General features: G+C 46.5%; 2 protein-coding genes and 2 non-coding genes across 5 annotated transcripts; 2 read left to right on the top strand and 2 right to left on the bottom strand.

Annotated features, from left to right (window-relative positions):
- Window positions 1-45,407: 45,407 nt before the first annotated feature.
- NR4A2 (nuclear receptor subfamily 4 group A member 2) lies at window positions 45,408-51,540 on the bottom strand. Its single transcript, XM_054210077.1, is given in 8 exon segments — window positions 45,408-46,972; window positions 47,048-47,226; window positions 47,958-48,160; window positions 48,434-48,597; window positions 48,687-48,816; window positions 49,593-50,138; window positions 50,140-50,459; window positions 50,662-51,540. Coding segments are annotated over 7 exon segments (1,797 nt in total). The 5' UTR covers window positions 50,458-50,459; window positions 50,662-51,540; the 3' UTR covers window positions 45,408-46,715.
- An 18,445-nt stretch (window positions 51,541-69,985) lies between these two features.
- On the top strand, window positions 69,986-70,057 carry TRNAA-CGC (transfer RNA alanine (anticodon CGC)). The gene has a single exon. It is a non-coding gene; the product is annotated as a tRNA-Ala (tRNA).
- Window positions 70,058-70,267: 210 nt separating this feature from the next.
- On the bottom strand, window positions 70,268-70,338 carry TRNAG-GCC (transfer RNA glycine (anticodon GCC)). Its single transcript has one exon. It is a non-coding gene; the product is annotated as a tRNA-Gly (tRNA).
- Window positions 70,339-78,937: 8,599 nt separating this feature from the next.
- Window positions 78,938-142,040, top strand: GPD2 (glycerol-3-phosphate dehydrogenase 2). 2 transcript variants are annotated; one of them, XM_054209244.1, is made up of 17 exons: window positions 78,938-79,123; window positions 93,316-93,423; window positions 102,013-102,184; window positions 105,349-105,473; window positions 106,417-106,514; window positions 107,558-107,721; window positions 122,174-122,338; window positions 123,102-123,246; window positions 128,312-128,505; window positions 130,894-131,028; window positions 131,274-131,449; window positions 131,963-132,094; window positions 132,554-132,712; window positions 135,181-135,293; window positions 135,389-135,467; window positions 135,586-135,684; window positions 138,926-142,040. In XM_054209244.1, the coding sequence occupies exons 2-17, from the start codon at window positions 93,322-93,324 to the stop codon at window positions 139,049-139,051; spliced, it is 2,184 nt and encodes a 727-aa protein (XP_054065219.1). In that variant the 5' UTR covers window positions 78,938-79,123; window positions 93,316-93,321; the 3' UTR covers window positions 139,052-142,040. The 2 variants fall into 2 exon arrangements, with proteins under 2 accessions (XP_054065219.1, XP_054065220.1); XM_054209245.1 differs by lacking the exon at window positions 78,938-79,123 and adding an exon at window positions 92,543-92,577.
- The last annotated feature ends 1,131 nt before the right edge of the window (window positions 142,041-143,171 follow it).

Below are 143,171 nucleotides of genomic sequence, written 5' to 3'. Positions count from 1 at the left end.
AAAATCACAGGGATAAAGACGTGCGATCTGCGGCAATCGTGAGGAAGGCGAAGGGAGGAGAATGGCCCCGTTCCCTCTGTGCTCGCCGGGGAGCCAAAGAAATAGCAGGGAACTATGGCAGGGGGTCACTCTCTGGAGGAAACTTCTGGGGAGGCGCCGCAACAAGTGGTTCACTTCAAGCACGCTCACCCTCGCCACCAGCCCAGGGCACAACAGCCCAAAAATTACCAGTGAATTTAATTTTCGGTTGCTCTATTTTAACCTCGTTGATGAAGCCACCCATAAGTATCAAGGTGTCTTTAATTGAGGATGACCGTCCTCAGCAGAGTGACAGCAGTCGGCTGACACCACCCCCCCGGAGCTGGAGATCCCGAACGATGAACCGCCAGAGCAGCCACGCGGGAGGAGACGGGCGCCGGGGACGGCCACGGGGAACCCTGCGCGTCCCCTGGGACACCGCAGGGACATCGCACCTCCCCTGGGTTGTGTGGGCAATGCTAGTACTTCCTAAAGGGTGCAAACGCTTTGGGGTTTGTCATCGTTGTTTGGGTGCTTGATTTTACTGCGATTGCAGCGTGTTCACAAAGAAAAGCCCACGCGCTCCCCGTGCACCTACCGAACGCCCTGCGCTTCCCAAAGTGCATCCCCTGGGTGGTGGCAGCGGGGAGCGTCCCCGATCCGCAGGAAGACAGTCGCTTTGATAAGGCAGGTCATGCAGGACATCATTGTCAGGGAGCATCAGATCGCCGGTTTCCAAACTCCTCCTCTTTGCTCAGCCCGTGTTGGTCACCAAGGCAAGCCCTGGAAGCACACCGAGCACCACGGCCCGCCGCAGAGAGCCAGCCCCGTTCGCCACCCACCCAGCGGCTCAGACACCTGCTACTGAAAAGACAACCGATGCTCCTGGGTGCCCGTCATGTCCTTAGAAAAGGACATTTCCATTACTATCCACCTGTGCACTATTTTTTTTATTCAAATTCATGCTTATTAATTTTTATTTTTGTTCATCGCCTTTTCGCAATCAGGAGTGATGGGGATTTGGATCTGCTCTGTACAAGTCCCAGTATTAACGAATAATGTCACAAAACCAGGCCAAGTCTCTGCCCTTCCTCCGGCACACCAGCCCAAGCGCGAACCTCTTCTGCACAAAGGGTATTTTACACTTCTATGGGCTCAAAGTGGGAATACAAAAAAGCTTTATAAAGGCGTGCTTATCATATAATTCACACTCATTTGGGGGGCCCATTGTGCTTCTAAACCAACAGAGGTGCGTTCGATTAGGGGAGCGGGAGTCAGTGGTTTTGCTCACGCAAAGACGGTTGACCCGGGTCCTCGAGCAGAGGTCCTCCGCGCGCCGCCCGAGGGGGAACGCGCCTTGCTGCTGATGAGGCAGAACAACGCGCAGGGCTTAAGCTTTTAAAAATATTGCACCTGCAGATCGGCAGAAACCTGGAAGAAAACATATCATTCCTTTATCCACAGCGCGTATTTAGAGTAATTCAGGGGAGGCAAATACGGCCTGATCAATAAAGGAGCTTCGTGTCTTCCACGCCTATGTCCTTCTCATGAATCTTAACCAAGAGAAATAATAATAAGTGACAGGGAAGGTTTATAGTACTTTAAATAAGCAAGTGAGCCTCCTAAAGCTACGAGCAACATTCTCTGGATATCAAAAATAATAACTGGTTTTGCAGCAGTGCAGCATGGAAACACAAGGGTATAAGATATACTGTACTTTAAGCTCTGTTTGATGAATCTGAGCGCAGTTCCTGGGGGATAGATTACTTTAAACCATGCTCTTTTACTTTCTAATCCTGACTTGATTTGATTTGTACTTTAATACAGCTGCCTGGCAATTCAACAGCAAATAGAGACTATTTATGTAATCATATTGTAAGTAGTGGGACAAGAAGAAACTCTCTAGAACCTTTTTGGAAAATAGTTTGTTGTACTTTTTTATTTATTGAACAGCAGGGCTTCGGGCTTTTCAGTGCTCATTATAATTGGTTTTCTGCTTGAACTTTCAAAAACTGTCATGTCAATACTCAAACAGAATTTTTTTGCTTACTATATGGCTGTGGGCTCTATTTTCTCATGTGCTACTTGACAAAGTTCTTGTAATATCTTAGAGGCAAGTTCTAGAGTTTTAGTTGCTATTTAAGAAACTGGAAGGCAGAGTTATTTTATCTTCTCCATTGTTCTCGTTCGCTTTCCCATAATTCTCTACTGCGATTTATTGGGATTTAGCAAACCGAAGAGGAAGCTGTCAGCCCGCTCCATGCTAAATATTAGCTCTGGAAGCCATGGCACACCGGTGGTCTGGCTCCTGCTATTAAAAATGACTCCGTGACTCACTGCTGAATATGTAACTTCGAAGAACAAATATTCCCCGTGCAAACAGGGATGGAATTCGGTGATTCACGAGAAAAATCTATAGGGCATCAATTAAAGACCCTCTGGCTAATTTCAGGTATTACCGTATGCCCCCTTCCCGCGAGTCCCAGCCCCGGGGACTTGTCCCAGGCTCCGCTCCTCAGCGCCCAGCCAGCTCCCGTACACGGGAATGCCTATATCCCGAATTATATCCTTATCGCCTTGCCTGTTCCTTCGTAAACAGCCTGGAAAATCATTGCGATATGAAGTTACAAAACATGGAGAACACAGAAATGAAAGGAAGAGGTTAGCGCCTTGTACACCAAAAGCATCGGGTTTGCAGGCAGGGGAAAAGGCTGTCGTCCGCTGCGCTGCGCCAGGCAGGGACCCCGACATCGGGTTACGCAGCGCCACGACAACGGTATAGAAAATACAATTTTGACTATTTTAGTACTTTGACAAAGAAAGAACAACTTCTCTATTTGCAGCTAGTTACTGCATTTTAATTAAAAAAACCAAACCAAACCAAAACTTGGTCGAGCTACTTTATACATAAGCAAATTAAAATAAAAATACAGCCTAAAAGCTCTTGTTCTTTTGATTCTGATATTGCAAACTAAACAGTAAGAGAAGGAGGTGAGATGTCTTTTCTTAAACCTAGATAATGGCAGCGCTTCATTTTAGAATAAGTGTTTTCAGTATTTAAAGGCAGCTGTAAAAATGGTTTTCGTTCACATCGTATTCCGATACCGTAACGGGGGCTGTCCTGAAGGTGTAGGAGTTTAAAGGATCCAAGCTGAGCTCGAATGAGGAACGCTGCCCAGAAATGGACAGATAAGTAGGACATATATATTTATCTGAAAATCTGCTTGCTTGAACAGCATTGTGACTAAAGAAATAAATACCATTATTAAAATACAGCAAGCAGACTTTTGCTACTAATTTATACCAATATGCAAAAGGAAAAAAGATATTTTTTTCTTTATAAATTCATATTAGATTACAAATGAACGACAAACTGTATGCTTAGAATGCCCTAATTTTTTTCAAGTACTTCTCATTGCTAATAGAAGAAAGCAGGCTATGAAATATTTTAAATACATATAGCTAAATCCATGGAAATTCAGTGAATGGGAGAAAAAAAGCCTCATATCAGAAAATGCTATTTGAAACAATAATACAATATGCAGCACATATTAAAATCTATTATTTCTGTCAAATATTTAGTCAGCATGGATGTGTAAACATATGCAACTGTGTGGTTTTATGTTAACCAAAATCTGACACATACTGTTGGACTCTGGAAATACAAGAGGGAGATTCTATAGCATAATTTCAGTGACCAAAAGCCATATAAAATTAATATTTAAACTTAAATCAAACATGCATAGAAATGCTGTTAATAATAGGCTGAATAATACCCTCAGAGCTTTTTTTTTTAAATTATTGTGCATTTTATATGAAAAAGACATTCAGTATAGAGTTCTCACTACAGAATTTATATTTGCTTTTTCATTTCCTTATTAACTCATGTTTTCTCTATGCTTGACTTACGAAATACTAATGCTGCAACCCATTTTAAAAAGAAATCAGTTGATCAAAAAAAGAACTGAAAACACAGTTTGTGATTTTTTTGCAGCATTTCCAGAGACAATAGAGGGTCAGCAGTTTGGCAGAATGAAGAGAGCTCGGGGTTTACCCAGCGCGTGCGACAACTGCTTGCTGGAAAGGGAAAGCAGATACGAGATTGCAGTTTTGGTTCCTAAAACTATATCAAGGCTACTCTTTTAGTCAACTTGGAAATTTATATACTATACACTAACCCTCCTTTAATATCCTCTCTCTCTTTCCTCTGGGCATTTATTGCTGTTCTTTCTAGTTCAGTAACCAGTGAGCAGAAGGTTCATTAAAACTAATTGAATTGGAAACTTGTCTGCCCTGGGAAATGTTAACTCTTTGTAGTTATCTCTAGGAAATTCCTTTTTGTTATTTTCCTTTGAATTATATTATTGGGCTTTAATGTAGCCCCCACCGCCTCGAAAATCTTTCCGTTTGGCACCTTTGGGAAGGCTCCTCTCCCCCCGCTCTCTCGGCACCACGTCGCTGCCGGGGCTGGCGAGAGACTCCGTGTCTCACCGGCACCCACCACAGACGCCTCCAAATTGGGAAAATAAACGCCAGGACCCCCGGTTTAGGAATCCCGGCCAATCCTCCCCGGTTTCCCATGGGGATTATCGCGGCACGACAGACCCCGAGCGGACGCGACATTAAATCCCAGGGGCTCGGAGCCGCGGGGAGGCGATGGGGTGATAAGCCTGCATGGCACAGTGAATCTTGCTTCAACTTCCTCCTTTTAATCATTTGTGAGCAATACTTACCAAATGGACAAGGGAAGAGTTCTCAGGGACAGTGTTTCGTCCAGCTCTTTGTAGCTTGAAAATATCGATGAAATAAAACACTTGATAATAGTCACAGTGGTAGATTTTTGACAGCTTTAAAAATCAATTGAAAATAACAGGCAACCCACTGTTGCTAATAAAAGTAAATATTTATGACTGATTTGACTGAGCTTCAATACCAGTCAATCACTTTCTAAAGGATCTTTGCAATTCATTAACCTCTTTTTACTGGTCTTGTCCCTGTTGGTATTAGCCATTAAAAGGGAATAAGGGAGGGGGGCTTGATTTTTCTATTCTCATCATTCATAGCTTATTTGTTCATTCCCTCCATTCCCATACGTTGCTGTTAAATTGATTGTCTGTTTAGTCATATGAATGATAAAGTAGCTCTGCCAGGAAGAATGAAAGCATCCATTAATTCCTGGGAAGGGTGGGTTTCTTTGATTCAGCCTCAACCTCAACCAAAACTACTTCCATACTTTCCTACAACATCAGTAACTAAATTTAGACTGTAACATATTGCTGATAATAAGCGCCATAATTCTCCTCACAAACTTTTCGAGGTCAAAACTTCAGGGAAAATCGTATTTATTAATATCTATTAAAGACTGTTGTTATCAGTCTGGTATCCTTAAGCTGTAACGTGACGCAGCAGGAAAAAAGACAGCTATCTTAATTTTATAATTTAAATATGATTTCTAAAGAACAATGTTTGCGTGCTACAAAGGAAGAAGACTGTACACAGTTGTTCCCTTGAATAATAAAGATGGCGATGGCAGTTTTGACTTACCAACCCCTATGAATTCCATGTTTGTTTGGGATTTTTCAAACTGAGGAACTACAGTGTTGTTCTCAGCATAGCATTAAAACAGAAAAAAGATACAGTACCTTGTCCCTTTAAAAGACCCCAAAGAGATATCGGAGGGTATGTATAAAGGCAGAATATTTTCCTTACACTGATGCCCTCAGCCTTGTAGCCTGAAGGACTTGCAGTTGCACACAAGCTGCTTCGTTGTTGAAGAACGAACTGTGGAGACAGATAGAGTCTGTAGGACCTAAATTGTAGTCGACCTGGGGTCAACTTTGTATTATACATCCCCTCTAAACGAAACACTTTCTTCTTCTTGGCTCCTGTCCCATGACCAGGGCACAACGATGAAGAAGCCCGTCCCACACCGCAGTAACTCTGGACGACAGCTCTCACTTGTATCGTTTGACGATGGGTACGATGGGATTGTCATCACCAAACCCACCAGCTTCCTCTGCTTTCTTTTTCAGAGCGCCACACAGAGCGCTTTTGAAACAGAGTACTGTAAAAGAGAAGAACTGGCCACCTGTGAGGCCACGGAAGCCATGGGCTTGCTTTGGTGCCCTGGCCCAGAACTCACCCTCGCGCAGTCCCCGCGCTGGGAACAGTTCAATACCCGTATTCTGACCCAACCTGGGCACGGTGGGACAAGCGCGTCCCTGCCACCACTCATCCAAACAGACCGTGTTCGTGCCGAGAGGGGCCCATGGACCATCCTCCCCTGAGCATCGCAGCAATGAGGCCGTTTTCATCCGGTCCTGCGGCACAGGTTACGTTAGTAACGCATCTTTAGCTCTGCACCGCTCTCAGGCAAACCTCTATTGTCAAGAGTTTGGGCTGCTGCGTAATAAACCCTGAAGAAGAGAAAGTGTGGGCAGAGGTTGGGGCATCCGGAGGGTTGGAAACTTGGGGGGTCCCTGACACAAAGCAGGAGAGCGAGCTTTGGAGAGCTGTCTGCTCCGCAAAGCAGCGTCTGGGGAAAGGGGTTGCTCTGCTGTTGCCTGTTTGCCGACCATGCTCTGCAGCGTCCACTGCGACAGCACCGGAGCAACCACCAGCACCGTCCTTCAGGACGGCCGGGGGAAAACTTCATTTCGGTTACAAATAACCTCACAGCTTAAACAGCTTTGGGAGTACCACGGGTAAGCCAGAGTTGGAAGCAAATCTTTCTCTTCCATCTCTACTTGATGCCTTTTGCTGCAGGTCCCCTCTCAAACCACATTCTGCTGCCTTTTCGGGGCAAGAAAGGGACTTGCCGAGGGACCAGCTGCCAGCAGGGTTAGAGCATCCCTAACACCTACTGCTCCACTGGAAACAACTGGCATCCGGGCAGAGAACGGCCAGAGGAAGGAGACGCGGGGCTTTGCATTGCTCTGGGCACCGCTGGTCCCAGCACAAAACTCTTGGATCAGGTCCGTGCAGCAGCCACTCATCCCGTTGTCACCTTCAGGCCGGGTACTGCGGTGGACTGCAGCACGGGGTTCTGCCAGAAGGTCACCAAAGCTCCATCTGGTGCAGAAGGTGGCAGTGGGATCATTTAATGCCATCAGCTGAAGACAATAAATCTTTATATCACTGCGGTAGAGGACGTACTAATTCCTCATTCACCACCAGGACCGAGGCAAGATGATGATCACAGTAACAGATGAATTATTTGAGGTGAAAATTTTTTTGACAAACATACCACCCTTTTCTGCTTATGAATTATCCCTATACAAACTTCTGCTGATATTAATTTATTGCATTCATTTATAAGTTACTCTGATTTATTCAACAACTCATTCACAATATCAAGGATAACAAAAGATCGCCCATGGACTATTCTCCAGCCTGTTGGCTTCAGCATTTATTTTTCTGACCGATTAGTCACTGAAGCCACAAGATGCAGTTTCTAGTCCTTGATAGCTACCCCGCAAATTCAAAAAGGCTTGCATCCCCAGCTGAGGGAACTCACTCCAGATACAAATGCCTTAAAGCTTTTGGCAGGGAATTTCCAATTCAAGAACCTTCAGTCTGGATTTTTTTCCCCTGACCATACAGCCCAGGTGGAGTTTCAGAGAGTGAGGCCCAACCTCACTTGTCCAAGCTTTCACGTGTGTGGAGCTGAGAATGTACTTGCATCTGCTCGTCCAGGTATTCGTTCACTGCAGATTTCATTATTTAAGGTCACTCCTTCCTTTGCTCCAAGATTCAGCCTGAGTTTTCCTAAGAAGGGTGAGGTTTATGAACAGCACAACAACTGCTACTGGATCTTAAAGGCTAGTTCTTAAACTTTCCTTCTGGGATTCGTCATCACCACTTGTTCAACGTGATGCAGCATTACCGTGTTATATAGCAAATACACCGACCGAAGCTCAGAAAGGTGTCGTGCCGCTGCCCTTGCGCCCTGCTCCCAGCACTTCATCACGACTGTCGCGACTTGGGCTGCTGAGAAATCAGCTCTGAACCCGTCCAGATCAGCTCCTCTGTAGCGTGCCGGGAAGAACGGGATCTACGTGAGTTCGACAATGTAAATTCTATTTAGATGGCAACTCGGACAATAAGATAAAGATCATAAAATCCGTTTTATCATCCTCCTCCTTTGAGGATGAATGAAATCCTCTTTCCTTGTTTGCGGAGGGTAAGAAAGCCCTGGGAAACCTACACACAGAGGTGCCCGCAAAATGGGGCAGAAGGACTTTAAAACTTATTCCTCTTGTCACAGCTCCTATCTTGTCAGCTTTCTCCTGGCTATTATTGTATTAAACACAAAAAAACGCCAGCGCCATGGTAAGCTTCCCGTGCTGGCTTTCCCCAGGCGGTGGCGGGGAGCACTAAACCCCAGCACCCAAACCTTCATTTTCCCCCAAAAGTTGCAATTGCAACTTTTCTCCATGACAGCAACTGTTCTAGAGCATTTTAAAAACAGTCCTTAGAACCTCAGTTTGGTTTCCAAATTAATGACCCATATGTTTAACCTGTTTCGGGGCATTTACATCTAAAGAAAACGCGTGGGAACCAGGCATTGGGCACTCTTCCCCGTCAGTGAAAGTTCTGCTGACTGCAAGGGGCTCTTAACTTGATTTCTTGTAGATAAATACAGAACATATTTACAGCTGCCAATGACAGATGTTCAGTGCAAATATTATTCCAGCAGATTTTTTAATCAGATGGTGTAATGCATGATAGTGTCATTTAAAAAAAAAAAAGTATGAATACAGTGAAAAAATTACCATTTGAAAGGCAAAACTATTTTTGCAGAATTCACAATGAACTAATTTCTGTCATCAGCAAAATGGTGCTACAAGACACGCAAAACTTGTTTCTTAGTTGTAAGAAACCAAATAATTAAAAATGATATACATGTTCACCTTCACGTTCAGGTGCAGAGGAGTCCCGCACACTGTGACCTGTGTTTGTTCAGCTCCATGGAAACCATTTCACTCCATTATCCAAACATTATTTACATAAAACCAAGGGGGAAAAGGTAAGAGAAAATAAAAGTGACAGAGGCAGAAATAATACCAGCGATCGGATTCACGGTGGAGCAGTGGGCAGGGAACCAAGAGGGCTTTAATGAAATTTACATTCACGGAGGGGAGCTGATGGCAGCAAAACGGGATGGAAAGGGAACGTCGAGCCTACACCAAGTAAGGTTTTCTCCTTCCTGCAACAGCACTTGTACGACTACTTTATCAGCAATAAATCTCACTTAAACAGAGCAGGGGGAGCCCGGCAGGGGAAACACAGCGGTGCAGCAGGTAAACGAGCAGAAGCTCGGGGATCACACCGGCAAATGACGGTCTGAGAGCGAGACACGCGCCTTTCTGGTGGAGAGCCACTTGCTGCAAACAGCTACGTGACAGTCATGGGCTGGTTGAAATATTTTAGGATCGCTGCCTCCAGCCTGCTCCTTGGCATCGCCTGCCGCGGCTGGCAGTGACCGCTTCCATCCTGAACACGCAACAGCAAAACGGTTCACTAAAATATGCTTCCTTTATAACCCGCTGAAGCTTTCCAATTGTTATTCCCTCTCTAAAGGGAAAAAATATCCAGGAAAATCAAAAAATCAAGAGAAACATTGAGAAAAGCTGAATTTAGCACAGGCATATCCCTGTTTGTCCAGCTCGTGAAGCTGCCAAAGCCAAGGATTCTGCAAACAGAGGCAGGGAAAAACACGCAAACGAAGAACCTCCTCACCCAGTTTGTCTGCCTGGGGCTGCCCGAGACACGTCTCTCCTGCCGCTGCCACCCCACCCGGGAGGGCAGCTCCAGCCCCCACTGCAGCCCTCGCCGCGGCCAGGACACCGGCACCGACCAGCCTCTCAGGCAACGGCTTCCAAAACAATTTCCAGCTGAGTCTGCAATACTGAATGTTTAATGTCACTTCATTAGAAGAATTTCATTTTAATACCTTTTGCACATTTAGAGCCAATTAATTCAAGGTACTAAGTACTCTTAAATCACATTTCGGCCAAGACGAGCTAAGGATGATCAACCGTTCACAAGGTGAACCTTTTCTGATTTGACAAAGGATGGGAATTCTCAGCTGAGATCTTGGAGGGTTCTTCCAAGGGTCCTTCTTCAAGATGGGAAGTCAGAGAGAAGCAGAAGGACTGAAGGCTTCCTCTATCAACAGCACCCGCAGAACATGGTGGTGTGGCCACTGCTACCCCGGAATACACAGAAAAAACCTCCAGCGCTCTGGTTGTGTCAGTTGTGGGCTGATCTCACCTCAGTTTCAACCACACATACAATCCTCCTCGTCCTCTGTCGTGTCTTACCGTGAGAGGTTTTGGAGCCCTGTGACGCTGAATGTGCTGCTAACCACACGTCCTGTTCCCCTCGTGCTCATGGCTACACGATGAGCAAGTAAAATGATTTTATGTGTACAATGTATATATCGGGGTGTGGTTTTCAGTGATTTGGAAGGAAAGGGACGACAAATACTTAAAACAATTTAGATATTCAACAGTTCTAAATTTTTAATTTTAAGATAACACCTCTCCATACCATGCCTCCTCTTTCCTGAGTAGTATGACCAAAGCATTTAATAGCAAGGAAAAAAAAAATTGGAATTCCACCACTGGAAGATGTTAAAAAGAAAGACAAAAAAAAAATAAATGTTGTACCATTAGCTTTCTGTGGAAAAACAAGTGGTATCTTTCATGCATTATAGCAAGAAACATACATAGCCACTAATATACTGTGTCCATATGTTAGACTGAATAACCATTCTGAAACACCAGTCCCAGTCGTGAGTGGCTGCTCTAAACAACACGGACCTAGCAGAAGCCTATGTTTTTGTTTATCAGCTCACTCCAAACGGAAGGACCTGGCTGTATGAGAAGATCCTCTTCCCCACTAACCCCCATTGAACCTGACTGCGTGACAGACTGATGCTCGCGGGCAAGAGCAAAGGAGGCTGCACGGAAAAAAGGACGCAGGGAGGAGAAGCAGCAGAAGCAATGAGACCAAGACGCATGCCGAAGAAATACCACCATGATGCAAGGCTGTGTCTGTTGGCTTATAGATCACTGGACACCAAGGAAGGCAGAGGAAAGGAAAGAAGTCATCAGATGACTGCAAAAACTGGAAGTTAAAGATACACCAGCAGCTACAGGAACACTGGAAAGGAGACAAATAAATCACAAATTGGACACCACCGAATATATGCAAGCATAAGGTTTTTTTTTAAAAGTCATAAAACTTGGTATTTCCTCATGAAGAATCCCTTCTAATCCCAAAAGGATGCAGAGAGCTAGAAGGATAGACTTACCCGTAGTTGAAATACTCTTAAGCCCCGTTTGTCTCCTTCACTTAGGACTACTCAAGCTCCCCGTCGATTCCTCTGGGTCAGTCTCCCGGGGTGCAATTTCACAGCTGATCTCTGATCTAGTTCAATATTTCCTTTGTGACTGATGCAGTATCATCTCCTTCCTTTTGAGCAATTCTAACTTTGATCTCTTTTCTCCACAGCTTTTCTTTTCATGTGCCAGTTTATATGAGGAGCATGTACCCAACAGGAAAACGCTTACCAGTCTTCACTGGTGTATGTCTGAACGTATCCCATAACTGCAGATCTCCTAAATTATGTCAGTAGTCTGAGCTGAAAAATACAGGCTTTCCAAACACACCACTGTATGTAATAATTAATAGCCATCAACTAAATCCCAGCATAACAGCTGGGTTTTGGTTGTACTGTGGTTTGTTTTTTAATTTTTATTTTAAAATAAATCCTTGATGTAATTAAAAAAAAATGACTTTTCTCACTCTTAAGTTGGTGTTTTCAGCAAGGCAGACTCTACCCATTTTGTTATTTACCTTCCAGGAAGAAAAAGGCAAACTAAGCGTGTGCAAAATTCTCTAACAAGGAGATTGCCCAGGGAAGATCCCGTAACGTGTACTCTCACTCTACTCCGAAAGTCACTGAGCAGAGACCAAGTGCAGGGTCTTCACCGTGAAGGGGTCGGTGCCTCTGGCCAGGCTCTTTCTTCGCAGCCATGGCTTTTTGTCTTACGAGAGCTCAGTGAATACTTCCACACCTTCTCTGAAAGTTCCAATCAATACAAAAAATGAACCACACTTTGTAAACACTGTGATCACATCAATTGCTATTGTATTTGTAATTACATTCATTTATCAAATGTGCTACTAGGATGATCATAATAATCTCAACATATCCATAAAAACTATCTAACTAACATTATCTCAAGGTGTGCACCCATCCCCAAGTCATGAATCATCCATCCTGCGTTATGAATTTACCACCAGAAGTTACAGACAAGTATTTATGGAAAAGAAACTCGCCTCTGAAATATTTAGAGACCGTATTTTCACAAAATATCATCTTCCCGTGCTCATTTAGCCTCCATAAAACAAAAATCTCAGGCAAAGCCTTTAATACTCACACACCTGTGACACCGATGGGTAAACAAGAAAAAAGAAATAGGAAAAAAAAAAGATTCAAAACTCTTAATTTCACCTTTATAAGAACGTATTGTGTTCCTGAAACATTGATGACAGAGGGTACAGCTACCCAAGCAGAAAGTAGAGAGCAACGGTAGTACAAAGAACATCGTTATTTATTAAATGCATCTCACAAATACTACACCGAGATCTGCTTCTTTTGAGAAAGCGGGAAGTGACAGACGTCAGATTCTTGGATACAACACAGAACAAGAAGAGTGGATAGAAATTCTTTTTCCATTTCCCAGCAAACCCCTAACCTGATGCAGTCTGGATTTCTCACTAACCCTTCAGACAGCTGCCGAATGCACATATTAAAAAAGAGGTTTAGACAAAATATACATTGTGTGGGCACTAGTTAAGCGAATGGAAAGAAGGACAAAAGTTAAGAGAAAAAAAACCCACAGTCCGTTAAGAATATAGTTTCTGTTTTCAACCAAAAACTTGTTTTCCATTTCTGTGCCAAATGACGTGCTCTGTTGCTCAGACTAAGACAAATCATGGAATCATAGAGTCGTTCCGGTTGGAAAAGACCTTTCAGATCACCAAGTACAAACGCTAACCCAGCACTGCCAAGTCCACCAAGTGGACTGGGTAGATTCAATAGAAGAACCACCCAACCCATCAGTAAAGGGTGTGTATTTGAAAGATTAAAGATTATTTAGCATTTTTAAAGAATTTTAACAATCCTGTTGCTTGTCAGTTCCTTCCAGAGCGTTAATATCACAAAGAGCAGTCACATGCAAAGGCTGGCCTCACCTCTGAACCTAATACGACGAAAGACATCTCTGGTTCCAAAGAATAGAAGACTTCAAATTTTGGGCTGGACAGAGAAGAGAATTGAAGACGAGACCTGTCTGGGTTCTGCAGTGCCGCCTACCCACCGACTGGAGGTGCATCACAGCTCCGCGTCAGTAAAACCCCACTGCAAGCCAGGCACGTTCACCCAAGGAGTCAGGAAGCCCCTGAACAAGGTAATATATTTTAAAGGTATGCTTACCAGTCTAGAGCAATTCTTTTATCCCTAACAGCATCAGATGGCTTTTTGACACCAAGAGGATGTACACTTTTTTGCTATTTTGCTTCCCAATGGTAGCCCCGTAGTTTTAATCCAATGTAATTCTGGTCTTATTTCCCACTCAGTCACTAATGCTGTGGGGCAGGGCGATCTACAAAGCCGCACGGAAGCCGCTGGAACAAAACCGTAACCCTTTAAGAATAGTATGAACTAGTCATGGGGCACCTGCTTACCCAGCGCAATGCAGATCACGGCCAGAGGTTCAGTAACGTGATGTGGAGTGCACTGACAGAGGTGTTCTTCAGCTAACACGTATGAAATAATTGCTTTCTTTAAAAAACAGTATAGATTAAGTCACATATAGGGAAGGAGCATTATAAACGTGCTCGAGGGCGAGTATGAGATTTAACTGTTACACAATGCGGCGCCATTGTATGAAAACAGGACTCCAAAGATGTGCCTGCGAATTGAAGTCGCTTTTTCCGCTCCTCGGCGCACTCAGGCTGCTGCTCGCCACCCCCCGGGCCACCACCTGCCCGTACGCATCTTCCTCCTGGTCCCCCCGTTGCGCTCAGGGAGCCGCAGGGACATCAGCAGCCAGGACTCTCATCGAAGATTTCCTAGGGGTGGATGTGCCCTGTTGCTCATCGTTACAAGGCTGCAGCCCAAGGGGAAAAACGAAAGGTTTCTCTGGCATGATACAGAGGCCATGAACACTAAGATTTTGATCATTTGTAGGGCATTTCTCAAGCAACCCCCTCAGCACCCGGTGACAGGTGACACTGCGTGCATCCAAGGGGATGCGCTCCGAGCCAGACTCTGGTCCCTTATATTCAGCATTGTGTTCCCCTCGCACCACAAGACGTTCCACTGATTTTATAGGAGATTCCTAAACAGGGAGGAAATTATGATGATGCCAAGAGCAAGTGGAAGTATGAGAACCTGGCCGTGTAAATCTTACCTTTATTTATTTCACCGAATTCTTATAGACAAGGCTTGCCTAACTCCTTTAGCACATATCTCTGGGAAAATAACGTAAGAACCATGGAGTTTCACTCTTGAAGACAAACATTTCCTAGACATTCAGAGAGAACCAGAAGTGCCCGAAAAGGTCTGATCCTGACTTCTGCCTTTTTCCTTGCGTGGCCAGTAACGCTGACTGTGGTGATCCCAAGCCTGGGGAAGCCAGGGGAGACTTTTTTCTCTCCTTTGAACGGAGTTTGGATTATGTCCTACAGGAGCACAAAGTGTTGAGTCAAGACCTAAACCACGAGCCCATTACAGACAATTTTTCTGTGGTTACAGAATAGGCTCGTAATCTTAATTTACATATTTTTTTTTTTGAAACAAAGGAATGTTGACAAATTAGTTTAATAAATAGTTTCTAGAACTACAGGATAACCCTAAAATATGGCATTTCCGCTATAAAAATATGGCATTTTTAAAACATGAGTCTCCTACCTGAATTTTATAAAGAGTCAACAAAGGTATAGAAGACATTAATAAGTGACATTTTAGGTACTAATTGATAAAAATCCACTAAAAGCGGATTGGCAGTATAATCTCAGCTATTATGATTGATCGGTTAGTTAAATCTGTGTTTATAATCAATTGCCCTCCAGATAAATAGGTGGTTTAGCCTGGGAGGTACGTTAGATCACTAATGAAAGATCTAGGGTAATCCCTGAACAATTATGTAGTCCTGTGCTTACAAAACAGGCTCATACACTGAATCCATTAACAAAATTTAGGTATTTAAGCACTGTCTTTTGGATGTCCTAGAATATTAATTATACCTGATACATAAAACGTATTTAATTACAGCAAAATGTGAATCTGGATGAATTAGCTACACACATAAAAAATTACACACATCCTTTTCTCTGTTATGAACAATTTAGCATCAGCTCTGAAGCACGAGCTTTGTAACGAAGATGATGTTTGCAGTGAGAAATCAGCTGTGAAGGGACTTCAGAAGAAACGTAGAGGACAGAGCACCGGAGACCTCTTTGGCAATTGCTCCACGAGCCTGGGACGTCGCCCAGAAGCAACCTCTACCCTCTCACCAGTGTGTGACCAAGGCCGTCAGCTCGTCCCAGGTAGACCCACGGCAGCGTCTGCACCGGTGTGAAACGGTCCCCAGCCAAAAGAGGTTCCAGAGGCACATGTAGCATCGCCACTATAACACGCGTGGAGATACACAGGCTTTCAACAGGCTCCTCTTGTGAGCAGGTTAGTCATGGAAGTTCTTGGAAAAGGATTAAAAATGGTAAATACCTTCAAAAGAAGGGAAGACTGAGAAGTGTTTATAAACATCTGCTTCGTTCAGGTACTTCTAACCGTTCCTGGCTATTGGGTTCAGAGTTACAAAAGTGAACAGTTATCCAGTCTTTTGACCAATGGCCCAAACTTCTCACCGTGCTGCCACCACTGGCAACCGACATTGAAAATCTATTTAGTGTATTTTTACTGCATCCACCTTAAGCAGCAAAAGGAGCTCAAACTATTGGGTTTAAACAATGTAGATTCCCCAAAATGGAAAATTAAATTCCAGAGACATCTCCCTTATTTCTTGTTCTGAAAGGAAATTAATTTCTATGCAGTTTAATAAGTTGGGAAACTTTTGGACAAAACCTTCAAAACAGAGGTCCCGTTTCTGTATGGTTAATAAGGGTCAGATTTTCTCACCTCCGCCCTGGAAGACCTTTACCAGGGAAAATCCCAGTTTACTACCTCTGCCTCAGTGGTGCACAGTGACCCGAACTGCAGCAGCGTTAACTGAGAGGATCATGAGCCTACGAACTAAAATATCTGAATTAAACAAGTCATTAATTGGAATGATTCTGAGCCCCGAACCCTTGAAATAATGGCTTCAGAAGAACTGGTAAAGGACTGTTAGTAAATAAAAGGTTCTGTAGCTGAGTCACAACGGTGCTCTGTCTTATGTGACCTGGGAAAACAAGTGACATACAACCAACGACCCAAGTTTTCAGGTTCACATGATGTATATACACCAGGGTTGAGCAACAAAGGATTTGGCCTGCATATGGAAATAACCAGTAGCAGGAAAGACCACAATCCACCCAGACGCAGGAAAACTGTTTGCTCAGTCTTTGGGCAAATCAGCTCTAGAAAACTGAAGGTAATTTTTACTTCATTTCTCAACCTAATACTAAATTCATTAGGTTGGTTTGTTTGTTGTTATTGTGGGGATTTTTTACATTACACTTTAAAAATATGCGTACCTTTAATAGGCCAAAGTATCATATATAACGCAATTATCTCTTCTGGTTACATGTATTTTTAAAGCATTCTAATAAATAACGGTGCCTGTACACATGGATATGTATCTCTGTTGAGTGTGGGCAACACAGAATTGTTCTGCAGCTCCACTGCTGTATTCCTGAAACTAGCGAGATCAAAACAAACAATCTAATAGGACTCGCTTGGCTGCATCACAGTTGTTTGTAAAAATGGCCTGTATATTACTGGTACATAAAAACCAGGCGGCTGGGCATCACGTGTGACCCCGGCTCAGAGTACAAAGCCAAGGGAGATGCAGCATATATATTGTGATAGAGCATAATCACCACGACGTATAATATTTCTGAATAAAAAAACACATCAACTTTTTTCTGTGGTTTTAGACATACCCTTAATTTCATATTTTGCAAATGAAATGAGCGTCACAGAAGCTTGTGCCCGTGTGCCCAGACCTCATCATTCCATAAGCCTCAGCCTGCCATGTTCCCCACTCCGGATCCATGAGCACGGTCACGCATGGACACGCGTGAAGAGCAAAGGCAGGACGGGCGCTGGAATGGCAGGGATGAGGTGGCAGGTTCCTCCCTGGTGCCCACCCTCGCTCTGCACCCCAGCTCCCTACGGGGAGCCCCGTCCTTCCCGACGGGACCTGATGGCCCATCCCAGGCAGTGGCTCACAGCCGGCACGGCACCTGTGGACCCAGCAGGCACCAGTGGGGGTAGACCCGAAAAGCTCACATGCCTACAAACTGCCCATCGGCAACTAGAAGCATGAAACCTGGAGCACGCTGGGGTGAAACCTGGAGCACGCTGGGGTTCTGTTCAAAAACTGTGGTTAATAACCATAATTATTATTTTTTTAAATTTTCGTTGCTATTACAATTTTAAAAAAAAAAATTTTCTCCCAAAGCAAACGCAGCAGTTGCCAGATCTGCTCCCCCATACCCATGCCATCAGAGGCTTTGAACGAGCCGGAGCCTCACCAACACTTCCCACACACCGGGTGCTGCTGTAGGGAATAAACTGGGCAGATCCTCTATGGGCTGGGACCTACAGACCACCTGGATGGGGGCAACAACCACAGCCAGCATCTTCCTTCCTCCAGGTACCCCTGCCCATCCCTGCTCATCCCTGCGTGTCCTTCATGTTTGGAAGACAACGTGGTTTTAGGTGTGGGCATAAATGTGAAAATATTTAACTTGAATAACCACAGGAGAACTAGGTGTGTCTTAAAGAAGAGTTCACCTGTAAACAGAAAACTAGTCTTTTGATAAAAAATGAAAGAACTTTTTCCTTGGAGGTCACGTAGTATGGGTGGGTCTCATTCCTATCCATCAGACAAGCGTTGTTTTTTCCCAAGAAAGCTCTCAGAATTCACTAAATCTACTATTGTCCAGCATTTCTTACCCAATACCCACATACCTTCACAGTCAATGAGTCATCCCAGACAGCGTGGAACGTGCCATTGGAAGCACACACGCACGGCCGCACGAGGCACGTTGCAGAGTCATGGAGAAAACATCTTCTGACAGGGAGCACCAAGGTGACCAACACAACTTAACATGGAGAGTGCCACGGAGGCACCTGCTCTTCTGCAAACACCCTCACTTTGCCTGGGACGTGGAGAGGGGATGGTGCTGCAGGAAGCCCTGGGAGGAAGCCGGCGATGCTCGAAGAATTGCAGCAACTGTCACGGGAATGAACAGATCTTGGTAGAACTGCCCACAAGAAAAGGAGAGTGGACGGTAGTTCTGACCCACCCTAAAAATGTGGCTCTCCCACCACAATTCTGAAGTTACAGGTACCAAAACAAGACAAGGCCTAACAAGACCTAAAAGTAAGGTGGGGAGGCTGTTCCCTGTAAGAAGGAACGGTGTTCAAGTGTTGATTGTCCTAAACTTGCATGAGAGAAAAAAAAACACTCTAGGTTTAAATTCATATTCTAGCTTCTCTTCCATATTCATTCTTCAAAATGTGAAATTAAGTCACCAAACCGAACTTTCCGCTTTTCCTCTATAATCAAAAGAATTTCAGAATTCTCCAAAAGGACGAAGACTCCACCAGGCAGAATCTGATTTAATGCAGCGGCCAAGGCAAAATCCTCATTAAATCTTCATCACAAAATATCAGATCTGCGTTACTTTTTTCCACCTTTCAGCACTTTCACCACTGCTTAATCTTAAAATGTGGAAGCCCTTGACACTGACTGCTGTCCTGCGTGTTCACCTGAAATAGCTCGCCTGCATAACTTCATTGCATTCCAACGCCACTCCTTTTCCATCCAGCATTCAATGCAAACCATTGTCTACTAAATTAGTAAATCAGGTTCAAGTTCATGTGAAACCATGAATTTCGGAACAGTTCGGGCTTAAGCTTTATGGCTGAAGCAGCTCCTGTAGGAACGTAGGGAGCGAGTCTCAAGGCAGTCTAACCGTCTCATAAGATGTAAGCACGTTGTATGCCCCTTCAAGAACACTCGATTAATAACATCACAGGGATTTGAAAGTAAAGTTTGAAATAGAGGCAGACTGTGAGAAAAAGAGATGAGCATAATTAAAAGATCTGCCACACGCATGCGGCCTAAATCCAACATAAATTCCCTTAACCCTTGAGCCACATCTGGCTCAGGTATGGCCAGGCCTCATGAACGCCACTGTAAAACTTCGGGGTTTATACCCTTTTCACAGTGAAACCCTTTATTGAGGAGCCACGGGAGATGAGTCAGAATTCAAAATTACATATTCTCCTTTCCCTGCTGCCCTGCCCCCAAAGGTGCCAGAATCTCAGCAAGACAGGCACAAATATCTTACCATTTTAAAAGTCCCATTAAAGTATTTAATCTTAGAAAAAGAAATACTCATAAAGTGAGAAGCTATAAAATCCCAAAAGTTTCTGTAGAGTGCAGGATTTTTAAAAATGTCAAAGAGAAGCCCAATAAATGTATGCTAAGATAAAATTGTAAGTGGCAAATGATTAAAGTGTGAGGCCAATGTTAGAAAATACTCCTTATAAGTGAGTAGAGAAAATGCAATCATCCTGCCAATGAAAAGCAGTCAATTATAATAAATAGCATATGAATGCATCTCATATGCTTTCGATGCAATACACATACCAAAGGAGAACTGTCGAATTGTTATAATTTGCATGGGAGAATTACAAATGAGACATAAAATATTCTTTTGAAAAGCAAGTTATTTTTATTTTGGAGTTACCATGATCAACAGTGATCCCCTGCATCCAAATCACCCGGCAAGCAATAAAAAAATCACAAGGACTTATGCTGTAGGGAGCACAGAGACCAGAGCATCGCTGACTGTTCTGCAGATATATTATCAGATACGTTTTCTATCCTAAGTACTCACAGGACATTTGTTTTTTCAAGTACTAAAGTTGATCCCAGCATCTGGGTGTAAAATAACTATTTAATAGATGCCAGAAATTAATTCCTTCGGTCCGTCCTATTTCCAGTTCCTACTTTGTCAGTGATAACTTTGGACTCTTAATTTACTACAGGCAGTTTTCTTGGTTGGAGTTGCATAAACTGAACCCGTGACCTCAGGTGCCTCAGTTAATGTAAGGAAAAAAAAAAAAAAAGCAAACCAATTTTTTGTAAACTGTTAGCGTGGTGGTTTTTGTGGCCCAGAAAAAGTCCCTGTTCATTTATCTCCATATAATCAGGGACCAGCCGTAAGGTCTGCTTAGCCAGGTCATAGCTTAAAACGGTACTTCAAGAGGCACAATTCCCAATCCAAAAGTTCGACTGAACAGACACCAAGAATTACATCAATTAACTCTTTTCCGTTATATGCTTAAATGCGAGGGCATTCCTCAGACCCTATCAAGAAACTGAAAAGATAGTAACAGACGTACTTTGCCTAATGTTTCTGAGCACTTGCATTCGCCAATATTTTTCCCACTTCAGACCTTGTAAAAAGTAGCAACGACACATTTCAAAGTCGCGTTGTGCTTTGGATTTGATTTTACCTGGAAGAAGCATAACAGGACATTTTCACAAGGACAAAACCTTTGGCCCTGATTCACAATTCATGCCCTAGTTCCGGAAGCTGCAGGTTATCTTTGGGTAAAGAACTGGCAACTTAAGCCAAGAACTGGGTTTTCTGTGGGTTAAATTCAGGTAGCCCCATTTACTTGATTAGAGAAAAGCAGACCTACCCCATACGAATGTCCGGCAGTAGCGCCTTCCCAAACCAACCTGTTAAATCCTTGTACTTGACAATTCTAATGATAACGACAATTTTAGTCATCAGGAAAACTTCTACACAGCAGTTAAAATGCCCCCAAAAATCCAAAGTGCGACATTATACAGTTTTCCCAACCTGCTGAAGAGATTGTGATAAGGAAGAACTCAGCTTCCTTAGCCCTCAAGCTTGATATCTGCATTGGGAATCTCAACACCTTCAGCCTTTACAAGCAATACGCTAAACAACCTTAAGGTGTCCATTGAATTTCTTTTGCTACCTTTCTTCTCAAGCAACTGGTTTAATTCACTCAGAAAGAACATCCTCTTATCACAAATCCTTTAAGCACTGTAGTCCTGTCAATTATGGCATAACGAGCAATAAAGCCCGTTGGGGTCAGCTGTGGTGTGTTTGGATTCCTTGGGCAGAGGGGGGAAGGCAAAGCAGACGGTGCCGTACACAGCTATCTCCTTGCTGAGAACGTGCAGAAACTTTGTGAGCATATTTTCCCCCAGAGCTTTCAATTTAAGTTTTCCCACGAAGATCAGCAACTCTGAAGGAAACGTCTTTCGCTTGGCTTTCTGGGCTTCTTTATAAAATAAAGGCAGGACCAACAAAAATCAGATTTCCCTTAATTGCCATTAACTCCTTTAATTGCAGCTGACAGTATGCCCGTATTAAGAGGGGGAAACAGAGATTAATTTTAACATTGCCATAATGCTAATCTGCTTTGAGATACCGTTGCCCAGCCCATGTTGACGACTGCCATCCCCATGAATCAAAAAAGTGGGGAGAACATGAGTGATTCAGTACAAGCCTCCAGCCACCAGAAATTTTATGTACACCCTTTGGGCTGGACGTTTCGCTTCCCAGGTGCAATTTTTTAAATTACTTTTTGACTCTGGTGTATTCTAAAACAAATAGGTACACTAAGAAGATTGCCATGCGGTTGATTTTTCATGGGGGCGTTGCTTAGTTGGTAGTTTTTTCCTCGATTCCTCGATTACTTAAAAAGGTAGAGGGATACCAGTACCCAGACAAACACTTCCTAATGCCTATGGCCAGTCGTCAGCCTGATCAGACAAAAACGCAACCCTGATTAATCGATACTGATGGCCATTACTTCATTTCCCTTCTGGTTTCTGGTAAACTGAGTATTTTGTTCTGCCAGAAATCCTGTATTTCTTTGTAGTTGCTGTTTATTGTGTATTATTAAAAGTAATGAATTGTTTTATTGGCCTCATTATCTCCGTAAGAGGCATGCAAATGCTGTACGCTGCTTTGGCCTCATCTTTGCCAATCAGCGTGTTTTGCAGAAAGTGCATGTGCAGTCTGGAACATGAGCTCCATGCGAGGAACGGAGTATCAACAATTTTATGTCCATTTCCAGAAATACGGAAATTCATGAACGGATTTAACATTTGAAAGTTGTGAAGATCCAAATTCCGTTGTCTGCTGATACTTTGAGCTACCAGACCTCTCGCACAGCTGATGCCGTCTCCAAAGAGAAAACCCTTTAACAAACCAATCTCACAATTCTGTTGTATACCAAAAAGAAAAGAAAGAACGTAAGCTAGTTAGATAAAAATGTTTCTATGTATTAATATGCCTATAAACTTCCAATCTCTGTCAGAAGTTCTCTCAAGAAAACACGATTTTTTTATACATTGCTCTTGACAAAACTCTACATGTGTGACTAGGACCAACTGGAGAAAAGCAGCTTATTCATACTCAATGGACAGCAACAGGAACGCGAGTGTTTAGGAGTTTTGGTGCGTTTGATTGCTGGAATCAAAGCAAATATGCTGTTCAGTTTGCCGTTGCTTGCACGGGTCAAGATAAGCTAAATTTTTACATTTACATATTTCCTATCACACGTACAGCTCCTGGCCAACGCATTCTACAAATGTGGGAAGTTCAAACCCAACCTCCAAGTTCGGGAGCTCAGAGCCCGTCTCTAAATTTACTCCCCGTTAATTTTAGCTCTACCTCTGAGTCCCACCAACAGTTGCCTTCTCTTCCGTTTCATTTTCACACAAGTTCATAAAAAGGAGAGCAGTGCTTCCCCAAGTGTTATTTTCTGTTGTCAGCAATACCAGAATCACAACCTTCTTGGCCCACTTTCCCTATTAGCTCCCTGCTGCCCGTTCACACGTGCAAGGCACTCCGCGGGGTTTGATGCGCTCTGTCATTATACCACCCCGAGACCTACCCACCTGGCTGCAAAGTTTTTTGGCATAATGTATTTACTGACTGGACAAAAAAAGGGGTGGGTTTGGTTTTTTTTCCTTATGTTTTTAACAGCGCTGTGGTGAAAACAATGGACTCATTTTTTAATTCCCACAGATACGTCTTAAATTTTTTCAGTCATCTCCCTTGAGCACCTGGCCTTCCTCTTCCATCTCCCCCGGGAAGAATGTCCCCAGCTCTGCCCGGTGGCTCTGAGCAAGGATGAACACGTGCAGAACCGGCGACTCCCCGCAGAGGGTGGGTTCTAGGGCTGAGGTGGGAGAATTTCCTCTTACGAGGATTTTTAAAACTTGAGTAAGTCGCTCGTATTCAGCAAACGCAAAAATTTTGCTCAAGTAAAGGAAATCAGACAAGGGAAGTTTTACTGCAGGGCGGGCATTCCCAAGAAAGTAAGGCCTGGATTCCTTAAAAATAAACTTTTAAGCAACTGGGGTCTTGATTTACTGAAATGAACGTGCCTTCTGTCTTTCGAATTGTTCTTCTAGTACCTCCCTATTTTCAGTAGCACATTTTTTTTGTTAATTGATTACAATCAAATCTCTTCAATTTATCCCACATTCCTCAAAGTCGCTAGTCTAAAGACTAATCCTTTTGAGCTACTACCCTTCATATAAACCCTCAGGTGGATTTCAAATATGGTATGATTACTAGACCCTGGATATTCACCAGTTTCCATCATATTTATCATACTTGCTTCATTTCCTAAGAGAAAGGGTCTGATTCATTAAAAATTATATGCCCCATTTAAGCAGGTTTTCTGCATACTTTACTCAGGAAAAAATGCTGAATGCATTTTTTCCACATAAAAGTATGTCTTTTTTGTGATTTATCAACCTTTTATACCCTGCTTGTAAGTGGATGCCTCTCAGTCATGTACCCTAGTGGTACATAACTCCTGAGAAGGGTGATAACAAGCATTTCCAACTTCCAGCTCAGCAACTGAAGCTATTTCAGATGGAAGAAACGTCACTTGCTTTTACTGTTTATTATATTTTTGTTTGGTTTTGTTCAAGCGCCATAATTCGTTACTTGAATTCCCTGGAATGGCTAAATTCGCACTAAGTTTCAGCTCAGTTCTGAAAGATGGATATCCAGGTGTCTGTGGGTCAGATGCAACCCAAATAATACTAGGGCGGGTTTTTTGCAGGAGCCCATATTTTCACATTACTGTAATTTACCTATCTTTATTACTTTGGAGATTTAAGTGATCATTTGCTGTTAGTCGTGCCACAGTTAAGCACAGGAGCTTTTAATAACATCTAGGATGAAATTCACTCGGGCACAGAGCACAAACAAGGTTCTCTGGTCCACCTGAAGCCTTCGGCACGGAGTTTACACAGCCTGGCACCTTTGCACGACCTCTTTGTATTATGACAAATTTCACAGCTGGGGAAAAAAGGCTTCCCAACACTTACACCATGAAACCGCTCCTTCCGTTTATTTCCTTTCTGGTTATGGGGGGAGGTTATGGGCCGGGGAGGGGGCAGTAGAAAGAGGTAAAACAAGTCGCACGGGGCAGCCATCTCTCAAGCTGACTACCAAGAAGAGTAAGCAAAGGCTGTTCTCTGCCAGCACACTGTTGGTTCGGGATTCCTGAAGCTAATACGGAAACTAATGCTTCCGTATCTTTTAAATCAGAGAAGATCTGAGGCAGAAAGTTGGGTTTATAGTGAACCCCTCTCATAAATGACTACCAGAAAGCTCGAGAAAGTCATCATTAACATTTGTAGAGCACAAGAGAGTTCCCAACCCTCAATACACGTGAGACTATGTCTCTTATTTAGCAACACTTTGCAGCAGTCACCATTAAGCAAAACATCCCGGTATTTACCAAGTCTTGCTGATATTCACCCCCCCGGAGGAAGAGGGTGGTGCCTGGTACGCGAGAGCACTGTCAGGATTGACAAGAACTGCCTTTTAACCAAGTACTAAGCACTTTCATGCCAGAAGCAAGCATTAACTCCAGAGAACAACCACTGATCTCACGTAGAAGAGTTACCACACCCCTTCATGGTTAGAATATTCAGGTGTAAAGAATCTTATAAAGAGAGATTCACCTGTAGTTCAAACCAAAAAGTGCAAAACGTCCCCAGGAACGCACTGTCACATGTTTAGCACATAAAAGAAAGTGCCTCTCATAAAATATCAGAAAGATAAAAACTGCAGAGACAAAGGGCGATTTCCAACACACCATTCACACAGATCTCAACAGATATTCCACAGCCACAGCAAGATGCTCCCATTGACCAAGTTTTGAGTTTCGTGTCAAAAATGCAGGAGTCTCAGTGACAAACATAGTTAATACATGCAAATGTATAATTCTAAGATTATATTAATCAATAAAAAGATTACCAAACTACGTAAAGCACTGCATCTCTTAATCTTGCCAATATTTAAAATGCTATATGTTGGGCAATTGCCGCAATGATGTCGACCCCAGCGTAAGAAAGCCGTGGAGATATTGTTAATACAGTAGAACACTGCTATTTTACAACACACTTCCACTACGAAAAACACCCCCAAAAATCAAGATATTTGCTTACAATGCAAGGGGCATTTATCCTGTAACACCCTTCTACAATACCTGAATCTGTTACCCCAGTTCACACTGCGATCGGAGCTCGACTTACCTTTCATTAGTCTCCTATTAAATCAGAACCAGAGCAAAGGTAATAAAGACTAATTTTTTCCTCCATTTTGAAAAAAAATTCATCGCAGCTTCATCTCCATATGCCTTTTGCTACTGGTTACGCAGTTTCTTCTAATTATGTAGAAGACGTCTGACTCGGCCGTTGGGAGGCTGCACATCCAAACCCGCGGAGTTGGGCAAACCACCTGTTTGTGCCTGCGACCTCAGCCGGAGATCTGTAAAAGAGTTAAGCCAATGACGGCACAGAAAACCCCAGGTAAGTACCATTAGGAGCTCTGATTTCTGCATGCAAATAGCATATAGGGCTTGGGGGATTTTATGAAATAGGATCCAGTTAAATTCTGTTAAAACTGCAAATGAAATAGTTTTGTAGAATTTCCCTCCTCTTGACTTAAAACGCTCTTTTTGTGCGTGTTTTCCACTTGTTTTACTATCCAGACTGCTGATGTCCCCACAGAAATATCTTGCAATTTTATAATCATTCCCAGCGTTCCCACAATTCCACTTGATCTGTTTTGCCAAGCGTCTCCTGCGAGGATACATCTTTACGCGGACACCACTCCAGCCAGCACCTCCCTCGCCAGGCACATTTGCTCTCGTTTTGTATTACTCCGTATGCAAAACTTTGCGCTTTTTTTTGTGCTTTGCATTACACACTCAAAACATTTGATCACGTTTAAGTGAAAGAAAGAAGCCGCTTAAATATTTGCCGTAAGTTTCCCTCTCTTACGCAGAACACGACGTTCATCCCGGCCAGATCACGGAAGCGAGACTGAATTGTCCAGAGCATTTCCTGGGAGAAGTGCCTCTGCCATGGGATAAGGCTTTGGAAGGCAAGGGTGGGAGGAACAAGAAGAGCTTTAAGGAGCAGAAGGCCTAGTGGAGTTTGGAGGGGACGCATTTTGAATCTATCAAAGCCTGACATTTGAGGTAGCTTTATGTTTTGCTTTAAGAGTGGTACAGACCCATGAATTGTATAATGGAATACGTCTCCCCGGTGTAATCAAAGTTGACCTAACGGATTTGTCTTTCTGGCGATACAATCTGCCAAAAATCTTTACTGTAAGGAAATCAGAACCAGATTCTAACGACCAAGAGAAAAACAAAAACGGTTTTTAAATATCTAACAGGCCTAGAGACGGCAATTCCTGCCAATTATAAACACCGCAATGAAAAATGCCATCAGGAAACCAGTAGGTCTGCTCTTCGCGACTTCTGAGGAGCGCGTGCTCCACGAGAATCTGCTGCAGCTGGAGCCAGCAGAGCCAAGGGAGGGGAGATGCCGACATCGCCTGCCGGAGGTTGCGCCCTCAGAGCTGCCCTCCGCGGACGTGAGACCCAAGACCACTAGAACTGCGCAAACCCAGAACCAAGTACAAATGCCAAGACAGCGCCTGTGCGATTCGCGTGACTCACCCTTCGGAACCTGCCTCCTGGTTCCCCAAACAGCAGCAGGAAAAGGGCAGCTCCAAACTCGGAGCATCCGAAGCAACGAGGGAAGGCGCCCGTTTCTTTTCACTCCTGTATCGCCCGGGAGCTTCTCGAGAGCGTTTGTGACGGGACACCCAAAGGCCGCCGGCAGCAAGGCTTCTGCCACCGCGCCTGGGGAGCCCTGCAGCGCTCACTGCGCATCGCAGGGCATGCTGAGCGAGGGCACCCAATTAACGAAAAACAACCCATGGATTTATTAGGCTTGGGAGAAGGACTCCTTTCTCATCTAGAGGAACAAAAGGAATGGACTTCCAGCTTGTATTATAAATACATTTCAAGAGACGCTTTTCCAGGTCTATGCAAAAAGCCATGGGTCTGAATTTGTATAAAAATAAACCAATTTTATTAAATCCCCCAATATCAAAACACATAAATGATTATTCCCGAAAAAATGTTTTAATCATAATCTAAGTCAAGTTTACTTCTTGCTAATAATCTGAATTTCAGAATTGCTATTAACTAAAGAACATAACGCTGCTATCAAAGAAGTCAAGAGCAAAAAGCAAAATTCCAGAAGCGGATGCAGAAATTCAAATTTATATCACCAGGCAACTTAGCAGGGGAAACCGAAATCAAAAGGCAGAGGCACTGCAAGTCTCACGAACATGCACAGTAACGCCAGTCAGATTCCATTTGTTAAAACATGTTGTTCAATTAATTTTCCCGTCTTTACTGAATAATTTACTTGATGAATCAATTCTTCTGGTAACTAACCACGTCTACATCCCATTGACTTCTCTGTGGGCAAAATCGGCTGCGTCTTCTGGCACTAATGGTACTTTTGAGAGCCAGCCCAACGGGCGGCGGGGGAGCAGGTAATCTGAGGGAGGCACCGAGGTGACGCACGCGTACGTTTTCCCCGTTTTCCCCCAGTGTGGTTGGCTACCACGATCCCCCCTGGATATTAAATACGATATGGGAACTCTTAAGGACAAATTTTTATTTAGATAGCTGTGACTAGCGGAAAGCGTTATAACATTTTTAAAGATGAGGCTTTCCTGTAAGCACCATCAATTTCCTTAAAATGTTTGCTGTGAAACCTTTATCTCAGAGAAAAGCTAAACATAAGGATACGGAGACAGGGAGGAGATATTGCTGCATCTATTTGAAGAACTCTCATCCATAAAGAAACAAATTGCCATGGTAATTATCGCTATCTTACTTGTAATTGTAAGAATAACCGTACATGGCTTATACATATGGACCGTTCTCATTCCGTTTGCTTTAATTCTCCCTCGAAAGAAATGATCTTTTATGGAGCAGAAGTATTAAATGTGTTCTGGCGACCAGGAATCGCTGGTTTATTGAGGTGCTCTGCCACAACGCGAGCCCTCTCTCCGCAGGTTTTGAAAGGCTCCCGGTTGTGCTTCAGAGCAGCATTACCGGAGACGAAACTGCCGGAGGTTCTGGGAACACTAATTCAATATTTGCCAGCAAACCGGAGAATCACCTGCGTGTTGGCTGGGACGCTGCTGGCGAAAGAGCCACAGACGCCGCCTGCATTGTGGCAGAGTTAGTTTACATTAGACTTCATCTCAACGCTAACTACTGTAAAGCAAGAAAGCCTCTGTATTATTATTATCGACATTATGAATTATTTAAATATCAAGGTGGGGAGCAGATCTACTCTAGGTTGGGCTGTTGGTTGGTTTGTTGGGTTTTTTTTTTTCTTTAAACTGTGTCAAAGCACCACATAAAACTAAAAATCAAATTTGCATTCGAAAGCTGTAGATGGGTTAATGTTTGGTTCTTCTGGTCACTGCAGATAATCTGAGCGGCCAAAGAGGGAGAGTAGTTATATTTCTAGTCTAACTAATCAGTGGAAAGAAATTGTCAAATTCTTCTAAAGCGTGGCCAGCGCCCCGTCAGGAGTAAGATCCTGCCCCTTCCCCGCCGCCAGGCAGGGCGGTGGCACCCACCCGCACAGCCATAACTTCACCCAAATTCAGTAACGCTTCTGCATTTATTGCCCAAGCGTCTGTTACGCGTTTGCAGGCAGGAGCGGGTTTGATTTCCAAGAAGGAGAATTTGGGAGCGGGAGCCCAGGGCGAACTCCCCGGAGCGGCAGGTGGGGGGCTCGCAACCTGCGGGCAAACAGCCCGCCCTTCCAGCGTGCCCGCAGCCGGGCACCGAGGCCGGCTGGGAAACTACAGCGCCACAAACACCTGCTCGAGAGCTTGTATCCAGGCGTGACAACCGGACGCAAAGCTACGGACAAGTCAATCTTTTTGCTTTCCTAATGTATGGCTATGTATTTTAGAGGCTACTCTTCCACGTTACGTAGCTCTTGCTTGGGGGATGCTATTTCTAAATACACGAAATTTCAGTGAGCACATTTCTATTTCCAAACAGGATTAACCAGGAGAGAGACTACCATAGGAATGGGTGGTTAAAAATAAATCCATCTGCTGCTGATGGAGGATAAAAAGGAGAATCCACGGTGAGGACCATCTCCCCACCCCGTGATCGGGGCTCGTCCCAAAGGGGGGCGCGTGTCCCTGCCGAGGGCCCAGGTGTGGGGCTGGAACACCAACCTCAGCGAGTCCTTAGAGGGGAGCTGAGCCGCGAGAACGGGCCTGGGACCGGTGAGATACACCCAGGCCGACGGCTAACTCCTCCGAAATTCTCAAATTTTAAGGTCTGCAACAGAGAACTGGCATTTGCAGCTTAATCGTAGTGTCTGTATGTTTAAACTGTATTTATAACGTGTTTGCTTAAACCCTATTTATTAATCTTGAGGGTTAATAAATTAACTAAAATTACTTAAAAAATTATTAATCCCTTTAAACAGAGAAAAATCAGACTCCAAAACTTCCATTTTAGTGTATTCACTACTGGTGCAAGTTCCTACTGAAACCAAAGACTGCCGGCGCCGGGGTGCAGCACACGCCTCCACGTGTCACCACTTCCCTCCAAATACAACCAAGCCCAGTGAAATAACCTCATCGAGAAAACAAACCACTCCTTTCATATTATAACCCGTTTCATTCATAAATAAACCATAACTTTCACATTACTACTTGCATCCCAGCTTTGCTTTCATTGATTTGGGAGAAATATATATATAAAAATATGCATATAGTAATATAACAATGATATATATCAAGCTGGCCCATAGCTTTGAAGCTAATACATTTCAGAAAAAAAAAAAAAAAAACAGAGTTCACCTTGCCTAAGAAAACTATTTGCAAGTAAGCTGGAGACACAACCACCCCAGCCCTTCGTGAAGCGACCGAGAGCTTTGTGCGTCTCCCTGGCTGAAACCGACGTTGCCAGTGAGTATTCCTGGAGCTGGCAGGGCCGTGCGCCCGGCCGCTGAGCCCAGCGCACACCTGCCCACCTCGGCATCCCGGCGGCACGCTGAGCAGGGGCCCCCGTGGGGTCAGAGAGCGGCTCCCCGCTCCCCCCGCAGAGCCGGCCCCCGCCGTCAGGGTAAAGCATCGGTTTTGCCGCAAGGCAAGCGCTGCCGCCGTATTAAAATCCGGCCTAACGAAATGCGCTCAGACTCGATACACTGAGAAATATTACAGCCCGCGCATAATGCCTACACCTTGACCTCCGCTGAAGTGCTTTGAACAGATCAGGCATGGGCCTTAAATTAAAAAACACGAAAATAACAGGTAGCCTCATTTTGTAATTTATATGTTTTCCTACTGAGATAAAGGGGGTGGGCAAGCCATAAATTTGCCAGTCTAAGAAGTGCAAGAGTACCTCAACTTACTGCTTCAACAGCTCTAACACTGAAAATACCGTACGAGATTCTCGTCTATAAAGTCCTATGCCAGAGAAATGGCTGTGCAGAGCGTTTCCTGGCTTCTCAGCCCCAAAATTAAAGCACTCGGAAGTACTTCTTGTAATTTGTCTTTAATTATTTTTGATCCGTAGATATTTGCAGCAACTGCCCTTCAGAAACCTGGAATTCGAAATCTCTCATTAGTCAGATTTTTCTCCTTCTGCATGGAACTGCAATTGTTACTGTAATATGATTTATGAGCAGTGAAAAAAAAGATGATGATTTCACTTATAGCATCAAAGAAGAAGGATGGTTAGAATGAGTACTGCAAATAGACGCTGGGCTGGGGAACGGTGCAGGGCTACAATGCGTCAGCGCCCCCGCAGCAGGAGGGTGGGTGTGATTCCCACAGGAGCATCCGTGGGGATGGAGCGGTGTGAGATGGGGTTTCATCAGCCAGATCCACGTCCCGGGGACCTTCGCTGCAGGTGCCCTGGGATGAAGGGTCTCGAAACGGCTGCAAACCTGAACCAGGGGATGGGTAATAGCAACACTACCTGTGCTTACCTCCAGTGACTCCCAGCGCTCCTCAGCTGCGGAGTCACGGAGTGGTTTGGGTGGGAAGGGACCTTAAAGATCTTCTGGTTCCAACGCCCTGCCCTGGGCAGGGACACCTCCCACCAGCCCAGGTTGCTCCAAGCCCCGTCCAACCTGGCCTTGAACCCCTCCAGGGATGGGGCAGCCACAGCTTCTCTGGGCAACCTGGGCCAGGGGCTCACCGCCCTCACAGCGAAAGGCTCCTGATCTCAACTCCCCCAGGAGCAGAGGCGGCAAAAGATGTGTTAAAGCAACTGCACAACTGTCGGGGCTTACCCTAAGAGCCGATCAGCCCTGCCTGCTCCCCAAGTGCAGGGAATACGAAGGTTTGAAAGAGCCTCCACGGTGCACCCACCCCACCTTTTACTCCTGGCACACGTACATGTACGAGGAAAAGAGAAGCAAACTTTCCTTAGAAGTTTTTGCTCAGGTTCTTTACCTCAAATTTACAAAAAAAAAAAAAGAGAAAAAAAAAAAAGGACCCCCTATTCCTCTATTCCTGTTAATAAATGCAATTAAACTTCATGCTAGAATGTTAATTCTAGCTCTTACTCCTTCATAATCTGTTATTTTTCTCCAAAGACAGCTACAGGACTAAGTTGCTCGTGAGAATCGCACACAACACTTCTCCAGCAGGCATCTGAGATCTAAGGAATTTTATCATCCATGTCCTTTGTATCTTCACACACCATAACCATTTTGAAAGCTTCAACACACGTCTCCTCGTGGTGTCAGTCTCTATAATGAGACAGGCAAATCAGATTGTTAGGAGAGAGGCTTAATTGCATTACATCATTTGAGTTGCAAATGTTTACCTCGTTACTGTCCAGGTAGGGCAATCAGTAAAAGAGGAGGAGAGCCCATTCCTTCTGCCTCCAAGAGGGAGCAGAGCCCACCGCACCACGCGCTTCTCAGACACGCGCTGCAACAGCGGGTAAACACAAAGGGCTCCGGGAGACGCATCACTTTTTCCCCTATTAATGCTTCAGGAACCCTGGCTTCCAATGTTTTGGGGTCCTCAAGGCACATTTCATATATTGTTGTTAAAGCTTATTTATAGCCCCTGAGGAGGAAAGCTTAGATCAAATACAGTGTGACAGGTAAAGGGCACGGCGAAGACTCCGTAAGCGTACCTGCTACAGGGGGAATGCGCTCACCGTGGAGAAAACCCTTTCCGTGCCATGCAGAAAGATGTCTCCCGCGCACATTTTTCCAAGCGCTCCTTACTACTGATCAGGAAAACCGTCATTTTACTTGGGTGAAGCATAAGCACTGCCTTGCCCTGGCTGTGCTTTCTTCCTCACCGCCACCTCGGCACTGTGGGGATCGGCTGCAGAAACCGCAAGTGGCGGACGAGGGAAAACCCAGCATCCATCACAGCCGTCCTCTTCATATTTGAAATAACGCACTTAAAACAAATCCTTTTGTGTAAAAATCAGCGTACTTCATAGCAACTACAGGAAAGCCTAGAAACACGTGGACATTTTAAAAAGTCCTTCTGCTTGTTCATCAATCCAGCCGAGAGGAAAAGTTTACATTTTCAGGAACAGTGAGCACTTCATGCGTGTAACTTCAGAATAGCTTAACGGTAGAGGACTTCTCACACACCTCCTCCTGGAATCCAGCCACATCTCTAACATGTCTGGATGCAGGTACACAAAGTCTAAAAATTATTCTAGGTCAACTTGTTTTAAAAGTTGCATTTTGTTATATATAATGGGTTTTGTAGTCAGCATAACTCTCAGGAAACAATACGATATTATTCTCTTCAAGACGATACCTGTTCGGCTCAGAAGGGTTCCTGCAGTGATAGTCACAGGAAGAAAAATGCTGTAAAATAGTATGTGATGGACGTCTCTCTTTAGATACATGAGATTATGAAGTCCATAAACCTATTGCTGTAATCGTAGAATGGTTTGGGTTGGAAGGGACACTAAAGCCCAGCCAGTGGCACCCCCTGCCCTGGGCAGGGACACCTCCCACCGGCCCAGGTTGCTCCAAGCCCCGGCCAACCTGGCCTTGAACCCCTCCAGGGATGGGGCAGCCACAGCTTCTCTGGGCAACCTGGGCCAGGGGCTCACCGCCCTCACAGCAAACAATTTCTACTTCTACAATTCCATCTAAAAATCTCAAAACTTTCTGCTCCGTCTTTGCAATGCATGCCGTTTATGTTCCCATTTTTCCCACATATTTGATGACAACTGTTTTTTTAACAGCGGAACGGCCAGACTCTCTTACTGAGATATTACACAAGAAATTTATTATAGGAAAAGCAGATGAAAACAGAACCGAAAATAACTTGGAGGTCAAATTTATGTCATATATTAACTTTATGTAACCAAACTCAGTTCAGTTGAAGTATGTCCCAAATAAAATCTAACAAGAGGCAGCCAGCCACAGCTATCCACGCGACTTCAGCCTCACGGGCAGGGGACACACGCGCCAGCGCTCAGCCGAGCCCCCGTCCCCTCCGCCGTGGCTCTGACGCCCGGCGAGGGCACCACCACCTTCCCACACAGTGTCACAGCTACCGCGCTCTCCTTGCGCGCCCTCCAGCTCCGCCGTCGGGAAAGCTGTTGCAAGGAAGCTCTGAGAACAACTGCCAGCAGATTTACTGCAAATCCCCACAGATTTAGCACTAGCGGCCTTCAAAAGACTGGCTGGAAATAGCAGCTAAGACTGGGCATAATTTAATACGCAAAGAGGAGCAAGGCAAGATGTCTATAGCTATCTAACGGGGTTTGATCAAGAGCCCACCAACGAAGAACTTTGAGTAGAACAGGCAGTTTTTCAAACCTGAAGAATTCCATCTTATCTTTGTCCTGGAGGAAACCAATCCGTCTTTTAATTACAGCTTTCTGAGTCAACAAAGCCTACCCATCTTGTAATTGCAGCCTTTTAAGTCAACATGCCCTTCGCACTCCAGCTCTTATTTTTCCAAACACTTCCCAGACTGTGGGATGACTCCCTCGTTACAGCTCCTTTATCCCAAAACAGGGAGACTTCGCTTAAAACTGCTCTACTCCTAGTCTCGAGTTCTTCTGAGGGAAGCAGCCCAGCCTCGCGCGCCGTGTGTCGCTTCAGTTCATATAAGTGACAGGAGGAAAGACATTTAATTTACCCCTCTCAAACAAGTCCCAAGACCTTCTCAAACAGCGAGGAGGAGCCCAGACCTCGCTGGCAGTCGCGCAGAGCCGGCAGGCCGAGAGACATGGCTGTCGGGTGCTCGTCACCACGCCAGCACGCACGTGGCGCTACCGAGTACCTCACCCACCACATACCAAAAAGAAACAGAGAAAAAAGGCTGTTAGATGAAGGCGAAGCTGAAGGCAGCCGGTTCCATCCTGCCTGGCAATGGTGCCGATTCTTCTAAATGGTCACGTGAAAATTAAAAATAGGAACCAGAAACAGGAATACACAACTACACAGGAATACCCGAGATGGCAAATGCGATATTACCACTCAGCAAATAAGGTCTCTGCCCAAGCCCGAGCCTTAGCGGTTCTTCCACTGCTGGCCTCGGGCTCAGGGGAAGCAGGACGAGCGCCCGGTGATCTTCCCCGGGTCTCCAGCAACGCCTTGCAAAGGCGCTCAGCGCCGAAACATCCCCGTTTCCTAGATTCCAAGTACTCTCAGCTCAAAAGCAAGGCAAAACCAGCCGGGTTTTGTAAAGATTTCCTGCTGATGCTCATGTTGATGAGGAGTTTTTCCTTCTTCAGCTTTCTTTTCCCTACAAAGTTGGTATTTTGCACGGCTTTAACTCAGGAAAACGTAAAGGGTTTTTTTAGAGTGGGTATTTGATTGCTTTTATTATTTTTTCCCCACCCTGCTGTCTGGTAGGAATGCGTAATCTTTCCTTCAGAAAGTATGCACATCTACAGGCAATACAGGGGAATGCTAAATGGTAAACTAAAATACAGATATACTCTCCCAAAACCTGAAATTAAGCTATTGTTATTACACCGTTCAAGGAATCGAATGACTACTAACCATAATTTAGCTAAGATCAAGTGTAAAATCTGTTTAATAATATCCGATACATCCTCTATCTAGGAGATTATATCCTGCATTTGCAGGGCATTGACTCAATAATCTAATAGGTCTTTTCCATCTCTGACTTCTATTAGCCTATGAATTATAACAAAAGGACCATTAGGCAAACCATAATTGTGGAAACAGCCTTTGACACGTGAGACTAACTACTGCCATGGTACAGAAAAAAACCTAAAATTAAAACATGGACAGACAATTGGAAGTAAAGCTTTCCCTTTATCCAAGTGTTAACTCGCTTGATTAAAATCATGAGAAAACCTCAGTAAGTCGCAGAGGAGGCACTTTTTCTCCCCATCTTGTTAGGAAGAAGCGCCTTGTTTTGACAGCAAATGCTGTTTTGTCCCTGGAGGCGGGACTGGGGCTGGAGGGTTACGAGGGGTATTTTCCGTCACTGCTGCATCTGCCCAACCAAGCCCGGTCCCTCGGCCGGACCGATGCTGGACCCTGCCTGGGCTCTGCTGGGACAGTCACACGTCCCGGCTTTCTGTCAGCTTTACCTGGGGAAGGAAAAAAAATAAAAAAGCAAAGGGAAAAAAAACCAAAAAAGGCACCAAGCACACAGCCAAGGTTCACTCTCTGTGAGAGAGCTGGAAAACGCAGCCGCCCTCCAGCAGCTCGGTCTGTCACACATCCCTGCAAAGAAGGTCATTGGCTTTGCAAACACCTCCGAGAAAAAGACGAGTTAACAAACAAAGTCACACATTTTAATACATTTACAGGGAATGTAAACTTCACAGGAGCCCAGCAGTGGAGACACCTGCAAAGAGGATCAGCAAAAAAGTCCAGATTTCAGCTCCCGTCTGCCAGGGCTCCTCTGGATTTCTGGGCTTCTCCTGCTGGCTGTGGGAGCAGGGGCCGGGTACCGCTCTCCCCTGGCGCCGCAGGAGCCGACAAAGCCAAGGCGAGCAGAAGGGCTGCGACGGGGACGCATTATTTCTCCCCAGCATCCGCCCTCCCCTCCAGCACCTGCGGCACCGCGGCCGGCACGGTCCTGCCACCCGGGGATGGCAGGGCCATCGTGTCCAGGTGACATCGACCAAAGGCTCATGTCGGGGGTGTGAAGGGCCGCGTTCATCCCAGAGCTGTTCCCTGCGTGGGAAGGCAGCCCCCGGCCGAGCTGCGGTGCCAGGGCCCGGATGCTCCGGCTGCAGCGGTGCCCTGCCTCGGGCCGGCGCGGATCAGCGGGAGCGCAGAGACCTGACCTCGCGGGTGAGGGGACGAACACACCACGAAGTCACCTCTCCCTGCTCCCGCCTTTCACAGCCCACCCCTGCGGGGATGGCGCCCTCCCCTTGGAGGAAGGGTCAGAGCGGCGCATCGGCGCTTGGTACCAGCCGAGCACCGCCGACACTGGAAGCGAACCATCACTTCTGACAGAAATCACAGCTTTCGGCTTTCTGTGAAGTTTCTCCAGCTTAATTAACAACTTCTTTTTAGAGCAACTGTTCTTTTTTTTTTTTCCATTACCTTCTAATACAACAGTCTATGCAGAACACGTTCTTGAAAGGCAGCTCTACAGTATCATCCCTTCGCGCCGCTATTCCCAAATATCGCAAAGGAAGAGCACTGGCTGATGCCTTACCTTATGGATGCTCCTGCTTCCAGGATGCCAAGCTGCCGGAACTGCAAACGGGAGCCAAGGCCACGCGTGCGAGCGCGGTCCCGGCCCCGCGCACGGCTGTGTCCCCGCACCGCGGACCAGACTCCAGCACATCTGCTCCAACGGCCCCAGCCCGCGGCAGTGGGGACGCTGCCAACCCTGCCTCCCTCTGCCAAACCCCGGCCCAGGGGCTTTATTAGTATTTATGAAAGGGAGGGATATCCAGTAGGGATTAGGAGGACTCTCAAGATCACTTCTGTTTGCCACTGGGGCAGGATTTGAAAACAGGTCTTTTCAAATGGCAGGGAGTAAAATTACACATTTCTACAACAACGCGCTTAGAGCCACATTAACACTTTCATTTAAAAATCAGTTATTCGAGGGGTTTATGAGCTGGCAGCAGGCATTCTCCATCAGTGGCCACACCTGAATTATTTTTCTCATTAAAATCAGGTCCTGAGAAACACCCATGCAAGGAGCCTGTCGACCGAACAGAATCCGTGAAAGAGCACACGGGCAAAACCCACCTGGGTTAAACAGGAAAGTTTCACCAGTTTAGGGTTCTGACGCGCTCGCTTTCATCACCTGCTGTAGGCTATGGCCGCTGGCGCCGGCAGACAGCCACGAGCAGCACAGGCAAGAACCCTGCGCCAGCAGGAGCCACGTACGAGCCCAACAGGAGCGTTAACGTTGACTCTGTCACAGATGCAACCACCACCTTTAAAGAGGCTGCTCGGCATTTCATTCAAAGCTGCTCCATCTCCCCTTTTCACCTTGAATCACACTTCCAGTTTTAATTTTGTCCATACGTCCCATGATAACCTCATTAAACGCCGTTACATTTCCTTCCAGCCCCGACTTAACATCTTTTCTTTAAAGTTACTTCCTGCTTACTAAGGAAGGGACTGACTCTCCGTGGTCCGCCTTATTTCTGCGCCAGGCAGCGGAGCGAGGGTTAATGTGGGAAATAAAGTCATCCTGAGCCCAGCCCTGATTCCCAGACCCGAGCAGGCTGCATTCGCCAGTCCCTGTCCGTAGGGCCCTGTGTGTGCTGGTCATCTCCAACTGTCCTGATTGTTTGGGGAAACACAAACAACCAAGCAACAAAAAACCCAAACAAACCCCAAACCACGTTAATTTCATCTAAAAGTAGGACACACTTGCTGTTTGCCCTCCAGGTCGCGGTGCAGACGCCCAAACACCGCGGCCCCCCCCGGAGCCTCACCCAGCCCCGCTCCAGCCCTCGGCTGCCCCCCGCCCCGCCAAAGCCCCCGCTGCCCCCTTCGAGTTCACCTCGCGATTCAGGTTTTGTGGGGCACCGCATTAAAATGTCAAAGGGGTTGCTCTCTTCAGCATCCCCCTGCACCCATTTGTAATTCCGTCTGAAACGCTGGATTTGACGGCACGGCTTCTTCTGCACCGACGGCACTAACCGCTCCCCTTCCATTTTCGCGTTGGTCTGAACAGAGAACAGCGCGGTATTAATCCCGATGAAATATTTGCTTAACTCGTAAAGGGATCGTGGACGCACGAATGAAAACAACACAGGTTTCCTTCCCGAAATTGCACTCCAGGGCAGAAACAGCTGTAAATGTTCTCAGGGCTTGTTCCTCCTCTGATCGCTCCGAAAATAAACCTGGTCGGAGTTTCCACGGCACAGGTATTTCTGGGATTACAAAAACGAGGGTTTCTGTCTAGCCCCTTGTTTACTGAACCTGCAACTTTCTTTCCCAAGATTTTAACAACGGCACAGACAGCAGATGTTTGCAGTTAATTTTAGCGGACAGTCTCGCTCTGTTTTCCCTGGTATCAGTAACTTTTTCCGGATAACTTTATGCCATTATTTCATATTTGTTTTGCAAATCTGCTAAAAATACAAGTCTAAAAGAAACGCATTGCAGGAAATAGGCATTTCTCAGTCAGGGCCGTATCGCTCGCTAACAAACGGTTACGGAAGTAATGTCAACACATGAAGTGTATTTGTACCTGCTAGGAAATGAAATGAAGTAAGAAATTCTACAGTTAAATTCTATAAGCTCCATCTTCAGGAATTAGCACAAAGATTCATTTTATAGAGGTATTTTAGGAGAAAAGACATCAGTATACGACTTGAAATTAATCTGTAATAGATGCAACTGTTTTATTGTCCTCGCTTATGCTCTCAGTTACACAGGAGATTATTCTCACTATAAATACATGATTCGGGGTTTCTATTCTTTGGAACCCTCTACCATTTACATTATTTTTATATATATATATATATGTATATATATGTAAAATGGCATGACGCTATGCTAACAAGTCCTTAGTTTCAGCGTTTATCGGTGCCAGGATGCCCACGTGCCTAAGGTTTGTAAAATCCGACTCCTGCTGTAAAGCAACGTTCAGAGCCAGGTGCTGGAAGTCACCACTCAAGAACCAGATCCGTGTTACCTGGACACATCACCCAGGGAAACGCCCAATTTCACAGTAAAACAGAAAAAAGCATACTATAGCATCTAGTCACTTTGCTTCTCAATGTGCTCGGCTGCAGCTGTAGGGAAACGTTGTGTTTTGAAAACATGATAGTCCCAAACCTTCACTAAATAACTTCAGTTACGAAGCCCCACGGAAAGCAGCGTCTGTGGGAGCCGCGCGTCCTCTTTCCCTGCGCTCCGCAATTCCCGCTTCTGCGTTTGTGATTTCTTATTACAGGAGAGTAAGATTGTCAAAACCAAGGACCCCAAACTACCGAAATGGCTCCGAAACAAGACCACCCAACGACTTAATGATGGCGTGGCTGCTTACGGGAAGGACTTTTAGAACTGGAGAAAGATATATAAGAAAAATAGAAAGAAAAGAAATGAAAAATCGGGGCTTTGTGAGGCTGCTGGCTGAGCCGCGCTTTCCGAAGCGATGCCCCAGTGCCGGGGCAGAGCCTTCCCCAGGCTGGGAGCACGGCGGCGGCACAGCTCGCTGCGGGGCGTGCCCCATCCCCGCTCCATCCCGGCCTCACGGCGGGCTCCATCCGCCCCAGGGAGAGCGCAGGAGCACCCAGAGCAACCCCGGCATCGCTGCCCCGAGGGCTGCCCACCTGCCCTCCCGCCCAGGGGAAGGAGCTGTCGCGGCGGCCGACGTGGAGAGAAAAACGAGAGAAATATGCGGGACAAAAGAAAAAAAAAAAAAAAGTCAACCCCTACGAACTCGGGGACAGTCTTAAAGAGAGCACCATTTAGAAGCAATCCTACAGGATTAGCCCCCTCGGTGCTAAAAGGAGCGATCGCTGTATGTTGGAGGCCCCCAGCAGAAGCTTCTGGCAGCCCCGCAGAGCGGCGGTGCCCGCGTCCCCCTGCCCCCCGCTCCTGCCCAGCCAGGGTCTCTCGCTAAGTGCTGGTGCCAGCAGCCTCCCAGGAGCGCGTTCCAGCGGCCGAGCAGGCGCAGGCACACAGCTGGAGAGCCGCGGTCCCTCTGCCAGCCCCGGCTGGCCGCGGGCACCGGTCCCTCCCGGCCGCGGGCAGGGATGCGCTGGGACACAGCATCTCTGCCCACCGGCCCACGGCGAGCCCAGCCAGGGGGAGGGCGAGGTGCCGCTTTGCCCTGAGAGCAGAACCCACCCTCCCTCAGCCTCTCCCGGTGACCCCAGCCCGGCCCCGGCTCCCGCTGACGCTCTGTCCCCGCAGCCGGAACATTTCCAGAGGGGCTGACGGCATCCCTCCATCCCCTCGCTCCTCCCGCGGCACAGCCCCTCGTCGCTGGCCTTTTAAGTTTTGCTCCGGAGCTTGTCGCTTCGCTTTATTTCTTTGCGTGGAGGCTGGAGGGTCCCTCGTTTTCAGGCGCATCCCTTAACTCCGGGAGAGACGCGTGGGCAGCGCTGGCCTGGCCTCTCCCCACAGCACATCCCGGCTATCGCACCCTGTCACCTCTCCGCCAGCGGAACAGCTCTTCCACTCACTAAACGTGGGCACTTTCTCAGGATTCAAGGGTTTTACCAGTTTTGCCGGAGAATGGGAACACACGGAAAAGGCGTTTTGCCGTTTATTTTACGACTGGATTGCAGCCACATTTTATTGTCTGCAGTTCTGGCTGGGCTGTTGTATACTGTGCAATTTGCATGGAATGTTAAAATGATAGAATAATTAAAATGTCTCATTGTAGAAAACCAAGTTAGTCAAGAAAAATTAGCTAAGTAATGTTATTTAGTATTTATTAACACATGCGAGCCCCTATGCCTTTAATCAGGTACGCAGCAAGCATCAGAAGCTGCTTTCGCCAGTGCTGTGGAGCAGATTTGTCCTATTAAAGCCATTACTTCGATCACCAAACCCGAAGTGCTGCGATTCTGAGCATCACCCCAGCACACCCAGCACCGGGCGCTGCCAGCCCAAAATCGGCTGTAACGCCCCCGGGTGCAGGGAACGAGAGGAGCCCGGCCCCGGCCCCGCCGCGGAGCCCACGCGGAAGCACTGCCCGTCTGCGTGCAGGAGTTGTTCAAGTGTCGTTTCTCCCAAACAGAAACATTAATCCGCATTAAACTCTTGCCACGTTCCGAATGGCGCTCGGTCGTAAAAGAGGGAGCCGAGGAGGAAAACGTTACGTGACCACAACACCCAGCCAGCGCGGGAGAAGGTCTCCCGTCTCAGTCAGGGCCCCACATTTACCAGCGGGATTTGGTTCCGCACAGAATACTGTGTAGAGATGTGGATAAAAATCAGGAATTGTCTGAATTGACGTGAGGCCTCTTCAACGAAACATACTGTTTACCTTTACCCAAAAATTAGTTTTCTCATCAGCCATTCGTAGCCCGGCACGTTCTCCACCGTGCACAGAACACTGCATCGCGAACTCGAGCAAGCACAAATCACCTGCGGAATGAAGCAGGGCTGCCTCGCTGGCACCGTAACAAACCCAACGCGTTCATATCGCAGCTACGTTAAGCTCTAGTTATGCCGAAATCCCTCGCCTTCAGCCTGTACCAAACCCGTACGCCGGGCGTGCTGCTTTCGAGAGAGAACACAAATCACCTGTTTCGTCAAACTGAGCTCTTCTGGTCATAGCTCCACCACGTTTAAATGCAGTAATTCCATTATTTACCTAGACACATACTTTGAAATAAAATAAATTAAAAAAAAAAAAAACAAAACCAAAAAAACCACCACAAACCAATCAACAAAGCACAAAAACCCCAACCCAAACCACAGAGCTGAAGTTTCTCTGCAGACCCACCCTCCCGGCTCCGCACCCGCCCGCAGCCCGGCAGCCTGGGGAAGGCCACTATATACCGCTAAAACGGGGAAGCAAAAGCAGGAGGAAATCAGGAAAAAAACCAGAGAAAGAGCACACCATATAGAAAATGTCAAATATGTCAAAACATTCATGAATACCAACATCTCCCTCTGCACCGTAACCAGCTGTAAAGGTTACTTAGGGCTAACGTTTCCGCAAGTGCAGATTATGCGGCAGCGGGTTTACTTATACATAAAAAATCAGCTACAGGTGCATCCGAAGTGCTTTTATGCACGCAGCGGTACAGCGACTGCTGCCGCTAAAGAAAAGTCAGAAGGGTAAAATCGCGTAAAACACGGATTTTCTGGCTGTGACTACCCTAGACATAAATTCCTCCTGGCTGCTCTCTGTGTATGTGACACATGCAATGAGGATAATTAGGTAAAGGACTAAGAAAGCAAGTGTTGCTGATTGCATTCCCAAACTAATAAAGCTCCTACACGGGTCTTGTGCCTGCAGTAATTCATCTTCCCGGTGCTACGCTCGGGAAAGGCGGTTTCAGAACACGTCGCGACACTTCCTTGTCCCTAAGTCACCAATTGTGAATTATATCAGAATTACTGCAGACAAGCACGGTTTTATGGGACTCAAAGAATAACACATGCAAGGCACCCGCTACGGTATCCAGGCCCTCCGATAAATGAAGTTTAAATTAAATGTCAGGAGTGGAACGCGATGTACTGTATAAGCAAACACCTGACCCGAATATCCCCCCCCCAAGTTTGTTTGTCAAGTTTGTAAACCCCAGCGTGTTCTGGAAAATTGTGCCTTAGCGCAATCTTCTCATCCTTGCACAGCGGGAGGAGACAGGTGTCCGGCTCCGGAGGGGAGCAGCGAGACAGTCCCCAGCGCGACTGCCGGGGCTTCGCTGGGAATAGAAATGTGGCTTTCAGACAAACAGAGCAAACAGGCTCCATTCTCGTGCACCGGTGCCTGCCAGGGGTAACTCCGCAGAAGACAGTGCAATTGTACGAGCAAAAAAAGTTAGGTTCAAACCAGCCCAGCGGCCTGATAACGAACTACAAAAAAAGGAAATCCTGAGGGAACAAACGGGAATGGTTCCTGTCTGCCTCCTCGCACAAGCCAAGCAGAAAAGGCAGAAACAAAATTCCCAATCAGCACGGAGCTAAAATCATTTAGACAGTTACTAATCTGAAACGCTGTCTGCCTACAGGAGTAAAATCTTTAAGTAAATCCTCCCATCGGTGTTACCATTTAAAAATTATCCCTTCAGCCCCATATTCTGCATTGAGCTTCCGCTCCAAACATTTTTCTATACAGTGCTTGCTTCTCCCCTTCCTCCCTTCCCTCCTAAGGGGCTGCAAAGCCGGGGAAGCAGCGGGCTCCTCTCCCGGGAGCGCCGGGACTTCAGCAGCTCTTCCCTCTCCCGCTCGCCCCGGCTGCGGGGGGCGAATTCCCTTGCGGGGAGAGCCCCCCCCCCGCCTTCTGGACACCTTCCCTCCCGGCTCCGTCCCGGATGCTCCTGCCTGGACAGACAGACAGACAGACACATACACTCCGCCCGCCCCGGCCCCTCGCACCCCCCCGCTGCCCCGGTACCGCAGCGAGCGCCCGGCCGGAAGGATGCGGAGGGGAGGGAAGTACCGGGAAAAGCTGGGGGAAGAACCTGAAAAAGCTGCGGGAAGAGGCTGGAAAAGCTGCGGGATGATGGGATCGCGTAGGCGGTTGCGGGGAAAAGCCGAGGCAGGTGGGCAGGGGAAGTTCTGCTCCCCCCCCCCCACCAGATGCAGGGGATTAAGGGCGATAGCAAAGTCCTTACAAACGGCAGGGAGGAAAGCGCTCGGAGAAAGCGGCTCGACAGGAAAGGAAAAAAAAAAAAAAAAAGAAAAAAAAAAGACACAAACGAGCGCAGGTGGCGATTTCAATCATTTCAGGGTTAAAGTCGCCGCGACTCCCGTGCCCGGACCCGGCTCAGCCTCCCAACAACTCCCGCTAATTGCCCGCCGCGGCACCGACTTTTAGTCCTTCTCCCAACTCTTTTATTTTTTATTTTCTTTTCGTAATTAATTCCGAGCCGCGCGGTCCCGACCCCCGACAAAACCCACAGGGGCCGTTTTAGCCCTCGAAGGACGCCTCGGAGCTCGCCCGGGGGGTGCTCGCCCGGTGGCGACGGGCTGCGGTCGGCGGCTCTGCCGTTCGGCAGAGCCGCCGACCGCAGCCCGTCGCCACCGGGCGAGCACCGCCGGGACTGGGGGGGAGGACACCCACGTCCCACCGCCTTCTGGAAGCCCGGGATGCTGCTGGCATCCTTCGCCCGAAAAGTTTCTAAGCGCGTCGGTGATGCCGGCAAAGCCGCCGGTCTCGCCGGGAAGCTTTCCAGCATCCCGGAGCTTTTTGGGAAGCGGCGCATTCCCTAACCCCCCGGGAGCAAGCAGCTCTGCCCCCCTCCCCTCCTCCGACCCCCTCTCCGTTTAGGAATGAGACCCCCCCGCCCCCGTAAATCAGAGGGATTTGCCGAAGGAAAGGCTTGCGGGAGGACGGAGGGATGCTCCGCCGCCGGAGCTGGATGCTGCCCCGGCAAAGATGTGGGAAAGGACCAACCTGGCGGCCTCAGGTTTTCCTCCTCTTCCTCCCGCAGAAGCCGGCGCGTCCCGCCGCAGGAGGAACCTGCCCCATCCGTCCTCCTCTGCGGTTTATTACTACACTGTCAGAGGCTATTGTCCTCTGCGGGCAAGGGATGCTGGCGGTGCTGCTTCTCGCTTGGACAGAAAGAAGACGAGATTCTATTCGTTTACGCGTTTTATTGTTGTAAACATTAAAACTGTCTTTCTCAAAGAAAGAGTTATCAGGAGGAAAAAAATAAAATAAAAATAAAATAAAATAAATCAGCGTTTCTAACTGTCGTACACCATAGAAAAAAAGGCAGTGACCTGTATCATGTGCCATATGGGAAATAGTCAAAGAAAAACACTACAGAATATGGCAATATTAAAAATATTACTCGAACATAAAATAATATATTAACTGACAATTTTAGACATAAAAAAAACCGGAACAAAACAAACCAAAAATTCAAAGTGCTCAGTAATTTCCAGGGAGTTATGTATATTATAAGCACTCTGGAAACAGTCAAAAGCTGCTGCATGCAAGATTTGTTTAGCTTTAGACAACAAAATAATCAAGATATAAACTTCTTTTTTAATCAACATCAACAGTACATACAACACTTACAAACAAGGAATGTCGGACGGTGTTTACAAACACTATGTGTCCCTTTGGGGAGGATTTCGGGTTCTGTAATACTTGTGCCCACCTATTTTACAATTGAGAAAACGTTTGAAGCTTAGATAACTACCAGTCTTTATAAAAGCTAACAGACTACATAGTGTCTGAAATACTATTTATAGAATATAGACATTACTGAAATAGCAAGTGCCTATAACATCGTCACCCTAGAATCGTCATGCTTTCCTGGTACGGAGGGATTTATTTTTCTTTCTCTTTATTCTTTTTTTTTCTCTTTTTTTTTTGTTTTTTTTTTTTTCTTGCAAACACGTTTAGCTTTTACTTTTAATTTATTTTTTTAGAATTGTTTTCCATATTTCTTCATAAATAGGCACAGAATAATTTTTAAAAAGCCAAACTGCATCTGATAAATTTACAAGCCTTCGCCTTCTTTAATGACATGCCACCCACGCAACATTTAGGTTTTGTATATATTACAGCTTTCTTTTACAGCAGAAAACTTTAGTCTTTAGGAGGGTGAGACCTGTGGGTCACCTTAACGCTTTCTTTGTCACCGCGTGAGTCTTAGCTGCGCATCCGGCGTTGCCAGATGTGTTCACCTTTTTAATCAGAAGTCCTCAATAATAAATTCATTTATAAGCTGATAATAAAAAGTTTATACCATGGTGTTTGTGTAGTCCATGATCTGCATCCATGATGCCCCAGAGCCAAAAACGCCCCTTCGCGCTCTGCCTGCAGGGGGTCAGCAACACTGGTGGGGACGGGGGGGCTGGCACCCAGGGGTGCCGCTTTGGGCCCAGGCCAGTTCCCCTTCAGACAGGTGACGTTTCTCTCCAGTTCGCTGGAAGGGCAGGGGAAGAGTCTTAGAAAGGTAAAGTGTCCAGAAAAAGTTTGTCGATTATTGCTGGCGGTGGCACCAAGTCTTCCAGTTTCAGGTAGAAAATGCGCTGCAGCCCCTGCGTGCAAAGCGTGCGGAGTTCGGGGAGCTTCCCCAAGAGTTTGGACAAATAGTTGGGGCGATTCAGCCCCCCGTTATTAAAAGTCACGTGGTCTTTGAGACAATTTACAATCTTGTTCTGAAGTTCTTCCACCCTCTTGGGTTCCTTCAGCCCGTGCCTCTCTGCAAAGAGAAGGATGGGGTTAGAGGCTGGCGGGGGGGGTGAGGAGCTGCCCAGCGAGGGGGGGGGACACCGACCTGTGACCATGGCCAGGGCCGCGATGCAAGAGAAGGCAGAGATATCGATGTTCATGTTTTGCAAGTTGGAGGAAAATTCCACAATGGAATCGATCCACTCCCCGAAGCCGCGGACGCACTGCAGCCGGTGCAGGACCACCCCGTTGCAGAAGATGAGCTTGCCCTCCACCGGGTTTGACCTGCGGGGAACGTGACAGCCCCAAAATGAACCGAGGAGTGAAGGGAGGAGAAGGGAAAAAATCAGAGAGGGAGAGAAAAAGAAAGAAAAGAAAGAGAAGGAGAAAAGGAAAGACAAATGTTAAAAAGAGAAAGAGGAGTGAAAGGAGAAAAAGAGAAATAAAGATGGCGAAAGAGAGGAAGAAAAATAAAACAGAGAAGAGAAAGGGAAAGAGGAAAAAGAGGGGAAGGGAAAGAGAAAGGGAAAGAGGAAAAAGAGGGGAAGGGAAAGGGAAAGGGAAAGAGGAAAAAGAGGGGAAGGGAAAGAGAAAGGGAAAGAGGAAAAAGAGGGGAAGGGAAAGAGAAAGGGAAAGAGGAAAAAGAGGGGAAGGGAAAGGGAAAGAGGAAAAAGAGGGGAAGGGAAAGGGAAAGGGAAAGGGAAAGGGAAAGAGGAAAAAGAGGGGAAGGGAAAGGGAAAGGGAAAGGGAAAGGGAAAGGGAAAGGGAAAGGGAAAGGGAAAGGGAAATAGAAAAAAGAAAAAGAAAAAAGAAAAAGGGAAAGAAAGGTTAAAGAAAAAGAGAAGAGAAGATGGGGGGAGAAAAGCTAAACAACTAATTACTTGAGGAGCAATAAATGAAGGATTTAAGAGGCACCTAATTACCGAGGAGTTAATAAAACGCAGATCAGTGGACCTTGAAAGGATCTGATTTCATAACGGCCCAGAAGTGCCCCCCTCGGCTCCTGCCCCGCTCACCTGTACGCCAGCCGCAGCACAAACAGCTCCAGGAAGGCGGATTCAAAGAGCAGATCCTGGTCCGTTTTGGGCAGATCGGTGAAGCCGGGAATTTTTTCCGCCCACCCCCGGATGATCTCCATGGAGCCGGTCAGGAGATCGTAGAACTGCTGGATGTGCTGAGTGTCGTCCCCGCTCAGCTGGTAGTCGGGGTTAGCCTGGAACTGGAAATTCATTTTAAAAAAAAAAAAAAAAAAAAAAAAAGCCCTTAATGAGGTTCTCTAAAGTATATAACCCGTGAAATTGCTAAAACCCGTTAGCAGAGCCCCTGGCCGCTCGGTCTCGGTGCTGGCCCGCGGCGGCCCCTCCGGGGCCGACGCGGGCCAGCACCGAGGCCGAGCGGCGAGGACGGCGTGCCACCGGCTGACCGCTCCCCCCGGCCACCGGAGCGGTGGGTGGGCGCAGCCAGGTCCCTACGCGAGCTCGGTCCAGCTTACCCTGGAATAGTCCAGGCTGGTCATAGCCGGGTTGGAGTCGACATGGGCTCTCACCAGCGCACTGATCAGACTCACCGGGGGAGAGGGGGGAGAGGGCTCCTGGGGGCTCTTCGGTTTGGATGGCAAGCGACCCCTCCGGCCTTTGAGGCTGTCTGTGCGCACCACTGCGAAGAGAGACAGGGGCACGGGGCTCGGCTGGGCTCCCCGCCACGGCTGGCCCCGGCCTCGGGGTGCGCCGGCCCCGCGGACTCACCCTCCTTGACCATGCCGACGGCCAGGCACTTCTGGAAGCGGCAGTACTGGCACCGGTTGCGGCGGCGCTTGTCCACCGGGCAGTTCTTGTTGGCCAGGCAGACGTACTTGGCGTTCTTCTGCACCGTGCGCTGGGGGGGGGGACGGGACGGGTCAGTGGAGGGGCCTGCACACCCCGCTCCCCGGCCACCGCTGCCTCCCCACTCTTCTCTTTATTTCTTTTCCCATCACTCCTATCTTCCCCCCCGCCCCCGCTTTTTTTTTTTCTTTATTTTCTTTCTTTTTTCTTCCACTCTTTCTTTTTTCCCCTTTTTCTTTACCCCCCTTTCTTTTTTCTCTTTTTTCCTTTCTTTTTTTCCTTTTTCCCCTTTCTTTTTTTCGCCTTTCTTTTTGATCTTTTTTTAAATTTCTTTTTCCCTTTCTTTTTTCTCTTTTTCCCTGTCTTTTTTCTTTTTTCCCTTTCTCCCCCCCTTTCTTTTTTTTTTCCTCCTTTCTTTTTTCTCTTTTTTTTTCCTTCCCTTTTTTTTTTTTCCCCTTTCTATTTTTTCTCTTCTTTTTTTCCAGGGCATTTAACAGGAGAAAATTGATAGCGTTAACATTTGAGCTAACCTCGCAGCTCCTAGCTGCGTTTTATATGCCAAGAGGAGGGAAGGAGACGCTCGGTAAATACAAATCCGTGGGCATTCATATTATTTACATTCCTTGGAGACCTTCTCTATTTAAAATGATAAGATTATTCAATCAGGATGGTGAAATAAAGAGATCACTTAATTTTACCACAGGGAATTCTGTTCCACTTGGTTAGCTCAGACACGGTTCTCTGTCCTAACCAATTTCCATCTGAAGGGGAGAGCGGCTCCGCGCCCCGGCGGGTCCCCCCCGCCGCCCCTGCCCGCCGCCCGCTCACCTTGAAGAAGCCCTTGCATCCCTCGCAGGTGCGGACGCCGTAGTGCTGGCAGGCGGCGTTGTCCCCGCAGACGGCGCAGAGCCCCTCGTTGGAGGGGGACCCCCGGGAGGGCGGCGATGGCACCTGGCTGTCCAGCAGCTGGGGAGCGTGGCCCAGCTGCAGCCCGGGGAAGGCCATGGAGGGCTGCTTGCGGATGGGGTTGGGGACGGCGAAGGCCTGCCCATCCACGGCGTGGTGGCCCCCGGCCGGCTCCGGGTTCATGGGGACATGGAGGGGCCCGTCGAAGCGCATCTGGCAGCTGGAGACGGGGGTGCCGGGGGGCGACTGCTTGAAGGAGAAGAGGGAGAGGCGGGAGACGGGCGTTTTGCGCTGCTCGATCATGTGCGTGGTGGCCACGTAGTTGGGGTGGAAGTTGTGCAGGGAGCCGGGGTCGTCCCACATGGGGCCGTGCTGCACCTGGAAGCCGGGCGTGGAGGGGGTCGGGGGCGACGAGGGCTTGTAGTACACGGAGCCCGAGTGGGACATCATTTCCTCGGACTGGGGGGGGGAGGTGGCCGTGCTGCTGGTAGCCGTGCATCTGAATGTCTTCCACCTTAATGGAGGACTGCTGTCCGGAGAGGGGCATTTGGTACAAGCAAGGTGGCTTCACGTCGTAGCTTGTGTTGTAGTTGTCCATAAAGGTACTGAAGCTGGGGAGAGAAGTGGTGGCAGTGATTTCAGTGTTGGTGAGGTCCATGCTAAACTTGACAAACTCTGGAGTTAAGAAATCGGAGCTGTATTCTCCCGAAGAGTGGTAACCGTAGCTCTGGGAGGCCGGGCTGGCTCCTTGAGGCGAGGACCCATACTGAGCCTGAACACAGGGCATGGCTGGAAACGAAACAGGGTCATATAGACTCGGACCGTACAACCACGCTCCATCCACCCCCCCGCAGCATTCCCCCGTTCGCCGGTCAGGGCAGCGTGGTGTCCCGACCGGCAAACGGGGGGATGCGGGGATGAACCGTGGGAGCCCGGGGTGGCGGACCCAGCCTGGTTACGGAGGGAGCCATGGGAAGGGGGGGACACAAACCTTCAGCCGAGCTGGAGGCGTTGTCGGGGGAGCCGAGGGCAGACAGCGTCGGAGATCAGCGGCGAAGTTTTAAAGCGCAGAGGAGGAGAAGGGCTCCAGCCCGCCCGGTGTACTGGCTGCAACACAGACAGGAGGGAAGATGCTCTTCAGGACGTCCCCGGGAGGAATGACATCCCCACCCCGAGCACAGACGCAGGGGAGATGCTCTTCGGGAGCAATGACATCCCCAACTCCGGTCACAGACACACAGGAGACGCTCTTCGGGAGCGATGACATCCCCATCCCAGGCACAGACACACGGGAGATGCTCTTCGGGATGTCCCCCAGATCAGTGACATCCCCACCCTGGTCACACACACGCGGGAGATGCTCTTCGAGAGCACTAACATCCCCACCCCGGGCACAGAGATGCAGGAGATGCTCTTCGGGATGTCCCCGGGATCAGCGACATCCCCACCCCGGCCACAGAGACGCGGGAGATGCTCTTTAGGAGCGGGGAGATCCTGCCCCGTCGAGGACCCCGAGATCCCCGCGCCCGAGGAGCTGCCTGTGGGGTTGGTTTGTCTTAAATCGCGACAGAAAACTTGTCCGCCGGCTCGCACGCACCCACCCGGGCTGGCTTCCCCCCTTCCCCCGTTTTTTTCGTCCGGGAGAAGCCGGTGCGCTTCCCCGGCTCCAGGCGAGAGACGCGGCTGCGGACGGGGGAGGTTTGCCCGCTCCCGTGGGCACCCCGCCACCTCCATCCCGGCGGGGACCCACGCCGATTCCTGCCACCCCCACGCGTGACAGGCGCCCACGAACCCCTCCGGGGCTCCCCCCCGCCCCCGGCAGCTGGAGATGCTCCCCCAGCCTCGCGCGTGGAAGCCTGATTTTGGGGTGTTTTTTTTTTTTTTGGGGGGGGGGGGCGGGCGTGGGGACACACGCGTGGGCACTCACCGGAGAGCGGAGACCTGTGCATGCATCCAAGTGCCGGGCGGCGTGGCGGAACGCGGCGTGGCGGGGCGCGGAGGTGGCGGGAAACGGCGGTGGCGGGAAACGGCGGTGGCGGGACACGGTGTTGGCGGGACGCGGCGGCGGTGGCGGGACGCGGCGGCGGGACGCGGCGGCGGTGGCGTGGCGGGACGTGTCTGTGCCGGGGAGCGCGGCGGCCGGAGTGTCCCCCGTCCCCGCAATGTGCCTTTGTTTATGTGGGCTCCCTCTGCCACAGCCAACGTGCGCCGCGAGCCCCCCGCGCGTCACGCCGCGTCACCCGCCCCCCTCCACCAATCAGCGCCGCCGGGGGGCCGGCCCGGCCACGCCCCCCTCCCTTTTAGTCAATTTCCGACGGTGACATCACGCCCAACGGGCACGCCCCCTCCCGGGCGCGCGGGGCGGGGGCGTGGCCTCATTTGCATAGAGGGCGGTGGCGTCACCCGCCCCGGCGATGGCGGGGGGGGGGAGGCGGAGGGAGAACGGGGCGTGGCGGCGCGTGTCTTCCCCCCCCCCCCCCCCGCCCTCCCCACCTCTTGCGTCATCATTGACGCAGCCAGCCGGCGCGCCAAAAATAGCGCGCGCCCCGACGGGGGGCTCCCGGGGCGGCGGGCAGCTCCCGGGCCCTTCGGGGCGCCGACCTGAGCCCCCGAGGGCCCGGGAGCTCCCCGCCGCCCCGGGCCCCTTTTTTGGGGTGAAAGCCCCTTATTTTCGTGTTCCGCCGCACATCCGCGCCGCCTTGGGTTTTTTCGCCTCCGTTTCTCACCAGCCGCGCAGAAAACGTTCCCATTTCCCATGCAAAAAAAAAAATAAAAATTTATTTTATTTATTCCTTCCCCCCCCCCGCCCCTTTCCCGCAGCGTTGCACAGGCACGGCCCCTCTGATTTGCATCGCTAATGAAGTTTGGGTCGGTGCGGGCTGGAGGAGGCATCGGAATAATGGTTCGGTGTAATTAAGGGTGCCTGGCTTGTTAAAAAAGAGACAGGGAACCTGAATTTGGCACCGCTGTGATGAGCTTCGGGCAGGTCCGCGGCGGAGGGAGGGGGACACTCGGCCCCCTGCACGGTGGGATCTGACACGGAGCCCAGGCCTTCCCGCCGGACCCTCAAAAAAGGAAGCCTGCAAAGAAAAAAAAAGGCAGAAGTCCCAGATTTGGGTGTCCTGTTCCCACTGCGAAGTTCCAGCGGCTGGAGGTGCGAGAGGGAGGGCTGGTGGGCAGCAGCTGCTGTACATTGAATTCTGTAAGTGCTGCTCTGTGCAGAACCACGGGATAACGCACCCGACGCGGTGCAACCTTCACCTAAAAAGCCAACATTTCCGACACAAAATCCTTACATAAAAACCCTGTGAAGCACTTAAATACGAGTGGTTTCTGTCAAACTCTGCTCATTCCTTCCTATCACGTTCCTCGCGGTGGGTTAAGCCATCGCGCTCTCTTTGCACGTGCTTCTCCCTTTCAGCTTACGCTGTGAAAGCTCTAGCGCCCAAACCAAACTGCTGCCCGCCCCCGGCTCCCAGCGCCCCGGGGTTCCATTCCCTGCAGAGCTGCTGCCCGGGTTTATCCAGCGGGAGACGAGATGGTAAAGGCGAGCGAAGAAATCATATGTATCGCCGTAAGGTGCCCCTGGTCCCCACGGGCTGTTTGAAGCCACCTTCCCGTGTCCTGGGGCGCTGCTCTGGCATCGCCTGTGTGGTGCGTGCCCCGCGCGTCCCCTCGCTGTCACCCGGCCGGCGGCATCCATCACCCCACAATACTTCACCCGGGCTATACTTTCACCACCGCAGAAGAAACTTACTGCACAGGCCCTTATAGGGATAAGTAACACATCTAATTACCATATCCTTAGAATAGATGTAATATAAATTTCATTACTCACTTAAAAGTTCTAAAGTTAACAGCATAAACTTGAAGTTGAGTAATTAAGTAATCCTTATATAGACACTTATTAAAGTATTTATACATATTATCTTAAATCTACATCTATCATTTTGCCAATTAAAATTAGGACTTTAATTGCAATTAAGTAATTTAATTGCCAATTGAACAGCAAAATTGCTAAGTGACTAATTTTAATGCCTATTTTAATTACCAATCATGACTGGGGAGGGAGCTAATCAAGCAGTATCAGAGTAATGATGTGAAAAAAAAGGGAGAACAAACATTCAAGACTACATGCTTTTTTGAAAAAGAGCTCTAAATTAAATAAATGCAAACACAATTTTGTACATGTGGTGAAATGCTGTATTTTGGTACCTGAAGGCACAAGCACAAAGAACGCATTCAATTACAGAGAACCGTTGCTTTGCCCCCAAAGCACTGAGGATGATGTGCCTGCTCGCTGCCGCCGGTGGCTGAGAGACCCAAAGGTGAATCAGGAGCATTTTTGGCCCTGAATGGCCCATACAGGAGAGCTGTCCCCAAGCGTACTCCAAAAAGTAAAAATCCATCTTCCTGAAAGGCTGCACCCACTGCTAACGAGGTTTCCCAGCTCGTTAGAGCAGCTGCCACTGGAGGATGCACTGCAGCTGGCCCCACGGGCCGGATTTGGAGATGGTCTGTGTGTAGCACTGCTTCAGGTGCCGTTGTTTTCAATAAAAGCACAAAAACTCATGTCACTCCTATCTGTGAGCGTCGCGAATTCCCAAGGAAAGTTGGTGTTTAAGGCTGAGAAGCGCAGACACTGCCCTGTGGCAGCCGTAGCTGTACCTCCATGAGGAGAAAGACCGATACTGGATCCTCGTGATGGAGTTCTGTTGTTCCAGCCGGGAGGGCAGCAGCTGTGGCAGCCCGGCGCCGATTCTGCACCCGGCATCTGTGGTGCAGTGGTGGCAGTGGCCACCACGGCCAGGCACAGTTATCGCTGTGGCTAGTGCCCGCAGTGACCGCCACACATCAGGAGCTCTGCTAAACCCCCCCCGGTTTAGCCCAGCCGGCGGCGAGGGCCATGCAGCCGCTTCATCGCTCCCCCCCGGCACTGGGTAGGGAGAAGAGGGAGAAAGGGAAAAACTCATGGGTTGAGATAAGGCAGTTTAATAGAACAGTAACGGAAGAGGAGAATAACAAGAACAGCAGCAACAACAACAATAATAATAATAACAATAGTAAAAGAATATGCAAAATCAAGTGATACAACACAAGCTGCTCTCAGCACCCCATGATCGCTTGCCCAGCCTGTCCCAATAACAATCACGGATTCCTGTCCCCCCGGCCAATCCCCATTTATACGCCGAGCATGACGTCTATGGCATGGACTTGTGGCCAACTTGTCCTGTCTGTGCTCCCTCTCAGCCTCTATTGGAAGCTGACAAAGTCCTCGACTAACATAAACATTACTTAGCAACAACTAAAGCAACACGTGTCATCAGCATTATCCTCACACTCAATCCAAAACGCAGCAGCTACGAGAAAGAAAATTATCCCAGCTGAAACCAGGACACTCAGGCAAGTGTTTCAGGATGATCCCGGAATCCCAGAGCGTCCGGGGTCGGCAGGGACCCCTGGAGGTCACCCGGTCCCAGCCCCTGCCAGAGCAGGGTCCCCCAGAGCCGTCGGGCAGGAACGCGTCCAGGCGGGTTTGGGATCTCTGCAGAGCAGGAGACTCCACACCTCTCTGGGCAGCCTGGGCCAGGGCTCGGGCACCCTCCCAGGAAAGGAGTTTTCCCTCCTGTGGGGCTGGAAGTTCCCGTGTCCCGGTTTGTGCCCGTTGCCCCTTGTCCTGTGCGCGGGCACCACTGAGAAGAGTCTGGCCCCACGCTCTTGCCCCCCGCCCTGTAGCTGTGGCTGGGCATTGCTGAGATCCCTCTCAGGCTGCTCCTCTCCAGCGGAACAGCCCCAGGGCTCTCCGCCTGTCCTCAGCACAGAGATGCTCCGCTCCCTCAGCATCTCCGCAGCCTCCGCCAGACTCATGATGTTTTGGGAGAGGGAAGCTTTGTTTCCTCTTCAACAGGTGAAAAGTTTAAGACAGAGAGGTATGGGCTCTTAGAAGACACAGTATGCACAAGCAGCTGCTGCCACTGGTGTCAGGAACCCCCGCCACAGGCCAAGACCCCACTCCCTGGGGACAAGGCTGTGAAAGAGGTAGTACCGGGCCCCGGGGCTCCCACGATCCACCCCCGCTCTGTGACCACATGCTGCAGGGGATGTTTCCACCGACAGATACTGGTGGTGTCACTGAGGGATCCAAAATAAGTAGCATCACTTCAGTGAATACCTTCCAGAGGGACAGAGGACCAGATTTCACTTTAGCACTTCTTTGCCTGAGATGTGAAGGCAGAGCCCCGATGGAAAGATAAAGCTCCGATGGGAAGTCAGAGCCATCAGAGCATGGGGGGTGCTCACGGCCAGACTCGGGACACGAATGGAGCAGCTCACGAGCACTCCGTTGTATCTTCCTAAAACTTCCAAAGGAGCATCATTCTTCTTTCTTTCCTGCTCTTAGCCCACTCCTGAAACTCAGTCATGAAGTACATAAGGTATATGTTACAGTATATAAGCTATTTATTACAGTATATAAGGTATTTATTACATATATAAGTGATGTATGGTATTTATATTAGGTTTAAGGTGTATATATATATAAAAGGTATTTATTACAGTAATGTTTATTTCCACTTATATTCTTACTGACATGTGATTTTTCTACGGAAGACTATAAAGCTGTATTTTCCCTTTATTATCACCGGCAAGGCAGCGCGACGGGTGGCCCGTCAACGTCTGCCGGCTTTGACAGCTGTCAAGGCCCCCGAATGCAAATAGATGTTTATCGCCTGTGAAGTCTGGCTGGGTTCGGCCACGTCCCTCGTACCGCAGCGACGAGACCCCTTCACCGCCTCGCCATTCCGCAGGTCAAGGCACAGAAATTCATCTCCCCCGCACTGAGCCATTACATTTATTTAATTTTTTATTATTTTTTTATTATTATTTTTTCCCGGGATATATTTGATTGATATCCTTCGAGGTGAAAGGCTAAACCGGCCCATATGGCACGTGTTTCCTTTCCATATGCTCTCTGCCCATCTGCGCTTAAGCTGCCGGTAGCAACATCTGCCCTCCCCAGCGATCCAGCTGTGCGGGAACTGCTTGGTGGAACCATCCAACCGATTTAAACCAATTTAAACCCAGTTCCCGCTCCAGGGGGGAGCAGGAGCCGGAGCGGCCGGGAGCGACGGGGAGCCACCGCCGTTTGGGGTAATTTGCTTGGGTTTTGTCGCTTTTGGATTTTTGGATCCGACAGGTCTGCGATGAGGAGGTGCAAAGTGGTGGTTTGATGTCAGCCCAGCGTCCTCTGGATGCAACCAGCTCCCCAGAATGGGCTATTTTTAAGTGCCGCGCAAAGTTTTCTTACATAAAACACACATCTATATACTTAAACACACACCCCCACGCAGAGCGGGTATAACGCATACGTAGATTGGGTGTTTAACTTGGCAGCGTTTTCCTAAAAGGTTTGGAAATGCCAAAAGTAGTAACTACGCTGCAGAGACGATTATAGCTTCTCATTTGCGATTCATTTCTGAATTTCTGTAGTCTGACGAGGACGCCAGCCCGGTTGGAATAATCGCAAAATAAGCCCAAGATTCTCCCAGGAATGGCACTGGGACGGCAACCGGGAAGAGGCAGCTGCCCCATGAGCAGATTGGGGAAGGGTGCACCATTCCAGCTCTTCCAGTCATTTTGCTTCCAGTAGAATATATGAATGTAATTACACTTTTTTTCCACCCTGTAATTTATGTATGTGGGCTGTGGAGGTGCACGTGGATCAGGTGCTCCTGATCAGATGCCTCGCCAGGGGATGCAGGTCCCTACCTGGAGCGGCATGTTTGGCCACCAACCCCAGAAGAAGACAGTGGTGACAGCGGGAAGGGCTGGCTCTTTGTGTGTGTGCTGACAGGGATGCCCAGAGTAAAAGCAAGCCATCCATATTTAAAAGCGTAAGAACCCCGAGCCATGATTTTTCAAGTCCCCTCACTCTTGTTTTGCGTTTTCCAGCCATGCCATCACCAGGAGCTCTCGCTGGTGATGGTACCCGGAGCACAGAGATCTGCCTCCCATGGCCATGGCGAGAGAAGGTCTACGCGTTCGGAGGGGACCTGCTCCCTCTGCCTCACGCGTTTCCTCAGTGGAGAAGTCCCTGTTAGCGACACATGGGGAATCAGGATGGTGACGGCGATGTGCAGTGTCCCAGTGGCCAGCATCTGGCTGCAGTGACAATGGACGTGGCCGGGGCCCCCGTTGGCCGTCGCCTGGCTCGTTTGGGAACTGGCTCAGGGATCAGCCCCAGGCTGTTCTGCCAGCTCCAGGAACCCCCCAGAAATGTCATTTGAGTGATGTGTTTATGTCACAAGCGCTCTAAAATAGCATAATTACACTTTGTTTTCCCCATAGTTTGGGAATTAACTGACAAAACACAGAGAAATCTGGTTTAATTAACTACTCTTTTTAAGTGAAATCCTTTTTGTTGTTTTAAGTGAAATCCTGTCCGGTTTTGGGAGGGATTTTCTCAACACGACTGGGATCCTTCCCCCTCACACAGTCCTCAGAAATACACTCCCTGAAGACACTGCCGTATTTGACTGCAGGAAAACAAAAATTCCCTGAAGTTGGGAAAAGGGGCAGGTTTCCACCACAGCCCCCCGGAGAGCCGGCTGGGCCGGGAGGTGTTGCTGGCTCCATCTCCAGATGGACAACGCTGTCTGGGGGCCCTGGGGCACAGGGGGGTCAATGATAAGCTCCAAAAGTGCCTCTGGGTCTGCCTGGGGCCAGCGCTGCTCCCAGCTGCAGCCAGGAAAGGCTCAAAGACACAAATCCAAGCGTTTTTCCTCCAAGATGTGGTGTTTTTCATTACTGGAGCCTCATAACAAGAGAATGAGGTTGCTCATGGTGTCAGGAGGCCAAATGCCAAAACCGCCTGTGTGAGAGAGGGTGTTTCTGGGGACATTACGGCATCGTTATCCTCGTCCTGCCTTGCGCTGGCTTGTGTAAAGCCTCACAGATGTGAAACATAATGCTGGAGGAATGTCTGGTCTGACCGAGTTACCAGGAGTCTATTTCTGTCATCCCCAACCAGAGGCACTTTGTTGAAGTCCCGTTAAACAATTTGCTGTAGGGTGGACTTGCTGCCAAAGGCACAGAGTGTTTGGCCCGGTGAATTCATCGCCGCAGAGGACGGCCGTGACCCCTCGCTCATGAAAGTAGTTGCATACAAAGGTGTCGTGGTTTAAAGCAGCAGATGTGCGGCCTACCTGTGCAGGGGCGGCAGGCAGCGGCCTAGGTAGGCCTCACCAGCCCTGCCACAGCGCTTGAGGACTGACGTGCACTGCTTGGGGGCCAAATCCTTCCCCTTCATTCAGGTCGTGGAATTGTAGAATCACAGAATGGCTTGGGTGGGAAGGGACCTTAAAGCCCCCCCAGTGCCACCCCCTGCCCTGGGCAGGGACACCTCCCACCAGCCCAGGTTGCTCCAAGCCCCGTCCAACCTGGCCTTGAACCCCTCCAGGGATGGGGCAGCCACAGCTTCTCTGGGCAACCTGGGCCAGGGGCTCACCGCCCTCACAGCAAACAATTTCTGCCTCACATCTCATCTCAATCTCCCCTCTTGCAGTGTAAAACCCTTCCCCCTCGTCCCATGGCTCCCCTCCCTGCTCCAGAGTCCCTCCCCAGCTTTCCTGGAGCCCCTTGAGGGCCTGGAAGGGGCTGGAAGGTCTCCCCGGAGCCTTCTCTTCTCCAGGCTGAACCCCCCCAGCTCTCTCAGCCTGTCCCCACAGCAGAGGGGCTCCAGCCCTCCCAGTATCTCCGGGGCCTCCTGTGGCCCTGCTCCAACAGCTCCGTGTCCTTCTGCTGTTGGTGCCCCAGAGCTGGAGGCAGCGCTGCAGGGGGGTCTCACAGAGCGGGGCAGAGGGGCAGAATCCCCCCCTGGCCCTGCTGCCCACGCTGCTGGGGATGCAGCCCAGGGTGTGGGGGTTTCTGGGCTGTGAGTCTTAAGAAAATAATTTTCCATTGAGGCTGTAATCCTTGAGCCCTCCTGAAATAGATATATTTTGGGTATTTTACCCAGTATCTTTGAAAACTGTTATGGTCATGACTAGCAAGTGGGAGACTGGTGCGTGCCGACCTTGCAGAGCTGCGCTGGAGCATGCCAGCCCCGGCAGGTGCCAGCCAATTCCTCCGTCCAGCACGGCTGGGGATGAAGTCAGGGCAGAAGCAGAACCCCCCGATCACCGGCCGCCAGGGCTGTCCCTGGGCTGGGATTCAGCTCTGCCCGGGTCACCCCCTGTCCCACGGCACCTGTCAGACACTGGGTCTCTCCCAGCCGGGACGTGTCCCCAGGTGAGGGGCTTTCCCCAGGGATGCCCAGGTTTCATCCCCCGGTGAAGTCCTAGTTGGCAAAACACACATTTAATTTCTAGAGGTGACCAGGTTCTGTCTTGCAATCATCGCCCTGAACTAAGTCTGAGTTGTGAAATACAGTCTGTTTCTGGCAAGAGAGCTGTTAAAGCGTATCTCACGGCTGAAGGTGCTGGTGGTCACAGAGAGACACCTGGGTGCACTGCGTGACAGTCACCCACAGCGGCGTTATCGGCATCCTCTGTTTGTCCCACCACTCGTGTGACAGTCACCTCCCTCTGCAGCTGGCTCCGCGTCGGGTGGCCAGCAGTTAGCAAGTGCCAGAACACGCGTTCAGAAACAAAATCTCATGAGAATTCTGGTTATCTCCTGGGTGAAAGGCTCATACCGACTGCAAGCTTCAGAAAATAGTGGTAAAATGAAGAAAAAAACAACTCATGACAGTTACAAACTTGCAAAACTCTTCATGTATGTGATGGGTGCTGTCATTAGAGGTAAATGGCAGGGAGAATAAACCCATTAATGCAGGCTGTTAATTGAAAACAGGACTTGTGTAGAGAATGGTGTTTGTAATTACAAGAATAGTTATTAAAATACCATTTGGCTTTTTAAAATGCCTGAATTTAATTTATTATTTAATTTAATTATTTCCAATGCATCAAAAAGGGAAGTCTAAGCTGAAAATGATTTACCAAAATTGTTAAAACAGATTTTTAATTATCAGTTTCAAAACGCTGTTGTAGAATATCAGCTGAACCTTATTTTTACTTTCACTAAGAAATGTGCTCTACTCCTATGTAGAGTCTGTTCCTTTCTGGGGTGTTCGGGAGCTGTGCCTGGGTCTGCCCATGGCGGTGGATCACACGAGGGCCTTTCGGGGCTCTTTTTGGCCCTGCCCACGGCAGCGTTGATGCTGATGGTTTTCTTCATGATCTTCCAGTCCCAGGGTGGTTTCTGGGGCGCGATGCTGCTCCTTTTGCTGCCTCCGCTCCTGGCTGGGCTCCGGCCAGGCCCCCAGCTCTGCATCCAGGGGTCTTCTGCCTTCGATGCTTTTGGAAGCCCCAGGGTGACGGGGACCGGGGCTGGCTCTGGATGGCAAGAAGGGGGCACCCACCCGCTCCTCTGGGCTCCGGGCACTTCCCAGCCTCCTGCCCCCTTGGGAAGCGTGCACTGCGGGATTCCCACCACGGCAGCCACTTGCTGCTCCCAGAGAGATGCAGGCATCGTGCAAGAGTCAGGGGAACAAAGATGCTGAGGGAGCGGAGCATCTCTGTGCTGAGGACAGGCGGAGAGCCCTGGGGCTGTTCCGCTGGAGAGGAGCAGCCTGAGAGGGATCTCAGCAATGCCCAGCCACAGCTACAGGGCGGGGGGCAAGAGCGTGGGGCCAGACTCTTCTCAGTGGTGCCCGCGCACAGGACAAGGGGCAATGTCAAGGTGTTAAGACAAGTCCTCAGCGGGATGCAGAACTTCAAAAACCGTGTTGGGACGACCTGTGTTCTCCATCTCCCAACGACTTTCTGAGGAGGGTGCTAGAGCGTCAACACCTCTCGTCCTCCCGGCCGCGCTCCTTGGCTTTCATCAGGGCTCGGCTGGAATTTGGTGCAAATGGAGTGCTTACATCCACCCAACGGCACACAAAGTACATGCTGATCATATCCACTCAATGAAATAATTATGGAGAAACAGGCAAGTAATAATACACAATAAATAATATAGCCTTCTCTGCAGCATTTGAAACACAGTAACTAATAAAGGCTGATTAGAAAAAGAGTAGTGTTAAAATATCCAAACTGTAGTTCAACATGCACACAGAACGGAGGAAAAACTGAGTTGTTTTTCAGTTTTAACTAAATGGAATCTGGTTCTTCAATATGAAAAACTAGATTAAAACTGATCTAAAAATTGAATCCCATTAATATTACTAGTAAATAAAAATATATTATTTCTTGGATGAGGGAGCTTTAATAATAAGAGGTATCATACAGAGAGAAATCAAAACCAGATCGTATATTCACCAGATTGTTCAATACAAAAGCCAACAAAATTAGGCTGTATTGATGTGATAAACAAAAAGAAATATATTAGTTTCCAGATCACAACATTCCAGTACAAGATATCATCGGGAAACTGAGTCAATCTTTGTATCAGTCAAATCTGTATTAAATTAGCCCATACTTCGCAGCGAGCAAATCTACGGAACTGGTCCCTATTGACATATTGATAATGAGATGTAAATATATTGCTTTCTGGTTCACAGCGTTCAGCATCCCACCAGCACTGGTGGACCCCGTCACGCTGGTGGCAGCCTGCGGTCCCCGCGGGGTCGGGTGCCCTGGGAGGGGGCACTGCAGGAGAACAACCCGCTGCTGCAGATGGAATGAGCACAAATTAATAACCGAGCAAGGACGGGGACAGGTTTTTGATCCGCAGCCTCTGGGCTGCGAGGCTGGGACGGTTTGCTTTGGAGTCAGCGGCAACTTCTACATGAAGGGACGAGAATCAGGCTGACTCATTCCCAGTCCCATGGGAATTTCTCCTTTTTTTATTAAAGTTTCTAACAAAATAAAAAGTTTAGTCTAACTTTTACAGAAATATAAAGTTTTAATTTTCCTCATTTACCTTATTAAAAAAAAAAGGCCATGTAATGGCTTTGTAAGAATTTATTCTCTCTGCTGTATGAAGATCCTGTTTAACACACACTGCAAAGGTGTTGTGTGTCTAATTATTGTTCAGTCTTATATCAAGATACTTCGACACTGCAAGCTCACAGCAAACTAGACCAGCATTTAAGAAAATCTAGACCAGTGAAAACTCCTTTGATAAACGTGGCCAATAAAGTAGCTACCAAAGTAGTAAAAGTGCATTTTTGTTTCCCTGTCAAATGTATCAAACCTTGCAGCAGGTTAACATCTGGACAATGAGTCTGGGAAATGTATTCGGTGGGAATCAGAGCAGGAATTAGCTGGGTGGGCTGGGAGACTGAAAAATGCAAATACCCCAAAGCTCGTGACCCCACCTTAAAAGACGTGTCCCGGGACGGTGGGTGGCAGGGGGGGCCTGCGGGAGCAGAGGGCCTGGTTCTGGGGGGAGACGCGGAAGGGCAGGCAGGGAAAGGGCAGGAGGAACCACTGCGGGGGTGGGAGAGACAACATTTCTTGTTTAAATCTTGCCAATATATTAGCAAGGTGGAACGGGCACGTGCACCCCCTCTCCCTACCCACACGCCATCCGGTATGCAGACTTATTTGACGGAGGGATCCGAGGCAAACTTGGGGAATACCTTCGGTTTGAGGTACGAGGTAAATGCTGTTATTAATAATGCGTTTAATTCCAAGTGGCATCCAAATCGGGTAAATCTGGGAAGGTAAGACAAGGGGGCAATTTTGCCGTAAGATTAATGAGCAAAATACAATTAGCTATTCTCAAAGAACAGGCAAAGTGCTAAACACTATGAGTGGCATTTCAAAGGAGTTCCCTGAGCGTTCTCTGACCCTGCAAAGGGCAGATCCTTTCCTGCAGGTCCGTACTACGTGCCCAACTCCCTTCTAACCCGCCGAACCAGCGCCTGGATTGCAAGGGGGCAGGGTGAGACCCGATGGCTCAGGATCTTGCTTTTTCCAAACACTACACGCTATTGCTACTTTATCTAATTTAAGCTCCAAAGTGAAAAATACTCCTTATTTGCCCTTTTTTTTTTTTTTCTTCTTCTGGTTCCCTGTGGTTTTTTTCTGTTGCTACTTTCTGGTTCTGAGTAACCTCTTCTTTCTCAGCCTGAGCAGCGTAAGAGGGTAGGAAGCTCAGAGCCCACGGAAGGAGTTTCCGTGACACGCACTGCTTTGTCTTCCTCGAGATGAACTTGAGACTCCAGGTAGAACATCCCTTACAGGGATTTGCTCACTTGAGTAACAGCATTAAACTCCTGTCCCGAGGGTTTCTCAGTTATTCGTGTTCCTGACGTCCACTGCCACTGAGACTTTCACTTTGCTCAGTTTTTTATTAGTAACAAATTCTTCTTGTTCTTCGGCGCATGATGCTTTTTCACGTTATTTTTAGGTTCGTTTGCAGTAATATGGCTGCCTGGCAGCAGAACCACAACAGCATGCAATAGGTGTCTTCTAGATGCTCTTCTAAGACAGTATTTGTGTCAATCTACTTGCACTAGTGCAGAGGAATAAAGCGGTTATTCTGATATTTTTATATAATGAAGATATATATAACAATTACTGAATTAATTATTCTTATAATTCAGTAATTATACTATTGCTGAAATGAGACAAAATGTAAAGCTTCCAGTTTCCTATCAGCTCGAAAGTAGCCCAGTAAGAAAAATTAAATCCAATTGTATTTTCTGCAGGAGCTACCAGCAGTAGCCCTACCAGCAGTAGCCGGGGTTGTGGGCTGTTGTAGCCAGCGGCGATGAACAGCTCTCACTACGCGCAAGACAGCACTGGTGGGCACGAGGCCGCGTCTCCGGGTCCCTTTGGTTGTACACATTTTTATCACAAGCTTAAAGGGCTACACACCGCATCCTGTAAGGGCTCAAAATTATGTATTTCCAAAAGATTTACATCTTCCTGTTTTCCAAAAAAAAGACATTTGGGATTCCAGATGTAAGCTGAAGAGCACGAAGAATGGAGAAGCAAGAGATTCCCCTGAAGAAAAGGGAGCGCTGGCAGGTGAAATGCAAGGCAGTAATGTGGAGTAAGAGTTACGCTTTGATATAAGGCAATGAGTATGAGCCTTGCCTTCTTGTTGTGTAATTTCAGGCAATCAGGAAAGACCTTACCTAATATTTGCAATGATACTGTGGTTCAGACGGGGCTAAGGAGCATGTCGTGTGATGCTCGTCACTAGAAGGTGATGTGTTTCAATCGGGATATAGATACTTCCAAAGCTTTTCTAGGGACAACAAAGACTGTTCCAAGAGAGCTCATAAAATCTCCTTCTTAAAAATATGACACTCAGGAAGCAAACTGGAAAAAAATAAAATGTTATGTATTATGTTTCTGCAGGCTGGGGACGGAGTGAGAATGGCAAATGTGGAATGAGGTTCAGAGAATAACTCAACACGTTAGGAAATAATAATAATAATAATAATAATAATAATAATAATAATAATAATAATAATAGTGTACTTTTGCAAGGTTGGGGTCAAATATTTTGCAGAGCATTTTAATCGGGCATTCTCTGAACAAATAAAAAGTGTCCTGTGGCACGGTCTGTCCCCATGAGACTGCCATGGTGGTGTCCAAACCAGCTCTGCCTTGGTGTCACTCGTAGGGCTGTAAATTAAAGGCCTGTAAAGAAAGCAGGAGCATTCCTCTGCCCGGACACGTTACACTGTGTAAACCTGTATAATGGTGCTAGGCTCTGTCTCTCTGAGCTTTACAAAAACCCTCCTATTTGCCTCAAATCCTGAAATGTTAATTTTCATCTCTGATTAAGCTGAAGACCAGTCGAGGCTCTTTTATGAAGTCCTGCAGACTCCTACCTGCTTCCCAAGGGCTAAATTTGCCTGAGAAAACCATTGTAATATTGTGTAATTAATTTGCCAGTCAAATAATTTCTGCAGGGCTATATTTTACTTATCTGCCTGCAACCCTAATGAATCTCCCAGTTCACTTCTTTAATCCTGTTTTTTTGCCTTTTTATCTCCTTCTTTAACTCTAACTTTCATAATTCTTTACTATGGTGCGTAACCTGTGTTTTTGGGATGTTCTTACGATGTTCTCACGATGTTCTGAGCGGGAACAGCAAAGCCCAGCTGAGCCCTCGGGCCGGGCAGCACGCCTGGCGTGGCTGGGGGTCACGAAAGGCTTCTGTGCTTCGTTCCTCCAGTTGACCACCACGAACAAGGGAGTTAATGCAATAAAAATCAAAGACGTAAAAATACAGGGGAAAAGCAATTTGTATTTGGAGGACTGAAGATTGTAACTTAATTCAAACTCAGTCTAACGTACGTGCAGAACTTCCTAAAGGTAATTCCGAGCACCGTACTCCCTGATTAGTGACCGTTTGGTAAATAACATCAGCAATTTTTTTAGTTGTTCAGCTTCGCAAATCACAACTCTGTCCTCAGTTTTTTCTAATATACTTACCTTTTCAAACGCTTTGCTAAGTGGCGTCAGTCAGTCGTTAGTTTGTTGTTCATAACCCCTGAAATTTGTCACTTTATGTTTTTTCCTGCTCTGTGGCAAGAATGTTTTTTGAAGGATGAGAGGAACGCTAAATAAAGTATAAATAGTGTAACAGATTCGTGAATATTCTAAGCTGACTCGTTTGGATACTTGCAAACAAATGGACAATATGATCATATGATATAAGAAAAATAACTGTAGCTATTTATTAATAAGCGGCCGATGCCATTGCCACCGGCGCCATCAGCTTGGAGAAAAATTGCTGGGGAAAATCCAGACTGAATTTAAGCGGGTGCCTAATGAGAATCGATGCAAAAGGCAGAACCTTGAGCAGACCCCGTGAAAAGCCCATCCCCAGGGCCAAGGAAGGGCCCCCCAAAGGCGTGTGAAGTTTGGGAGGCACCAGGAATGAGTTAATCCCACAAGGAACGCAGAGGAGCTGCCAGATGCCAGAGTGACTGTTTTTCCCTGCTGTCAGCACAGCAACCCAAACACAAAGAGGTGAATGTAGCCCTCAAAGGGAGCTGCTGAATGTCCAGCCTGTGCCGGGCATCCAGCAGCGTTAAAAACTGCCCGGCACAAGATGACAAAGTGTTTCCTGGCCGCAGGGGCTGCCTCAGAGCCCCGGGCCTGCGGGACAGAGGGAGGGAGCGGGAGATGTGCCTGTGGCAGCGCCATTTCTGCCCCCTGCACTTGGAAGGACACGCAGTGCCACCAAGTCGCTCTATAGCCATCGATGGGTCATTTTGTTTTACTTTACAGCTCAGTGTAAGGCATCTTATTTTGTCCCGTAGCACCCTCATGTTGACTCTTGCCTGAATAATACAATTCACTCTGTATTTGGTAGGTGAGGGTCTGGAGGATGTTTATACGGAGCTGCAATAGAAGCGTTGTTTCACTTTAATACAGGCAGCGCATAAGCTCTTGTATTGGCTCCAAAGGGAGAGTAATTAAATACTTGCAGATATGCTTTGGACCTGGAGCTGCTCCTCTCAGCATCGGGAATGCGCTCTGCTGCATCCCCCTCCCGAGCGGGACGTTTCACCGTCGGAGTGACTGTCCATCACCGCTGAGAAACCCATAAAGGCATAGTAATATCTGTATTATTCATTTTCTGCTATTCTGAAGTCTATGGAAAGGTAAACAGAAGAAGAAAAACCCGACGAGAAGGTTTTAAATTGCTTTGTGTTTTTATTGCAGTGGTTAGTATTAACCTGCTCTGCACCCTTGGCTCCAAGCTTCCGGGCTTCCTGTTAGCAGACACATCCAATAGTTTCTATGTCATGTTAATTATGAAAATCAAATTCAGTAACTCCTAGAAAGCTGCTTCTTAAAATCTGTTTTGAAGAAAGTCAAGCTGTTAAATGCTGTTTTCTCACAGGATAGAAAAACGGGAGTCGCCGAGGTTACGAATGTCAAGACAAGAGGAAACGGCCTCGAGTTGCGCCAGGGAGGGTTAGGATGGATATTAGGAAAGATTTCGTCACTGAAAGGGCTGTCAAGCATTGGAAGAGGGTGCCCAGGTGTCCTGGTTTGAGGTAAAACAGAACCAATTTTCTGATTTGTAATTTTTCTTTTTAGCTGGGCCTCTTCTAACTGACTAAAGTCTGAAATTAACAGCGTATTGTTCAGAAACTGTTCAGTCCCAGGGTGATAAGACCTGATTATACCAAGGAATGGTGCGCACAGAGGCTCTTGCTTATACTTATTGCTATAACAACCAAGGCCAGCTAACTTCGCTGTTTGCCCCGTTGGAGGGTCGGAAGCGGAGAAGCGTAGAGGGGTCCCACCTGCAGGGAGGAGCAGACGGGACAGGCGACCCCAAACTGCCCAACAGGGTATTCCATCCCATCTGCACCACGCTCAGTGTAAAAGCTGAGGGATCAAAGGGGCGAGGCGGCTCTGGCTCGCTTTTTCTTCAATGGCCGACGTCTAAGGAGGACCCTGTCTGTTCGTCTGCCTTTGATCCCGATCCGAGCACTCCTGACTCTAGTTCTGGAATTCAGCTCTTGTTCCTCGCCGACTCCACTCTGGGACTTTCCCTGTGTCTGCTGGTGACACGATCGCCATCCTGGGAGCTGGATACGGTTTTGTATATATACTTTTTTTCTTTAATTTTTATTATTCTATTATTATTTACTATTGTATTATTTATTATTATTTTCATTAAAGTAGTTTAGTTCTTTTTCTAAACTCATAAATCTCCTCTCTTCCTCTCCTCTGGGGGAGGGAGGGGGCCATCTCTCATCCTGATCAGCCAATCTGGCCAAAACCATGACACCAGGGCAGTGGTGGAGTCGCCATCCCTGGAGGCGTTTAAAAGCCGGGCAGACGCGGTGCTGAGGGACGTGGGGTGGTGGGGGTTTGGGCAGCGTTGGGTTGATGGTTGGACTCGATGATCTGAAAGGTCCCTTCCAACCTGGGTGATTCTGTGATTCCATGAGACGGGACACACTGGAGGAACCGCGCTGGGCGGCGAAGGGGCCTCCTCGTCCCAGGCTGTGAAACAGGCACGGCTGCTTCTGGCAGCTTCTTGTAAGAGCATGAATTAAACACACTCCAGTATTACATGCTGTCGTATAGATACATATTGAGGGGAGAATAGCACCTGGATTCTGAAAATAAACCTGAATGGAGAGTGGGACCAGGCAGTTCCCACTAAAGCTAATGGAAGTTGCTGGTTTTGCTGGGCATGTGCCACCAAAAGAACCTGGATGGGTTCTTTTGCTTTTAGTTTCAGGGCTTTAAACCTGCCAAGTCCTTGTTTAGATAGGAAAATATCCTAGAAGAGGGGAATTTGTTGTCATGATGCACCAGCTCTTACCTGACAACTTGGAAGCTGCAGATTTGCTGGGAGAATCTGAGGTTCAGGAAGATGTACTGAAGACACCAGTGTTTAGGTGGGTCCTTAGTGCTCGTTTCCCCACTGTGTGCACTGTGGGCTCCTGGGGAACCATCTGGGGGTCCTGGGGGGCTGGGCCACCACAGGGCACCGCTGGGCACTGCAGTGTGGAGAAAGAATCCCAGAATCCCAGAGCGTCCGGGGTCGGCAGGGACCCCTGGAGGTCACCCGGTCCCAGCCCCTGCCAGAGCAGGGTCCCCCAGAGCCGTCGGGCAGGAACGCGTCCAGGCGGGTTTGGGATCTCTGCAGAGCAGGAGACTCCACACCTCTCTGGGCAGCCTGGGCCAGGGCTCGGGCACCCTCCCAGGAAAGGAGTTTTCCCTCCTGTGGGGCTGGAAGTTCCCGTGTCCCGGTTTGTGCCCGTTGCCCCTTGTCCTGTGCGCGGGCACCACTGAGAAGAGTCTGGCCCCACGCTCTTGCCCCCCGCCCTGTAGCTGTGGCTGGGCATTGCTGAGATCCCTCTCAGGCTGCTCCTCTCCAGCGGAACAGCCCCAGGGCTCTCCGCCTGTCCTCAGCACAGAGATGCTCCGCTCCCTCAGCATCTCCGCAGCCTCCGCCGGACTCTCTCCAGCAGTTCCCCGTCCTTCTGGAAGCGGGGAGCCCAGCACGGGGCCCAGTGCTGCAGCTGTGGCCTCCCCGGGGCAGGGCAGAGCAGAGGGGGAGGATGGCCTCCCTCCACCTGCTGGCCACGCTCCTGTTAATGCCCCCCGGGACACCACTGGCCTCCTTGGCCACAAGGGCACATTGCTGGCTCACAGAAGGGGGGACGCCGGCCATCGAGCAGCGGCCGGGGGACCGTGGGGGCTTCTTCCTGGGGTACCCCCCTCCCCCGGACACGGACCTCCTGCTGCGCACGGGCACCGCGACCGCCGCCGTTGTCCCACCGCCCCCAGGAGCCGAGGGGGGCGGCGGGGCCGGTCCCGATCCCGGTCCCGCCCTCGGATAGCGCGTGGCGCAAAAATTGTCTAGCCGGGGATGTAGCTCAGTGGTAGAGCGCGCGCTTCGCATGTGTGAGGTCCCGGGTTCAATCCCCGGCATCTCCATCCGGCTGTTTTTTTGCCCCTTCTGTTTTCTTTTTTTAACCTTTTTTCCCCTTCCCGTTTTACAGCAGGGACGAGCAGCCGCCGGTAGGACGTGTCTTCGCCCCTGCGGCACCGCTTCTTCCCGCTCGGGAGCCCCGCGAGAAAAAAAAAGGTGCTGGAAGCGCTCCGGGATTAAAACGTGGCGGCTTCAAAAGCCAGATAAAAAGGAACTGCATTGGCCGGGAATCGAACCCGGGCCTCCCGCGTGGCAGGCGAGAATTCTACCACTGAACCACCAATGCACATTCAAACACCTCTTTCCCCTGCTCCCTGCTCCAAGAGCTCACCCTAGGCAGTTGGGGTTATTTTTCTTTTTTTTTCTCTTTTTTTCAGTTCCACGTTCATAATTAGTAGTTTCGAGCCATTATTTCCAGGGAAAAGAAAGGTTTTTATAAAGTTAGCAATGTCTGTATGCATTTTTCCCTCTAAAGAATAAAAAAACCTAGAAAATTGTACAAAATACCCATCATCCTTTACATTTATAAGCTTTCAGACCAAGTCACAAAAGGTGTATTTTTGATTCTTTTCCATACGGGAAGGACTGTGCCAGAGGAGCCCAGCAGTTAAGGGCTCAGAGGCTCACAGGATCTACTAATACAGGAATGATCACGGCACAATGTCTGAACTTACATCTCTCCTTTGTCGGTTGCTGTAGTGCTGCGGGTCCTGACATTTCAGTACAATGAAACATTGTGTAGTGATGAGATACCAGTAGAATGCCATTGCCTGCACCGTGACGTAATGATGCCATGTTCCAATACAAATTATATACCGGCTTGATATTTAGTTTGCCTTGGACACATTCCCATGGACGGTCAGGCATGAGCCAAAGTGCTTTGCCAAAGGCAAAGCAGCATCAGGTGTTGGCGTTGGGAGAGCATTAAGGTGTGGGGACGAGAGGAATCGCTGTGCTTAAGAACACCCTCCAGACAGGATGAGCACCTACTACCAGCCACCTCACAAAAGGTGGTAAGCCGGTGTTTTCTTCCTCAATGAACAGTAATTCGACACTACAGGAAATGTTCCAATCTCCTGCCTGAACATATGTTAACAGGGAAATGTAAACTTCCCCGTGGAGAGGCCCCGGCTCACGCCGCAGCCATTGCCCAACGGTTCCCATCCCTGTGTGCAGTTCATCCAGAGGGCGAATTTCTTCTGCATGCGCAAAGCAGAAGCTGAGCAAAACTGTCATTCGCAGTGGACCTGGAAGGCCACGATTCGCTCGCCGGCCAGTCGACACCAGGAGACAGCATTTCCCAGTCACCCCGGCCCAGAGGGACGACGCAGGCCAAGGACAGTGCCAGTGCGGCTCCCTTTCCCTCAGCTTCACTGCAACTCCTTCATTTCCACTGGCAGAAAGTAACATAGTAAAGACTTCAAATAATAACTGTTATTTAGAGTTATTTGATTAAATTATATTTAACTCATGCTTACGGTTGCATCAGTCAGCCTTGAAAAACTGTCTTCCCAGACAAGCCTAGACCAGAAATCCCAAAGCAGTCAGGCAAAAAATATTCATACTGAGAAGACCTTAATTCACTATTTCGATAGATCTGAAAGTTAGGCCCGCTGAGGTAAATAGCAATAGCTGACCAACTAGTTTCCCCCCGGCCTACTTTCATTCTCTCCCCCCTGACACTTCTGTCGAGGGGAGACCCGGGAGATGGGGATGCTCTGGCAGTGCTTGCACACAGCCAGGGCACCACCAGCATTCCGGGAGGGAGAAGAGTCCCCGGGCGGGCTCTCCTGGGGAGTTCAGGGGGATTAACACCACAGGTTGCCTTTTGCCGCTCCTTAGAGAATCCTTTTACAGGGCTCGCCACACTAACAACTCTGCACTATTAGCAAACCCGTCTGGTTCCCAGAGCAGAAACGAAACCTGCTCTTGCACCCACAGTTAATAATTTAGAGAGCGGTTTCCCATGGCCGTTAGACCATGTTTTGCCTCTGCTCAGAACGTCTGTGGGTGTCGGCTGACGCAGGACGGGGAACTCTGCAAATCAGGAGGAGTCTGGCAACTGACAGGCCTCACTGGAGCTCACATGCTGCTCTAGAACACGCTCCAGAAACCCCTTTTCAAGCTGCATGAGACAGGCTCATACTTGGCTTCCCTTTAAAAATGGCTGTACGTAGGAGAGTGCTGAATGAAGGAGAGAATCAAGACATATAATATCAGGAAATGGTGGTCCAGAGTCCCACAACTGGTAAAAATTTCAGAGGATTGGTTCAGCTGATTAAGAATCCGCATCCTACTCCAGTAAGACAAGGAGTCCTGAGGAGTTCATTGCCTTAATCATCACAAGGGTTGGGAGAACGCTCCCTGCAAAACCTCAGTGCAGAAGGATGTGTAGGGCTAGCAGAACAGTACAGGAACATTCCGTGAAACTACTGTCCTAAACAAAATTTAAGTTCAAATACTTCATAAAAATAAATGTGACTCTGGCTGTCATCCGTAAAACATATCTAATTTTAGAAGTTCGGTAGATGGCTTGAATGGCATCAAGAATCCAACTTCATATAACAAGGTTATAGCATCTAGGGAACTACTTTTAGTGAGATTGCTTAAAATGTACTTTTGTACAGTTCTATCTAACATCTGATGAACGGGTGAGAGGGGTTACCTTGTCAGGGACGCGGGACATCATCCCCTTTGGCTCAGTTAAAAAACCTTTCCGGCAGCTAAGGAGACATAGCCGCGAACATCCCGGTTCAGCCAGTGCAGCTGCAAGAGGAACAAGGTAGGGATGACAGACAGGCAGAGGTAAAACAGCTCAAATCAAGCTTACAGCTGCAGGTGTGGATTACCTGGGGTGGGGTAAGTGGATATAATTCCTTCCCTCCTCCCACGCTGGTATGGACACGTGTCCCCGTGTCACGCGATGTGCTAGCAGCTGGGCAGCCACCCGCTTTAAAACCGGCGTTGCATCGGTCCCCGTATTGGTATATAAAAAAAGAGAAAGTGTGATGTGCCCATACTGTTTGCGCTGATTCACCTCTTCATGTGGAGCTGTAGTAATTGGAGATCTTGTTAGAAATAATGCCCAAGGAGTAATTCAGACCGACCTGAAATATCACATACCTCTTTATAAGAGCCAACTGCCTGGTCATCAGTTTCTCGTGTTTAACTAACACATACCTAATACTGACTATGACCAGGGATGTCCAGTCAAGACTTCTTACTGGCCCCCAAAATAATGAAGGATAACTGCAGGCCTTTCAAAATGGCTTCGGAAAGCCTCTCCAGTACAGGCTTCCAACGCGCGCTCTTGTCTCTGTCTCCAGAGCGCAGAAAAATGGTACCCTCCCCGGCGAGCTCTGCGCTGAGTGGAGTACACGCACATCAACTCGATTTTAACAGGTCACGGAATAAGCTGGGCATTTAAAAATATCCACCTGCCCAAAAGGACAAATGAATACGTATTGTGGAGCCTTCAGCAAAGACTGTTGAAACAAAACAAACAAAACAATCGTGGTAATCTTTTAGGTAGGATTTATAATGTAGAACAACTTGTCAGTGCAGGTTAAAGTTTTAAGGGCTAGCAATTTTGACAGCGTCCCTTTGAGCACAGTGAGCGCGCAGGGACGAGCAGGACAGCAAAAGGTCACTTGGTCACACGTATCTGCTGCCTCCTTTAAGTTTATCTCAAGACCCACCAGGCACGTCCCAATTAATTATTTAAATCTGCAGGGAAAAATATTTCTGTAGATGAAAAGGTATAATCTTAAATTCTGGGGAAGCTGCAGGATGGTCAAAACCCGTGGCGAGAGGAAGCTGAGGCGCAGCATCCCATCCAGGGGCTTCTGACACTGGGAGGAGTCTCTTACATCCAGGAATGTCGATTTGCTTCCCATATCGGCCAAGAGGAAACTTACAGATTTTCCTATATCCCTCTGTTTTCAACTGAACAGTTCTGGATTACAAAAGGTCACCAAACCCAAATTGACAATCATATATCTGGTTATTTAAAACAATTTTTCCCAACACAGCTATTGATTATGTTGCAGTGATCTGCATAAGTTCCTTATAAACCTGTGGCCACCCCAAAAATGTTTGTCCCAGACACTATTCAAATGGTCACAAGCGAAAGCCATCAGGCAAGCAATGCTAGTGACATGGACACTGGAAGAGAACAAGAGACTCAAACCCTGTATTTCTTCATCAGGTACTGGAATAATAGGCTTTCAAGGTGGTTGTATGTGCCTCAGAACAGGTTTTATAAGATTTTTCCCTAATCAATCTCATGGAGGAAATATCTGGATAAAAAGCAGATGTGTATATTCACTGGGGCTGATTTTGGTCTGTCGTCTGAGAGAAAAAAATAACATAGCATAAACTCCAACAAGCATTTTTCATTTCATTTTCTGAATATAATCTCCTCTCTCTGGCACACATAAAAAGAAAATAAATTTAAAATAATTTTTCATATTTCCTGCCACAACAAAGGTTTTTAAACAACAGAAAATAAATACTCTTGAACAGCCCAAGCAGTCTTGTTTTCTAAAAGATACTGTCTTTCTTTTCTCCCTCTCTACCAATGACGTTCCCGTTCTCTGTTAGACCCAGCTCAGCTGTTTGCCCCAGAAAAATACGGATGCTCCACATCGCTTCTCCCATTGCCCGGCTCTCCCGGCGTTGACACTGCCTCTGCTGCCATTGCAGGGAGCGGCCAACTAATTATTGTGTTTGTTCTGCAACAAATAACGTGACCCGTAACCTTCTTCTTTTAAACTGCAATTTTTGCATTTGTTTCTGTGACTCAGCCCCAATGTGTTCTCCTTATGTAACAGCAAACAATAAGACATAATTATGATGATAACCCATTACTTTAGTTTCAATAGAAAAATGAGCCATTTTCTCTTTGCAGACACACACACAAACGCAGTGGATGTTTTTGTCTGTTGCAGTGTAAAGAGAAAATATTTAAACACTAGCGATACAGCCTGGTTGCGTTGGTAAACTGAGTATCTGATATGAAGAAATCCAGTTGTATTTCCGAATGATACCTGATAGCAGCAGCCAGAGACGGGAACACTTTTAAATGTTTAATCGTAGCCATGACTAAGGACTTTTATTTTCCAGGACCAGCCATGTATCCTGCTTGAAAAAAATTTCGGTAGAGAAATTCGGCTTCTGTTTCTGTCGCTTCATTCCAACTCTTCTGCGATTATTATTACCCCTTGCTCCTCACAAAGACATTTTCCTGAAGACAGATTAGGAGAAAACATATTTGTGAATGTACGAACAGATTTTCTTCTTATGATACATAACTTTGGCAAGCAGTCAGGAAACGATGATAATCTTTTTCTCCATCTTCCCTTGCTAATGAAGAGAAACTGCCTCTGGGGTTAAGGACAAAAGGTGAACTCTCCCCGAACACAATTTACACCTGCTGAGCACATGATTCGGGCATCTAAAATTCTTGTCTTGGCAGGTGTCCCAGGGACCAAGCCACACGCACGGATTCTTAGGAGGTAATATTTTCATCCAGACATTAAATAAAAAACAGACTCAAGAGGGATGAATTTTGTGATACCTTAAGGCGTCTCATTTTTTTGCTTAACCTCATAAAAATCTTTCACTATTCAAACTCACGAAGGCCAATCTTTACCAACCAGGCACTAAGATAAAAACAGAGATGAAAAGTAACTAGGATGAAAAGACAGCTGTGGTTGTAAAACAGCACAATCAAGGGAGGAAAGAACAGCCCTTCCCTCGTTAGCTGTGAGCTGCGCCATGAGCACGCGGAGAACCTCTCCTTGGAAAGGGAGATGGCTAGATACATGTGATCCTTGTAAAAGTTTTCACTCGTTCTTGGATTTCCCTTTTATGAGCAGAGAAGTACAGAGCTCTGATTTTCCACCCCCTTTAAGACTGCTGCTTTAGAAGAGTTCATGAGCCACAGAAGTGCAGGGGTGCAGAACACGTTCACCTGGAAACATTTTACACTCCTACACTGCCTTGGTTTGAATCAATCAAAAACTACCATAAACTGACACTGACAATGCAGCCACGACGGGGTAGACAACAACCTCAAGGGGTGGGAGGAACGGATATTTTCCCAGTTCTAACAAATTTATGATGATGTTTTGAATGTTTGTTAGGGACAGACGAAACGGCACCATTTAGTGCCATCTTAGTACACAGATATGGGGTGGGTATTCACACCTAGAACTTGTGTGTGTTGGATCATGCTGAGATTATACACCACAAATTGCATTTCACTCCTTTTATTCCTAGCCCAATTATTATTCTTCCCTTCTCACACTCTCTCTCTCAAAAAAAAAAACAACACCCAAACCCAATGAATCCACTTCTGAGGTTTTTCCTTTCATTTTCCATTCCTTCAGTTCAGCTGAGGTATTCCTGCGGATCCTAAGCCTGAATATCTATGGAGTGTACTAATTCCAGCTACCACTGGAGATCTTTCTTCCTTTTAAGAGCGTTACCATGTCTCCTAACGTGGCTGGGATAAAAACTGCTCCCAGCAGCGGTGGCCTAAGTATCACTTACTTTGCAAAACTTCTGAAATCCAACCCTTGGAGTTGTTTACTGACTTTAAATGCCACCTCGGGAGCTAATAGCCGTACATTATTATTGCAGCTTCCAATTTAGCTCATCTGGTTATATCTGACCCAAGAGGGAGGGATTAGGTTCCTACGGCCTCCTCAGATGGGACCTGCTGCTGACATTTAGCTGGCTGGGGGGGCCGGGAGCGTGCCTGAAGGGAGGGAGATGTGCCCCATCCTTCATGGCAGCAGCAGGTTGTTTTTCGGTGCCTGACAGAAAACACGTCTCATGCTGCCTGTAAAGTGTGTTGACTAAGCAGTCAGCACGGAAGAGCGGCAATAAAAGCAGTTTCTGGGAGACAGCCAAGAAGTACGGTTAGGCACAGCCGATCCCTCTGTGCCTGGAAAGCAGGGAGCCAGGGACAGAGCACGGGCTGTGCAGGGGTCCTGCCTGTGTGGCACCAACTGCATCAGGCAACTGATAGAAGCAGCGGATGGGCAAAGACAGACTCGTGACGGGCTTACGGGTATAGTCACAAGATCAGCTCACGTTTTGGTCCAGCATGGAAAAGGAGATTCCAAACACTTGTGGAACCACGACTGCAGTGCACTAAAAATGTAAATTTGCAGGGAAAAGCGCAGCCAAAAGTTCATCAATGAGTTTTGGAGGGGGAGGAAGATCCTGGCTTATTACTAATGCGTGTCTGGCTTTCTCACTGCAGAAGACGCAATAGGCAGGAATCTCCAGATGATTCCCCAAAAAACCACAGCTATGTTTGTCAGCTGTGTCCCTAGGAGCCTGGAGCATGGGAACCAGGATGAGAAACAAAGAACACTAGAGACCATAACTCGTAGCAGCAGCTCTTCCAAGTCTTGTCACTTAGTATTGCAGAAAAGAAAGCAACAAGAAGAATGAGGATATACCAAATGTCTCAAGGTATCACCCAGCCAGCAACTCACTTATAAGCCTTACACAGCAAGTTCCCAGGGAAGTTCATGACTGGAGATCTGCTGTTTTGGAGAGGTAAAGAATTGGAAAGCTTTCAATTCAGGAAGCCCTCAATAAAGGAAAACAAGCCTGCATACCCAGTGCTGCAAAACTAACGTGAGGTTTACCCTGTTCCAGCACTTGCGCTGCCAGTGTCCTCTCCGTGACTGCGAGTGTCACCCTGTGGTGGGCTCCATTAGGTGTGTCCCAGAGGGGTACCTGTGCAGTCTGCCCGCTGGTGGAAAGCCTGGCTTCTAGGAAGACCTGGATTAACTGCTAAATTGTGCTTCTGTCAAGTCTGGTAGAAATCAGGAGCTCAGCGGGGTTTCATGACACGTTTCAGTTGAGGTAAGAGAGCTGGCAGATGTTCAAGCCACAGATGTCATTTCTCAACCAGCTTCATGACATACTGGAGCCATTGGAGAGGACAACTGAAAAATCATAGGATCATAGAACCATAGAATGGTTTGTGTTGGAAGGAACCTTAAAGCCCAGCCAGTGCCACCCCCTGCCCTGGGCAGGGACACCTCCCACCAGCCCAGGTTGCTCCAAGCCCCGTCCAACCTGGCCTTGAACCCCTCCAGGGATGGGGCAGCCACAGCTTCTCTGGGCAACCTGGGCCAGGGGCTCACCCCCCTCACAGCAAACAATTTCTTCCTAGTACCTAATCTAAAGAGAAGATGTGAATTTCTATACATCCCTTTTGTACTGCAAATTTTTTTTCAAAGGTGGATCCTCAGAGATTTATCATTTTTCTGGTCTAGGAATCATCCAGGTTATGAGTATTATGGCACTAACACTGATCAAGAGACATGTTGGAAAGGTCTTCTCTCTCCTGCACTGCACTTTAACCCACTAGGCAAGCAGGGAAGGCTCTGCAGTTGATAAATGGCTATAAATATAATGTGTATTTAGATATCTTAAGGAAGAAACCGCTCTGTCACCCAAAAGCGAACCACCACCAGAACTCCTCAGAATCACAGAATGCTTTGGGTTAGAAGGGACCTTAAAGATGACCTAGTTCCAACCCCGCTGCCCTGGGCAGGTACACCTCCCCCCAGACCAGATTGCCCATAAGCCCCATCCAACCTGGCCTTGAACACCTCCAGGGGTGGGGCAGCCACAGCTTCTCTGGGCAACCTGGGCCAGTACCAATTCCTCAGAATTCCTCAGAGAAAAAAAAAAAAAAAAAAAAGAGCCGTAGCTGTCCCCGCTGGCCGGCTCGGGCTGGGCGGGCGGCGGGGGCCAGCCCGAGCCGGGGGAGGGGCCGTGAAGGACCGCGACGCCCCTCACTACAGCCCGCGGCTCGGAGGGCGGGAACAGGCCGCAGCGGCGGGGCCTAGCGCGGCTTCCCCTTCCTGAGGAGAACCGTCCCGCCCTCGGCGGCCCTGACGGCTGGCTGAGGCGGCGGGCAGGGCGGGGAGGCTGAGGCGGAGCGGGGAGAGGGAGGCGCCGGAGGGAGCCGGCCGGCCGCTTGCCCTCCCTCCATCTCCACCCGCCGTGAGGCACGCGGGCTCGGCCGGGCTGCTGGAGTAAGTGGCTTTCGGTTGTGGTAATGGTGGGGGGGGGGCGGGTTGATAGCGGCGCGGAAGCTTACGGGAAAGAGCGACCGAAAAATGGAGTATGTGGCTGTTTTAATGGCAGGGGTATAAAGCCCTCGGCAGCTGTCCCGTTTGTCTGTGTGTTGTCACCCTGCTGAGGGGCTGAGCCCTGCTGTCTGTTCATGGGTAGCTGTCTGCACATATATAACAAATAGGAGGGTTGTGCAGGACTCTTTCACGGGATTTTCTTTCTCAGATAGAGCTGGTAGAATACAGCATCTCCTATTATTAAAAATGCTGGGCAAAGAACAGGGTAGCTGTAGTTAAACTGAGCTGTGGAAAATTAAAACGGTTACTTCTCGCTTGCCTTGAACATTTTGGTGGGACCATTTCTGGGTGAGAGTGTGTTGGTGTAACAAGTCAGTCCTAAACTTTTCTGAGTTCTTATCTGAGTTCTCACTTCAAACCAGGACATTATCTCTTCTAACCAATCACTTCAGTAAACATTTGTAAGCCCATTACTACAGGAAAGGGTATAAACGCGTGTGTGTATAGACCTTGAGTTCAAACCAGCTAGATTTACTACCTGCTAGTTTACTCTACTATTTACTGTAAGCTGGTAGTAAAGGCGCACTGCAAGCGAGCTCCTTTCCACCACCGCTCCCTTCCCCGCTCTGGAGGAGTTGTGCTTTTCTTCCCTTGCCACCCGTCCTGCTGTCCCTTTGCTGCTGCCGGGCCCTCACGCTGTGCGGAGCTCCGCGGGGGCCGAGGCACGGCTGGGCGTCAGGGACGCCTCGCCAGGCTGGCCGGGCACGCTGCGCGCCCAGCTACGAGCAGGGCAGCCAAGGAGGCAAGTCGTCAAGACTTGGAGCACTGCAGAGACATGAGTCTGCTACCACTACAGACTCTTGCTTCTGTCCTCTGGTGGCTCTCTGGTGGTGGCTAGACACCTCTCTGTGTCTTATTTTCATTCTCTGTGTTTGCAGTCTGCCTCTGTACCGAGCTCTCTGTGAACCATGGCTGCTGCCCTGCAATGGGGTTTCCACCCAGAAAGTTTCCCAGCATGAGAGGGTTGCTCAAATATAATTACACAGATGTTGGCCTGAAGCCTCTGAAGTCCCTTTGTAAGATAATCTTCTGACCATGGATAAGAAGCAAGCTTGGAGGCGCAGCTGTTAAGAGTGTGGTGTATTTTCAATTGAAGTTAATCAGGCCTTTTCTTTTTCTCGCTCATTCATAGGTACGGTTCCTCAGAAATCTTTAGTGATGAGCAGTGACAGATGATTACCTAGTAAAGACTAAATCTGATATTTCGAGATCTTTAGGGGTTGGTAAGGCAAGGGTTGGTAACGTTTGCTAAGGCAAAATCCAGTATTGGCTCTTTATAATAGCAATAAGCAGAATGTGATTCATTTTGATGTTAGCCATTTACCAATTTTGTTTAGTCTAACTTGGAATGAAAGTTTTGAGTAGGCATGTATGTGCATAAAAATTATACACACACCTTATATCTAATTTATAGCCTTACTTGGGTTGTATGCATGTGGATATATGCTTTGTTTTGCTTAATTATGTGTGTGCGCATGTATGCCTGCACAGGAGCATAGTAATAACAACTTTGTGAGCTAGGCCCTCATTACATAATGTAATATTTTCTCTGGAGATCCATTTCTACCTGGTAATCTGTCGCTAATAGAAATTTGGAAAGCTGGATAGATGTGGTAGGTTCAAAGGCCACTAATGCAAACCAGTTTCCCAAATGAAAACTCATATAGGTTCCTTTCTGCTGCCTATTTTGTCTTCACACAAGCCTCTGCAAGCTTTAGCAAATATTTAAAAGAAAGGTGCTTTTTCCACAGTCAGTTTGCAATTGTTACTTTCTACTTTCCCATGTAAATATCTCGATAGTTTCCAAACAAGGGTTTGCATTTACAAGTAGCTCTGTTAAGCAACAGCTTACTTTTATGATAGCGCTTGCTTACATGCAGGCAAACAGGACTTAAAGTATTATTTTACCTTTCCTAAAACATATTGCCTGCCCTTCCAGTTGTAGTTTGCACCTGCATTTTTCCGGGGATTAGCTTTATCACCAAGGGTGTGCCCCTGCAGCTGATGTGAGCGTGACCACAACGTCCTGCCTCCTGAAGAGCGCGGATAGCTGTCCTCGTCGTTGACCCCCTGCCTGCCTGGCCCCTGCCGTGTTGGGCGCTCTCGGCAGAGGGGAACCACTGAAAAGCTGAGTGCTAGGTAAAAAGAGAAGTGAACATGAAATAAGAATTAGTTGTTGTTTCGCTTTAGGGGTCTGCTGCGGCACAGCTCTTGCTAATGTAGATGTAGCCCATTTTTTTCTAAAAAGCATTACTTTAGAAAGCAATTTTTATTACACAATGAACAAACAATTTGTAATCAAAACTCTTTCTACAGGATCACAGTGTTGCTTTTAGAAACATTTTGTATCCCTAAATGACTTTCTTTGAGCCAGGTTTCCAAGCAAATGTGTAGCTCTGTCTAAAGAGGGGCTTCCAAATGCCCGATGAACTTGCTCTGGGTTATGTCCTGATAATGCTGATGGAGCCCAGATTGTCCTTTCTCTGCTGGCCGCGTGCAAAGTATTGGACTGTGCCTTTTTGCTTAGCAAAGTGTTTCTCAAACCAAGTGTTGATTCTAATTTCAAAATGATATTGAATGCACACCCCTCCTCTGGCACTAGATTTGCATGTACTATCAGGTCTCAATCTTTATTCCAGTATATATAACTAGACTACTTCCTTGACACACCTAAGTAATCACCTAGTTTGTAGTTATTTTTTGAGCGGGTGCCTGTTTGCATATGCAGGTCTATGTCCAGTCTTGTAATAAACTAAACACCTTGTTTTTTAATCCTTTCTCCTTTAGTGTTTGAACTGGGGGAAGGAAGGGTGGGGAGAAAACTGTGGATATAGCTCAGTGCTAGGGTCAAGCTGGATTGGTAGACCGTCTAATCAAATATCTGTATTAACTGTGAGCGGAATGAAGAATATCAGAAAAAAAGGTGAACAGCTACAAACTGTTTCTAACAAGAACATATCTTTCTAATTACAGAGAAATTGGTTTATAGTATTTTCAAGTTTGTATTTTGTGTGTGGTGGGTTTTATGGCTGATATTAACCCCCACTAATATAGAAAGCAAGAATGACTATTTGAACTACTTAGGCAAAAGACAATGTCGGCACAGGAACAAAATAGTACAGAAATCATCCTGCATACGTTTAGTCAGTCATCAGGCCGGAGACTAGGCAGGACTAGGTTTCCCACTCCTTGGATGGCAGATTTTGAAGTAATTTTTCATTCACAGGAGGGAATTTAAATACTTTTCTGATAAAACTTGATAAATATATTATGATGTCTGTATGATGGGAAAGCTCAAAATACTCGTGACCTTGGTGTTTCTTTGTATTCGTGTTAGTTCTTAGGTGCAGTGCTTGGGACTACAGCCACCATTGTCTGAGAGTATTGCCTCACTCTCACAAACATACTGCTTTCTCTGGCAAGATTATTACTGTCTGAAATCCCAAGAAAGATTTACAAATCAGACTTTTCCCCTCATTATCTGTAAGACATTTTTTTTGTAGGCGGGTAATGAAACAGAAGAAAAAGAAGTGGTTAGGTTAAAAATACAAATAGTAGAGAGAGGAGCAAAAAAAGTTTGTTCCTTATAGGATGGAGCTTAAAGCAGTTGATATCATCTAATGCTGAGTGGGAAGATCCTGGTCACCTGAGTACAGAAAGCAAATTCAGTAGTTTGAAGCAGTGGGGACCAAGAGAAAGAATGAGGATAGTACGCCTATTTTTTGCTTTGTTTTTCCTTTATTTTTGTGCATGACAAGTGCTGCAACTACTTTTGGGCATGATAGCCAAGCTAGTTGCCTGTACTGGAGCGTGGGAAGGATTTTCCCCATATGGTAAACTGCTGCTTTGCTTCCACTTATTAGTGCAGGGTGGCCTGCAGGGTTTTTGAGTTTTGAGTTCTGTGTATGGGAACTTACAAATTTGTGGCGTGGTTTGTGGCTTAAGGGGACTTGTAACCCTGTAAGCTGTCTGGATATTGTGGATTATGTTCTATGCTTGGTTGGTGAGGTAGTTCTTGGATAATTACTTTAATTAAAGTGCCGTAACTTGTGTTTAAGAACCCGAAGCAACCATCGGAGGCTTTAGGAGAGGATCTGGAGGATGGACTCTGCTGTGCTATCAGCCACGTTTTGTACCCACTGGAACTCTTTCTTGGTTTGTAGCTCCGTTATAGATATGGCTTACAGTAATTACATGTACAAGTCACAAGTGCATGAGTCAGTGACCCAGGCTTCTGCTGGTGAAGTAGATCACAAGCTTTGGTTGCCCTTCAAAGTGTGCTACTTTCTTCTCTTGTTCGCTTTCACTGCTGGTTGGGTAATAAGTAGTCCAGGGCAGCCCAGGAGATCAGCCCCGTATCGGCTGCGCGGAGAGATGCTTGATGGCTGTTAGGAGTGCTGCGCGGGAAGCATCTTCAGTTTGGGTTGACTTAAACTTTAATTGCTTGCTTCTAAGATGCTTATTTCAGTTCGTATGGTCTGACATCCTGTGTAATATAGTACTAACCGCTTCAGTCTTTTAAAAAGCAGACAAGAACAGCTGTGGGAGAGCTGGTAGATGATATTGTTAAGGGGGGTACTAACAGGATTATTTTCTGATGACGTCACCTTTTCCTTGTTATTTGGCTACTTCCTGTGCTGGCACACCCAGAAACTGGCAGTAACACACTCTCAGAGCAGTACAGCTCTAAACGCATAAGTTACCCACAGTAAGAATCCTAATTGTGGCCTGTCTTACTGCTGTTCTGCACGCTGTCACGGTGGCCACCTTTTAAGTAGTTCTGCAAGAAGGATCAGAAGCTGAATTAGAGGGAGCGGAGGATAGTAACTTCCACTGTTTGGAGGAGCGGAGGCGGCGCAAGACTCTCAGCTCAGCCTGGAGGGATGTCGGTCTGAGGCTCTCATCATCCAAAACTTACCTGAGAAGCTTTTGGAAGGAATGAGAAAGATTGAATTAGACAATGCTGCTGTGCCAATGGCAAGTTATGCAAACTGTAGTGGTGGTGATTATAAGTTTTCTATTTTTAAGTCTTCCATTGAGTGACTCACTTTATTAGATGTGTTCGTTTAAAATGGAATGTGAAGCACCCAGATACCATGGTAATGGCCTCATAAAGCACTCAGATATACAACATAACAGATTGGATTTCTTCTCTTAATTTAACAGGTTTTGCGTCTCATACACCATGTCTGATGGCAGCATACAGGGCGTCACACACTCCTATTGCTAAGCTCTACAGTTTGTATCCATCTGTCTCTTCACTTTTGCTAAAGTAGTCATCTTTCTTTGATCTCTAACTCGCGATTCTGCATCTGAATTTTCCACCATTCCTCTGCCCTCCCTTTTCCCTCATTCTTTCCCCCAACTTTGGCCATGCGCTGCTTGGATCCAGCCCGATATGCTAATAATAAGAAAGCACTTGGGTACAGGAATGCTGGCGATTGCAGCACTTGCTGTACTTGGGTGCCTCCTCGGGCAGGAGCAGGAGCCCTGGTAGGTGCCTGTGTGCACCGCGGGCTGTACCAAGTTACACAACTCAGTAAGATCCCGGCAACAGTCTTTTGGCTACCTGGGCTGGGCATTACAGGAAATAAGGAAGGCAAGTCACTCCTAGGAGTTTTATCAGGCTAATGAGAACTGTGGGGTGGCAGATGTCTATCGCGTGGGCCATGCTATTCAGAAGCATCTACTGAAGATGGGTGTTGAAATCCCTTCTTTAAAAAACACCATGTAAGTTGCACTTTGTATGCTTTTTGGTTTTTGAATGTGGGTCTGAAAGTGAAGCAGAAGAATCCTGCCTTTAAGCAGGGTATTAATTGAGGAAGCGGAGCCCTTGCCCAAGGTGCAGGAGGCCCAGGCTCTGTTAGCTCGTGGGGTTCACCTGGGGACCTCACAGAGGCAGGGTCACTGTTCCCCAGCCCGGACTCTGGAGTGGGAGCTTCCTATGGAGGTGGCTGCTGCATGCCGCTTTACATCCAAGTGAGCGTGGCGCTGGGTTGCTGGTTAAGAAATGCACTGCAGGAGGCAGCTGTTCTTACTGTGATGACAGTTTGTATTAACTTTTTTAACTTTTGGAAACCGAAAGCATGAACTCCTCCTGCGAAATCTTTGGTGTAGTTTCCATTTCATGTAACTAGCTTTTTCTTTTTTCTTTTTTTTTCCCCTGCCCTTTGTGTTTCCTTTTGTGGTTTAAAGCCAATTTCTTCTTATCAGGAATTCTTTAATAGCTAGAAGTTTGAACTAATGTCTCTGTGAATCTTTACTGATAATCAGCTGGTTCACTGAGAAATGTTCCCTGTGGGTTATTCAGGTCTTTGGGCAGATCACACTGTACGCAATACCTGTTCCTCATGGCATGCCACTGGCTGCTCCCGTGCCAATCAAGGGCTCCTTGCTCCTGCCGGAGCTTGTTCCAGAGCCTGTCAGGGACCTCAGCCCACCCTGGAACCGACAGCATGGGTTCAAAGGGTGCCATTTATGACCTATATCGAAACTAAGGATAAGGCTTAACATGTGGATTTACAGTGTCAGATGGCACTAGCAGCTTTAAAGCACTCTACACTGAGCCATTTTTAAAGGTGACTCAAAATATTTGTGTTATGGAAAGATGACTTGTTTCTGACTGCATCGCTTCTCATGCTGTTTGCTATTATAATTTTCATTAAAATAAAATTCAGTTTCCATCACAAGCTATTGATCTCAGCTTGGAAGAGAGTCAGGTTTTATTACCTACTTGCAAAAGACAAGAGGTTTTTAAGCGTAGACTCTTCTCCATGTACATAGCACTCTGTGTACAACCTTTGCCGTAACTATGTGAACTGCATTCTTTCCCCTTTCATCTTCTGCACTCTCGTTTATCCTGCTTGGTGTGCTGACAGTAGCATTTAGCAGCCCTTCTGGGATGGAACTTGAGGAGAAAACCCACAAGTAGTATGTTTAGAGAGCCTGTAATTTCTCTTGGGTTGTGTGTGCACTGGGGCAGTGTCTTAGCTGTCCTCCTGCCTAGAGGGGACCTTGCTGTGTGCCGTTTCCCACATGCAATGCCGTTCCTTTTGGAAAGACGCCGGAGCATTTGGGCAGGGAGAAGTTGCGATGTGCTGTAGCAGGATCCCACTGAAGAGTCTGGGGCAGCGCCTTGGCACGGCACACAGCAGCCTGGCACGTACCTATCGCGTCCCCGCCGGCTGTTTGTCTGGGGCTCTGCCTGCCTGCAGTACCTGCTAATGCCCCAAGCTCCATTCAGGCTCATCCAGATACATCTGCTCAGACCTCGCAAGTACAGGCTCACGGGTTCCTAGGATGAAATTGAGATGTTCTAGGTGTAAAAGCACCGTCTGTAGGTTTGAATGCCTGTCTAGCTTTGTGTTGGAGTGGCTTATGTTAAGCCGTATTTTCCTTTCTTTCCCTGAATAAGCTCCTTTTACCGACGGTGAGCAAGATTTATGTGGCAATTTGAGCAGCTGGTCTCCTGGGAGTGTTCCTTTCTCCGGAGAATTGCATATAATCTGGCTATCAGCTCTGAGTAGGGCTAATGGCACACGTACCTGGCTGTCGGACAAGCAGAGGGTAGCCCCTTGCCCACAGCTGATGGTTGAGGCTAGAAATCCCTCCTGTACAGAGGGCACCGAGCCTGCACTGTCTTTGTGTTATAGTTATCTTGCATAATGAATGGGGCAAAATTGCTCTCTGTGGCATAAATTCACATTAGTGCAGCTGTGTCCACAGTGAGACTGCTGTAGGGCCCCAGTGCAGGGGTGATCCTGAACCCCATTCCCTGTGTGTCTGTACCTTTGTTCCCACTGTGGTAGTGCACAGACCTTGCCCTCGGTGGCAGCTGAGGTGGCACAAACAGGTTGTGTTAGTCAAAAGGCTTGTCCCAGATCTGTGTTTTGTTGTTTGTGCACTGAAAAAACTGTGCTTGTTTGTGGGAGGAAGCTATGGGGCAAGTTGTAACAATATGTGGGCAACCACATTTGTTACGCTTATTCTAAGGATAAGTCCTGAGGAGAAGGACTTGGGAGCGCTGGTTGGTGAGAAGCTCCACGGGAGCTGGCAGTGTGCGCTGGCAGCGCAGAAAGCCCCCACCCTGGGCTGCATCCCCAGCAGTGTGGCCAGCAGGGAGGGCGGGGGATTCTGCCCCTCTGCTCTGGGGACACCCTCACCTGGAGTACTATGTCCAGCTCTGGAACCCTCAGGACAGGAAGGACATGGACCAGTTGGAAGGGGTCAAAAGAAGGGCCACAAAGATGCTGGGAGGGCTGGAGCCGCTCTGCTGCGAGGACAGGCTGAGAGAGCTGGGGGGGTTCAGCCTGGAGAAGAGAAGGCTCCGCGGAGACCTTCCAGCCCCTTCCAGGCCCTCAAGGGGCTCCAGGAAAGCTGGGGAGGGACTCTGGATCAGGGAGGGGAGCCATGGGACGAGGGGGAAGGGTTTTACACTGACAGAGGGGAGATTGAGATGAGATGTGAGGCAGAAATTGTTTGCTGTGAGGGCGGTGAGCCCCTGGCCCAGGTTACCCAGAGAAGCTGTGGCTGCCCCATCCCTGGAGGGGTTCAAGGCCAGGTTGGCCGGGGCTTGGAGCAACCTGGGCTGGTGGGAGGTGTCCCTGCCCAGGGCAGGGGGTGCCACTGGCTGGGCTTTAAGGTCCCTTCCAACACAAACCATTCTGTGATTCTATTATATGATTCTCCTTTGAGGTTACTGCCTCTGCTGCTCTTGAAGCAGCTTCTGTATTGCTGCAGTTTCCAGCCTGGTATATAGGTACACACAGGTCTCCTTTCCCTTGGCTAGCAGTCCGCATTCATGCCTGGCTCCATGTGGATGCCCCCTCTGGAGGTGGTGGGAGCGGGCAGACACTGTTTGGGCTCCCCGCATCTGATTGCCTGTGTTCGAGTGTCAGCACTTGCAGGTGCCGCTGCAGCTCTGTAGACTTCTGTCTGTGTTGTGTTGCTGGTGCTGGGTTCTGTAGGGTAAAAAGTTTCGCTGGTAGAAATTTGAAGGTGGAAAACGTTAGTATACCAAAAGACTGTGGTATAACAGACGCCACTCTAAAGATTTTGTATCTCATCCAGAATTTTCAAGAAACCCATTTTGAGTTGAACTTTCATTTGATTTTGATAATAATTTAACTTCTGAAGACTAGTGTCCCTTTTTTATACATATGGAGGAATCTTTATTGCATGCAATAGGCAGTGGAGTTTGTTGGATTCCTAATAGAGATTCTGTATAGGAAACTGTTAAATAAAAGCTGTTTACTTGCCCCTATTGTATTGTGTTAGAGCTGGTGCCAGATGCTTCAAAGCTTTCTGGATCAAAGTAAGCATTGTGGGGACATGGGGGCTTGTGTTTTTTTGGTTTTTGCTTGTTTAAATTAATTCTCTTATCTGGGAGGACTAGTGTTTGTTGTAGTTAATGAATGAGAACCTATGGCTTCCGTGACAAAGTGCTGCCTGTCAGCATACGTGAGTTGGGCAGTAGGGTAGGGGGTTATGGAAGGTATGGTACCGTGGCAGGATGGAGTACCGACGGGAAGCAGGGGGGTAATGGCACAGGGGCTGGGGTACCGACGGGAAGCAGGGAGGGGGCGGCACAGGGGCTGGGGTACCGACGGGAAGCAGGGAGGGGGCGGCACAGGGGCTGGGGTACCGACGGGAAGCAGGGAGGGGGTGGCACAGGGGCTGGGGTACCGACGGGAAGCAGGGAGGGGGCGGCACAGGGGCTGGGGTACCGACGGGAAGCAGGGGGGTAATGGCACAGGGGCTGGGGTACCGACAGGAAGCAGGGAGGGGGTGGCACAGGGGCTGGGGTACCGACGGGAAGCAGGGGGGTAATGGCACAGGGGCTGGGGTACCGACGGGAAGCAGGGAGGGGGTGGCACAGGGGCTGGGGTACCGACGGGAAGCAGGGAGGGGGCGGCACAGGGGCTGGGGTACCGACGGGAAGCAGGGAGGGGGCGGCACAGGGGCTGGGGTACCGACGGGAAGCAGGGAGGGGGTGGCACAGGGGGCTGCTTTAGCTGAAGCAGCTGAAAGCAGAGCCCTTGGGTCTGTGCCTGCTGTTTGCAGAGGCCTGTTGGGAGGTGGAAACACAGGAGATGCAGCTCTCAGAACATGAAGAGCAGGTGTAATATTAGTCATTATCTTATTTCCCAGCACTCGCCCAGTACAGCTTTTATTCAGTACGTGAACATATTCTCTTTGAGCCTTTTTTTTTAACAAAAAAGTTACCAAAAGAGTAGATATTTCAAACTACTGAAAAATAGCATAACACTATCAGTGTAACTCAGAATTGTGGCGAGTGTTGGGTTTGTTCCTCCTGATCCCTTTCGTATATTTGTGCAGCACTGTTGTACAAACAACTTAGAAATCTACTGCACAGCTTTGGGGGAATTCGTGCTTTTTTTTTCTTTATACATGCAATGATATTTCTAGTGTGATTCACAAGGAAACTTTAGATTTTGGTTGATGCAGTAAGGGTTTTTTAACCCTTTTTTAACTAAAGAAGTAAAATCTGTTGTGGTTTGGGCCGGACTGGCCACTGAAACAAACGACAAAAGGCCAGCTGAATAAAAGACGTAGCTACTTTATTTGTTCCATTTTAAAAACTTGGAGTAGTTTGTTTGTTTTTTTTTTTTTTTAAGAAGTATTGATAAAATTCTTGTTAAAAAGACCCAGTAGAACCTGCAGTCCTAAGATCATGATTTCCTTGTTTTTAAAAACAAAAATAATTGACTTCCAAAGCTGTCTGGGAAAGTCCATTTTTAAAGTAAGCTGGTGTAGGTGATGCTCACTGAGACTTTTAGCCAGTGGTTTGTCTGCCTAGTGCTGCTCTAATTCAGCCCCACTCAATGGAAATGTCATGGTAGGTGTGTTTAACTCGGGTAGGTGCGTACCTGGTCTCCAAAATGAGATTTTGGAGAAGGCTTAAGGCGGCCAGGGGACCAGAAGCACAGAGTGGTACGTGCTGTAGCTGCCCGGGTGCTGCCCCTCGCAGGCAGGGCTGGCCGTGGCTGCAGGGTGCAGCCTTCTTGCGCGGTGGAAGGTGCTCAGCTCTTGGCTAGGAGCCTCTTGGGCTGCGCTTGCCATACAACACCAGCTGCTGAGCTGTGGCTCTCAGGTAATTTGTTCATAGTTAATGAACTCTTGAAGAGTTTAGTTGAACAGAAATAAGTAGGGGTTGGTGCTTCAGCCATCACCCTTTCTTGCTGAACTTGGTGAAACAGTGAAAGGAAACACTTCCCTTTGTCTTCCTGAAAGCCAGTATCTCTGCAGACGTGTAAACCAGCTTGTTGGAAGATGCTAATTTGTTCTTTTTAAACTCCCTTGTATTCTAGAGCATATTGTGTTCCCAGAACAGGCACTCGCAAGGGTTTTATACTCTTATTTGAAGTGACTCCTTTGCTGATGCGTGAGGTGTGTGAAACTACTTCAAGACTGCACCAGTTTGCAGTCTGGAAGAGGAGTTGTTATTCTAGTGACTTGAAGAAACCTTATGGTGGAAGTGTGTAGTACACAGAGTGCTTGGATGATGTGTACGTGTTCGCCATCGTCATATGCTTCATGTGGCTATAGACGGTACGTGACCTGATGTTGCTTGCCTTAGTTCTTTTATTTTACCAGAGATTATGAGAGCCGTGATGGCGGTGCAAGTTTTCCAGCTGCACATTTTAATTCTTGTGCAGTACTGAATTTCATATTGTGTTACGACTTCACGAGTATCCGTAGGCACTTTGAGGTATGTAGAAGTGATATTGCAAAAGGCTGGCTCCACAGATTTGCGGTGGCAGGGTTTAGCTGATGGTTAGTTTTTGCTTTTTAATTTGGGGGAGGGCTGATAAGCCTACAGGGTAGGGTCTGATTCTGAAGCACTCTGCTCAAGGCATTTCTTGGATTGCTCAAATCCTGTTGTGCGAGACTTGTGCCAGACGGACGGGAGAGGGGTGACAGGCGGGTGACAGGCACATGTCCTGGCGTGTGTGGCTGTCCCAGGAACTGGCTGTGCTGGGCTGCTGTGGGAGTGCTCCAGTGGGTCCCCTGCAGGCAGCCCTCCTCCTTGGGTGCTCACGTTCTCTTGCCCTGCTAGCCCACGTGCAGTGCCGCTGGGCAGGGGACCACAAACCTGATCAGGAGCCTTGTCCCCCCTGAGCTGGAGCCGGGGGGAGGCAGCCACAGCGCGGTGCCAAGCCTCCACAGTAACTTTCCTTTGAAAAACTCCCCTTGCTATGGGGTTTTTCAGCTGTTGGCTTTCCCTTTTACTCCTCCCTGTCCTGGGATAAAGGAAAGATGAAATTGGTCTTTTTTGAGACCAAAGCATGAAGTAGGTGGAAAATGTGATACTCTGCGTACATACCAAGAAAGGTTGTTGTGGGGGGAATCTCCAAGAGCATGTGATGTGTGCTGCTCTGCAGAAAAACTTGTGGGAAACTGCAAGTCTTGGCCTTCTGTACAATAATGCACACAGTACACAGTACTGTGTCACTTGCACACAGTACATGCGTACAACATCTGCACATCAAATGTTTGCATACAATAGTGGTGCGTGGAATTTCCCATCACATTGAGTGTCCTGCAAGCAAAGTGCACAGGGAATGAAGTTAAGATCTACCCAAACTGAAAAATGAAATTTTCTTGTTAGGCTCGTGTCTTAAACATGTTTGGCGTACTTTTCAGAAGAAAGATCAATGCTGCTGGCTGGAAGAACTAGTAGGAGAAAGAAGATGAAGTGTGTATAGATGTATAGTAACATACAGTATTTCATGTTTAATTGTATTTATAAGGCCAAAGAAATAACTCTTTGGTTGTAAGTGGTTTGCTGCAAATCTTGACAAGAAAGCTGTACGCTGCCGAAAGTAACAGTTTATAGCCCAGTCTGGTGTGTTTGGTGTAAGACGGGCAGTGGCCACGGAGGGAGGGCTATGAAGCATCTCACTCGTCAGTGCAGTGCCGGAGCTGTGCCGGACTGGGGCAGCGGGGATGGCCTGTGGGACCTGGCCTGGGGACCAAGGTGAGGGCTGAGCCCCTGCCCAGCCACGGGATGGGACCCGCTGCTGCTCCCTGCTCCTGGCCCGGGGCCGCTTCTGCTGTGTTGTAAGTCCGCTGGTGTCCCGCTGTTGGCACAGTGCTGTACACATTGCCTGCTTCTGCTTTAAGCCTTAGTAGTGCTAAATCTCTGGTGTGGAGACTGCTGGGTGAGGCTGGGGCTTGGACAAAGGTGTCTTCATAGCTGGAGGGCTTGGAGCGCTGATGGGAGTCCTTCAAACTTGATGTATGTTGTTCCTAAAGCGATGCGAGCTGCCGCGGTCCTGGGAAGATGGATTATGTTGTGCCTGCTTAAGATTCAGGTCAGTTCCATGCAAATTTTTCATTCAGTATCCGAACACTGGGTCTTTTAAGAATTTGCCTGACCCATATAGGGCTAGTTTTAAACCCTCTGTAGCTGGATGACAAAGTTCTGCGCTTATTTCAAGCCACTTAATCTTGTCCACTGTCTCTGCTGCTGCTTCTCACTGAAGGACCTGCGCCCTGACTAGCGGTGCTTCGCTTCTCCACCAGTCCTGGGTAGGACCAGCTTTGCTGGTGTACGGCAAGTACAGGGATCCTAATTCCTGGCTTGAAAGCAGGATGGAGTGCTGTTAGGCAAATGTGATTGTAGGCATAGTTTGATGGGACGGGAGGGTAGCTAAAGGGGATGTTGTCACGCAGCGTCAGCTGTTCTGTTGTGGCAAGGATCTGGTGGCCATCTGCTGATGACAGGGAGTTCTTGTTCAGCTTTTGCCACAGTATTGTAAACACTTGTTACATATACAAGTAAGGTTGAGGTTTAAATGGGTGGATGTGTGTACACCTACTTGTACATCTAAATACTCTTTTGTCGTTCAGCAAGCACTCTGGCTTGCCTCTGTCTAGACTGTGTTTAGAAATTATTAATATTGTAATGAAAATCGCTAATTAATATATTGCTACCCTAAGTTTCAACTTGTCACAACATTGTCATTAGTTTCTACAAATGGTCTATTCTGTGTAGCCTAGATTCTAACATGGTAAAACTGCCTATTAATTTTTATCTTCTTTTCTTACAGTAAAAAATGGCATTTCAGAAGGCAGTGAAAGGAACTGCTCTCATTGGAGGAGGTGCCATAGCAACAGTTTTTGGCCTCTCTCAATTTTCTCAGTATAGAAACAAACACGTAAGTATTAATTATGATTTCTGATAAAATATGAAACTTAAAATCTGTTTCAGCGTATGTTAGGCTTATACGAATAGTTTTGTTTGGGAAGCAATGCCAAGAGCCTCCCAGCTTGATTTGGTAAGTGCTAATCTGGAGGATGGCATTAAACGATGTTTCACTATTGTAGGTCTTTAACCAGTGGGGAAGTGTGATTCCTGTAATTCGTTTTTCATGTTTAAAAAATGACCTTTGTGTACTACCGGGGATTTTACTTAGTTGGAGGAGGAGTGGAAAGTAGCGATTGAAGTATAAGCAGTAAGTAGAGCTTGAATGGTATTTTCAAACTGAGAAGCTTGAAGTGAAACCACTTAGGACCACCTCTGAAAATCTCAGCTTCGAAACAGTCATGGTGGCAGCTCTCGTTCAGTTCAAAAAGCTGAAAACTGTTAGAGCATAGGATCTGTGCCAAAGCAGTCAGTGGCAAGGCTCCCGTTGTTTCCGGTGGGCATTGGGCTCTCTCTATCTGACTGGGCACGACCGAGCCACTGGCGAGCTGGAGGCACAGCTCAGTGCTGTCTTCCAGGTAACTGAGGCACACAGACAGAACGCATGCCTCGAGCAGCGAAGGATGACGTTGGACACTTGCTGTTAAAGTAAAGCAGTGGTAGGAGAAAGAGACGCGGAAGGTTCCGGTGTTCAGTTTGTGTGTTGATTCTTGCTGTTGGAGAAAGTAGATTTCATCGGCGCATCTGCTCCTCACAGGAGAGTCAGAGTCACTGTGCTCTTTAACTGGCTTCTCAATGCAGAAGCCAAGGAGAAATCGGTGAAAGGAGCAAGAGTTGTGGGCTGGTTTTAGGCAGAGATGGTGGGGATCAACAATTACTGTTTGTCTTAAAGCAAGTAAATGCCCATTGTTTTAATGCAATTCTGCTGCGCTTTAGAGTTTTATAAAATAACCATGTCTGGACTTACTAGATGCATATAAGGGAACATGTCTTCTGATGTTGTGTTAAATGTGGACTGTGAGGCTGGCACCTCACATTTGGCCAAAACTATTTGCAATCAGTGTTCTGTAAAATGGTTAAAAGTAGTCAGAGCTCTGGCCTGATTTGCTTCAATCTGGTCTGGAAAAAGCTTAAGCCCAAGGAACGACCTCCTCCTTCCTTTTAGGTGGTAGCAGCCTGAGCAGCTAGGTGAGAGGTGTTCATTTCGCATGGTGTTTTCTGCTTCTCACCTTAGAAATGTAATCAGTCAGCTCTTTATCTAGACAAGCTGTTACTCCGTGAAGTGCTTTAGTTACCACACATTTACTCTAAGTTGCCATTCAGATTGGGCAAACTGAAAATAGGAACGGAAGAAGTGGCTCTTAATGGTCTAGTTGAAGGTAAAACAGTGGGTGATGGGAGACAGTCTTCCCTGAGCTCCGTGGAGGTGCGTATTACATCTGAATAAATGATAATCCGAATCTTCTGGCTGTTTCTATGGGGAGGAGGAGTAGCAGCTGAGGTATTGGTAAAGCAAATGAGATGAGTCATTTCTGGGGAACCTAGCTGGGAATGGATAAAGCAGGATCCTTATGGCTTCAGATACTGTTGCAGAAAATAAAACCTAGCATTTAAAGTGAGCTTCCCATTGGGCTGCCTGTCTTGCACCTAGCTGATAATGCTGCTTCTGTCTCTCTCGGGCGTCTTTATCACAGGATTTTACAATATGGCTTCATTACTGTCAGAAATGGCAGCTTCAAATTTTAGGACGGTTAAGAGAAGGAGTTGAAAGGGAAAAGTGACATGGATAGCTCACTTGTTGTATATACAGTATTCCTGAATTCAGGGAATTCCCATTTTTCTGGGAATGGACGGCCATGGGATGGCCATTATGAATTTCCAGAGACAGATTAAAACCCAAAGTTTTACAGAAGGTGATCATGGTGTCAAAATGAAGTAACCGCTTGTCCCCCAGTTTCTAAACCTATTGTGTAGGATCAGTCTACAAAGGATCTGCAGATTTCCAGCATATGTGTAAGCAAATGGATCTGTCAAGTGAGCAGCATGTTGTTTTCATGTTGTACTAACTTGCACATTTCCCACGTGATGTCCCTTAAAGCTGCTGCCTTAAACACCTAATACAGGGCAGCAGGTGGAACATAACTGGAGGGATTGACACAAAGGAGGACAGTCCGTTTGTCGTGTTGACATATCTAAGCTGTGGGCATGTCCCCCAGCCCAAGTGTCCTCTCTTTAATAATGCCTGCCAATCAAATATATGCGAGGGCAAAGATCTTGTCTTCCTTTGCCAGAGAAGGATATCGCCCCAAGATGTGCACTAATTGGCTACACATTGTAGGAAATCTGTTGTTATTTCAAGAACAGAATCCATCACATAATAAGACAGAAATAAAATGCGCCGTTTTTTTACCCGTGTTCGTATTGCCTCACTCGGTGCCTGGATGTCTGTGCTGTGGCTAGCATCCTGGAATTAGGGGCACCCAGGTACAGAATAAAGACCTCGGATGGCTCAGAATCCTGAACACACAGTGTTGTTGATCTGTCTGTCTTTGTTTTCCACGTTCGCTCCACTGATATTTGAATTTTCTGTGAGATTTGGCTGTGCCGAGTAATTCCAAGGGAGAAGCTGAAGCATGGTGAAGTTCTGGCCTTTGAGAATGGATGGGAGGTCATTTGGATTTGTTAGTCGAGTGGTTTGTCTATTAAAAGGGACGAGTATTGGCAATTTCTGACGTTGAAACTTAAATTGTCCTTGCTGGGTTTGAGAGCCAAAGCCTGACTGTGAGGAGAACGGCGCCGTTAGCATGCTTAACCTTCTCTGTATGTAAACAGCTGTAAAGTGTTTACACCTTGGAAATAAAACGCTCCATTGATTCAGATCTGTCCTGGGTTTTAAGATTTTTATCCCAACTTATTTTTCTATACACATACACGTGTGCTGGCATTTTGGAGTACGTTTCTGCAACAGCAGTTGAGGCAGCGTAACCGGGGAATGTCTGACTAGGGATGGCACGTGCGGGCACAGGAGAGGCTCAGTAAATTGCCCTTGTTGTGTGTTGGTCTTTCTGACAACACACGGGTCCTGCTGAGCAAAGCGAGGAGGGGGACACAAGTTGACGTGACAGAGCTGTTCTTGAATTTAACTCATAAACTGATAGATGAATATTGTGCTTCTGTGTGTTTTATAGTAACCTGATCACTGGGATATTTACTGAATTAATAAGATGGGTTAGCTCAATGCTGTGTGTAAGGGAATGAGTAGGAATGACACTAATTCAGGCAAAAGCTCTTTCAGTAAACACACAGGAGTGGTTCTTTCATATTGAATAACCGTTACCCTTAAGGAGGCTGGTGAAGCTTCCTGTGCAGCCTGGCTGACTTAGGCTGCTGAGGGCAAGCGCAGGAGTCTGACGAGGAGGCTTTTGGTTAGATTAAAAAGGAAAAAACCCTTTTCTAGAGAAAAGGAGGCAATTGGGGAACTCTGCACGGCAGGTAGTGCAGAGATCCGAAGAAACTAGTCCCTCCTAAACTGTTTTGGGGTAAAGCAACTACGTATAGACTCTTAAATTTTTTTTCAATGCTATCACTGTAAATGAATTTCATCTTAAATACAGGAACTCTCAAATCCATGTATGCTACATAGACTACCAGTTACGAGCTCCTGAAAAGAATTGCATCTGAGATGAAGTTGGACCCCTCTGAGACAGAAAATACACAGGCTATGTATGTAATTGATTGATTTGGCCTCAAATATTCAGATACTTGAATGGCAAAGGTGATGCAGCCAGCCTTTGCTTCCTTGTAGATGCTGACTGAATTGCTGCATTCTTGCTTTTTGTGCCTTTATTTTAACACATTGAGCCAAGTGGGCTAGTACTAGATATGATGTGGGTGTTCTTTGATGTGCCAAGCTGGAGACCACTGATGATTTCTTTTACCCCCTTCCCTGTAATCATTAAGGGAAAAAGCAGTGCCTTGTTTTGGAGTTGCAAGAGATTGCTGTCGTTTCCTAAGCGCCCCAGGCGATCCTTCTCTCTTTCTGGTGTGTAAGTACAGTGTTGGTCAGTAGGAATTGCTCATCAAGGTGAATCCAATCGAGTATGATAATATGATAATGCATTGGGCCCTGCTTTTGGGTTTTCTTAATGACTTCCTGGTTTTTTGTTGTTGGTTTTTTTTTAAATGAATAAGGATGATGAATTTGACTCTGCAAACCTACCTGGAGATTTACATTAGCAAATTAACAAGAATGCTTGCTTATGGATTACTAGATCACTTTATAACTTGATGATTGAATTCAAACTGCCAAACTAAATTTCCTCTCGCTGAGAGTGTAATCAAAACCATTCAAGGAACTCTTGCCTGAGAAATTGTAGATATAAACAGCAATTGCTTATTTCAGTAAACACACTTGTTCACTGCCAAACTAATCACGTTATTGCAGATGGAATCCCTGTATGCAGCTTTTCTCCACTCTCGCATTTAATTGACAGCAAGATGAATCATATCTATATCAATTCCTAGTGCGCTAATCACTTTGCTTATATTTCAGTGCTAATCTCTATTCTCTTGCTATACCAGTGGCTATCTGCTCGGGACTCTGGTCTGTGTGCTACTGTAAGCCATTTGTTGTAAGTAATGTGTTTAAAAAAACAGAAAATATAGTCAAAACTAAATGATGCTAGTTCTTCTTGAACTCTGCATTTGGTTTTCTTGTATCCTCTTATTTTCCTGAAGTGAAGTTGTATCCTTTGAAAATAGCCCCTTGTTTTGCTGAAGAAGGCGTGTCTGGAAATGTAGTGCAAAACTGATCTTGAGATCAGGATTTTCACTTTTTTTAAAGTTTAAGCAAGCTGAGCATATGTAGCTGAACTCAATCAGCCAAAACGCATGCAAGACTAAGCCACGAGTGGTTTTGGTCTTTGCAATTTCCTCCTTGTCGCTGCTGTCCCCAAGGCACAGGGTGGTATTGAGGGAAGCAGGGACATGGGCACCAGCTGTGTGGCTGCGCTGGCTGTACGGGCACAGCAGTACGTGCTGGATGTGCCGGCGTGCCGAGGGAGGCCAGAGACCGTAACACTGGCTGTGCCACCCAGAACGCATAGGGGAGTGTTGTGGTTTGGGCTGGTCTGGCCACTGGAGCTCTGCAGAGCTGGTGGCTGTCAGAGAGGTCACAGCAAAGCCCTGCAGCAGCACAGGGGCCAGAGCGGCATCTCCACAGCCACCGAGCAGGAGGGATGGCAGGAGTGGGTGGATCCTCTCCCTCCTTGTGTACATTGCCCCCTGGAAAAACACCTTCTGGAACTGCATCAGTGTACCATACTGTAGGGATATAAAACTTTCTAACCATACGTTGGGGGATATAAAAATTCTCAGCACTGCTAGAGCTGAGTAGGCATGGGAGAGAGCGGAGCAAGAGGTAAAGTTTGGCCCAGGCTGCCCAGAGAGGTGTGGAGTCTCCTGCTCTGCAGAGATCCCAAACCTGCCTGGACGCGTTCCTGCCCGACGGCTCTGGGGGACCCTGCTCTGGCAGGGGCTGGGACCGGGTGACCTCCAGGGGTCCCTGCCGACCCCGGACGCTCTGGGATTCTGTGAAAAGTAGGTGGGAACATATGGAATTCATTGCTCAGAAGAATGACGTGGAAGTGCCAAAACTTTGTACTTCATGTCAGTATGTACACTGGTGAGAGCGAGGGGGGACTGTAATCGGGAGCCGGCTCCACTTTGACTCACCTCTCCGCTGTTCGTGAGTGTTTCCTCGGGCTCCTGGGCTGGCACGTGTATGTGTCTGAGGGCTGCGGTGGGTTTAAACAAGCTTTTAATTAGGAGACCATTCGTTACTGTGCATTTGTAGTCGGTGACTGAGTTGGTTGAGTGCTTGATGCGGCTGCTCGTGAGCCTGGAGAGAGCCCGGGCCCAGGCGCTTGCTGGGCTGGAGGTGACCACAGCAGCAGCCACAGGGACTGTGCTTGGGAAAAATCAGTGCTAATACTATAGCTTGAGTCACAATTTGCCAAACTTTGGTTATTTTAAATCGTAATTTTCACTTTATTTCTGGGAAGATAGAAATCCTTACTATAAAGTGAGGCACTCTTTCTCTAGTCCAACTTTCCTTATTGATTGAATTGTAACACACGTGCAATGAATGTCGTTGCTGCTATCCCCAGTAATTTGCATGAGCCACTTGCATTATAGTCAATATAATCCGTGACTACAGAATGAACTTGATCTGTATTTTTGAATATGTACGTCGTCTAGGTGTGGCTACCAGTTATTAGATTTTACCTTCAGTTGTATAGTAGTGTTAGGAACGTTGAGAAATAATGCATTTCAGTGGTAATACTGCTGAAGAATGGGCAAATAATTTCGAACAAAAATATTTAGGATGTACGCACCATATAATTGAGTTCAGCCTTCTTGTGCATGGCTGGATTGGCTGCTAATTTACAGTGGATGTATTGCAAGAATCACTTTTTCCTGTAACTCACACAGTCTGCTTACAGGGCTCTGTGACAGGCAGCGAATTGCTTGCTAAAGAGGAACTACAGACCTGCGCAGGTGAACAGACGGCGGCAAGCAACTGAGTTACCTTTTCTGAGTCGAGCTACGTTATTATGGCAGGTGTATATTCTCTCCCCGTTGCAAATGCTGGGAAAAGTGGCTGGAGTTCCTAAAACCTGGAGGTGGCTTATATTAGCGGAGAGCTTTTCCTAACGGCAGCGCTGTAGGAGCGTCTGCCCGGGGAGGTAACCCATGGGCTGAGCAGCGGTAAAGTGCCCAGGTGGGGTAAACGGGGCTTGAGAAGGGGTGTTTGCAGCCTGGGACTGGGCTCAGGAGCTATTTCTGTGGCAATTGTAATTCGCGGTTAACAGTGCAAGAAGCAATAAAGTTATTCCTAGAACTGAACAACTTGCCTAGTTCAGTTTATTCAAGGAATGTTTAGAAATAAAAACGAGAGCTTCCTTGCACATTGAAAGCAGTGGATGGAAAGAGATTAGACAAATAGATTATTTTAGATAATAGTAAGAAAGTAATATTTTGTGCTTTGTCACTTGAATTTGTATTAGTTTACTCTTTTCTGCTTAGATCTGGATTCAAGCTGGTTTACATCAGTTAAGTCTGCCATTTGGACTAAATGCTGGATCATGCTCAGACCTTAGACCGTAGGGTTTAAACAGGTTTTTTTCTTGTGTTGAAAATGTTTATAATTTTCAGGAAACTGAAAATGTTACTTTTAATTTCCTGTTTGTTTATTTTGACCCATTCTGAATCGGTCAGTTAGTTTTTCTGTCCTGGTCTGGGTAGTGTAGATGTTTACTTGTTTTCACGTACGTATTTCAAATCAGCAATGGTTAAAACAACTGACATCTACCTGGACTTGTGCAAAGCATTTGACGCTGTGGGAAACATGCTTCCTTCGGGTCTTAAAAAATAGTGGTGAGAGAAATTCACTGTCTAGTTTTGTGCAGAACGAGGGACAATGGTGAATGAGAAAAATCTGGGAGGAAAGGAGCTGGAACAAAAAGTGAAGCTGGAGCTGAAAGCGGAGAGAAAGCAAGCCTGACTTTTGTGCTCTTGCACCCTATTTAGCGGTCTGAATACCTGTGATGTCTGCCCACAGCCCATTGTATATAATATCAGTGTGATGAATATACACTGTAAAATAGTATATAAAAATAGTGTGATGAACCCACAGGGATGGCTCTCATAATATTATTATTATGAAGTATCTGACTGGTAATGGCATTTGGGGATTCCCAAGGTTTTCAGAATTCAGTTTAAATTAATCTTGACTGAAGAAAGCCTTCAGAAACTGGTTAGAACCTTAGAATTTAAACCATGGTCCATATGAGTTGGCCACGCAAGCACGTCAGCCTGTCTCACCATGGGCGCTAAATGGAGAGCAGCAGCGGCTCATGGAACGTCAGAGTACTGCAGAGATTCTCAAAGCCTTTCCAGTAAAATCTGAACTTGTCTGGAAACTGCCACACCAATAAGTTTTTTCACTTTGAAGAAAAGTTGTATTTTAGCATGCTATAGGATATTAATTGCTTTGCTTTTAAGACTTTTTAAAAAGATATGGAAATAGTGTTTCTTTGGTGGTTTAGTATACTCTATTTGACGGTAAACAACATCTTCTCATGAACCTGATCAAATTTGAGCTTAGATTAATGCCACTGTAAAAGTAATCAATTTTAAAATATTAAATGTACATTCATCTTTAAGTCCTTTGCTTTGATGGATTTTTTTGGTAGAGAGTTGAGAGCTGAACCATGTGTCTGTTTATTAAAATACCTCCCGCGCATCCTGTAACATTTGTCATAGCCAAAAACTATTCCTAGAAATAATTAATATAGGTGGCAGCACTTGAGTACAGCATTATATTGAAGTAGGCAAGATGACGTAAATGCGTGCTAACACTTTATTGGTTTAGTACTGTTTGTTGCTCCATAATGTTTTAATACAATACTATTATTAAATGTAGGTAAAGTGACTGGGAATATTTGAGTTTACCTTTATGGTTGTAGAAGATGCTGTGATTTTGGCGTGTGTGTATACGCAATAAATACAGATCGTCGTGTGTTGCTTTTAATCTTTGTAGGGTACCTTTGTGCATGCTCAAGCTGCAGAAGCTGTGACTGTTCCAATAAAGAACGATTTCCCCACAAGAGAACAACAAATTCTGGCACTGAAAACCACAAGTGAATTTGATGTCCTTGTTATAGGCGGAGGAGCAACAGGATGTGGCTGTGCTTTAGACGCAGTCACTAGAGGTAAGGCTTGGAAGTTTAATTGCATTCTTATTCTTAGATTACGTGGTTTATAATGAATGTATCCGACTGGCTTTTCAAAAGTACTTGAAGATGGAGAAGGTGTACTCTGAATGCCTGGTTATAAAACTGTTCCCAGATGCTAAAATGAACTTGAAGAAAAAAATGTCATTGCATTTTGTTGTTTCAGCGGAGTCTTCCTTGTCTAGGTGCTTGTATGCAGTTGTCTGCCATAAAGTTCTTGCCGGATGCTCTTGGATGGACTTCTTGTTCTCTGTTGCTCCTTCCTTAGCGCGTTTGTCTGTAGTCCCATTTCGCTTGTTTGTACAGGAGAATATCAGCAGCAAAGAGAAGACAAGGTTTGTGCAGCACTTCTAGCGACTGTTTTGAAAGGGCCAAGCCTGAGTTCCAGATGAGGCACAGTGGCTCTCCAGCTCCTGCTTGTTAGAGCCCGAGATGTCTACAGCTTCTGCTAGCGCATTGTGGCTGCGTAGTGTAGTGCAGGGTTGGAGAAGTCTGTCTGGATTTTCAATGAAAGGTACGAGCACCGTCCAGTCTGAAGGTACATATGGTAGATCTGTGCTTCCATTTCCCCTCTTTTGGGGCATTGCCTCTGTAACTGGTTTAAGAAGCCCCCAGAAGCAGCAGAATTGATGTTAACTTTGTGCGTAGCCTTGACTTCTGGAAAGCTCGAGGTAAAATGAGTTTAAGCTAATGCTTTTTACCTGACTTCTGCAGGAGGAGGAGAGTGTGTGCAGTGAGAGAGTTGTTGCCCAGTAGATGTGCAAATGTTGCCCAATAGCTCGAGCAGTTGGTCACACATATGAAAAACTGTTCAGGGGGTGGAAAAGCAGGACGCTAATGCCCACCCTGTGTCATCCGCCTCACGCGGTAACTTTGAAATTGGCCAGCAGGTTGTAATCAAATTTGACAGTGCTCAAAGAGAATAAGTCATGTTACAGGTTTAATGAAAAATAGATCTTCCGATACAGAGATGAGAGTGCAGGGGTGCTGTTCCTGCGGAGAGGCTGTAGCATCAACTCCTGTTCTATTAAAATACCATCCTTTTATCCAAAAAGCTACGTAAAAGATTTGTGAGAAAAACTTGTCTTAGAATGTGTTCTCTCCGTTGTTATTTTCAGTACGATCAGCCCATGAGAGAAAGAACCAACTTTCCTTACTTTTTGTGTTTTTAGACCTTGTGTCTGGCTTTGGAACTAAAAGGGAACAAAAAATAATGTAGAACATAGTAGATAGCCATAAAATTCTTCAGGTTCTTTAACCTCTAGATATACCTCACAAATAAGAGGCAAAACCAGACTCCAGGAGTGTCTTGTAGCTTCACTTGGAAAATACTTGTCCAGGAGGTGTGATAATTGTGAAGTAGATAAAGCAGCAAGGTCTGTACCATTGGTAGATACACACAAGCTCAAATCTGGTTATTTATTTTTCTCATGTATTATTAAAGGTAACGTGGGGTCTTTGCACTTCTCCCTCTGCTGTATTGTGGTAGAATATGCAGCTGTAAAGCATACAGAAATGATTATAGGTAATCTATGTTTATCCTTTTACTAGATATTCTATCAGTAGATTTCTGAAGTGTGAAATATTCCTAGGCATTTCGTTAATGAATTGTGTATTGTTGCTGTTCATTCATGGAACTTGCTCTTTTATTATGTTTGCTTCGCTTAACAACAAATTTTGCTTTTCATGTGTTTGATATATCTTTGCCAAATTATTTCTGATTGTATCCATTAATCTTCAGTCACATTTGACAAAAATAAATTACTCTGATCTTTGAAAGTTACCAGTAATAATTAGATAAGGACGTAAAAGTTTTGGGAGACCAATAGATGTTAAACTGTATTTTCACCAACCAGTAACATAAAGCACCCCTCAAAGAGGGCGAAGGAAAGACCCAAGGGATAACTTCTAACGCAGATGATGCTCTTCTTGGGTATGTGTCGTCATGTCGTTGCTGTTGGGTTTGGTAGCAACGTCGCTGAATGTAATGCACCTTGTGCCTTGCCTGCCGAACTGTGAAATTCTGCTGCTGTTGGAGGGGGTCTGCCATGGTAACTTCTGTAACACAGACTGTCCTTGCAAATGCCTTTTGTAAGTGAAGGATTGCCACGTACTCGGCCTGTGGTGCCTGCCTTGGTTGGCTTTACCGCTGCTGGACGTTGGAGTCAGTGGTGGTCGTCCTGTAGGTATGTGCCAAAGAATGCGGCCAGGCTGTTGCCTGCATCTCATCATTAAAAGGCATCTGTTAATCATCTGTTTCCTGCAGCTCTTCCTGTCACCTAACTTTCATCACATAACCCGATGTTAGTCTCCTTCAGGAAGAAGGGATGCAGTGCACACAGCGTTGGGGAATATGGTTTCCTAGCCACCTCAGCGTGAACCTGTGTGCCTTCGGCCACGGCAGGCTTTTTCCTGGCCTTCAGGGGCACTGGGAACACAACTCGTGCAACAAACCTGCCAGCCGCATTGCAAGGGTTTGTTAGAAAGCACTTTGTGTTCTGGACTTGGGTGACCATCAGCGAGCCATGTGGTTATCCCTTCCTTGCGCTGGTCAAACTGTCAGGGAACGTGTGTGCGTAAGCGATTTTCTGAAATCATTAGTAATGTCTCGTAACTAACGCTGCGTGTGCGGGTCACGTTCTCTGGGGAGCTCCGTCTGAGCGGTGAGCCTGCCCACGGCTGGCCCTCCCCTGCCTATGGGCCCCTCTTAGACAAACGGTAAGTGAGCAGAGAAGGATGCCGGGTGTCTGCCGCTCTGCTGTGCGCTCTGAATTGTTAGTGTTGCTAGAGCGCTCCGCTGCAAAGAGTTAAAAGTATTCATGGAAATACTTTGTTCCTGCCATGAATATGAACTATAATTTGCTTGGGGGAGCATGGCCCCTATAATGTACTGTAATGCCTTTCTATTGTGAAATATCCAGGTTTTAATGTGCTTCTGTTTAAGTTCTGTTTCGACTTTTCCCTTAGGAAGGAGGCTAAAATTTTTCATTACAATATAGACAGTGCACTACTCTTTGAATACAAATTTATCCATGTACGGAGTAATTTTTCTTGTGATTGTCTCTACCCTAGAGAAGTGTCTTTAATGAATTACATACAAATTGTGTAATTTAAGAAGTTAATTTGGTTTTCTGGTAACACAGGACTAAAAACAGCCCTTCTAGAAAGAGATGATTTCTCATCAGGGACCAGCAGCAGGAGTACTAAATTGATCCATGGTGGAGTGAGATATCTTCAGAAGGCCATCATGAAGTTGGATTTTGAGCAGGTAATTGTTTATGCTGGTTGTTAAGCAAAAATTGCTAGTAGACACTTCCCCTATCCCAATTATATCCTAGTCTCCTTTTTATTTTTTCAGTATTTGACTGTTGCATTCCACAGCTGCTGTACATAGAACACGTCTTCTCCAGTTGAGCTTTCCAGACTAGGGGAATCACTGCTGCTGTATTTTGGGGAAGAAACGCAGGGACGGGGTTGACTGCAGAATAAAAAGACCTTGCCTGTCATGGTCAGAATCTAGGGGAGTGAGCGGTTGTCCTGTTTATTTAGGAATGGGAAAAAAAAATATGGTAAATGAGTGACTATATATAAACGCTTTTATGTATTCTTGTGTTGGTGGAAGCGTGATATTCTTGTTTTGAGAAATTGATTTGTCTTCTCATTGAAACCTCTCTAAGTTAAAGTATGTTTTAATGGTTATAATACTGCTACGGAATGGTGACTTCTCAGGGAAAAATACATGAAACATGCAGTTAACTAGCTATAGAAGTCAGCCTTCTTTTTTTGCCAAAGAACAACTTCATATTGATTCATATTGATTGATTTGGAGAAGAACACTTCTGCATTTGCAAGTCGGAGCGAGTATGGTTTTTAATTGTGGGAATGGGCACAGAAGCTGTGCTGTGGAATGAGTTGTAACCCTCTGTAAGTGCCTCCTGCCCATCGGAGTAACACGGCTTGTTGCGTTTCACGTTCAAATGAAAAATTATTCAACTGACCTGCTGAGACACCAAAATGAAACTAGTGAAACTTATTTTCTTGGTAAATGTTTTTCTTAACATTTGAATTTTTCAGCAAATCTCAGTGTGTTTTTGAAAGTACAGTAAAAATTATGCAAGGTATTTGCTTTGATAAACAGTTTCTTATTCAATGTTGCACATGGAGACAAAAGTGAGTTAGGTGGGATTCACGTGTACACTTCTGTTTTTCAGTACAAGATGGTGAAAGAAGCACTTGAGGAGCGTGCAAATCTGCTTGAAATTGCTCCTCACCTCTCAGCTCCTTTGCCAATAATGCTGCCTGTTTACAAGTAAGCTCTGCTGTAATCTCTCTCCTTTACCACTGCTTTTGACGAGCAAGCTGTTTCCCTGGAGAAGTTTCCAGGTGCCTCTTCCCCAGCATGTCTTTAAACCTGTCACAAACGTTGTCCTCCAGGAGGCGAGATGTTGCCGTACTGTAGAAGCATGGAATTCTGTCACGGCACCAAGCGGCATCATTGCTGTCGGGGAGCACAGCTTGGGCTTCCACTGCTCACTGTGTTCCTACCACCCCAGCAGTAGGGAGGAGGGGGGCCTGCAGCTGGAATGAGCTCCCGTTCCCAGGGTGTTATTTGCTGTTGTTTCCAGGCCATCCTTGTCTTCAACACATGCCATCAGCGTTCTTAGCGATGTGCTGCTCAGTCCTTCCAGCCAGCAGGGTTGAGCGCGGGAGTTCGTGCGCTTGCCTTCCACAGGACGGGACAGTGTGGTGCTGAGAGAACAGTTTGCTCCTCCTGGGAGAAAGGCTTTGAGTGATTTGGGTTAGGTTTTTAGGTCTGTGAGAACAGTCCCTCGCTGCAACAGGCTACTTGGAGCAGTGAGCTTTTGCTGAATGATCTTTGTTCCTGTCTTAGTAGAAGGGGGGTGTAATAGCTGGAGCTCCTGTAGGTCAACGGTTGGCTGCATTTATTTGGTCTTGTTTGTGCAGGAGCCATTAGCCGAGGTGTGCTTTGAGGAACCCTTCCAGCCTGCACATGCCACCTGGTTCTTCCTCAACACATAGCTTTAATATCTCACCTCACACTGAAGTACAAAAAGCCAGTTTATGATCTTCATTCTATATAAATAAAGCCTTGAATCTGCTTGAGTAACTGCAGTGAGTAGATCAGTTGAAAACAGTAATGAACAATATGTAAGTTCTGGCATATTTACATTATATTGTGATACCATGAACTGGTATGATGGTACAAAGCAAAACTGGTGTAATACAAGATGCTGTGTTACTTAACGTGTTCTGTACTTCAATAACAGTGTGTGCGTGTGCTTTTAAATTGTTTTTATTTCACTTCATGGGGAATTACTTTTTTTCCTGCAGATGGTGGCAGTTGCCATACTACTGGTTTGGAATAAAACTATATGACATGGTGGCTGGAAGTCAATGCCTGAAAAGTAGTTATGTCCTCAGCAAGTCGAGAGCCTTGGAGCTCTTTCCAATGCTACGCAAAGACGAGCTGGTTGGAGCGATTGTCTATTATGACGGTACGTTGCCTTTCTGTGCTTTGGGCTGCGTTTTGAGGCGGGGGGAACAGAAGTATGCAACCGTAGATCACGTACCTTAACTTTCTAAAGGGAAGAATGACAACTTGAAGGAGTCAACATGCATCTTAAGCGTTAATTTGGTAGATAAATTATGTTTTTCACAACAGTAACTTACTGGATGAAGGAGAGAATATATCAGCTTTCTTGGCTCGTAGGTGTAGTGATAGGTGGAAGCATTCTGGTGTTCTGGGGATTCTCTACAGCTTCCCACCTGCGCGTGGTTTTGCTGCGCGCTTCTCAGGCTGAACATTTTCTCTGAGGTATCATGAGTCAAGAAAGTGGGATCATTCCAGTAACGTTAAATGGTTTGCTGTTGCACTGTCAGCGTGCAAATAACTTCAGACCTGTCTAGATGACCCGGCTTCTGGTTGTGGTTCTTGCACTGGGTTGGATGAGGCCTGGATCAATTACTTTTTATATCGCCAATAAAATTGGTTGCTCTGCAAAGACAGCGTTCATTGTCGTTATAATCAAATACCAGAGATTGCTGTAAGACATGGTTACTGTTAAAACCCCTTTAAACAAAGGGTTATAAATTCATGAGAGGAAAAATGCCTCCAGCTCAAGTTATTGAATCTGTTGTATCAGCTAGTTCTGTTTGCGTATAGCGCACAAAATCAGTGTCTGAGGGGGAGAAAGCAAAGGTGCTTTCTGCAAGTCTTTTGACATTCATTCAAAATAGAATGATGATTTAATAGAACTCGCTGCCGTCGGAAGCGTTCTTGTCTATTCCCGTTTGGAAGGAGGATCACTCTTGTTTGGAATGTAAGAGTGGGTCAGCCTTTCTGCCTTGTTCGGTGGATCACGCCAAGTCCCTCGCACTGCTGGGTAGCAGGAGGTGCTGCCAAGGGTCTTTTAAGCAGTGCATTTCTTACCACTGTCTCTGTCCCTTCAGTCTCTACAGATATGCAAGGCAACCTGAAACAAAACTGGTGAAGGTGTAGCTGGCTTATTTGACAAGTGACTACCTAGAAACTTTGTTTGTCTGGGGTATTAGCGTTTGTGTTGATGTGCAGGTGTCTTGAGCTTTGTCCAAGCTGCTGTGTCTCAGTACTTTTCAGCATCATGCAGGACACATCCCCACATTGTCAGTATTTAAAAAATGCTGAACTTGTACAAATTCTAAATGCTGGCAAGTTCACTGCTGAAGTTTGAGTACCAGGATATACCAGAATTGCTCTCTTGATGCACTTGGTTATCTTGGCATATCTAGAAGATGGAATATTTTTTCTTTGCATCGGTCTTCGGCACTGTTTCACGATGTGTTTTCAGTGAGACTGGTATTCCCCCTTCTCCAGTCCTCTTCCACTTCACTTCCAAGACAGAGAGTTTCTGTCTTGGCAAAACTTTCTTGGTAATGGGGCCTACTAGCTAATATCAAAATGTCAAATGTGTTCAGGATAGGGCAAAAAACCATAGATTCGTTGCAGGCTTGAAGGAGCCTCCAAAGAATAAGTAGCTTAAATACTGATTTACCTCAGTAGTGGTACAGTTCTAGTTAGTTTTTACCTGAAGATGTAGTTTCTGACCTTTTGGCAGCCAGAAAGGTCTTCACACAAAATTGATTATTTTTGTAGGTAGTTCTTTTCCCTTTTTAGAACTGCATTTAGACTATTCATTGGCTTATCAATAGGGGCTTTTGACCGGGAAGAAATAGGAGGGACTCTCGAAACACACTGGACTCGGATAGTATTTATGAGGCTTCTGGCAAAAGCACATGTTGATAGTTGCAAGTTGTCTCGTACAGACGCCAGCAGAATTAAAAAGCCCAAATGAATATATTTGTGCAAGAATATATACATGTAGGTTCTTATTTGGGAGTAGGGTGAGACTTAAGTAAAAATTAAGTCACTTCTTTATCTCTGATGGAAACTGCATCTTTTCTACCTTACTTTTAAGGTCTAGAGGAGATAAGAGGTTGTTTGGAAGCAAAACTTTTTATGGCATTATGTGGAATTTTTTGTATACTGTAACAAGAGCTGCTGTAAATAGCATACATAGAAGTAATTCAGACTTATTTTTTCATTATCATAAGCTATCCCTTAAAACAGTCTAAGGGATCCCAGGAGCATGCAAGAACAACGAAGTGGTTCTCTTAACTGTAATTACACTTCTCATAAGAGCACTATAACTTGAAATCTATTTATAATCTATTGACGTTTTTTCTGATTAAATAGAGAGTTTGGATGTATCATAGCTATTTAGTACTCCAGCATTCTGAAGATACACATTTACAAGGTAGCCTTAAAATTTAGTCTTCAAGCTTCTTGGACAAATAATTGTTTTAAACAGTGTTGCAATAAATAAAAGTACAGCTCCAAGATACGGTGTGGTCTTCTAGCGGCAAACACCTGCGCAGCAATGGCGTGCCCAGCTCGGGGTGACGGAGAGCTGTCTCTGCCGGTTTTGTTGCCATCCCAGGCAGTAAGAGACAATCACGCACTCTGCAGATTGGAAACAACGAAGTGTAAAATGGAAAAGAGAAGAGAAGGAAATGCACAGAATGTCGAAGAACAGTTTACTGGAGAAGGAGGACTGAGTAATCCCTGGGTTTATCCCTACGAGTTTGACACAACCAGGCAGACAGCAGCTCTCCGTCAGAGGAGCAGCTGAGTGCGAGCAGGGCACAGACTCATTTGGTGACAAATATCAAAAATAGACTGAAGTTTTGCTGCCAGTGAAACTACTTGTTCATGCTAGTATATCTGGCCTTATTTTGCTTTTCTTATAAGACTACAGCTTAGTTATCCACGTTTTTATGCAGAATTTAAAGAAATGGTGTTTTGCAGTGGAAAAATGAAACACACTCACAAGGCTCCACCAAACCTCAGTTTCCTAGAAGAATAAAGTGGTTCTGAAGGACTAAAGTATCAAATGTGTGAGTTCATGACGTACATTTGGCTGCTTTGAGGCTGCACCTAATCCAGAATAAAAACTTGCCAACTGCAATATTAAATCAATTCTTAATGTGCCAGGTTCCAGAATTAAAATACTGTCTGTAGTGGCTCCTGGAGGTCAGCCTGTGGCCCATGGTGTAGGTGGGCTCATGCTGTGTTGTAACGCATTAATTATTTTATCATGATCCATTAACCTGTGTTCCGTCCACAGGAAATTTGTTTTAAGTCCCAATGTTTCAGCAAGCACACTTCAGATCTTGTAAATTATTATACTTGAATTTTAATGATATACTTTCATGCCCTAAATCCGGAGGAATGGAGGACAAAAGGGAAAGGGAATTGAACTTAAAGTAGACAAGGGGATGATAAGGTTGAATTAAACTCCTTTTAGTTCTTTCTGAAGGATTAGTCATAAAACAGAGCATTAAATAATGGCGGAAAATATGTATATATGTCTTAAACTAGGTCATATCTTTATCTTCTCTGTCCATCCCTTCTCTGTCTTCCCTAAGTAATGAATAAATAAATTGGCCTTTTGAGAGTGGCCTTACTTAACTGATTGTATGTGTACAATTGAAGGTAGTTTTATCTTGTTTTCCTGCTTGTCTCTCTCACTTTCTGTGTATCTGTAGTTGGTAATAGCACCTGCCAGCCGCATCTCGCTGTTCGGCATGTGTGTCACCACCACCAAAGGCAAGAAGTAAAACATTCATTATGTAGGTTACTTTTTTATTTGATAAAGCCACCTGTCCAGTTATGACTTACTGGTGGCAATGTTCTTTTGCAAAGGAAAGATCGGGAATGCTCTTTGTTTTGTTTTGTAATTGTTGATCAAACTAGTGGCACGTCAAATAATCCATTATTCATGAATGTGTTGTGTTCTGAAATGTTGCTGTGGTCGTCTTAATTACATTTTTTAAATTGTTTATACAGGCAAAAAAAAATGGTACATTATAAATGTTGGAAGTACCAGCACCAGCAAATCACAGACTTTCCCAGAGGCTATTCTTGCTCTGTCTCAGCATCAGGAAACTAAAGCATATGTTGGATGTTAGCCTGGGTGTACACAATGTGTCCTATTTATTCAAGGTTTTCTTTGAAGCCACAACTTACAAGTTTGTTTCTTAGGGGTACATGTCAGACTTCATTTAGCATTCCTTGGTATTAGGATACTCCTGAATAGCAAAAAGGCAACATTTTGGGGGAAGAACGTGGCTGCTATCTGAGCAGTGATCTGTCAGTTCCACTTACGTAGCCGAAGGAAGAGTGGAGAAGAGGCACTGTGGAGACGCTGGGCTGAGAGCTCAACATCATCGGCAGAATTATTTTACAGCACTTTAAATGGAAGAATTAATCTCCATTTAAATTATACATAGTTCATTATGTTAAGAACTAGGAAAAACACTAAAGCAGAGATCCGACTGGCCAGAATATTTCAATTTAAAGTGTTTAGAAATTCGAAGCGGCACAATTCTTTTTAAGATGCATTCTTTTTCTATCTCTAGGTGCTTGCAGACTTTTTTGTTAACATATTTTGCCTTGCCAGATGAGCCTTTAGGTGCGTAGGGAAAATTTGTCTTCTGGAATCAGTCATTAAGATTTTAGGGCTTTGTTGACCCTGCTCTTTGAATTTACTGCTATTTCCTGAAAGCAGGAATTAACATACACTACTTCTGTGACTGTTTTGCCACACCAAGGTATTTGATTGTTCAATGTCTTGTTCTACAAATTTCCAGCATCCTTGCTGCGATGTCAGTATTGTTCTTTATTTTTGCATTCTCAGTATTTTTGTATATATTCTCTCTTGGAATATTTAATATGGAGGTTATTTAAAGGTAGAAAGAGAAGCCTTGGCAGAGGATTTAGCTTTCCGTGTTTACAGCAAACCCCATGAGAAATCCTTCCCAGGCACACATGCACACACACACAAAAATCAATGCAAAAGAGTAGGGCATTCATTAAGCTGTCAAAAATGGAATAAATGCTTTTTTTTTTTATTTAGGCTCTTGTAGCTATTTTTCCTAGTCTTTGAGTGTGTCTTGAATTATGAAATGTTATAGCTTTATAATTCATATTTGACAAATTAATATTTGGAGAATGTTGAGCTGTAATAGGGGTATTACCCTATTACAGATGCAGACAACTGTATGACTTTTTTTTTTTTTTTCCTTCCTTCCCTGGATATAAAAACTCTTTGACAGTTTGTCACTAAAGAGACTTTCTATAGGTGAAATACACGGCTAACCATATTTCTTGCTATTTCAAAACCGAAGGTGGATGAACGAGGGAAGCCTTGCAGGCACACTAACTGTGGGTATAACCTGGAAAATACTGTGCGTGTTCTCTGCATCCCGGCGCTTTCAAATGCGTTTTGTCCCATGTTCTGTGTAATAGAGTTGTGTCTGAAATCCTGCAGAAAATGGGCAGCCTGCTAGGAGAGGGCTTGGAAAGGCGACTCTGGCTGCCTCTAGTGGAATGCCCGTAAAATGAAATGCGAGTCTCCGCCTGAACCTACAGAAGCGACGGCGTTTTTCCGTGCCGGCATTAGTACAAACACTAGTGGGGATGGGTTCTAAACGGTGCTTCCCGTCCTCGGATGAGATCCACGGGCTCTGTGCTTGCTTGGAGTGCTGCTCCACGCACGGCGGCCGCAGTCACGCCGAGCTCTATCCCTCAGAGCCCTTTTATCGTTTTCAAAAGGGATAAAATCAATCGCCTAAAATGGCTTGCATCTTTAACCCAGTTTTGCCTCTGTCAAAGGGTGCAGCCGCACGAGCGTCCCTGCAGGAGCAGCCGCTTGCCCCCAACAAAAGGCACCGAGCATCCCAGCGCTGCTCTTCCCTTTGCTGGAGGCGTCCTTCCCAAAAGCATGCGGATGATAACTGCGGCTCCTGCTGTACCTGTAACAATTTAATTGTGTAAGTCAGCCCAGTCAAGCATCCCCAGCTCATGACTGGGAGACATGAAATTCATTGTCATTATTGTCCCTGTCATTTTGGATCATTATATCCTGCTGCAGAATTTTCCTCACTCCAGTGCTTTCTTACCTCCAGGAAGCGGGGATTATGGCTGAGGTTGGGGTGGGGGCAGGACTGTGAACTACATTTACCTCAGGGGAGCCGCAGATTAAATTGGCTTTGCTCTCTGACTTGCTGGATTCGTCTGTTTGTACGCTGTGGGTTTAAGGTTGGAAATGATGAATATTCTAGTGAATTCTGTGCCTCTCGCTTTTCCTTTTTTAATGCTCGTATAAGCAACGGATGGTTTTTGTGTCCCTTAAGAAGTGAATGGGGAATAATTCTTCAGATCATGTTACCTAAAAGATTTAAGATTATTCCTGAGCAAAACGACATTATTTGCACGTTGTGCCACAAACATCTGAGCGTTCCCCAGTGTGTCGTGGCTTTTAGGGGAAAGACTCCATCGAAGCATGTAACTCCGCTGTAATTTATATGTGTGCGTTTTATGTGAACTTAATAGTGGGTCATTAGTTAATATGTACACTGTTCTGTATTGTAGGTATGTTGAGGGAAAACGGATTAGGGGATGTCCGTATACCTTACTGCTCCTTCCCCTGCTCCGCTGGCTGTCCCCATGTCTGGGGGCATACGGGGCCAGAGGGGCCCTGATCCCAGGAAGGGCTGGAGAGGTGCACCTTGCTCATCTTCCTCACCGCACTCCTCCTCTCCCAGCAGCAGAGTTCACCTCACCCAGCACCTCCTGCCCCATTTTGGTAGCCGTTCGTGTGCTGGGTTTCTTTATGTTCAGGGGAGAATTGTCAGTTAAAATGCTGCTGCTTGGCTTCTCCGTGGGATGGGGTGGATAGCACACACGCCATCCAGTAGCTGCCAAACCCATCACTGCTTCATCCAGGCTTCAAAATAGCTACTGCAGTGGGCAAAGCAGGGTTTGCCCCAGATTGAAGCCGTTAGTGTGAGCACTGGGAGGACTCCTGTGGGGACAGGCTGAGAGAGCTGGGGGGGTTCAGCCTGGAGAAGAGAAGGCTCCGCGGAGACCTTCCAGGCCCTCAAGGGGCTCCAGGAAAGCTGGGGAGGGACTCTGGAGCAGGGAGGGGAGCCATGGGACGAGGGGGAAGGGTTTTCCACTGACAGAGGGGAGATTGAGATGAGACGTGAGGCAGAAATTGTTTGCTGTGAGGGCGGTGAGCCCCTGGCCCCGGTTGCCCAGAGAAGCTGTGGCTGCCCCATCCCTGGAGGGGTTCAAGGCCAGGTTGGCCGGGGCTTGGAGCAACCTGGGCTGGTGGGAGGTGTCCCTGCCCAGGGCAGGGGGTGCCACTGGGTGGGCTTTAAGGTCCCTTCCAACCCAAACCATTTTAGGATCCTATGACTCTGTGACTGGTCGGCTCTCGTGCCAGGTGGGTCCGCAATAAGCCATATTGACACCGGCACGTTCCTTGCTGGCATGGCTGCAGCAGACCTGCTGTGACAGTTGTTCCTGGTGACATTTTAGCGCGGTTTCCATAAACTGACAGTGACAATGTTTAGTTTCATTTTAACACTGTGCTTTTACTTACACTGACATTGCGATATGATTGTAGTGACAAGTTGAAGGCTGATACAAAAGAAGTGGGAAACAACATAATTATAAAGCAGTAGCACAGAACAATAATTCTAAATTTTGTCTCTCACTTGATGTGCTGGGATATTGTGGCTAATTTTTGTATGTTGATACCTTATTTTCAATAGGAATTTTAGCTTCTGTACTGTAACTTGGCAGTAGACTTGATTAGACAAGACATTCTTGGGGTATTGTGATATGTATTTTTTTAAAAAAGCTTTTATGGGCTTCCTGTCTCTTGCGTATGTTATTCATTTGTTTATAACTCTGTACATAAGTTGGAATGTATTGTACTTTAATTTCCTAATCTTCATTGCGATCTTGTTCGTTTTCGTCCATACACGTAGTTTGTTTGGTCACAGGTTCCTCCATTCCTTTAATCTTCCCTTATGAAAACAATCTTGAACTTCTGAAGTTCCCTAAGCTTGTCTTGTGAAAGGATGGTTCCGTCGCATCTCGGGTGGTCTCTGCAGCGCGCTCTCCCTGGCTGTGCTCAGCTCTGGTAAATGCAGCTGTTACAGGTAAATGGGCATTAGACCTTCCAGACCCTTGAGCAGCACAGCCTGAAAGTCGGACGTTGATGGTTTCCTCTTCGCCTCCATCGCTCGCAGGAAGAGAGAAGTTTATTTCTTGGGGTCTGAGCTGGTGCTTAATGGAGGAAGCAAGAAATTCTTTAAAATGACTCCTGCTGGATTATTTAAATTCAATGTCTCAAATCTGAGTTTGGATCTGTTAGAATAAATTTACCTGGCCACACTCAAGGCTTTCCTTTCCATTAAAGCTCCTACAGAGTGAGGACTGAAAACAACTACATCTCAGGGCAGATCTTAAAGGACTGAAATATGTGGGGGGGTGGTTTTTTCCAGTGCAAAGTGCATATTTAGATGTGTATCATTCCTGCCACCTGGTTGGGCCGTATTTCAGCAGCCCAGACACCGCAGTGGAAAGCAGAATTCAAGTGATAGATGGTTTGTATGAGAAGTATTAACAGCCGGGTGTGATATTGCTGTGTTGTTAGATGTGGGTGTGATGGAACCGATCTAACTGAGTCAGAGCGCGCTTCCCTCTGCAGCAGTCCAAGAACAAATGCGTGCGTGCTACGCATCCTAGAAAGTCTGTTCGTTTTCAGCAAATTTCTGACTTAAGTTTTATGTGATTCAGAGAGCAAGAAATAGTTCAGGTCTGAGGGCATTTGTAATGACTCGTGACTCAGGAGTCAAATTTGTTGTTTACCTCTGAACTCGTTCTACTGATGTTTGGGGAAAAGAAGTTGCTGAGCTCTTTCTCCACAAAGTCTGGAACAATTTTGAGTCACACCAGCTGATTCATAATGCCTAAGCTTGGATATAACTGATTTCCGTATGTGCAACAGATGTTGAGTTCCTGTTTTAATGCTTGTAATAAAACTGTTCATGCAATTAAGCACTTATTTAAAAATTAGAAGATGCAGGTAGTCCTGGTAACTTAGTTATGTGTAGGGATGTATAATTGTCACTCGTCAGCCTTAAATTTGGTAAGGTTTTGGTACAGTTTGTATATACACACCAAGAAAACTTTCATGCACGTGAAATTATTTGATTTCTCGCATTGCTTTTCTTTACTATGTGCATGCAATTAGCTTATGCAAGGCTGTTGTAAGCATGTAACACAGGTTCAGTAATATATTTTTAAAATAACTTTTAGAATCTCAGTGCTTTTGGATGCCATTGTTGTGGTGATGCAGCAATATCCCCATCTTGGTGCTGGGTGGTAGGTGTGGGGCATGTTCCAAATCCAAGGGGCTGCTCCTGACTTGCAGTTAAGCCTTCTCGTTAAATAAGTGGAGCTCACTGGTATCGGATGGGTAACATACAAGCAAGAGGTTCATTTGCAAGTATTTACTTTGCCTTTATCCCCTCAGCTTTTAAAAAGAAAACACCCCCCTCCCTACTTATTTGTCTGGCTGCATTATGTAGGGATCTACAATTGTGGCCTAGTTGTCTCATGCAAATATTCCTTTTAATGTATTTTTCCTATCAAAGGAGGCCTGGTAGGTGGGTCTTTGGAAAGATCTGGTGTTTTGGGAAAGTTCATTAAGACTGTCCTATAGCTTCTTGCATGGCTATTTTCCAGCTCTCCGTTGGACTTGACCTCCCCAGCAATAACTAGATGCACCTAATCAGGAAGGGCTGTAAAATGAGGAAAGGTGAGAAGGCTTTTGTGTTGCAGGGACCGACCGGGTCTTTACAGCAAGAAGTTAGCAAAACCCCGTGTTACAGCTGCGCTGCTGCAGGACCAGGACAGGTGGATTTAGGGCAATTGCCGCAAGGCTCGCGTGTGTTGTTGCAGGACTCATTGTCATGCAGCAGGTACGCCTACTAACCAAGTGTTAGTGCTTAGCATCAGAAGGTTAACATGAACAAAAGTAACAGAAAGAACAATAATTTTAGGATTAAAAGAGCTTCCAGCTTCTTTAAAAAAAAACAAAAACAAACAACAACACTGTAGTCACTGGCTAGTGTGTGCTGTTTATCTTCAACTGAATAGATTTGCAGAGGAGAAGGCAGGAATTGGAATAAAAGTAATGGGTGTCAGTGTGACACAGGACAGAATATACTAGAAGGACCAGAGTGCCTTATTAACACAGTGGTTTTCACACAACTCTTCTGAATCAGTCACAAACAAATTCCTACAGTCCGTGGGCTTTGTTACCACTATTGGCTGTGGTTCAGCATCGATAAAAATAAAATTGAATGTACACTATGTGCGCTCTGTGGGAGGATTCTTTTAGTGCCAACGGAAGCATTGTCTGTTCGTCTTTGAAGAAATACAACATTTGCTACTAAGGAATGAAAATAGAATTTTCCTAAATTACACAAAAAAAGAATTTATAAACCAAATGGCATCACTGTTGGTCTTAACATGATGTAGGACACACTTACACAAAATGTCTTCACGCACTAAATGTCTTCAGCAGTTTGCCTTCTGAGAATAAAGAGGTTTTTTAAGAGGATTCAGTGTTAATTTAATGAAAGCACTTGGGCCAGTGTTTTGTTAAAAGCTAGCTCGACTGCCCTTAATAAAAATTAAAGTATCACTCCATTCTTACTATATCACAAGCAGATGACAGTAGTGAATAATGAGATCAATGATTCTTTCAGGTTTTCTTGCTAGAAATAACTGAAAGGATTTAAACATCCTCTTATTTTGGAGAGCTATCACAGGAGGAGTTGCAAAGAAGACTCAGCGTGTTCCGTGAGTTGGCTCTTGGATGCTGCTTTCTCCTGGAGATGCCGAGGTGTGGCTGCCTCTTGCACTGCCGTGGAGACGCATCCCGCTGGCGGCGGCCACGCGGACACAAACGAGCGCTCTCAAACCAGCCCTCGGGCAGCCGGAGGGAAGCAGCAGTGACCTCTCCAGGGCAGGGTGTTTGTGAGCATCTGGTGTTGGTGAATGTCAGAATTAGAATTTCACTCTGTTGCCTACAGGTTAGTTGTGAGATCTTCAGGAGCTTACTCATTTCTCCAGAAGAATGCCAGATTAAGTGGTTTAGCCATTCTGTTGTTATAAAATAACTTTTTGGCTTACGACATTTGGGGAAAAAGACCACGGTATGATAGAGGGGTTACCTCTGGGGGCAAGGCGGGTAATTGTTTTCTTTGCTCTGCTGTGGAGCACCAGTGGCTGCTGCGGGGGGCGGTGGATGCAGAGCCGTCTCAGGTAGGTACCCTGGGGCCCCAGAGAAGCCGTTCGCACACAGCTGTGCCTTGGGGTTCCTGGGCATCTCCGGAACACGGTAACAGTGCTCGTGTCAAGAAAGCTTTACGTGTCTCTTCTGCAGGAGGTTAAGCTTGGGGGCGCTTTTATCTTGGGTCTGGAGGATCTCTGAATCTTACCTGGGGAGAACAGCATTCAACTGAGAAGTCAAAAAGGTTGTGATGCAGAATCTTTGCTTTGCTATCCTTCCATCGCTCTCTAGAGCGCTAAGGGGCCGCTAAGTACCAGGACACATACCAGTCCCTTTGAAATACTAATCATTCCTGATTCTGAACTAGCACACGTGTAAATAGCTAGTTTTTCTTTAATCAGCAGAAAATACGCTTTGGCAACTGTGAATGGTGCTGTAGTGAGAACTGGTGTGGCTGCGGCACCTTTATAATGGGGGGTGTGCATGGAGGAAGAGCAACCGCTGCTTCAGACATCAAGAAAGAAAGAGAATCGCATGTAAAGTGCAGGATTTTAATGTAATGGTCTGGGGGGAAACGTGCACATGTGAGTTGGAGGGCTTAAAAAAAAAAAAAAAGCTGTTTCTGAGTATAAAAACTATTGTACTGCGACCCCATCTCTACCAAACTGTTGCAGTATTATTCTCCACAGATGATGAATTTCTGAGCCGGTAAGTCACTCTTCATTTCTTTCAAACCTAGACCTCTGCAGATCTCTGCTGCTTATGCTATGAAATACTCTAGGACTCCACGCTGTAGATCACATCACTCTGCAGCCAGTGGGTTTTTCTAGATGTGTAGTTAATCAGGACCTGGTTATTTCCCAGGCCTCTTCCTGCAAATACATTACACGGGCACCCGAGTTCCTTTTGGACAGCTGAGAGTTGAGTAATAGCAAGTGGTTTCTGGCATCGGAATAATGATGAGGGGAAAACGGATGAGAGTTTCAGAGAAAGCGTGAAAATGTTGTCTTGGACACAGTGGTGCAAATCCTGAAACGCACTGAGCATGTCCTTAGCTCGCTCTGACGTTATGAGCATTGGGAGTTTCAACAAAATGCTGAGCATCTCTCGGATTTGGGGCTTAATAAACAATTGTTACTTAGATGTTTGTTCTTTTTAGGAATTACACCTGTTTCCACATTATTTGTTCTGCTGATTGGCTTCTCTGGATTGCTTTTGGTCTGGACAAATAAGCCGCAAAGCTGGGAAGAGGCAAGCTTGCAAAATTTAAACAGTAAAGGCTTCCCATAGCCCAAAGCTAATATTGGCTAACACCGAAAACTGTGCTGTGTTTGTGTGGTGAGCGAGGGCCGGTTTGTGTCGGGTACCACCTTACGTGCTGGTGGCAAGAGCAAATTGGTGGAGGATCAACAAGTAACTAAGGGAACCCTCTTGGCACCAGGGTCCTTCTACAATAAAAGAATAAATCCTACTGCACGGAAACAGGTGCCTGGGGGTTGTTTGAGGGTAGTGTTTGTGGTTTGTGCCGGGTTCCTTGTCCCGCAGAGCCAAGCCCTGCGGTACCCTGTGGCTCAGGCAGCCCCCAGGTGGAGTCCCCCAATAAAGGGTTGTCTCCAGGACGGAGCTCTTCCGAAAGCCCTCGACTGTGGGCTGGAGGAGCATCCCCTGCCTGGCTGCGGAATGTGCTGTGTTCTGCTGCACGCAGCAGCAGCCGCTGTAACGCAGCTTCTGGCAGTTCTTTGTCTTTCTCCTGCCTAGTGCTCCCTCTACATCCGAGATGTACGTTCTCTCGGCCCCACGTTAAAATGGTAAGGTTTGAGGTAAACCTCATAAGGTCATTTTATCCGTTCCCTGACACTGCCGCAGCATAAATGTTGATGCATTTATTTAATGATTTGCCTGCCGCTTCTGACAGATGGTTGTTTAGTCTTACGCATCTTGTGTGATGGAGCATCCCCAACTTTTCTTGACATCTTGCTCAGTTGTTTTGCTGCTCTTTTTTGCAGTTTATTCTGGGCATTGTTTGCTTAGTTGAACTGGAGTTACTGTTTGTTTCTTCATCGGTGCTTTATCATGTTACTGTTTCTGTACGCTTTGCATAACTTTTTTTTTCTTGTAGTTGAAGACTGATTGCACTGTATCGTCTCGTGTCTTAGAATGAGAAGTTTGGGGAGGGGAGGTGGCACCTTCGAGGCCATTGATCCCATCTTTATAAGTTTGCCCTTTTAGCTAGAAACAGATTATTTGCGCAGCGGTTCGAGATTGCACAGGCAGAATCAGAAGGACCAAACTTTACATAAACCATTTATACTAAACGCTGGGAATGCTGGCAACATAAATCAACTACAATATCTATTACAAATTTATCACTTTATCAGTATTAGCTTTGATAGAAGTGGTTCAAACACTCGGGAAAGTGAACCGTACCTCAGAAGTTTAGCCCTCTCGTGAATTAATTATTCAGGACACACAGATCCTGGCCCCTTCAATGTATAGTAATTCTTTCCAGCCAGCATCCAGGACTTTAACTCGGGTGGCAATAATAAATAGGAAAAGTCTCAGGTGAAGCCAGTATTTCAAAGTAATTAATCATCTTCCCCTCATGGTCCCTCCGCCTCTCTCTTGGTTTTCTTTAACGAGGGAATTTCAGTAATAAATCTTTAATGATATATGTTAAGAATCCTTCATTAATTCTTGTCTACTTATTTCTCTCTTTTTGATGCTTTTATGTGGTATGTTGGGAAGTTAAAATGCATATACAAGAAAAAACAGTTACAGAAAGCTGATCGTTCGGCACAGTCTCTGAAAGGTTGTTTCTTGGCTGTGGGGCGTTGTGTGTAGCCCTGCTAACAGGAGTTGTCGGTTGGTGGCGGCTGGCCCCCACGCCAGTGCTTGGGTGCGGTTACCGGCTCGCAGCGCGATGGCAGGGGGAAAGCTAGAGAATAAGGCGGTGCGGCCTCTCCCTGGCGGGAGGCGATGGAGCAGTCATTCTCAGTTCCCTGGTGTGGGGAGGGCAGGGGGTGTCGCACAGTGCCGGGGGTGCCGGCGTGGGGCAGGCGACGGGGCGTGCTGCTGCCGGCGCGGCAGAGGGGATGTATCTTTAAATAATTCTCCTTCTGCGCGAGCAGCCATCACGCCTATTCAATGTGACAGGGACAGATGTGACAGATCGGTTCTGACACACTTCCATACCACAAGTCCGTGGCTGGAGGTGACTGGTGTCCTTCCCCCGGTCCCGTCCCCGCTGCAGGACAGCACAACGACGCCCGGATGAACCTCGCCATCGCCCTCACTGCTGCCAGGTACGGCGCTGCCACCGCCAATTACGCTGAAGTGCTGCGCCTGCTCAAGACGACAGACCCGGCCAGCGGGAAGCAGCGCGTGTGCGGGGTGCGCTGCAGGGATGTCCTAACAGGTGGGGGTCTCTGTGCGCGTGCGCGTCTTGCAGGCGGCCTGGGGACACCATGGCAGCCCCCTGCCCGCCTTTGCCCACCCAGCGGCCGGCTGTCTGCAGCCCCCAGCTCGCTGGGCGCAAGCGATGGCTTTCTGCAGCGGGCTGGAGCGGGCCACGGTGGGACAGGCAGCACAGCACTTCAGGGGAGCGTTCTCTCTTCGTTAAAGAAACACAGAAATAATGACAGGAGGGAGGAGCGGGGAACACTGCTGTTTGTAAACATCAATGAACCGGCAAAGGAGCCATCTTCCCAGAGTGCAGTGGCATACCATTAATGTCAATCATCTTTAACTTCTGTCAGGTTTTTCACTCAAATCCCGGTGTTTTGGCAGGGCAGACTAAGCTTTACATCCAAACTCTTCTGTCAAGCAAAGATGATATTGTAAAATGCTACGTGCTGTACAGTAATAATCCCATTCAGCAAGTCTACGGGTTGAGACTGAAATCTCTCTCGTTCGAGAGGCAGATTTCAGCTCAACTTCTTCCACCCGGTCTGCCCTCTTCTGCTTTTACAGATAAGATGGAATTTCACTGTAAACCGCTTTCTTTCAAATCTAGTGTTATGTGAAAACTTTGTTAATTTTTAAAAACCGAACAGCTGTTCTGTTCAGACAAGCACGATCCACTTTACAGTAGGTTAAGTTCATAGATAGATTAATAATAGAGAGTGTCAGTGAGCAGGAAAACAAATGGTGGATGTGATTGATACTGTTTTCTTTCACAGGGCAGGAATTTGATGTCAAAGCCAAGTGTGTTATCAATGCTACGGGACCTTTCACAGACTCTGTGCGCAAAATGGATGATCAGGAAGTACCAAACATCTGTCAGCCAAGCGCAGGCGTGCATATTGTGATGCCTGGTTATTACAGGTAACGGTAGTCTAAGCCTAAACCATTTGTAACGATCTCTGCTGGTGCCTTTAATACATAAGCTTGCAGAGACGCCTTTGTGGGTTTTACGGTAGTTTTGAATGCACGTTTTCACTTTCTTTTTTTTTTTTTTTTTTCAAGAGGATTCCGGCACTGTGCCGATTAGAAGAACAATTTCATATCTTCAGAAAAGACTGAAGTCTTGTAGTTCTTAGATAAAACTCACCGAGGCAGAACTCCTGATGAAGCAGAAGGGCGTTTAGGCAGAGCATCAACAGCAGACTTGTGAAAGGCCCCTTTTTTAATAACGAGTTTGACTTGAGTGTACTGACCGCTTGTTCACCCCCCTAAGAAAACAAGCAGCATATGAAACCTTCCAGAGAGGTGGCCACCTTCATACAAAAACTCTTGTCCTATTAAATATGAAACTCTGTGCAATGACACTCCGCCACGTTATGACTCCGCTCACAGTAAACATGAACGCAGCATGTAGGCAGTGTAAGAAGTAGTTCAAAATAACACGATTAAATTGTGACACCGCTGTGGACACAAGTGCACCCACCCGTGGTGGTTGTGGTGGGAAGGACTTGCCTCCCTCTGCTGACCTTGTCGCAGACGGGGTTCCCGCGGCACTCTGCGAGCCGCCCTGCGCACTCCTGCTTCTTCTGTGCTGCTGCAAAACCAAATCCCCTTCTACCAAGTGAGCCTTGGCAGTTGAAACTCAAATATTACCTTTGGTTTCTGAAGTCATTACCATCCTAATGGAAATTCACATTCATAGACTTAGCCTGATTCTGTTGATACAGTGCACGTAGGATAATGCCTCCCATATCGTCATTGCACTCCTCTGTGAACAGAAATTCAGACTTGCAGTGCACAACGTGGGGTTTTTGCCATAGCTGTCCCAACAGGACACGACCACGGACAGTAAAATTGAGGCATTTTTGGCCTAGTCTAAAATCACTCTTGCATTCTGTTCTTTTTTTGGTGTCTTTCCACATGAAAAATGGGAAAATGACCTGAGAGCTGCTTTAAAGCAATGTGGAGAAATGGGTTGTCATCCTACTTTCCTCATACACTACAAGAAGGACGTGTGTGATTGACTTTATGGCTCTGCTGCAAAAGCACATAAAGTTTTAAAACTTTGACTCGCTTTGTAAATTCAAAGTAGGAGACGGCTTGATACGTGTAAAGGCTCTAGTTTATTTATTCTGCAATAACCTAATAATTTTAATTGGAAATGTAGAGAATTCTTGTTCTCCTTGTTCCCCCGTGTAAGTCAGCATGTGGGCATTACTTTTCTTGTAAAACAGTGTCTACCCACATGCTGCCTCCGCAGAACAGCTGATTAGATAAAACTGCACTGAATTTCCTTGAAGTGGGATAGCTTCAACCAAGGAGCTGTCTGCTAAATGGAAACCGCTCGTGGTATTTAATCTTAGCTCTCTCAGGTCTTCTCCTGGTGCCAAGGAATACTCCTCAACAAAGATTGTCATTTCACTGCGTCCACTTGCCTTGTGGTAAATGTTTTATAGCATTTTGCACCATACTCACACAAATGAAAATTTTTTAACAGGTAGAGGGTTTTAGAGATAAACATAATTAAGTTTTTGTAAAACTAATGTTAACCTAATACATGCATTTCCCGTGGGTTCTTCGTTAATAGTCCCAGTATTCCTCCTCTCATTAATTCTATTTTTAGTATACACATTTCTATTCTTGTAGCTGCAGTTAAGTCTCTCTCACTCCCTAATGTTTAAGTATATTATCTGCTAAAATGAGGGAGGGTTTTGGCTACCTTTGTTCAGATAGCCTTCCTGCCTGAAATGCAGTACTTTTTTCCCCTCCCTTTCTGACAAATTTCAGATGTTTTCCATCTTTCTTGAATTTTCCTGTCTGCTCTGCCTTCCAGATTCCAGGTAAACTTGGCTGTTACACTTTCATTCTACCCTATGGAAAGTCACCTATTTGTTCTTCAACTGCATTTGTGGTGCTTTGGTCAAATGCTTCTTCATCTAGAGATCTTCCATGCATCGGCTCTGTAAAATGCCATATTTAATGTGCAGGAATGAACCGCTTACGGACTTCAAGCTCAAGAGTTCTGATCTGTCCTTCAGTTAAATCATCTTCTCTAGTTCAGTAGTCTATAGGTTCTTACGTTCCTTGTGTACCTTAATCGTCTGTTTTCAAGATTCTTTCCTGATTTGTCACATATTTGACGTATATTGTCCAATTTAACTGCACTGAAATTTGGAGAAGGAAGCTTTTTAAAAACAGACATGCTCCAAACTCACTCAGTTGGTTTAAGTCAACTCTTAAATATTGTACTGTTGCTTTACCGTTAGGCCGCACATCTTGATATTTGTTTTGCTGACAAAGAGTCACTTTAGATCCATCTGTATTATGCTCCAAGACCATTTGCCACTATGTTTCTATCTACAGGGATTGCTTTATACTTCATATTAGAGTTTACAATCCTGAATTTACCCATTTTAGTAGTCTTTGAAGATTACTGGGGAAATCTTGCAATGGCTGATATTGCTGGAGCTCATACCACATTCTTGCATCCATTCTGTACTCTGAAGAATTCATGCCCATTCTCCGTCCGGCCTGGATTTGTGCTTGGCATTGGCCCAGTGCGTGTGCAGGGCCTTGCACTTGGCCTGGTTGAACTTCATGAGGTTCGCATGGTCCCACCTCTCCAGCCTGTCCAGGTCCCTCTGGATGGCATCCCGTCCCTCCAGCGTGTCGACCGCACCACACAGCTTGGTGTCATCGGCAAACTTGCTGAGGGTGCCCTCGGTCCCACTGTCCATGTCACCAACAAAGATGTTAACAGCCCCGGTCCCAGTACCGACCCCTGAAGAACGCCATTCGTCACTGGTCTCCACATGGACACTGAGCCATTGACCTCAACTATTTGAGTGTGGCCATCCAGCCGATTCCTTATCTACCGAGTGGTCCATGCGTCAAATCCACGTCTCTCCGATTCAGAGACCAGGATGTCATGCGGGACAGTGTCAGTGCCTTGCACAAGTCCAGGTAGATGATGCCAGTTGCTCTTCCCTTATCCACCGATGCTGTAACGCCATCGTAGAAGGCCCCCAGATCTGTCAGGCCCGATTTGCCCTTAGTGAAGCCATCAATTGCTGTGAAATCTCATTGAAAACACTTAGCTCTGTAGGTGGTGTGGTGAAACTGAGTTTTAAGTCTTTCCTTGTTTCTCTCCCTTATTTTGAACAGTTTTTCTGAAATCACGTTAAAAAAAATTCCATACTTTTGAGAAAATATCTAAAGTTTTCTGAATATTCTGATACTGTATATTAAATCTCTAGTTTCCTGTCTCTAAATCAATAGCTTTTTCATTTTAAAAAGTAATCATTTGTCTGACGTGATTTACCTTTCACAAATCTGTGTTGACTTCCCCTATTAAATTGTACTTCTCCAAATGTATGCTTAAGCGGTCTATAAATATCATCTAAAAAATGTTCTAATATACATGCTATATATGAAATTTTCAGCTTCTCTTCTAGCCTTTTCAGATATTGAAAACTTACCTTCAGTAATCAGTTTAGACTTCCTAAAAATGAAATATTCAGTGATTCAGCTTGCGGCTCTCTTGAATAGGTAATTTATATCCAAGCAGGTCTTTGTCTACCTTCAGCTTATCGTGTTAGTAGTTATTTGAGTCCATTGAATTACTCCCCTCTGATGGTCCTTATTAGCACCTAAATATATCCCTCCTGCCCCCCTCCCGTGTCCTCTGTATTCTCCTTCTGCCATGGGGACCAGGGGCAGGACCTGAAGACGGCTAACCTGACTGCAGGTGTCTGTACAAGGACTTCCAGCTCCTGAAATGAAAGTCAGCATCTTCCCTTTAAATAAGAATGAACCCAAAAAAAGGCAGCTTAAATGTTTTCCTATATAAAAGCTGCTTACTTTGAAGTGTTTATGGAAGCCTTTTGTTTTCTGAAATATACATGGAGCTATTCCATAAGGTCTGAGGATAACTGGTTTCGTACCTGTGGGTTTTTATTTTTTTTACATTATACCAGAAAATGATGATACGTAAATTAAAATTTCCTGTGCAAAGAACTAAATCGTTCTGTTTCAGCACTGGCATAAGTAAATGAAAAATCTCTGAAAAGTAGCCTCCAGTTAGTGTCTCTTTTTGCCTTTTTTTCCTGAAGTCCCCGTTCCCCATTGAGGAGCGCGGGAGCTGGGAGCACTGGGAGTACGCTTCTTGGTGCGAGTCCCTCGGGAGCCTGTGCGTTCCCGTTCCAGTAGCGGCACTGGAAGTTTGCTGTTTCAGTGCACTCCTAACATTTGTCGTTTCAATCCTGCTCTTCTCTTGTTTTCTCTATTTTTTCTTTCCGATGTTAAACTTTGCCCCCCCTCACTCCACCTTTGTTGTGAATGCGGGTTGTAGGAGTCCTTGAGATTTTGTATGTTTTTACTTTTGCCCTCTGTTGAGGGTGCAGGCAATTGGTCACTTGAGTTAATGATGTTTCATCTCTAATTTTTCTTGTTATATACTTAGACACATCCAGACACGACCACAGTTCTGTTCTTATTTGTTGCATTTTCACATGCGTTCTGTTTTAGCCTTCCCTTTCCTTTGTGGCATAATATAAGTGATTGTCTATTTTTTTGATTAAAAGCAGTTGTTCGTTCCATAATGAGTTTCAAGTAATTGCTGTTTTAAAATTTTCAAATGTTTGCATTTGAAATTCCAATGAGCAAGATTTTCCAGAGTGAATGGAGTTGCAAGAATGCATGTTGCTCGATGCAAGGTTGTGGTCTGCTAACGTGCTTAGCAGATCAAATTCTAGTGATATCTGAGCATCACATTCGAGGGCCTTATTTCTCAAAACTTCTGGGACTACCATTTAAAGCCAGGTCATGGCCACATGTGGAATATCAGATTTTATTTTATTTTTTAAAAATCGTTTGACCTAACAACAAAGGTACCGTTCTAATACTTTATCTGGGGTACGAGGTGTGCAAGAACAGAGTCCCTGGTGATGCCTGGCCCGTTTTGAACCATGTCCCTTCTTCGTTTCAGCCCTGATAACATGGGTCTGCTCGACCCAGCCACCAGCGACGGTAGAGTGATTTTCTTCCTGCCGTGGGAGAAGATGACTATCGCAGGGACCACAGACAGCCCGACTGATGTTACTTCCCATCCCATACCAACAGAAGAAGATATAAACTTCATTTTGAATGAAGTGCGCAACTACCTTAGTGTTGACGTTGAAGGTAAAGCTCCGTCGGCTCTGGTTTTTCCCTGGAAGGTGCTGATGAGCGGGTGGCATTTCAGCCTGAGTAAAGGCTGGCTGGCTGAAGTTCTGCTCTGACTCTGGTAATTGTGGTTCTTGTGCGTCTGGGTGTTTCTAAAACGAGTGGGACAGAAGCGCCATCACGATCCATGCATCAGAGCTCAAAAATGATGCTTTTCCAGATATACCTGCACTACTTGGGTTATTGAAATGGAAATCAGTTCAGATTTCACATACCTTTCACCTAACTGGCACTAGCTGTGCAGCCGCACAGCCGAGTCACTGCTCTCTCTGGGTGGCAGAGGCGAGATTTTGCGGAACTGGGACAGTTCGGTCATACAGCAACACAAGTACATCAAATAATTCACCTGCTTTTCTTGAAGGAAAAGGTGTTCTGACTTTTACCATGTCTTTGTTTCTATTTCCATTTTTCTAGACGCTTTATTCTTAGAATTTACTTTTCTTGATATGGTAAATATCTGATGGTGTCATTTTTCAGTGGGAGAGGAACCTATAATGGGCAAAAGGGAGAATTTATAAAAATTACTTGGTGACAGTTGTTCCCTTCAGTAGCTGAGAACAGCCTTGTTGTGAGACGCTGGCCTGCTTTGACTCGGTGCTGGTTTAAGAGAGAGGCCTCTTTCCTTCCTAGTGAGGTCTTAAAATTATTCTGGGAAAGCATTTGTACTTCTGTATTTCTGTTGTGGTAGCAGCATTAAAAGAAATCCAAAAAGCACTCGGTCAGAAACATTGCGCCATCCGTAGATTTAGGAAAACTCACTGTCCGGATGTTGGGAATGCTGGATTACTTGTTCCCTGAAGTGGGTAGTTGATGGCTCTGTATTGTATAAAGTTCAGAAAGAGTCTTTGGAAAGTGTACCTTTAAGTTTTTTGAGCAGAAGTTGATATACTTAAGTAAGCCAGGTAGGTAGAGTTAAGACTGTGAATAAGACGGAGATTTTGCAGGATATTTTCCAGAAGTACGTTGTGAAGTGTTTAATTCTTTTGAATGAAACCTACCTAGGTGCACGCTGTTTTTCACATATGCAATTAGCAGTGTTTATAGATTGCTTGTTATTGAATTAACAACTGTGCTGGCCATATCAACTCACTGCAGACCTGCCTTTTTGCTGCCAGAGACAGTGCCAGGGTTATCAACTTACACAGGCTTGGATGTGTTCCAACTGTTTAATTATAGTGTCATGCATGCTGCTTTTTCTAGTTTCATTAGTTTATAAACGTAATATGGTATCTTATTTCTGTGATTAACACTTCATTTTGGCAGGTTAAACATGCTGGCAGAGCACCATTGATTTGTGAAATCTATTTTGTGTTCTTTGGGGGATATTTTTACACCCTTTTACTGATTTTTCAATTATCATTTATTTGAAAGTTGTATAGAAAAAAAATATATTCCAAAGACTTCAGTACAAAGCAAATCAGTCATTTTTTCTATTGCACATTTAATAAGCAACAAAATTCATTACGTTAAATTCTCTAGTGTTCCCACGATATATATATTAAAAAAGGTGACTTTCGGAGGCTGGGGTGTTTCCCTACGGCTGTTAAGGGCTTTGTGACTACTTGACGCCTTCAGGTTTTCTTCCTCCACGTTTACTGAGAAGTCAGGGCTGGCTTTGGGGACGTACTTGCAACTGGCCAGGAAGCAGAGGAGCAGCGTAGGGGGAAAACAGAAGTAAACGGGCATTTAGTCAGGCTTCTTGTGGAGCGGGACAGGGTTTCTGAAGCAGGGAGGAGGAGGAGGAAGAGGAGGCAGGGCTGGAGGAGGCAGTTGTGCAGCAGCTGTGGACTCCCGTTGGGGGGTTTTGCCAAGTCAGCCGGGCCCTTTCGGGCCACTGTGCAGTAACAGCACTGGCCTGGGATGCAGGCGTTGGGGATGTGCTACAGCCGAGCACAGCCTTGCCAAGAGATTTTCTCCTTGGCTATACATGCAACTGCTCTTGCGATAAAGGCTCTGGATAAAGATCGCTTGTCAAGAGGAAAACTTGGATAAATAACCTATAAGCTAGAGAAAAAGCTTTGAAGTCCTAAAAGCAAATGTTATACTCGTGTGGAACAAACTTCATTTTGGTTTCTAACATGTAATACAAGGTCTGTCCTGTCAGCACAAGCAAACAAGGAGAAGGCTTGGTGCTGGGAGGGTGCGGGGGTGGTTTGGGTTTGGTAGGGTTTCGGTTTTGGGTTTGGGGATTTTTGAGCAGACCAAAAATATGTCTGGTGTGTTGCATGATACTCATTTCCCAGCGAGCGTCTACTCAGAGGCAGTGCCCCAAAGACCGCGGGAGGGGTATGAGATAAATATCCATCGGTTCCTGGCTGACTTTGGCTGATCTTTGGTTCCTGACAGTGAGAAGAGGAGATGTGTTGGCAGCGTGGAGTGGCATTCGTCCTCTGGTCACAGACCCCAACTCCAAAGACACGCAGTCGATATCCCGGAATCATGTCGTTACCATTAGCGACAGTGGCCTCGTCACAATAGCAGGTACTGGAAGTTCTCTTAAAGTATAGGTTTGCTGGGCTTCCCCAGTTATTTTCTTCAAAACTTTTCCTGTTACAGGATAATCCTTCACGTTCCTATCACTAGATGATGATCTGTCAGTGGCAGCATGACTGGCTTGTTGGAGCAAGTCTAGTAAGGATAACGTGATATATAAAATATATCTAGTACGTACCAGCTTCATACTCCCCTTGCTTTCCCCAAATAAAGAAGTAAATGTGTGGTTACAGGTGGGAAGTGGACAACCTACCGTGCCATGGCGCAGGACACCATCGATGCAGCTATTCAGGCACATGATCTGAAGGCAGGTTCCAGTAAAACTGTTGGGCTGCAGCTCCAAGGGGCTGAGGACTGGAGTCCCACACTCTACATTAGGTTGGTCCAAGACTATGGACTTGAAAGTGAGGTGAGTCATGGTTTGTGTGGATGCTCTGATGTTTCTGCGTTAGAGGGTTGTGGTTTTTTCCACTAAATCTAATACCAGCATAACTTGTACAAAGGTCTGTTGAGCCTGATAAGAGCATATTATCTGGCTGGGGCAAAGATCATTTTAACAAAAATAAATTCAAGTAATTGTTCTTCTCTTCTTCCCTTTTCCCTTCCTCCTAATCTTGGCTGTTTCCTGCTTTAAAACGTTACGACATGCTGGGGTCTGTCTTCCCAACAAAATCTCCTTCAGATGTGAGCAAAGCGTGGCAGAGAGTTGGAGCATCATTGGCCACGGTTACATTGGTACACACGTGGTGGTGTCAGTGCTGCTCTAACCCATTCCCAACGCAAGTAGTTTCCTCCCACACACTCAAAATCTAATGCCTTCTTCAGCTCCTTTGCTATTGTTAGGAAGAGAATTGACAAGAAAAATGTATGTATATTTGACATGCTTTCAAAAGCGTATTGAATTTTGTTTTCGACTCCACAGGTGGCTCAGCATCTAGCTTCCACATATGGTGACAAGGCTTTTGAGGTGGCCAAAATAGCCCAGGTTACCGGAAAGAGATGGCCCATTGTTGGAAAGCGTCTTGTGTCTGAGTTTCCTTATATTGAAGCTGAGGTATGTGGAAAAACTACATAATGTTCTTTGATTCTCTTCTTGGGATAAGCAGGTTCTAGAGCAGGTCTGTCTCACTCTGCAAAACATTGCCATAAGCCCTTTCCTTTGGTGAGGTCCAAATATTTTTTTTTTCTGGTTTTTCCGCTTCCCCAGAGGGGAAACAAACATGCTTTGCTTTTATGTTTGTATATACATATATTAATATATTTATATATATAATTAAATATTTACATCTAATGTCTGTTTTTTATTTCCTATATACACGTTTGATCCCAGATGCCAGTGTGGCAAGGAAAAGGGAGCTTTTCAAACCCTTCTCTTGGTTGGGTGGGAACTAGTAACAGAGAGCTCGTTTTGCATAGCCAGCCCAGCAGTGCTGTTTGTGATGCTAAACATAATCCCTGACAATGCCTCTCTACCTTCTCATCTGCATTTTTTCCCCTTGCCTTATTGTTGTAGGTTGTCTATGGTGTTAAAGAGTACGCCCGCACAGCAGTGGATATGATTTCCCGACGTACTCGCTTGGCCTTTCTGAATGTGCAGGCTGCGGAGGAAGCCCTGCCAAGAATCGTAGATATAATGGCGAAAGAACTTAACTGGAGTGAGCAGAAAAAAAAGGTACAAAGGGCCTTTTTCATCTGCAACTGTTCTGTTTTTCTTAAGTAGTTTCCATGTTAACGATCTAAATTAGTTGAATAGAAAACTTCAAGTGATGCTTTTGCCCGGAGAGAATGAATCACTCGGTGCATTTCATTACAAAGACTTTATCAGAATAGCTGTGAGATGAGTCGGTATTGGCTGGGGGGTGGAGGGGAGAGTGAAGATCTGTAGCCTGTTTTTCCCAACTTTAAAAATGAAAGCAGACTTGGCGTTACTATCCTATTCCTGTTCAAATGTTTTGTTTACTGACACTTTTCAACAGATCTGCCTCAAAAAAGGAGGATTTTGTAATCTGTGTGACTCCTTTTTGTCTGCTGTGTCTTTTGAAAACTGACGATACTGAGTTTGCACCATTCTCTGGCCTGAATTCATGTTTAAGGACGCTGTTAGCTTCCTTTGCCCCGGTGGGTTTGTGCCCAGACACACAGCGTGGGATTCCTCTCGCTTGCCTTGTGGCGTTGGTTAGGGGCTGTCTCTATCCCAGCTAGTCTCCGTATGCCTGCTCTGCAGTAGACAAACTTCGGTCAGATGACTTACCTTAATGAAGGCATCTGCTGTGCGTGCAGTTAATTGCACCCCGCAGCCCTGTTTCGATCTCCACAACCTGTCAGGAGCACCTTGGGTAACGAGTTTAGATGTAGGCATCCCACTTACTGACACGAATCCTGCCCCTTCTGAACTATCACGTCGTGTAAGTTACTGATTATCACTTCTTGCTGTTGTCACACAAAGACAAATGCCCGGAGCTGTGGAGGCTGCGCTTGTGGTGCTGCCCAGGAGGAAAGGCAGAGCAGGGAGTGCCGTACCCCAGCGGGACCCCTGGTCTGGGACTTCCTTCACTCTGAAGCAAACAGAGCCTGTGACGCTCACCTAGCTCTTCCACTCCAAAGGAGATGGGAGGTTCCCCTTGGGCTGTTCATGAAACCTTTTAGCTGGTTAGAAGTTTGATTAATATTCTGGAAGGAGCTTGCTTGAATCCTGCCCACCAGAGGAGCTGCTGTGACCGTAGCCCCCCCCTCCAAGAACTGCATAGAGAATTGTGAGCTGTGTTGCTGTATGTTGAGCAACCTCGTAGTCAGAGGTGTTTGACCGAAGTTAGAGGTGTCTCACCCTTACCCAATGAGGTTTGCTCATGTAATAGTTTACCGTGTTAAACAAACTATATCAGTCCTTCCATGATAAGAGGTTAGAAAACGGGAAGCTTGCAAAGAAACCAGCCTGAGGTCAGGGTTGCGTGGACAGCCTCCGCTCCAGCAGCCCGGGGCTGGGGACTTGGACACCCGTTCTCACCGCAGCCTGCAGGAAGGAAAATCAGCAGGTACTGCCTATGCCTGGAAGACCTGCCCAGCCGCCTGTGGCTTGTGTGAGCTCCCTGATGCCAGCAAGGCAGGCTCTGCATTCCCTAAATGCCCACCGGGGCTTCTTTTGGAAAAGTCGCTCTTTCTTTCAAAGTGGCTAAACCCCCTGAGTTATGGAGCATCTCTTCTGTAACCAGTCCTGGGCCGTTTGGAAGTGCTGTGTCTTCACAGCAATCTTGCATGTGCTATATTTCAGCTTGACGGACGAGGCAATTCAAGGCCTATCCAGAAGAGCATTCTTTAATTTAGATCTTATAGTAAGACCATTAAATAAGTCTTTGTTGGTTTGGGACTTTAAGGCTAATTTGCGTGCTTATATTGAAGTACGTAAGAGTAGCCTGGTATAGTTTAGTTGGTCTTCTAATATGCCTTCACAAGCAACTCTTTGCGAGATGAAGTGGCTTATATGTACGTGCCTAGGAATCTTTTACTGCTGTGGCGGCCGTTCCTTAGCGTGCGCGCTCTGCTTTGGTAACTGCAGAGCAGGCTCTTTAGTATTGCTGCCCATGTGGCAGGTGCTCGTGTCGCTCTTAGAACCGTGGCTGGTACCCATCGCTGGAGAAAGAGCTCCGTTCTGCAGTGCTCTGTGCATCTCAGGTGTTTATCACTCCTTAAAAAACTGGCTACGGAAGACCGTGCACTGAACTTTCAGGTAATAAATTAAGAAAACTAGTTTAAAACATAAAGAACCTGCCTGGTGTTGAGCCTTATGATTTTTTCATTGATTTTTAGACAGTTAGGTAAAGGACTGCACTTTGTAGGCCTGACCTGCAACTGCGGACCTTCATGAAGTAGGCAGATATACCATGTGGGACTGAAGGCGTGGAATGGTCCTAAAAGCATTTACACAGTAATTAAAAGGTTTTACTAGACTTGGTATCTCTTTTCAAGACTAAAAAGTGCCTAAGCTTAACTTATTTTTTAAATACTTTTCAGCTACCGTCTTCCTAACTCTTGTACCTTGGATAAATTCTACTTAAGTGGAAAAAGCTAATAAATACTACATTAAAAATAATTGCGTAAGAACTTGCTATTCCTCAGAAATACAGTTTTTCTTTTTTGTTGTAGGAAGAATTTGAAGCTGCTAAAAGATTTCTCTATTATGAAATGGGCTACAAAGTAAAATCAGATCAATTAACAGACAGCTCTGAAATCAGTCTAGTGCCTTCAGATATTGAAAGGTAAGTGAAGTAAGAGAGTTCCCTGTGCTGCTAGGAATTAATACCTGTCATTCTTCTGAGTGCAGTTTTTCCCACTGATAATACTTATCTTGCAGGTACAAGAAGCGATTCCACATGTTTGACAAGGACAAGAAAGGGTTTATTACTATACTGGATGTGCAGCGTGTCTTGGAGGTAACGTTTCCTTGTGTTCATTTAGTTTCCTTTTTAAGCCTCTTATCTGAGTTTAGAGTGTGGCATAAATAGTGCTGAACAAGCCAGCTGACATACTGCTGTGCTTTTTTTTGTCTAGAGCATCAGTGTGCAAATTGCTGAAAATACACTTCATGATATTCTAAACGAAGTGGATCTGAACAAAAATGGACAGGTTGAGCTCAATGAGTTTTTGCAGGTGGGTGTTCCCTTGTTACAAGAGAAGCTGTAACTTTAATGAACCAAGGCGCGGGTATTTAATGTCTTCCCTCTTTGCTGGAGGGCTGGGTCGGGGGCTGGGTGAGTGTTACCTGGGTAAACGCTGTGGTGTTGATGCTGTTTGCCTGATCAGAAGGTAAGTGACACGCAGAGCCATCCTCGAGCAATGCTGAAATTCAAAGATATTTTTTCATGTGCAGAAACGATGAGATCCAAAGAACAAATCCAGTTTACGAAGTATACCACAGTACAGACCTGAACTTGGCTTTTTTAATACAGAAATGCTGTTTAAATATATTCAGAATTATATAATTGTCTGTTGGAAGGTATATGGTGTGCACATGCACACTGACGTTTATCTGGGTCTGTTAAGTGATTAGGGGTTTCTAAACTATTTTGAATATTTTAAAGAATGACCTTGTGGTTGAAGCACATCCAGTCCGTATAATCCCATTGTAACTCCTGGGCTGGCTAACGGTATCTCGGTGTGTATGAAAGACATTACATTGACAACACACACATCTGCTTTTTGCAGGGCTTTAAAATAGATTTCAGGGTGCTACTGCAGCGTCCGCTTGCCCAGCGCCTCTTGCATACGCAGTTTGCCGGGCAGCGTTGTTTTTGTGGAGTCTTTCTTGGTGTGGTATTTGAAGTGACTGCCATGTCTTTCCTGCATGGTGGCAATGATGAATGCCGAACATGAGATAAATTAATGCTGGGGATTTTGGTCAATGTCAGCCCTTTCTTCACTGTGTCAAGTTAAACAAACAAGATCAAGGCAGAGGAAATGGTAATTGTCTCTCTCGAGATGAGCTGTAGATAAGAGCAGCATTGTTGAATCTAAATGCAGAAAAATTTCACAGGTTGTGTCCAGCATTGAAAAAAGGACTATTTATTTGCCTAAAATGCAGCAATTTAGCTGGGTAACTGAAATGCGCTTGAGGGAAGGGGAAAAAAAAAACCCAAACAAACCATGGGGGAGGGAAAGAAGAAACAATGGCTTTGGGAGTTTGTGCTTAAGTATTCAAATATAAGAGAAAATCACAGCTGTTTTTCTGGCTATTGAAAAGGGTCTCCCTCTTACACCCCTCTGCATGTGAAAGCTTGTAATTGGTGGGGGGGAGCCCACCATTTACTGTAAGGGCTCTGTTAAACTATAATTTAGTTAGTTTGGATACATCGTGGTTAAGAAGTTGAAACAACTAGCAATTACGTCTTCTGTGGATCTTTTGGTGGCTTTCTGGGGTTTTTGCTTTACTGTGCTGAAGAGTCTCACTGGGGGTTGCCCATCCTAAGTCATAATATCTGTGAAATATAAGAGGCAAGTCACTGTTTCGCTGTAGTCTCACAGTTACTTTTGTAGAACTGTGTAACTCTGGGGCTGCTGGTTTCTCCCATGCGTTTCACAACGCAATCTGCGTGTTCCACGCCGGCGATGGGCAGCGCAGTAATGATGGCTCGTGCCCATGCACCTCCCTCCCACAGAGGCAGAGAGCAGCACACGGGAGCTGCCGCAGGGCCACGCGCCAGGTGGGAAACGCGGTAAGAAAATCAACAGCAGGTTGCCACAGAAGGAGCAAAATACATTAAGTGTTTGTTTAATTTTTTTTAATGGATCTGTTAAGTCAGTTCCCAATACTTTTGAGTTTGCGTTCTGAAAACTTTCAAGTAATTGCATTTTACCGCAGAATGCTTGTGGAAAGCCATGGGCAAATATTTGTGGGCGTTTATATTAGAACATAGGAGGAGGTTGTGCTGGGGTGGCCGTGTGGCTCTTGGGTGGGAGCAGAGCAGTGCCAGGTGCTTTCCTTTGGCCAACAGCAGCTTCCCAGCGTAACTCAAATAACAGTCCCGGCAGCCCCCGCTGCTGCGGGTGTTTCCCAGAGAGAACGCGGGCTGCCTTGGCCAGTGTTTCCCACGGCCAGCTTGTTCCCCTGTGTTGGTCCCAGGTCCCTCCTGGGACCCTGTTCAGGGGCACACGGAGCTGCCTTACGCCAGCGACTGTTTCTCTGAAGACTTGCCTACAGAAGCCCAGTGCCGCTGTCATTGATGCTCAAGAAAGGAGGGGGACCTTGGGAGCTAGTTTTGGTGTGTAAAGGCAAAAAAAACCCCATGTTCAATCAGAAAGAAGCGTTTTTCCCAACAGGAGAATTCCTTTGGGATCCTGGCAGACCCACATACCAGAAACTCACATTTGCATAGGTCCAGCCGCAGATACAATTAATAGATTTTCCTATAGAGGGGAAGAAATCTGAAGGCTTCTTGGCACTCAATGGGAGTAAGAAATTGCATTGTGTAAGTGCCGATTGCTTTCCATAGTAGTCTTTGACAAGCTGACGGCATGTAATTTCAAGTCTAATACTCGCTTTATCCATGGGATAAAAAAGAATTAACGAAAATCTTAGCACTAGTGTGTGTTCGTTAAGATAGAGCTGAGTCCACTTTCAAGGACTTAAAGGCAAATTAGTTTTAAAAGTCTATAAAGGAATTTGGATTTGAAAGAGTTGTGGAAGTCAAGTACGCTATCTCTACAAAGAAGGGCACGTGAATGAGAAAGGGGATGGTCTGGGGTCGGTGGTAGATCAGGAATGGGGTTCTTCTGTTAGCTACATCTTTCAGGTATTAAAAGGAGAAAAAAAAGAAAGCACTGGCGAAATAGATGGGTTCTCCGACATTCTTAAATGTCACTGAAAAACCCCGGGTATTGATGGTTGCCTGCACTGTTACTGCAAATGGATGGTGTTTGGTATTTCTGCTCCTCCTGCCGCCCATGCCTTGCCAAAGCCTTCGGTGGTATTTCTGGAAAATGTGTTTGAGCTTTGAGATGAGCCTTTGAAACCATCCAGCAGTTTGGCTTTATATATGGAATAATCAGTCCTGTACGTTTACTGATTGCTGTGGCCAGGAGCCAGCAACGAGTGTTAACTCGGCCCTTTAGACTGGAACCGTGTCGGTGTCACCGCCGGTGGCCCAGGGGCAGGACAGCGGCCGTGTCGGTCCACCTCCTCCAGAGGAGTTAATAGCACGGCGCTGGTGTCCTGTGCCTGTCAGCCATACTGTGGCGCGGGGCTGTGTGGCATAACGCTCGGGGACAGTGTGGGTTGTGGTTCCCCTGCTGTCCCTCGGCCGCTTGCTGAGGCCTTTCCGAGGGCTGTACCCTCTACCTGCGTTCTTTGTCTTGCAAAGGAGCTGACGGGATGCTCTCCCTCTTGTGTCCTCAGCTGATGAGCGCCATTCAGAAGGGGCACGTGTCGGGGAGCCGGCTGGCGGTGCTGATGAAGACTGCGGAGGAGAACCTGCGCCAGAGGGGGGTGATCTCGGTGGACCGCAGCGGCGGGGGGCTGTGAGCTCAAGCACAAGCTCTGCTGGCGGACACCCGGCTGCCTCCCTGCTGCAAAACATTCCAGTGCTCCTGAGTGTCCTCGCTTGGTCAAGGCGACCAGTGTCTGTCCAGTGGTGTAGCTCTTACAAAAATCCATCGGTGCATTTGTTTTCACTATTAACGGTTTTCTGTACAGCTCTCAATACTCCAGTCGTGGCCTTTTGGATTGGGTGTTCTTTAGGCACAGGGGTTTATTAACAGGAGGTCAGGAACATGGTCTAGAAAGATGTGGGTGCACACACAAGCACGTGTGCGCGTCCTGCCGCCTTCGTTACCTTTTCTGTCACCCTTACCTTCAGAGAAAACTGCTCAGACGGTGAATCCCGCCTTTAAATGCGTTGCAGCGAGTTTTGCAAATATGCATTTAGTGTTTCAAAGCTGCTGATCCATCCCCTGCGACAAAGAGCAAGAGAGGGGAGGCCGATGTCCTGGGTTGGGGACAGTGTCGCACGGGGCTGCCACTTCCCGAGGTGGCGACGACGGGAAGAGCTGGCTGGGCTCGCTCTCTGGAGCGCCCTGTCATTGCAGTGCTACCAGGGCTTGGCCGGGCAAAAATAGCAGCAGCGTGAGGCGGGAGAACTGCAAGACATCTTGATTAATCACCCGAGCTGCTAATTTGGTTAAAAGCTAGGGGACAGCTTTCCTTGCTCCCGTATTAATAAAAGTAAGCTTCCTTTAATAAATAGCGTTGTCTAGCAGGTGGTGTTTTATGCTGTAAAGTGCTTCATACTGTTTCCAGTTTTGGACAAAACCACTGATGATAGGTAGAATATGGCAGGATTTGATAGCATAAGTCTTAATTGTTTATTTCAAAATTCTCAAACACAAAGTGAAACAATGAAATTCGGTTTGCATTCCACTAACTTTTCTAGAAAAGTGAAAGGGCTATTTTTCAGCAGATTAATGAAAAAAAAAATTTTTTTAAAAAAAAAAAAGGACCACTTGAGCTGTTTTCGTGGATCTGGCTGTTTGCCTTTCTGCCGTCGGATTGCCTGGGTTCCAGGTCAGAGGGAAGATTTCTGCCTAACGTAGAACAAGGAGGGGGAAAGCATAAGAATGCTCTATTGATGAATTTGTCGTTCTGTTATAGTCTTTGAGCATAAATACCAATTTACAACTCAAAACAAGCTTCAGTCCAAGGTGTCAGAATTTCTACTTGTGTAAAATCTGATAGATTTTAACCGCTGTCGCCACTTTCACTAATGGAAAATACCGGAACAGTAATGAACAGGAAAGATTACTTTGGTATTTTAAAAGGGAAAATGATTACATACACAAAACGGAGATGCTGAGGGGTGTTAGTGTGTAGCATAGGAAGTACAGATGTTGTGTTTGGCTGGACAGGCAGAGTCCTTTAAAAAAAAAAATTAAAAATTCAGGTGTTTACAAATAGCGGATACAAAAAAGAAAGGGGGGGGAGGGGGCAAGCCTCATTTAAAGTTCAGTAAATGGTTGTATTTCCATCAGTGCAAACAATGGGTGAAATCTGGAGGGTAGGAGGCGGTCTCGGGTAAAATGCCTTTCAGATGGTTTCTGCATGTTCAGGGGTTCTTTTGGCGCTGCCTTGTACCCAGATGCAGATACGGGGGGGGTTACGGCTTTTTGCTGGGAGCCGTGTGCCAGCGAGGCACAGTCCGTGCGAGCGAGGAGCTGGCACGTTTGACAACCCAAGAATTTATGTATGAACAAAGGGGTTTGTTTCTCTGGTCTGGTAAAGTTTTCCTTTTGAAATGTGTTCGGGTATATTCCAGTAAATTATGTGAATGTTTGGCACAACTTCGTATTTCCAAAACCCTTTCCAAATAAGAGCACAATAACAGATTTTACATACAGTGCAGAACTGGGGGGAAATGAATGTACAATACACAGGTTATTCTGGTTCAGTGAGCAAGGGAAGGAGGGAAGGGGGTTAGGATTCTACCGATAACAATAATTTAAGGAAAATAAAAAGAAAATAAGAATAATGAGACCTTTTCCAGGCCACATAAAGAAAAATATTTACAATGTTTAACATCTTTTCTATGGTTTAAAGAAAAATTCTTCTCCACTTCCCAATAAATGGCACTGTTAAGAATTAATAATATGAGTTACCTGTAAAGCCAGGATTTCCTGCTTTGTACCCAAAGTGTACTCTCTGTTCTCTTGTTTCAGTAATAGTGCATACAGAACGTGACTTTGGGATTGTCTTGGCTGTGTGTGTGTCTCCGATAGGAATTTGCTTTGCATCTTCGGCACTTCACTGTCGTGCTTCTCTGCTCCTTTGTACGGCACAGCCAGGGCTCCCGCGGCTGCCCTGGGTGACAGGAGAAGGTTGCATGTGTGGCTGAAAACTGCTGAATCTCTACAGGAGAAAACCTAGAAGTATTTATTTATCACCTCGCATTTGTTTCCAGGAGTGGTGGCTTTGTGCTTTGGTTTTTTTCGTGTGAATGTACTGTAGAAAGAGTTGTGAAATGTCACTGTCTTGCATTGTTCTCATCTAGGTGGAGAAACAGTAAAGTGGTTTTTTTTTTCCTTTTCTTTTCTTTTTCCTTTTTCTTTTTTTTTTTTGAGGTGGGAGTTGGATTTCTGGATGGGGAGGGGGTTTATTTTGTGTTTTAAATAAACCGCACGCCTGGGAGGGGGTGTGCGCCTGTACGTGCCGTGTGTTTATACAGAGGTGTGTATAAGATAGGTGTGGGTGTGCGCACACACAGACCCGCAGCGCGTGTTTCACACGGGGCGCTCCGGCGTTTGGTTCGGTTACTGCTGTAGACTGAACTGGTAAATGCTGTGTTTGAGGCTGGGTTGTCATTTTTATAACTGTCTTGGTGTTTTACTGCCGTTATTTATTACTTTTGATATACAGAATGAGCCGCATGCATTTATAGAGCAATAAGAGGATGTATTTAATGTGCCTTGTTTTTAACTGAGTAAGGACTGAAAGCATGAATCAATAAAACTGATTAAAAACAGTCCCTTCGCTGGCAGTTTGTTATGGCAGTTACAAAAATAACTTTGATTAGCCTCGAAAAAGTTTATTTTTAAAGGAAAAATGTGCGGATAGATGCTTCTTAGTAAACGTGACATAGTTTTGTGCACGCTTTCCCATTTCAGCTGAGGATTTAGCCCTTGGTAGCTCAGAGGCGAAGCTGAGGAGTTAATGCCGCACTTGGCATTCTCGGGCGGTAGGAGCCGGAGCTGCCAGGCAGGGTAAGGCGTGCTGGAATTACAGCCAGCCCATTGGCCTGGGCTGGGGGGGAAATGCCAGGCGCAAGCGTTCCTTTGCACACTGATGAATCTTATCCTAACTAAAATCAATAGAAATGAACGGCAGAGATTTCATAATCCATTTTGATCATTTTACTTGTCAAGTTAGTCCAGGGTTGCCATGTGTTGATAAATGTTCTGACGGAAAAAATGCTATATATTTTCATTGTCAGTAAATCAGTAAAGCTGTTATCAGTTTTAACGCAATTTTTATAATCTCCATATCGTTTTATAGGCTTTAATTTACACTGGTAATAGGGATATTCCACAACTGCGATGTAGCTGTGCCGAGTCCAGGGGTTGTGTACGTGCGGCCAGGTTAGCTCCCCTCTGTGTGTGTCCCCCCGAAATAAACCGGGCCGATACCTCCAGAGTGTAATTACAAAGATTGTGAATTGTATCTCATCTGTGGTGGGTAAGTAATATGTCAGAAAATGTTTGCTAGTCCCAAATGTTTTGCAGCACTAAAATCGCCTTGGGGTCGTGATCCTGGATGTGCCGCTGGAGGCAGAACGGCAATGCAGAAGAGTTTTTGGGGAGCGGTGTTTTGGGGCTGGGCTCCCCAGCTTTGCACCGTTTCTCCGCTGAATGGTCAAAATTTCAGATTTATTGCGACTTGTGTTCACTTGCGCTCTGCAGCCTCTTGTAGAAATATGATAGGGAATATCATAGCAGCATTAATATTTCAGCGTTGATGCCTGAGCTGGGTGTTTCCCGTGTCAGATATGAACTGATTGCATCTGCTGGGGAGAGAAAACCGCCTTCGCTGGGGAGGGATCTTTGCTGCTCGGTGAGCCTTGTTTCTCCGCGCTGGAGGAGAAGAGGGGGTTTCAGGT

The sequence above is a fragment of the Rissa tridactyla genome, chromosome 7 (assembly GCF_028500815.1).
Source record: "Rissa tridactyla isolate bRisTri1 chromosome 7, bRisTri1.patW.cur.20221130, whole genome shotgun sequence".
Taxonomy (NCBI): domain Eukaryota; kingdom Metazoa; phylum Chordata; class Aves; order Charadriiformes; family Laridae; genus Rissa; species Rissa tridactyla.
Note: the sequence above shows the minus strand (reverse complement) of the source record. Positions and strands in the feature narration are given on the sequence as shown.

What these genes read in the sequence shown, in the direction of transcription:
- GPD2 (XM_054209244.1), top strand. Translation starts at nt 93,322, where the DNA reads ATGGCATTTCAGAAGGCAGTGAAAGGAACTGCTCTCATTGGAGGAGGT. An exon ending in CTCAGTATAGAAACAAACAC is followed by an intron (nt 93,424 to 102,012) that starts GTAAGTATTAAT and finishes TAATCTTTGTAG; the next exon opens with GGTACCTTTGTGCATGCTCA. An exon ending in ATGTGCAGCGTGTCTTGGAG is followed by an intron (nt 135,468 to 135,585) that starts GTAACGTTTCCT and finishes TTTTTTGTCTAG; the next exon opens with AGCATCAGTGTGCAAATTGC.